This window comes from Panthera leo, chromosome D1 (genome assembly GCF_018350215.1).
Source record: "Panthera leo isolate Ple1 chromosome D1, P.leo_Ple1_pat1.1, whole genome shotgun sequence".
NCBI lineage: Eukaryota > Metazoa > Chordata > Mammalia > Carnivora > Felidae > Panthera > Panthera leo.
In genome coordinates, this window is record NC_056688.1 from 39,317,956 (window position 1) to 39,462,134 (window position 144,179).

Sequence of the window (144,179 nt, forward strand, 5' to 3'; positions counted from 1 at the left end):
TTCCGGAACTACCGGGGAGCCAGAGATGCCGGGGGCGTGGAGTTGCCGGAAACCGCGGTGACGCGGGCAGCCTGCGCGCGACCCCGGGACGCACCTCTGCCGAGGGGTCTTCCCCCGGGGCGGGACCTCGGGAAATGCTCGGCCCCTCTCGGCCTCGTCCTTCCCCTCTTCCCGGACCGGGAGTTTTGAAATCATTTCTGAAAGCGACCCCTCACCCTGGAGACAGGATGGTCCCCCTTGACGCCCCACTCGCAACACTCCTACACGGTGGAATCGGGTTAAAAGGAGCCGCAAAGGCTTCAAAGAGCAACGGCTTCCATAAGAGGTGTAGAGAAGAGGGGACTCTGGACCCTTCCAGGGGCTGGGCGCGAGGGGAGGCGCGAGGTCCGTGGTGAGCCGGAGCCTCCCGCTTCCCTTATTGCTGCCCGGTCCGCGCTTTGCCTCCAGCCTTCCCAGTCACAGCCTCGGGATGGGAGCCAGCTTCGGGCTGTCCGCAAATGAACGGGTGTGGGGCTGGGGACGGCTGCTCCCGAACCGCTTACGGGAAGTCAGCAGGAGCAGAAGTAGACACGAGGAGATGCTCTAGCGGGCAACATTAGGAGCTGACAGGACCTTTAAGCGAGAGGGCTCCTCGGGCTGGGCTGGGCTAGCCTGGGCTGCCTTCTCTGCCCTTTGTTCCTGGGCAGGTCCGTGCAGGCCTCCTCCGTGTGCCCTCAGGTCCCTCCAGCAGATCTCCACCCTGGCCTGTCCTCTGAGCGCTCATCCAACAGTTTGCGCAACTCTGCCCTTGGATGGCTCACAGGACCTCAGACTCCTCACGGCCAGGACTGCAGCCCACCCCCCTTCCTCTCAACCGGAACTCCCGTCTTCCCCATCTGGCGGAATGCCCCACCATCCACCCCTACCACCGAGCCAGAAACCTCGAGCACCACCTCTCACGTTTCCATTTCTCCAGCTGCCATAACCAATTTCCGAATTCACTGGGCGCTTCTCTCCTAAATATAGAAAATCTGATGGTTTTTCTGCACCTGCATTTCCAACACTGGAATCCAGGCCACCACCCTATCTCCTTACCACATACAGGAGTATATCCCCTAGGTGTGGGAGCCACTTTGCTCCCACAGCTGCCAGAGGGAACTTTTAAAAGACCCAATCTGATCACGTCCCCCCCACCCCCCGCGCTTAAAGTGTACAATGGGTTTAGGATAAAATCCCTGTTTCTTAGCGTGGCCATTGCCTGCCTCCCCAAACTTCACACTTTCCCCTAAAGTCTTCCAAATTGGCCAAGCCCCTGGCCTCCTCCAAGCCTTTCCCTGCCCCAGACACCGCCATTGTAGCCTCTTTGCTTGGCCTTACGCACCCTCCTCACCTCAGCTGGATGTCATTGCCTTAGGAAAGTCTTCCCTGAGTAAATTAAACTGAATTAGGCCCTTTGTTGTATATTCTTGTTATGCTGGCACTACTGGTAGCTAGCTGTGGGCCTTGGAAAGTCAGCCCATCCTCCTGTGCCTCCGTTTTCTCATCTGTAAAGTGTTATGCCTCTTTGGATTGTGCTAAGAATCAAATGCGTTAACACATGTAAAGTGCCAAGAACAGTGCCTGGCGATTGATGGATGCTATGGGAATATTCTGTTATTTGTGCCCTCTATTTTTCCTTCTTTGTTTTAAATGTTTTATTTATTTTTGAGACAAAGAGCGAGCACGAGCAAGGGAGGGGCAGAGAGAGAGAGAGAGGGAGACACAGAATCCAAAGCAGGCTCCAGGCTCCAAGCAATCAGTACACAGCCCAAGGCAGAGCTCAAACTCACGAACCATGAGATCATGACCTGAGCCGAAGTCGGATGCTTAACCGACTGAGCTACCGAGGCACCCCTATTTTTCCTTTCTAATGATAATCACAATTACAATTTAACAGTATTCGTTTAACCATTTATCAATTTACTGTTTAAGGTGTCACACGAGTGTGTGTAACACTGCTTTTCAATAAAAAAATAGACTTTAATTTGTAGAATAGTGTTAGATTTACAGAAAAATTGAACAGATGGTACAGGGAGTTCCCATCTACCCCCACTCCTTTCTGCGTCCATTTCCCCCTCCCGTGAACATATTAGTATGACGTGTTAATATTAGTGAAAATCTAGTTTATTCGTATCTCCTTAAGGTCTACCTAGGATCCTTTTTCTGTTGTAGGATCCCATCTAGGATACCACATTATGTTTCTTTGTCTCCTTAGCTCCTCTTAGCTATGACGGTTTCTTAGACTCTCCTTAGTTTTGATGACATTGCTTTGTTTGTAAGTGTAAGGTACATTTTGGGATTGAATGACACATCTTCTTCCCCGCCTGCCCTGCCCCCACCCCTGCTCCAGTGGAAAACAGTGGAGATAGGAAATAAGAGGAGAGATCTGCTTTAGAGAGGGCAGTCAGGGGAGCTCACAGATGAGCTAGGAAAGAGAGGGAGGGGAATGGAAGAGTATTCCAGGCATAGAAAGCAACCTGTGCAAAGGTCCTGAGGCAGGAAAGAACTAGCAGGGCCCAAGACCTGATAAAAGATCAGGGAAGAGTTGGAGATGAAGTTGGAGAGGTGGGCACGGGCCGAATCAGGCTGGGCCTTAGACCAAGGTAAGGAGTTTGGATATAATTAAAAGTGAAATGGAAAGACACCAAAGGGTATTCCCCAGGGAAGTGACATGATCAGATCTGGAAGAACACCACTGCAGCTGTTGGAGCGGTTGGAAGGGACAAGAGTGACAGTGGAGAGGCTGGTTAGGAGACTGCCGCAGTGATCCTGCTTGAGCAGGATTTGTGGCCTGCAGCCCAAACACATTTTTAATTTTCTAGCATAAAGATGGTTCTCAGATTCATGAAGATATATAAAATAAGGTGTGGAGAAGGCTATAACAAATTGCCACAAACTTGATGGCTCACATTTAGTCTCTAAGAGTTCTGGAGCTCTTAAATCCAGAATCGTGCTCACTGGAACAAAAGGTGCCAGCAGGGCCAAGATCCCTTTGGAGGATCTGGAGGAGAATTTGTTCCCTTGCCTTTCCCCGGTTTTAGAGCAGCATTCGTTGGTTTGTGGCCCCTTCCTCTGTCTCCAATGCCAGCAGCACAGTGTCCTGCTCCAGTTGTCACGTTGCCTTCTTCTATAGTCAAATCGCCCTCTGCTTCCCTTTTAGAAGGACACCGTGATTTTATTTATGGCCAATCTAGGTAGTCTGTCTCAGAATCCTTAACTTATTCATACCTGCAAAGTCCTTTTTGCCATAGAAGGCAACACAGGTTCAGGGATTAGGACACAAAATCTTTGAGGACATTATTCAGCCTACCCTAGAGGGCAAAAGAGAGAAGAGGGTCCAGTGTCCAGCCCCGAGGCATGCTAACACTTAAGTTATAAGGGAGAGAAGGAACTAGCAAGAGCCTGAGAAGGAAGAACAATTGAAGAAGGAAGGCTGGCGGGGGTTCATGTTGAAGAGCCAAGGGACCAGAGTGTGTTAAGAAGGAAGGAGCTGTCGACTGACTGTTGCGGAGAGGTGGAGGGCAATAAAGATGGGGAAGAAGCCACTGGAAATGGCATCATGGTTGTTGCTTTGACAACAGCATATTGGGATGTGGGAGCAAGGCACACTGGATTGGAAGCCCCTGGAATAAGTTGAGGAAAGCGGGAGGTGAGGTGGTTACAGGTTGCAAGTTCTGCTACGGAGGGAACAGAGAAACTAGGTTATGAAATTGAGGACAACAGCCCTCTGTTTTCTACTTTCAGTGGTGGGTACCGTTGACGACTTCCTCTCAGAGAGAAAACAAAATATTGAGGGAATGAAGTCCTTGAGCAAGTAAGAATGGTGAGGTCCAGAGCCAAGTGAGAGAGGGGCCCTGCCAGGAGCAAGGACACGTCCTGCATTGTAAGAGGAGATGTATCTAAATGTAACTGATTTTCTCAAAGGACCCCTGTATGGTACATTTCAGGTAACAATGTTTGGGGGGGGGGAGTCCTATTATTCCTGGAAATATATTGTTATTTTTGTTTCATTTCCTTTAGCATGTATAACTAAGATAATTGCTAAATCTAAGAGATAGTTCTCTTTTAACCAATCTCCTATGCCAAGTCCAGGGATTGGTAGTATTTAGTGAAAAAAAATGCAAATAGCCGTTTTATAATCTGGGAAACTTTATTAAAAAGAGAAATGGTATGTATGATCAAACTACTCTGTGGTTTCATTTTCATTTAAAAAAATAGACTAAGAGAAAAGGAAAAAATAACTAATTTGTTGTCTAGATGAGTTATAAATAAGGCATGTATCATAATTATGATTATGAAAGTATACAGCCTACACACGGATGAAAACTTAGAGCACGCACTACAAAATCACATTATCAGTGGTTAGCAGGCTGGAATTCAAAATCCTTTGGGTACGCTGTTCGATATGACATTCGAGCAAACAACTACTAGCATTCGCATCCTGTCTGATACAAGACTATAGCTTCTATCAAATTACCCGTTTCCCCTCACCAAGATGAAGATGAGAAAGTATGAAATATCCCGCCACCAGAGTATTTTTTTTAGGTCCTGCTCATTCACCTGGACATCCAAATGATCTGCTAAAGCAGATATATTGATATCACTCATCTGGCATTGACATTGGCATCGCAGGGCACCTTGAGCTAAGGGCAATGTCTCAGTCTAGTCATAAGCAAAGTTGCTTTTATCAATCTTAACCTAATGTTTAGGCAGGCATACAGAGAGTATGGATTGCCTTGTAATGGGTTGACTTTAGCTGCTGATATTTTAATTTTACATTTGAGCCTTTCTGAAAATTGTAATGCATATCTTCAAAGCTGATTTACTGATTAAAAACTTCCCACTGGTATTCTCTTTTTCTAGCCTTTTCTTTTCTTTCTTTCGTTTTCTCCTCCCACAAAGGGCTATGTCTTTAAGAGGCATGGAATCAAGAATGTTTTAAGATCTCTTCTCGCAACCAGTCAGCTGCACTGATGAATTCTTTCTGGTGTTTTTCACATGATGAGGCAGTTTTTATTTCCTAGAAGATGCAGAAGATCCTGCTAGGTGAATGAAAAATCAGACTCAGAGCTCAAGTCAAGACTCGCCTTCTGCAAAGTTTCCCTCCCTCGTAGAATCTCTCACTCACCTTTTAGGGAGTCTCTGTCTCATCACAGGAGAACCTAGCCTGTGATTTTACAGCTTCCAGCCCTCCACATTCTCAACTATAAGTACAAATTCTCTAGATGATTTTTGGAAAAAAAAAAGTTACAATGGAAACATTGTAAAAACATGTAAGTGAGGTGTAAACATTAAAGTATCTCTATAGGTTTGCATAAAAACAGCAGCAATTATTTTTTTAAAATGCTGATAACTTTGCCTTCTGTGGCAAACTGCACAGGCTGTTTATATTCAAGTGGAAAAGGCCAGGAGAGCTGGCAAAAAGCCTCCCCAAAACTTCATCTGATCAAATTCTATCAGCAGACACTGAGTTAGACATTTTCGTGAACTCCTCAGAAAGTTATTTTCCCTGGAACGACTAAGAGAAGCGGCTTACATAACAGTGTTGAAAAATCAGTGCTACTCCCGTTAGATGTCTGAGGACTTATGACTCTTTTCCCAAGGTCATCCTTCTGGAAACTTGGGATGGTTAGCTGAGGAAGCACTGTCTAATCTAAGAATTATGAGAAATGGAAAATAAAGATCCCTTTCAGAGGGTTTCCCCACTTCAGCAAATTCATTCAGAGAACAGACCGAGTGTGTTTTCTCAGTCACACCTATTCTCCTTTCTGTTTTTCATACCTGAGGATTATTCACAGCCCATTAAAAAATAAATAAGTAAAAGCAAATTGCTTTGTGTTCCGGACGATCAGAGCCTGATCCAGGAATAATGTAAACCTTTCTCGATGAACGATATCTTGTCCAGTTTCCCGGCTGAGGAAGGCCAGCTGGGTCACAGAGCATCCGTGGGGAGTGCGCAGGACTGGACTCCCTGGTACACTGCCCGCCTCCTTGCAGAGTGCAGACTGAGGGAGAGAACCACTGTGGAGGCCAGGAGGAGGAGGCCGATGATGAAGAGGATGACCAAGGCTGCTTTGGCTCCCCTAGGACCCAGATTCTTGCCAAAGAAATAGAGCTGCTCCTTGCCAGGTTCTTCTGTGAACAAGAAGAGTTGAGGCGTCAGTCCTCTGCCTTTGCCCAGGGAGGGAACACCGACCACTCACATGCAGGATTCGGGGAGGGTATCATTACCGTTGGGGGGCACTGTGGACGCTGCTCCAGACGGAGACTTGGTGGAGTATGGGATCCTGTTGTCTGCACAAAGAAGACAAGGTGATTGTTTTAGAAACAACGGAAGTAGATTCTTTTCATGACGTGAGTTATTTCAAGAGTTATTTCATTGTACCAATGAGGATTTTATCCCATTTGTATCCGCAAGTCTTTCTGAAATTCTCCCTCTTCTACTTCACACCGGTGCACATGCTGTTCTTACCCCATCTACCTTTCAAGCTTCTGCCCACCCATTAAGATCCAGCTGAAGCATTATAGCCTCTAGAATGTTTGCTCATCCCCCCCCAAACTACAAACCATTACCTCCTACTGCTGCCACTGAACCTGTCCTCTGTACTCTATTTTGGCATGTATCGCATTCTATTATAGTTACTATTTATGTATTTATTTATATATGAGAGACAGACAGACAGACAGAGTGCAAACGGGGGAGGGGCAGAGAGAGAGGAGACACAGAATCGGAAGCAGGCTTCAGGCTCTGAGCTGTCGGTGCAGAACCCGAGGTGGGGCTGGAGCTCACGATCTGTGAGATCATGACCTGAGCTGAAGTCAGATGCTTAACCGACTGAACCACCCAGGCACTCCTTATAGTTACTATTTATATGTCTGTTTCTCTTACTTGACTCTGAGCTCTTGGGGGGGTCTAGTGCCCCCTATTTTCAGGGCGTACAGGAAGCCCGGTGCTATCACCCATCATCACTGGCAGAAAACAGTACCTATGTTCCGAAGGACCGTGTAAGTTGTTTCCATGCCAGCGTGGATGTGGTCAGACACATGACAGTGTAACAGCCATGTCCCTGGGTGATCTGCAAACAGCTCAATGGTTTGGAATGTCCCAGGAAACAGATCATACACATCTTCTCGGTAAGATTTATCTATCTGTGGAAAGAAGGTAATAAAGATAAGAGCAGAGGGCAATAAAATTGAGAATAGAAAAATAATAGAGGTAAATCAAAGAAAGCAAAAGCTGGTTCTTTGAACAGGACAGTAAGAGTGATAAACCTTGTGGTAACCATTCTCCACAATGGCCCCCAATGATCCCTCCGTCCTGATATTCATAACCTTTGTAGTCCGCTTCTACGGTGTGTGAGAGTCGGTCTGTGAGACCAGCTGTGTGCGCCAGAAGTGATGGCATTCTACCTCCAAAAGATTTAGACCCTCTCTCTTGCTCCCTTCTCTTGGATCACTCAGCCTGGGGGAAGTCAGCTCCTGTGCCGTACCCACGTGGTGAGGAACTGAAACCTTCAGTCAACAGCCCTGTGAGTGAATTTGGAAGTGGGTTCTCCAGTCCCGGTCAAACCTGATGACTGCAACTCCAGCTGACATCTTGATTGCAGCCTCATGAGCAATGCTGAATCAGAACCAACTAGTGAAACTACTCCCAGATTTCTGACCCCAAAAATTGTGAGTTAGTGTTTGTTGTTTTAGGCCACTAAGTTTTGGAGTAATTTGTTATACAGGAATAAAAAACGAATACAAACTCGTAGACAAACAGACCAAGAAAAAAAAGCCCACAGATTACAAATACTAGGAATGAAAGAGGGGGGACATCACTAAGACCTTACAGACATTAAAAAGGATAATAAAGGAATATTATGAATAACTGTCTGTGATTCTACAACTTAGGTGGTATGAACAAATTCCTTAAGATGAAAACTGCCTCACGTCACTATTCAGGTTATCTGTTAAAGAAACTGAAATTACATTAAGACTTTCCAACAAGTTAAAATTCCAGGTCCATATGACTTCATTAGCAAATTCTACCAAACATTTAAGGCAGAAATAATACCAATTCTAAACAAACTCTTCCAGAAAATAGAAGAGGATAGATCACTTCTAACTAATTTTATGAGGCCGGCATTACCCTGATACCCAAATCATACAAATACTTTACTAGAAGAGAAAGCTACAACCAATATTCTTCATGAAAATAAATGTAAAATCCTTTAAGAAAAAAACACTAGCAACTTGAATCCAACAATATATAAAAAGGATAATGCATTATGACAATCCTGAGATTGAAAACTGTTTCAAAAACTTGAAAATCAATCTATGTAAATCACCAATGTACTAAAGAAAATAATTCACAGACTAAAGAAGAAAAATGTGACCATCTCAATAGATGCAGAAAAAGCATTTGATAGAATTTACCATCTGTTCATGATAAAAACCATCAGCAAACTAAGATTAGAAGGAAACTTCTTCCACTTGTTAATAGGATCTATTGGACAAAAAAAAACCCCTACAGATAACTTTATATTTAATGATGAATGACCGAATCCTTTCCCCCCATCACTAATCATATGCAACATTATCCTAGAGGTCCTAGCCAGTACAATAAAGGAAGAAAAGAAATAAAAAGTATACAAATGGAAAATAAAGAAATAAAACCATCTCTATTCACAGAAAAGAAGATTGTTTATGCAGGAAACCATCACCCCCAAATCTACAAAAAAGCTACTAGAACTGTTTAGCAAAGTTGCAGGATACAAAGTCGATTATACAAAAATCAATTATATTTCTGTATATTGGCAATGAACAATTAAAAATTGAAATAAGACAATACCACTTACACTATCACCAAAACCTATGATATTACTCAGGCAATAATCCAACAAAATATGTGCAAGATCTGTATGCTGAAACTACAAAACACTGAAGAAAGAAATCAAAGAAGATCTAAGTAAATGGAGAGGTACGTCACGTTCACGATTGGAAGACTCAATATTGTTAAGATATCAATTCTCAAGCCAATGTACAGATTCAATGCAATTCCAATCAAAATTGCAGTGGGATTTTTTAATAGGAATCAGTAGGCTGTTTCTAAAATTTATATGGGAAGGCAAAGGTCTAGAATAGCTAAAATAATCACCACCTGATTTCAAGACTGGCTATCATACTAACGTAATGAAGACAGGGTGGTATTCAAGAAAGGACAGAGACGTAGATCAATGTAACAGAATAGACAGTCCCCGAACACACCCACATATATACAATCGATATGAGTTTGACACAGTGGCCTTTTCAATGAATGGTGATGGAATGACTGGATATCCATATACAAAAATTAAACCTTGACTGTATATGAACGTTAAAATGGATCAGAGGTCTAAATGTAAAGCCTAAAACTATAAAACTGCTAGAAGAAAATCCTCGTAACCTTGAGTTAAGCAAAGACTTCTCAGATATGACACCAAAAGCATGATGCATAAAAGAAAAAAAATAAATTGTACTTCATCAGAATTAAGAATTTATGTTCTTTGGGGCACCTGGGTGGCTCAGTCAGTTAAGCGTCCAACTTGGGCTCAGGTCATGATCTGTTGGTTCGTGAGTTCGAACCCCGCATCGGGCTCTGTGCTGACAACTGGGAGCCTACTTCTAATTCTGTCTCCCTCTCTCTCTCTGCCCCTCCTCTGCTTACACTCTCTTTCTCTTTCTCTCTCTCAAAAATAAATAAACATTAAAAAATAATAATCTATGTTCTTTGAAAGATAACACTAAGGAAATGAAAAGATAAGCCACAAACTGGGAGCAAATATTTGCAATTGCATAGCGGGTAGAGTATGTGTACATATAAATCCCTCAAACTCAACGATAAGGAAACAAACAATGAAATTAAAAAATGGGCATAAAATGTGGACACTTCACCAAAGAAGGTTTATGGATGGCAGATGGTAAATAAGCCCATGAAAAGATGCTCAATATCATTAGCCATTAGGAAAATGTAAATAAAACACGAGATACCACTATTTACTTAATAGGATGGTGAAGAAAAAAATGAATAAAAATGGAAGACCCCAAGTACAGACATGGATATGGCACGGGTGATGCTCTCATACTTTTCTGGTGGGAATGCAAAGTGGCACTGCCTCTGTGGAAGTATTTTGGCAGTTCCTCATCAAGTTAAGTGTACATGTATCACATGGTCTAGCAATCCAACTCCAAGGCATTTTCTCACGGGAAATGAAACCTTAGGTTCACAGGAAGATACATACACAAATATTTATAATGACTTTACTTGTAATGACCCCAACGCAGAAAAGACCCAAATGTCCCTAAATAGGGAAACGAATTAGCAAACCGCAGTATTCATCCACTGGACTCCTACTCGACAATCAATTAGAACACAGTATTGATGCACACGAGACGGATGCAGTTCAAATGCCTACGCCAAGTGCGACAGGCCAGATTCAAAGTGCTATGGGTGGTATTTATATGACATTTCCATGAAGGCAAAACGAGAGAGATGGAAATAAATCAGTCAGAAGTAGCTGGCTCCAGAAAATGCAACACGAACATTTTAGGGGGTGATGGAGACGTCCTATATTTTAAGATGACACTACTGTATGTGCTTTCCAAAACAGGGACTTTTACTCAAAGTAAATTATACTGAATTTTAAAAGTTTACAGACATAATACAAAATAATTGCAATTTTATTGAATTCTATAATTTTTACATTTTTTTACAACTTTTACAATTTTATTGTAAATTTTTACAATTTTTTTGAATTTTTACAATTTTTACAATTTTATTGAATTCTATAAATTTTTCATACATTTTTTAACATGTGAGTTGAAAAAGCCAAGTTCTGAAAAGCAGGATAGCCATTTAAGATGTAAAACTGTAATCACTGTAGACTAATACTTGGTATCTTAAACTATGTTAAATAAATATACAGAGGGGAAAAATAGATGTTTTATTAAATATACTATTTATTCCTTCCTGTATAACTAGAAAAGGACCAATGCAGTTACTTCCACAGATTGGATGTGATGATTCTTTTCTATTCTATTTCCTTAGGGATTTCACTAAGCACTTGGGATAACTTACTTACTTATTTGTTTGTTTATTTTTGAGAGAGAGTGGGGGGGCACAGGTGAGCAAGGGGCAGAGAGACAGAGAGACTCCCACGAGGGGCAGAGAGAGAGAAATTGCGGGGAGGGGGGCTAGAGAGAGAAAGGTAAGTGAAGCTCAAGCTTACCCAAAGCAGGACTCCTGCTTACCTTGAGCTCGCCCAATGTGGGGCTCGAGCTCACCCAATGACGGGCTCACATTATTCTGTTCCAATCTCTAATATGAACCTCACAAGCCTTAGTGCCAAATAACTCTCTTTGTTCACAGTGAAAAATTGAATCTTTTAGTTCAAAAAGTCTTCCCCAAAGCATATTCCTTATACTTACTTTGAAAAGAAAGCTCTCAGCATGATAATGGATGGTATGTATGTCCACTTCACTTCCCAGTCCCAACAGATACCAGTTTGTCATTGTATCTTCATTCATGATAAGACCATGGAGATTCCCAAAAATCTTTCCATTGATAGCTAGGAAGGTGAAAAACAAAATAGCCTTCAATTAGTGGTCAGTACTTAATCTGGTTTTAGAAATGGTTCAAGATCTTTAGGTTACCAATATTTTCATCTACCTGATAAACATGTCCCCACCATTCTAGACCCAAAACTCAGATTACTAAGAAATCCTTATAGAAGAGAGACAGAAAAGGGAAGTAGTAGTTAATTTTTAAAAGCTACGTCTTGGGTAGCAATGTGTGCTGTTTGGTTGCTTGTTTGTTTGGCATATTCTCTTTATGGAGAGGGTTAGAGGCTCATTTGTGAGGCAGCCATTACTTATACCAGTCTATAGATGAGTGAACTAAAGCACAGAGAATCAAGTTTATATAAATCAAAATTGAATGAATTAAGAGCCATTTCTTTAATACTTCGCTTTCTGAGAACGAGTTTAGGGCAAGTTCCTAAGAATACCTGAATTTCCAAAAGAAGGAAAGCTTCACATGGGCTGAGCCCATGACCTAACAATGTCCAAAGCAAACTCAAGCTGGATTGACATGATGGAAACTCTCACTCTTTCTACTAACTTTTTATTCTGTGCACCATGGCACAACCAAATGAGGTACATTTATTAAAAATAGAGAGCATACTAAGAAATTTTGGGGAAAGGGAAGCAAGACTATAGGAGAAAGAGTAGCCGAATCAGAAATCAGCCTACTATATTCTAATCAATGTTATCAATGAACTGATTTTGTGATCTCAGGCCAGCCCTCTTTTTGTATACGTTTGGTCAGAGGTAGATCTTAGACAGAGTGTGTGGATGTGTCAACATATTACTCTCTTAAAAAACAAACAAACAAACAAAAAAAAACAACGAAACTACTGGGGCACCTGGGTGGCTCAGTTGGTTAAGCATCTGACTTCAGCTCAGGTCATGATTTTGCAGTTCGTGAGTTCTGTGCTGACAGCTCAGAGCCTGGAACCTGCTTCAGATTGTCTCCCTCTCTCTCTCTGCCCCTCCTCCACTTGCGTTCTGTCTCTTTCTCTCTCCCTCTCCCTCTCCCTCCCTCTAAATAAATACATAAATAAATAAATAAATAAATAAACAAACATTAAAAAAACACCTTAAATTACATAGAATTAAATAAATAACATAGACACTTTAAAACAGAAACTTGATCATGGTGCTTCATGTCCCAGCAACAGTTAAATCACACCCTTAAATTTGATTAGCTAGATGTCATTGTGTATTCTTATAGAAATACACCAATAAGTGATGATTCATTTTTTAAGAATTACTTTATAGGCTTATAGTTTAGGGATTCCAGCCTTCAGAGACAGAGCTCCCTAAACAATTGGTCCAGAGTCTCACTGGACCTTGCTGGCAATCAACCAATGGCTTAGTTCATTCCCTCTGAAGGAAAGTTTTGGAGGACTTTCCTCAGTCTAGGTGCCCCTGGGAATGAGAAAGGTTCAGAGAAGGAGGCTGGGGACTTCCTACAGTTATAGGAATTTCTATGAGTTTATCTCAGCAAGGGTTTCTTTTTAAACCTCTGGTGTACCATGCATTTTGTTGCTCTCTTCAAAATCGTCAGTGTGCTTAAAATCTCGTGGATCTTTATTGAGATACTTCTTAATATTGTCATCCAGATACCAGGATTCATTCTCATTAAATACCAAAAACAGGAGAGCAAATTCATAATCAACATCGCTTCTTCTTCCCTTTTCATTCAATACCCCTTCTCTGCAAATAATCAGAGGACCCATCAAACCGCTATATGTATCCTGAAAGAAAAATAAACTGAATTAGAAGAGCCTTTACATAGTTTAATAATACAGATTGCATGCTTGTACGAGAGTCATTGTGAAAAGACTATTGGCCACAAAATAAGTATTAAGAAGCCTTGAGTGTTCCTAAAGATGAACTACAGAGTGACCTCTTTGAGGGCTGAGGCTGTGTCCTTCCATCATCACTGAGTCTCCAGAGCATAGTCCAGTGTCTAGTACATAGAAAATACTCAAATATTTGTTGAATAAATTAATTCTTATTTTTATTTTCTTGTTTGCTTTTCAAGTGAGGCTACATGCAGATGCTTATAGTCCATTTTCTATGGGTAAAAGTGAACAGCATAATTAGAAAATTATATGGGACCATGCATGACCTCCACGTCAAATTGTTCAGCCCCTAAGCTTTCTTTCCAGTGAAAACTCCCACATGTCCAACTGCCTATTTAGATATTCCATCTGGATGTACTTCCTGCAACAATTCAATCTGCTGAGCATTTTTATAGTGGATTTTATTATTTCCCTCAGACCATTTCCTTCTCTGGAACTCTCTATTTCTGTTGACAGTACTATGCTATTTCCTGTCATTTAAGTCAGAAAACTTCATTTCAGTGTTTAATTCTTACTTCTTTCTCACGTTGTCCCATCTCGCTTGCTGTCAAATCTTATGTTTCTTTTCCCTTCACAATGCTTCTCCTTTCTGTGACTTTCTTTCCATTCCATCTGCCATCCATCTAGTGTAGGATCTTAATGTGTCACCCTGGATTAGAAATCAGTTCCTCTGTGGTCTCTGGCTCACCTCACCTGCTGCCTATCTTTTTGAGCACCATCAGCTTACTCTCATCACCCCCATATCTACCAGTCATCAGTGATTTTCCCATGATATTCCTACTGCATAAAATACAAATCCTTGACAGGGCTGTAAGCCCCTCATGTGCTCCACCAATGGATTTTTCTATCTTATAATCCCCAAACTGCTTTCCTTTCCTACCTTATATGATAGCCAATAGGATGCTCAACATTTTCCAAACATACCTTTTATTTTCCTATTTTCAACTTTGCTCATAATGTTCTCTCTTCTTAGACTCCCTTTCCAATGTCTCCTATATAGCTCTGTACTCCTACTGAACTCACCAGATTCCGAGTTGTATTATAATTATGGGTGTGCACATGTATTATTTTCCCTAAAGATGATAAATTCCTTCAAGATAAGGATATTTGCATCCCTCACAGAACTTGGTAGGTCCATTTGCATATTGCAAGTGCTCAATAAATATTTATCAGGATGCACAAAGGAATAAACAAATGTGGGTTTCCCATAATTCCAATATATAACTTTATTTTTTCAAATGTCTTGTATTTCTCTCCTGAACTCTTGCACTGTCCAGTACAACTCAAGGATGCTAATGCAGCCATCTAATATTTTAGAGGAAGGTTAGATAATCCTTCACCTTTTTTAAATACTGGGCAATGCTTCATTATATGTCAGATACGCCTTTAGTTTGGATTTTGACTTGCGACCTAAAGTTCGAGACTAGTTGTTTTATATATACATATTTGACTTGAATTCAATATTGAATCTTTAGTTTATTTATTATTCAAATAGTTTATGGTTTTGGTTATTATGTTTGGAGTGTGCTTTCCTTCCTGAGTCCAGATAATAACATGGTAATGCCTGAAAAATGATAGATTTCACACACCAAAATCCGTGATATAAACTCCATTAATACATATTTTTATTTTATAGTTATCTATTTACAAATTCTCTTTTGCTTCCAGCTACCTTGTAAGTTCTAAATTTGGCAACTGAAACGTTGGGATTTCATGTGTGTGTGTGTGTGTGTGTGTGTAAGCTATATTTTAGATAAGGGTTGGCAAACTTTTTTGGTAAAGCACCAGATGGTAAATACTTTTTACTTTGTTGGCCATACTGTTTCGGTCACAGCCACTGTTAACAGAGACAATAGGCTCCAAATGGAATCACTTGTGCTAAGCCCATACAATTTCAGCCTCTCCCAGGAGTGGAATCTTAATCTGGAATGACATGGTCATCACTAGTGAGGTAATCTGCCTCATAGACTTCTGCCATCCCCCCTAAATGAAGGTGACCTTGACACAAACAATCCACTCTTTACTAGAAACCTCTTTATCCCACCCCCCTCTGCCTATGAAAGTCATTTTGTGCAGCTCTTTGGCACTCTCTTCTATCTGCCAGATGGGATGCTGCTTGATTCGTGAGACACTGAATAAAGCTAATAGGAACTCTAAAATGTAGTCAATTGAGTTTTGTTTTTTAAGAGCATTGGTAGCCGTGATGGAATCCAAAGTACATTCCTGCTGGCATCAGGGACAATGAGAAACACAGGCATGGTACCTGCAAACCCTTTGAATTCTGTCTTTATTGCCGTTTCTGAGGACTGTAGGAAAGTTTTTCGTGGTTCTGAGTTCCACTCTCTGTGTCAAGTTACCAATCTAATCAGCTTTCTACAGTTCCCCATATGATTGGAATCTCCAGCCCTTGGTTCAGACCCCAAATTCCACATTTGTAATTGCTGGTGGTTATTGGCTGGAATCAGACTGGATCCAACTTAAAAACCGCACAGCGTCCAAAATACAATTTTGTTTTACTTGCTTTGTGTAGGTAAAGTCTGTTGCTAATGGAAAATTGGAAGCCAAAAGCTACAAAATCGGTGGGCATGGGTTGAGCATGTAAAAGCTGTTACAACATCTGTTACCTAACTCTAAGACTCCTGTGGTAGGATAAGTTGGTCATGCAATGGGTTAGATTGACACTAGGTCACTCACCAACTTAAGAAAATGTCTGTGCACAGAGGTACTCTGTAAAACACCACATAATCCCCAACCCAGTGGCACATCCCCCATAGGTATTAGTTTGGCTCCAAGAGACCCAAAAGCTTAGCTTAAAAAAAATGGGGTCCTCAAATTCCAAAGAGTTGAGCATGCCACCTTCTGGCACACCTGCTTATTTTATGTCTTAGAACTATTTCCCAGAAGCTATAAATATTAACAAAATGGCAAAATCTAACTAAAGACAACCTAGAATTATAATGGCCATTATGGGGAACATTCCAACGAGACAAAATAATTTATTTAAGAAGTTCACTTAAAAACAAGGGTTTCCAAATCAAGCAAACAGAAAGGGATACTTATTTTATTTGGTGTGTAAAAGGTTCCAAAAGGCTTTAAGATTCCAAAATAGCTTCATTAAAATTTTCCTTGCAAGGGGCACCTGGGTGGCTCAATTGCTTAAGTGTCCGACTTAAGCTCAGATCATGATCTCATGGTTTGTGAGCTCAAGTCCTGCACTGGGCTCTGTGCTGACAGCTCGGAGCCTGGAACCTGCTTTGGATTCTCTCTCTCTCTCTCTCTCTCTGCCCTCTCCAGCTCATGCTCTGTCTCTCTCTCTCTCTCAAAAATAAAGAAAACATTAAAAAAATTTTCCTTGCAAAAGGCCAATGAAAAAACAAAGATACAAAAGGTATCTAAAACAATACCTAGGCCTTCCTCACTATACCCTCCGAGGGGTCCATCACCAAAACACTGGCCCAGAAATTGAGGTCTATTAGTAAACAAGTTTTATGCCACGTTAACAAATTTACTATGCGGAAGAATATATTGCTACAAGTTATGAAATGTATTTTATTTTATTATTTTTTTAATATGAAATTTATTGTCAAATTGGTTTCTGGGTGTTGTATGAAATGTATTTTAAATTTGCCAAACCACAAAATACCAACGTAAAAGCTAACAATTATTTACTTTCACTAGAAATTAAGGTGTTTAATGTTTAAAAATTCAATATGCGTAAGCTACTAGAAACAATAAAGGCAACAACTCCGTTCACAAGGAAACTAGGCTGTGGTGCTTTTGGTAAAAGAAGATATGAGAAATGGAGATGCATTTTTGTTGAGGGAAAGGAAGCTAATTTTGTCCTAAAGCGAGGCTGGTTATTTCAAAATAAGGAAGAGAAAAAACAAAGGACAAAATTTGGATTTGAAAAAGGAAGTTGTAGAAGGTTTGTAAAAGGGAATCTTGGGAAGGAAATTTTATGTGAGTCAAGCTGGCTAAGACTAATAAACTTGGTAAAAAAAACATTTTAATATCAAAAGTATACTGATATATGGATAATGCTGGCCTTGTAGAATGAATTTGGAAGTTTTCCTTCCTCTTCTATTTTTGGAATAGTTTAAGAAAAATACATATTAAATCTTTAAATGTATCATTTAACTCACCTGCAAAGCCATCTGGTCCTGGACTTTTGTTACTTGGGAGTTTTTAGATTACCAATTAAATTTCATTACTAGTAATTGGTCTGTTAAATTTTTCCATTTTTTCCTGATTCAGTTTTGAAAGATTTTATCTTTCTAGGAATTTATCCATTTCTTCTAGGTTGTCCAATTTGTTGGCATATAATTTTTTATGGTATTCTCCCTATAATCCTTTGTATTTCTGTGGTGTTAGGTGTTATTTCCCCTTTTTCATTTCGGATTTTATTTGAGTCCTCTCTCTTTTTTTTCTTCTTAATGTGTCTGGCTAAAGTTTTATCAATCTTGTTGATCTTTTCAAAGAACTAGCTCCAGGTTCCATTGATCTTTTCTATTGTTTTGTGTGTGTGTGTGTGTGTGTGTGTGTGTGTGTTTATTTCACTTACTTCTGCTTTGATCTTTATTATTTTCTTTATTCTACTAGTGTTGGGCTTTGTTTGTTCTTCTTTTTCTAGCTCGTTTAGGTGTAAGGCTAGATTATTTCAGATATTTCTTATTTCTTGAGGTATTGCTATAAACTTCCTGTCAAAAACTGGTATGGCTACATTTCAAAGATTTGTTTAACCTTATAGGGTTTCCCCTGTATGTAACTGTTTTCTTTTCTCTTGCTGCTTTGAAAATTCTCTATCATTACTTTTTGCCATTTTAATTATTATATGTCTTGGTGTGGACCTCCTTGGGTTAATCTTATCAGAGGCCCTCTGTGCTTCCTGGTTCAGGATGTCTGTTTCCCAGATTAGGGAAGTTTTCAGCTCTTATTTCTTTCAATAAGTTTTCTCCTCCCCTTTTTCTTCTTTGGGATCCCTAAAATGTGAATGGTATTATGCTTGATGTTGTCGCTGAGGTCCCTTAACCTATCCTCATTTTTTATTATTCTTTCTATTTTATTTATTTTATTTTTCTGCTTGATTGCTTTCCATTACCCTGTCTTCCAGATCACTAATCCATTCTTCTGCATCTTGTAATCTGCTGTTGATTCTCTGTAGTGTATTTCTTTTTATTTAAGTTATTGAATTTTTCATGTCTGACTGGTTCATTTTTGTATTTTCTATCTCTTTGTTGAAGTGTTCATTGAGTTCATCCACTCTTAAGTCCAGTATCTTTATGACCATTGGTTTGAATTCTTTATTAAGCATGTTGTTTATCTCCATTTCATTTAGCTCTTTTGCTATGATTGTGTCTTATTCTTTCATTTGGGACCTATTCCTCTGTCCCTTCATGTTGCCTAACTCTCTGTGTTTCTGTGTAATGGAGAGGTCAACCACATCTCCTGCTCTTGAAAATGGTGGCCTTTGTAAAAGATGTACTGTAATGCCCTGTAACACATTGTCCTCCCATCACCAGAACCATGTGATACAGGGATGTTTCGTATGTGAGTTTTGTGCTTCCTATTGTTGTGGCAGAGACATGTTTGCTTTCAGGGCAGTGAGCTGCAATGACCTGCTGTGGATGTACAGGGCAGGGTTTGGTCCCTAGGCTATTGAGGGGCCTGTCTGAGACTGCCATGGGCTTGCAGGTGGGCAAGGTCAATATGTCACTCTGATACCAAAACCACACAAAGACACTACCAAACCACACCAAAACAAAACAAAGTCCCAAAGCCACAGGCCAATATCTATGATGAACATAGATACAAAAATCCTCAACAACATATTAGCAAACAGAATTCAACAGTACACTTAAAAACATTCCCCACAATCAAGCGTGATTTATTCCAGGGATACAAGGGTAATTCGATATTTGAAATCAATGTGATACATCATATTACAAGAGAAAGGATAAAAACCATATGATCATCTCAATAGATGGAGAAAAGCATTTGATAAGATACAACATTCATTTTTGATAAAAACTCTCAACAAAGCGATTTTATGTATCTCAACATAATAAAGGTGATATATGAAAAACCCACAGCTAACATTATCCCTAATAGTGAAAAATGGAGAGTTTTCACTTAAGATCAGGAACAAAACAAAAATATCCACTCTAACCACTTCTATTCAACATAGTACCAGATCCTAGCCATAGAAATAAGGTGAGTAATCTATATATAGGAAACCTTAAAGACTCCACCAAAGAACTATTAGAACTGATAAATGAATTCAGCAAAATTGCAGAATATGAAATTAACATACATAAATCTGTTGCATTTCTACACTAATAATGAAGTAGCAGAAAGAGAAATTGAGAAAACAATTCCATTTACAATTGCACCAAAAAGAGTAAAATACTTAAGAATAAACCTAACTAAGGAAGTTAAGATCTGTACTCTGAAAACTATAAAACATTGACAAAAGAAACTGAATATGACACAGACAAGGGGAAAGATATTCCATGTTCGTGGGTTGGAGGAACAAATATTGTTAAAATGTCCATATTGCCCAAAGCAATCTACAGATTCAGTGCAATCACTATCAAAATACCAACAGCATTTTTTACAGAACTAGAATAAATAACACTAAAATTTGTATGTAACCATGAAAGACTGCAAACTGTCAAAGCAATGTTGAAAAAGAACAAAACAGTAGGTATCAACAATACCAGATTTCATGATATGCTACAAACCTGTAGTAATAAAAATAATATGGTAATGGCACACAAATAGACACAGAGATCAAAAGAACAGAATAGAGATACTTGACATAAATCCGTGATTATATGGTCAGTTAATCTATATCAAAGGAGGCAAGAATATACAATGGAGAAAAGACAGTCTCTTCAATAAATGGTGCTGGGAAAACTGGACCGCCACATGCAAGGAATGAAACTGGGCCACTTTCTTACACCATACACAAAAATTAACTGAAATGGATTAAAGACCTGAATGTGAGACTTGAAACCATAAAACCCCTAGAAGAAAACAGGGTAGGAATATCTCTCTCTCTCTCTCTCTCTCTCTCCCTCTCAGTAGGACACTCTTTGACATCAATCTTGGCAAGTTTTTTCTAGATATATCTCCTCAGGCAAGGGGAACAAAGGCAAAAAAAATAAACAACTGAGATTACACCAAAATAAAAAGCTTTTACACAATGAATGAAACCAGTCACAAAATAGAAAGGCAACCCACTAAATGGGAGAAGATACTGCAAATGATTTTTGAATAAGGGGTTATATTACAAATATATAAAGAACTTATACACCCCAACACCAAAAAAACAAGTAACCAAATTTAAAAATGGGCAGAGGATTTGAGTACACATTTTTCCAAAAAAGATATATGGATGGCCTACAGACACATAAAAAAATGCTCAAAATCACTAGTCATCAGGGAAATGCAAATCAAAACCACAATGAGGGGCACCTGGGTGGCTCAGTCAGTTGAGCGTTCAACTTCTGCTCAGGTCATGATCTCATGGTTCATGGGTTCAAGCCCCAGGTCAGGCTCTGTGCTGACAGCTTGGAGCCTCCTGCCTGCTTTGGATTCTGTATCTTCCTCTCTCTGCCCTTCCCCCACTTGCACACTGTCTCTCTCTCTCTCTCTCTCTCTCTCTCTCTCAAAAATAAAATAAACATTAAAAAAAACACACAATGAGATAACACCTTACAATAGTCAGAATGGCTAGAATCAAAAAGATAAAAAAGATAGCAATGTTGGTGAGGATGTGGAGAAAAAGGAACCCTCTTGCACTGATGGTGGGAATGTAAATTTCCACAGCCTCTGTGGAAAACAGTAAGGAAATCCCTCAAAAACTTAAATATAGACAAACCATATGATCCAGTAATTCCACATCTAGGTAATACCCAAGGAAAATACAAACTAATTCGAAAAGATATATGCATCCTTATATTTATTGCAGTGTATTCACAATAGTTAAGATATGGAAGCAAATGAAGAGGAATACAACGGACTATGACTCAGCCTATAAAAAGAATTTGTGAGACTGTGCCATTTGTGACAACGTGGATGGCCCTAGAGGGTATTACGCTGAGTGCAATCAACAAAAGAAACTAAAATTCCATATGATTTCATTTATATGTAGAATGTAAAAAGCAAAAAAAAAAAAAAAAAACAAACAAACAATGAATAAAGAAACAAAGAACAAGCAAAACCAAGTTAACTCCAAACCAAGTTAAACTAGTGGTTGCCAGAGAGGCGGTGGGTGGGTGGATGGATGACATAGGTAAAGGGAATTATGAAATACAGACTTCCAGTTCTAACATAAATACGTCTAGGCGATGAAAAGTACAGCATAGGAAATATTGTCAATAATATTGTAATAATATTATATGGTGACAGATAGTGACTGACATTTATTGTGGTGAGCATTGAGTAATATACAGAAGTGTTGAATCAGTATGTTGTACCCCTGAAACTAATAGTATGTTCATTATCCTTTTAAAAGACAGTACACTGGTATAAAGTTAGAATTTCGTTTCCTCTCTGTTAAAGTGATAAAATTTTCTTGGATTATTGATATACTCTTGATAAGAGATAATAAAAGGTGTGTGTATAGTTTTCTCTTTTTACCCAGATTACATAATCTGCCTAGAAAACAAAGATTCTATCTTATCAAAATAATTTTCTGTATTTCATGTTGTCTTTATCAAGTCTTCAATTCCTTGAAAGAGCTGAGTCTTCTCTACTAGAAGAGCGAAGATATTTTTAGAACTATTTAACCTTCTGTATTTGTGTATTTAACCCTCACTATTTAACCTTGTGAAGTCTCTGTCACTATGGTTAAGCGGATAACTATTTATTGTTTCACAGAGACCTATGATCCTCTTTGACCAAGTGTTTTTAAATCTTTTGATATTTTTCAGAAACCTCCCAAAAATCAAATCCTAAATTAAGCCTTTTTGACCTTGAACCAACTTTGGGGATATTTTAAGAGGGTCCTGGGACATCTCAAAAAATTTGTTCTCTCCCCTTATTGAAAGAGAGATGTTAAAGTAATTAAGTGTATTTGATGGGTTAAATTACATGGGAAACATTGTGAAATAAGAAGTAATATTAAGCCTTTTTTATATTATATTCATATGGATATATATTATAAATGTTCTAGAAATTGATTAAATTCCTAGAAATTTGATATATCCTAGTATAATTTTATCAGTCATAATTCCATGTATTATTTTAAAATGAAATAGCCAAACTTCCTTATGAATTCCATTATAATGAACTCTCATCAGATCTTTAACCATGGACAATTTTGAAGACTTATCATTCACAGAGAGTTATTATTTACTCTGATATTTTTGTAGGAGTGAGACTCATAGAAAAGGCCTTATCAAGTGCTCCTGACCATTGACACTTTTGTAAAACTAGACCTCGAATACACATCTCAAAGCTGAAAAAGGCTCCAACACCTGATATCTGTTCCTGTAGAAATGCTAGAGATTTCCAAATCAAATTGACTAGGAAAAGAAATAGCCTACATTGTGATAAACTGCTTCCATCCAAGATGCCACACCAAAGCTGCATGCTTTAACTAAACATGAAACCCTTCCTTCTTCTCTTTCCTTCCTATACTCTGGCATTGGTCTGGAAAGATAACACCATCATCTATATCTCTCAGGCCCTTGCTAAATGGCAGGGGGGGCGGGGGGGGGGGGGACAGAAACCTTTCAGACTGCTAGATTTGTCCTCAAAATCCATGATGCTAAAGACCCGGTGATCCTCCCTCCAACCAATTTTTCTTCTATTCTCTATTGACACCCCCCCACCACCACCATTAGGAGTGCACTTACAAAGTCCAACTTTTATGGCCAGAATATCCAGTATCCCATTTTTACCTTTCTCCAGTTGTAACTGTACTTTGCTCAGTTAAACACAAATATCTATGCAAATCATAGTACATTTGCACCCCTACATTCTTATGATTATGTAAATCAGATCTGCCCCAATCACAAAAAGATCTCGCTAAAAGTATGCATCTTTGCAAGGCCAAAGTTGTACTTGATCATATGATAGCCTTTTATTATCTTTCAGCTGAACAAGGAGGTGCCTTTGCTGTGGCCAACACCACTTGAACCTGGATAACATTTCTGGGAAGTTGAAACTCAGATACACGAAACCACTGAACAAGCCACTTGGCTTTAGAAAGTGACTCCTTCAACCTGGTCTTTCTTTGACTTATTTGACTTTGATTGGTTTGGGCCTTGGAGATCATGGTTCCAAAGTGCACACCAGATATGGGGGATTATTCTGCTTATAATAATCACAGTCGTCTCCCTGGTGCACTGTATTCCTTCAAAAGCTTGAAATGCATTTTCATAGCTGCTAAACAAGCAAATGATCTCACTGAGACTAGAACACAGAAAAAGAATGAAGAAAATGACCAATTTAAGAAATGTGAACCTAAAGTTGTGTCCCATAAATACCACAGAGATTCAACAAAAAGCATCATGACCTGTGAATACCACACAGAAGATGAACAAAAATTGTGGGAGCTTCAGAGCAGTAGCTGGGAGAGGTGCTAATGCCTTAAATTTTGATCACATCTCTCAATTAAGATGAGAGTCTGATCAAAACGGGGGAATTGTTAAAGAGAGAGGGAGAGAGAAAGAGAGACAACAGGTCCAAAATAGAGTCACTTGTGCTAAGCCCACATCACCAAACTAAGGCTTAATTCCTAGGTTAACTAAAGTTTCAATCTCTCCCAGGAGCAGAATCTTAAACTAGTCAATCTGGAATTACCTGATTAGCAGTAGTGAGACCCCTGCTATTCCTCAAAGGAAGGTGACCTTGCCACAGACAATCTCCTTTTTGCCAGCAACTTCCTTGTTTTGGCTCCTTCTGCCTGTAAAAGTCTCTCATTTTTGTACACTTCTTCAAACGTCCTTTCTATCTGCTAGATGGGACGCTGCCCATGAATTGTTGAATAAAGCTAATTAGATCTTTAAAATTTATTCAGTTGAATTTTGTTTTCTTAATACTATTCAACTCAACCATAAACAATGTTCACAAATGTTCATGGCCATAGTCTGAGATCCCTGCTGTTGGCCATTACACATATATCTACCAGAGTTGTGATAACTTGAATAATTGGTTTAAAGTCATATTACTTTAAGCATTTTGGTTGCCCCCTTCATCTTACCTTCACAAAGTTTGCTGTTGAATAGTAAACCCACGGAATACAATTTGGGTCATTTGGTCCTGGACCAGACCTTTTAGGGACATTCCACCTGTAAGTTTTTATTTCTCCTGAAACAAATGAGAAGTAATAGAAAGAATTTACTAGTGTTACTTCTGTTCCAGATGTTTTACCTAAAGAAATAACAAACAGATCTTTATGTCCTTTGGTTAATATTTATTACTGGGGAGAATTACTCATTCATTAGAAATGCTCCAATTAAACTCACATCTTGAGTTTCTCTATTCTCAAAATGGCAGATTTTTCATTTCAGACTATAGCTTTCTTTCCAATTTGCCCTATATATTATCAACTGATGTTTATTCAAGGCATAAAGACTTATTTTATTTTTCACTGTTTTTTCTCCTCAAATTCCATATCTCCCTCACAAGAGCTATGCTTGAGCACACTTGAGTTACTGTAGGACTCAGCCTTGATTTCTGATTGAATCACCAGGGAGCTTTGTAAACTCTTAACTGCTGAGATCTCATTACAAACCAATGAAATTAGAGTATCCGGGACCTAGGACAAGGGCATCAGTATTTTTTTTTAAAGATTCTCAGGTGATTCTAATGTGCAGATAAGCAGGACCTATTTAGAACCAGAGAGAATCAGAGAGACTTAGTTCCAAGTCTCAACCCTATCACTTCCTATTTATCTAACCTTTGACAAGCTACTTGACTTCATTGACCTTTAGTCTCCTTATTTGTAAAGTGGGTTAGTCATCCATTTTTCAGATTGTTGTGAAGGTTAAATAAAATTAAATACCTAGGTTAGTGTGTCATATTGAAGGCAGTTAATAAATGTTTATTTGTATGTATACTAATAACAAACGTATGCCAGGGACTACATCTATGCATCCCCTGTGGCTGACCCAGAGCCTTGCAGAGAAGTAATAAATAAACTCACATAAATTAGCAAGATAATCACATTGTAAACGTCTCAAATAAAAACATTTAAATCATTATCTCCTTTTGAACTATCTAGGTCCCATCCCCACCCCATCAGTACATACAACCTATAGCTGAATGTGAGCCACAAGGTTAAACAAAAATTATGCTTACATGAAACTGCTCCATATTTGCAAATACACCAGTAGGTTAGCAATATAATTTTAGGTCTGGTTTCCATTACCTTTCATAATAGCCCCCCTGCCTTGTTAATTGTGAGATAAACAGCTGATATTCAGCTTCCTAAATGCAAATAGCTAAGGGGTGGTGTTATTAAAGTTGGAATGATTCATTGTTCGCCCCAGTGGGGGGCACAGCTCTAAACAAAAAGAGGACGTTCTGTGCATGTTTGTTGAGTGGCATCTTGAAGAAGAAGGAGGAGGAGAAATCTGAGAGGGGGCTGCTTACTTTTCTTAAGGCACTAGTTTGCTTTCCTTATCTCAGGCATGCCTAGAATAACCATTCTTCTCCAATTTGCCTGGATTTCGTGCACCAAATTAGTTTCTTGCTCCTACCCCTAATCTCTGGACTCTCCCAAGACTTTCAGGCTTGTCGGAGACCCTTATAGAATCAGAGAGGGATCCCTTATAGGGATTCTCCCCTCACAGTTTCAGTGAGAAAAATGCTTCTCTGCCATGTTCTAATCATTCTTCTCTCTAACCCCATAACCCCATCAAGGATGCTTAGAAGTCTAGTCAGCACAGAAGAGCTATGTCCCTTACTAGTCCTCACCATTAGGGCACAGCAGCCTGTGAGGGCTCACTCAGCAGGCCCAACAGCCCTATCAGACTGCCTACCCATGCCTGATTGGCACTTTTCTTCCTCCCTCCTGAGTTGCTTTTAACCATCAAAAATGAGTAATTTTCACTGCTTTTTTGACCCATTTAAAACCATTTCCCTCAGGGGTGCTTGGGTGGCTCAGTTGGCATTTGACTTTAGCTCAGGTCATGATCTCACAGTTCTTGGGTTCAAGCGCCACATCGGGCTCTGTGCTGAAAGCTCAGAGACTGCTTGGGATAATCGCTGTCTCCTCTCTCTCTGCCCTTCCCCCATTCGCACTTTCTCTCTCTCTCAAAATAAATAAACTTAACATAGATAAATAAATAAATAAATAAATAAATAAATAAATAAAACTATTGCCCTCTTCATAAAAGCAAGACATCCATTACAGAAAATGAAGAAAGTACAAACAATGTGAAGAAATAGAAAAGAGTATCACCCTAACTATTACTTAAAATACTACCCAAAATGTACAACCATTATTAACATTTTGGCTTATTTCCTTTTTAACCTTTTTTCCATACTTGTATTTTGCTTAATATGATACCACAGGTTTTTCTCATGTCATTAAAACCTTCACATCCATTTAATGGCTGAATAGTTCACTGTAAGGGGATTCCAAAATTTAAGTATCTCCCTATAGATAGACATTTAGAACATTCATGAGAGACTTCTTAAAGCAGTAAAACACAGGCTCCTGAATTGGGGAGTAGGGTGGGGTGTGGAGAGGCAGGAGAGTTTGGGATTGTGTCCAGTGAAGATTTCCTCCCCCCAACCCCATCCATGTAAGAGTATCTTGCTAACGTCTTCTGGTGATGCATTAGAGTGTTTTCTTTTCTTTCTTCTATGCATCTTTAATTTTTTCCAAGGCTTATATGACTTTTATTGTAATTACTATAGTATTTAGTATTATTCATATATATACATAAGTAAAGTGGCATATAATTCCCCTGTAATTACACCTATGATTGCTCTCAATTTCATAACTGAAGGTCACAGAGGCTCTTAACATTTACTACAACCACATTCCAACTGTGTAAATGTATGGTTCTTTTAATTATGAATCTTCTCTCCCTTCAATGCATATTTTAAAACTCAATTGGAGTTCTACCTATTTTATAAGGCTTTCTCTATTTTCTCTGAATCAATCAATCGATCTTCATGGATTTTCCTTCTCTGAAATTTTTATAAACACTCCCAGATACATTCTTGAAACTCTCTACCAGTTAGAATTTCATTATGTATAGTCTGCATTACTACTGAAATAATTCATCTTGCTTGTCTTGTTTTTCATCCAAACTCATTTTAAGCATCGCAAGAGAAATATATGGTTAAGTGCATAGGTTCTGAAATCCAACAGATTGAGGTCCTGCCATTACTAATATATGACCTGGTCAAGCTCACCCCTCTGTGTTTTAGTCATCTGTTAAGTGGACATGACAATAGCATATTTCCTCAGTTATAGAATGTGCATTTTTCACATTTTCACATAACTGAAATCAAGATGCATCTTCAAATCAGTGGCACGTTAAAGTTTAATTGACAGTGTGTTTTTTCTTTTTTTTTAGTAACAGATAAAATGATGATGGATATTACAACCAATGGTATCAGAGTCCATGACATATGTTAGTGTCTACCTTACTAGAAAATGAGATTATTAGTTTTTTTAAAAAATATAGAAGGCACAGCACCTGGCCAAAGATGAACATTCAATACGTGTTAGCTATTATTATGTCTTACTACACTTTTAGGTCCCAAATAGAGCCCTGGAAACACCATAACCACTTGGTCATTAGATGAATGATGATCTCATATTGGGAGTGACTAGGTGATGGCTGGAACATATTGACATTAACATGAACTTTCCAAGACCCTTCAAAGATCAGAAGAGAGTTGAGTCCAGTGTCCTTATCAGCATGGAGCAGATGTCTGGTGTAACTTACCTGGCTTTGTGATGGGCACTTGGAGTTGCTTCCCACTCTCCATGTCTTCAATACCATGGGCTGAGATGGAGTAGGGCCGCTTAGCTTTGTTCTTAAATATGACCAGGATGGAGTCACCCACCTCGGCATGAACCATTGGGCCTAAAGGCAAAACACAGGCCTGTGTGCATTATCGTTGTTCTTTCCAACATTGATGTAATATAAATGTAGATGGTATTTGGCCAAATAAAACAAAGGTTACCTTCTTCATTAGTGCACTTCCTTTGGAGGGCAATACACGTAACATTAAATACTCAAGTACTATTTGGCAATTGGACCAACCTGGGTTCAAATCCTGCTTCCTTCACTTATTAGAGAGGTCTTGGGTAAGTCAAGTAACCTGCCTGACTCTCAATTTCCTCACCTACGAAACGGGTTTAATAACACCTATCGTAAGGATTAAATAAGATAATGTACGTAAAGCGCTTATCTCAGTGCACTGAAACACAGTAAGTACTCAATAAATAAATGCTGCCAATTTTACTACTGCTGAGACATAATCTCCAGGAAAAGCCATATCCACATGATATGGTGGCTTTCCAGTTGTATGTAACCTTTGGTAAGTCTGAAATCGCTCATTTTCTGGTAAATGGATATATTAATAATCATCACCATCATGAGGATCCAAAGAAATATTGTGTATAAAAGGGATTTGAAAGACAAGAGCAAAATTAAAACATCCACGTGCTGATCTATGATCAATACAGTGATTTCATTAATGCACGTCCAGTGCTGTGTCCCAGCGTTTGGATACCTTGAGGAGATGTGTGCTCCTCAGCACTCATGCACACACATTTCTGTGAGAAGCAACCCTCCTGTGTGCCACTGGGAATTGGCCCACACCCTGCTGGACCAGCATGACCGTGGGATAGCCCTCGCCCATGCCGGGTGCCCCTCACCTCTCCGTGCCTCAACAGTGGCACAAATGCAGCTTGCTCAGTGCAGGCGCCCCCCTGACAGAGCACCAGACACACCGGGGTCATGTGACACTGCTTCGAGAAGGATGGAACAGACTCCCATTTGGGAGTCACCTTAGACCTGGTCCTATGGCCCTGAGGGATTTATTTGCATTCTTGGGTGCCCATGGCAGTCCACATCATAGAAAGACACACCCATGGTAGGGAGTCTGAATATACCCATCCAGTCTTTACTGATGGTCACAATTGCTTTTCTGAGAAAGGCCACTGAAGTGTTAAATCAGCCTAAAATTTGTTGGACTGGGGTGCCTGGACGACTCAGTCAGTTAAGCCTCCAACTTCCACTCAGCTCATAATCTTGTGGTCTGTGGGTTCAAGCCGCACATTGGGCTCTGCTGACAGCTCGGAGCCTGGAGCCTGTTTCAGATTCTGTGTCTCCCTCTCTCTGCCCCTCCCCCGTTCATGCACTCTCCCTCGCTCTCTCTCTCTCTCTCAAAAATAAATAAACATTAAAAAAAAATTTAAATCAAATTTGTTGGACTATTATGATCTTTGGAGGGAAATACTGAGTATGAATTAGGAAGTGCATGAAAAAACGCTCTTTTATTTTTATGATAGAGCTAGAAAAGAATGCATGCTTTTAAACAGCATACTTGGGCATAGTTACAGATAGGTGCACGTGCACGCATGTACTAAAATCCTTATTTGTGACTCATTGCCACTTCAATTGCACCTGCTTTGCTGTACTGGTAAGGGTGAATGTCTTCTGATTCGGGGCCTGATAGGTCCCAGGGAGTGGTAAGGAGCAAAGGTGTGCCTGTTGCCTGCCCTGTGCCCTTTGGAACTTCAGGAGCACAGGCCTGTCCCTGAAAATGCAGAAAATGAGTGGATGGGCCTTGTGCTCTCCTGAGGGGAAGTACCACTGGGCTTGCCTCTGACGGAGTCCCTCCTTTGTGTCATTTTACTGAGTAGACCCAAACCGGGGCTTTTTGAGGGGCAAACCACCCCACCCTTGGCAGGACCAGCACCTTTTTTTCTGGAGTTCATATGACAAACACAGCTCAAAAGAAGGAATGTTCCCACTGGGTTGACTCTTTTAGTGTGATAAGCTTGCATGTCAATGCAGGGAGGGTGCAGGGAAGGTGGATGGGGCATCTAATAATTTATCAAGCTAGCTGTCCTGGTGCCTTTTTTAATATTAAGAAGCACTGTGTAAACTCATATTATTTATACAAGTCACCTTGTGCATTTAAATATGGGAACAGAGGGGCGCTTGGGTGGCTCAGTTGGTTAAGCATCCAACTTCAGCTCAGGTGGTGATCTCGAGGTGCCCTGTGTCGGGCCCTGTGCTGACAGCTCGGAGCCTGGAGCCTGCTTCAGATTCTGTGTCTCCCTCTCTCTCTGCCCTTCACCCACTTGTGCTCTGTTTCTCTCTCTCTCTCTCTCTCTCTCTCTCTCTCTCTCTCTTGAAAATAAACATTAAAAATTTTTTGAAATAAAAAAATAAAAATGAGAACAGAAAAAAAAAAGGGAACCGATTTCAGAAAGCCATCTAGATTAGCCTTCTGCCTAAAGATCTCATATTCATGATGGGGTCAGGTTTGGTGACTCCCAGGTGAAAGTGGGGAAGGAAAGCAGGAAGGAAGAGCTTATCTGATCCCCAGGTCAGGCAGCCCAGGGTATCAGACAGGCACAGTAGGTTCTGAGATGGCCACATTCAGGGCCTCCTGAGCTCAAACCAGGCCTTCTACCCTTAGCACTCCTCTTATGCAAGGAGTTTCTCATTGGCTTGAATTATTTTCTTAATGTTTATTTATTTATTTTGAGAAAGAGAGAGGGAGAGAGAGAATCCCAAGTAGGCTCCGTGCTGTCAGCACAGAGCCTGACGCAGGGTTTGATCCCACAAACCATGAGATCATGACCTGAGCTGAGATCAAGAGTCAGACATTCAAATGACTGAGCCACCCAGGCGCCCTTTGCTGGAGTTGTTTTTATGGTGTGTTCGTATGGCCCTGTGCATAGATGATCCAGGCCCTTGAAGAAGCTATGCAAATACTCTGCTTGCTCATCTGAGGCATCACATTATTCCAATTAAAATGTCCTGGCTCAGCAGAGGGATGGGAAAGGAATTTCAGGGCAACAGATGCTGGTTAGACTGTTGACGATATGGACTCGTGTTTGCGTGTTATCCGGTTGACTCTCCTTTGAATGAGCTGAGTACAGAGCATGCTCCCTGACAATGCGAGGGCAGGAAGATGTCACACTTGGGTGAATGCACTCGGGCCACTCTGTCCCTGCTGTCCCTTCTCAGGTCTAAGTGTGACAGCGTATGTGTACATGTTCACGTGCCTTGGGGCTGGCAGCGCATGGCTGCGATCTGTGTCATACCCAGCAGTTCCAAGTGCTTCTCTCGTGGCGGCCGGGCCTTGATCTCCACAAATTCCCCATCGGTGTATTCTCTGTAAACCACTTTCTTGTACTGAGAGCCAATCCAGTTTTCGGTGTGGTTCATAAATATATCTCCATGTCTATAAATCAGAAGCAGCAGAAATTAAAGTTGTCAGAAGGTAGAAAAACCTTGGGTGCTCCTGAGTGATTCAGGGGTACTCGGGAGCACTGTTTCCCATACCTGGCTGCCATCAGAATCTCCCAGTGGAGCTCAACTTTTGCACCAGGCTCTCTGGGAGTGGAGCCAGGAATCTGTATTTGAAAGCACCGCAGGGGGTTCTGACTGGCCCAGGTCTTACTTCTTGGGAACCATTGTTCCAAAGCTTTGCTGGGTGCTGACTGCGGCCAGCCTTAGTTGGAGACTCCTAAGGGCCCCTTGAGGTGGTACTCCTCTTCCTGGGACTAACTAAGCTCACACGCGTGCATGTGCATGCACACATGCACATGCTCACACTCTATTACCCTGAATTCCTTCAGATTCCATTTATATCATTCCATACCTTGTTCTACTTTTCCACCTTAAAGATCTCAAGAAAGACTCTGGGTTGTATATTATGCACATACTCATATACAAGTATAGGCATAGTTGATTCTTGGTAGTCACAGGAGTCATGTTCTAGAAAGCCACTTTGAATACTGAAATAATGAACACTAAACCATTGTCCCTAGGGGAAACATAAGGTTACGTTTTGCAGGTGTTCAGAATGAATTGCCCCAAGACGTGCCACTTTGGCATGTGGATTATGTTGAGTTGAAAGCAATCAAGACCCAAAAGATGCAGGAAAAAGCTCTGACTTTCCCTCTAACTGCCCAGAAGAATTTAGGTAGAGGACCCCCTCCAGGAAGGGGCTATTACAGAAGGTAACTATCTTATAATATGAACTAGGGGTGGGAGACAGAGAGGAATTTAGCAAAGCCTGTTAAAATTCTTCTCTCTGTCCCATTGTTTCTGAGTGGCCCAATCAACATTTGTTTACCTAACATGTACTCTTTTTCATCTTCCTATGAATTGCTTTCCTTCTCTTTGAAGTCCCAGACCCCTACTTCCTTCTCCTTCCTTCAGAATGACATATATATCTCCTTTGGCCTCACTGTCTTTGGAATCTCTCATGTCTATGTGGATTCTCCCTATGTAAGTAAATTTGATTTTCTCCTGTTCATCTGTCTCCTGTCAATTTAATTTTTAGGCCAGCCAGAAGAATTTGAACGGTAGAGGAAAATCCACCTCGCCGGCAAAAAAGTTTCTTCAGACCTCTGGTCCCAATACTTTCATCAACAGATTGATAAATACCCTTGTTCTATGTGTGCTTCTGTTTCAAGACATCTTATTTAATATATACTGCTGATTCATTAACTTTGAACTCATGGCCACTAGCACTATAAGTCACACCTGAAGGCAGCTTATCTAACACATGTATTTCCTCTGTAAGACACATCGCAGCCTTCTTGCACTTACCCTGGGGGCCACTTTAAACAGCTAAATCACCAACGAAAAGCGCACACACACACACACACACACACACACACAGAGGCACTAAATAGACCACAAAGAGGATGCTTGTTTACAGTGTGAAAGCTGAAACAAGACAGTGAAGACAGAGGGATGTTTTGTTTGTTTGACCTCAGCTGGAAATGTGCGCATTGGGAGACACAAACTCTTTGCTGCTTTATGCATACCTATGAAGGACCACAACAGCACCACAAAAATTGGTTTGGGTGTTACAAATAAATTTCAGTAACTAGGCAAATTTACAAATATGGAATCTGCAAACAATGAGGATCAACCATATATTTAATCCATCACCAAGATACATCATCACAAAAAGAAAAAAATCTATCAGTTTTATCTACAAAATAGAGTATGTCTCCCAGCCTTCCATTTCCCTCTATTAAACTACCTGCACTCCAACCTAAGCCCGCTAGGTCACTTACCCGTATTAACTGGAGTTGTTCTTAATCACTCTCCCTGCCACCCACGCTTCCCCCTTCCCTCCATCCTCTACTCTACACGCAGAGTGACCCTAACCTAAAAATTCCACCAAGTGAGTCCTTGTGGAAAACCTGATGATGGCTTCCCACTGCCAAATTCCTCAAATTAGCTCTCACATCCCTTTGCTGTCTGCCTCTGCCAACCTCTCAGGCCTCGTTTCTCGTCACTGGCACCCACGCACTCTACGCTCTGGTCATCCTAAACATTCTCTCTTGAGCTCCACATGCCCTCCCCACCTCCGGGCCTTCCATGTGTTATTCCTTGTGCCAAGAACACTCTTGCCACCTCTTTGACTGGCCTATTCCTCAAGTCCCAGGACAAAGACTACTCCCTCCTTGACCACCTCTCTCCCTCTCTCCCCCAGGTGGGGCCATGTGCGCCTGCCGTGAGCTCCCCCTGTGCCCTGCACCTCTCCTCTCACAGTGATTGCCTCACTCAGGATGCTTGTTCTAATGTCTGCCCCACGAACCATGAAGTCTGTATGGGGAAGGACCTGGCCTGCCCTTATCAGCACTGTTTCACTCGTACTTTGTACAATGCCTAGCAGACAGCAGGTACTTAACAAAGGCACCTATATCTTTGACCTAGACCATATGCTTTCCGAGGCAAGAGAACTTTTCTCCTACTTTTATTTTCCAGAAGTCCTAATAACACACGTGGTAGTGACAGAAATGCCTCTGGAGCCATAGCTTTACCGTTTCTCGGCTTTCCTCTTCTGTGGAGTGGGATGATAATAAGGCATCCGTCTCCCAGATTGCTGTGAGGATTACATGGGTTAGGATCTGTAAAGCGCTATGCCAGACACATACTGAGCACCAGGGAAGCGCATGCTCTATCACCATCTTGCTGGGACGTCATGTGACATGCTGGGCCAAAGCTGAGCAAATGGGTCAAGTATACCCTAAGGGTCTTTATCAGATAGGGTTTGTAAAAACCCTAGCAAATGCCTGGCATATGGTGGGTGCTCAAGAAATGGCAGTCACTATCTCAAGTCCCAGGGTAGTTAAATTAAATGCGTATCAGTCCACAAGCTCACGAGTACTGGGAATACAAGGTTTTTTCTCTATAACAACTTAATCTCTGTTTTCGAATTCTCTCCCACTGCACAAACCCTGGCATTGTGCTGATGGTCCCACTGGTTGCTTTTCTGGGATCCCGAGGGCTTCTCGGTGCTTTCTTAGGAAGCTCTGGGAAAGACATCTGAGGCAGAGGGTCTGGTCTAACCCGGACAATAAATGTCTCGGGGATAACCCATACTGAGAGGTGGTTTGAAAGCTGGGTGTCTCCATGCCATGGCTTTGGCTCAACGAGCAGAGGCATAGCTACTGGGGGGCAGAAAGGACATTTGTCCCTGGGCTTCGATCCGCAGGGGTGCCACAGACGTGCCACGACAGGAACTGGTCATTTCAATGTCTACTGAATTTTTATCTACAGATCTGTTGTACTTTGATTATGTGAACATGCTCTCAATCGGCTTTGTTTTTAGTGATTTATGGGCAATATCCAGAGTGGCAGGGCAGGGTACAGACACACCCGGCACGCTTTATCTCTCTACGTCACCTGGAGACAATCCCGGAAGACTGAGACTAGAGCTTCCTGCCAGCCCAGAGAGATGGGGTCTGAAGACACAAATTACACTGAGTCTCAAGAAAGTCATGGAAGACGAAGAGTATAAGGGCTAAGAATATACACACAATATACATACAACAGAGTTATCATACAACTATTTCTTCAGTTATAGCAGCCTTTTAGTAAAAATAATCACTTTAGAAAAGGCTGAATTACGGTTCATTTCATTTTCCAATGCACCAGTATTAGTCTTTAGCTTGTATTGGCGGCACTGGCTTTGCAGGAGAGGAGTGTCTGGTTTAATAAGTGGGTTGCTGAGTCGTGGAATACATTTTAAACCGCCCTGTCCCTGAGGCAAATCTTTTTTAAGTGGAAGAGGCATTTTGTTTCTTCATTTATCCATGAGGTGATGCTGTTACACTCTCTTTTCCGGGTGTCTAAACCCTCAAAACAGGCCAACAAGTAAGACGAGAAAAAAGACATGTTAAGATTAGGAACATTTGGGCATAGACGAGTCTGTGTGGGACACGACTAAAGAGAATTAGTATGGGGGAGGGGGTCTGATAATAAACAACAAAGAGGAACAAAGACATGGAAATTAACATGCTTGGTGGTGAGAACACAGATTGGTCTTTCTTCAATTCCAGTGTCAATGACTAGGGGTTAGTCTTACCTCTGTGCCCTGAGTCTCCTGGTCTGTATATGGGGACAGGGAATAAATAACCTAAGCAGCAAGTTGTTTAGTGGAGGGTATGAACTTTGGGGTGGAGTCTGCAGGTCAGTGCCCAGCAGATGCCTCTATACCTTGCATGGCTCTACCCCAGTACATCCCAGTGGGAAGTGAAGGATACTTAGGGTGGGTGGGGGGCCAGGGCTCACAGCCTTGCCCACTCTTTGGTGTTCAGCTTCCGCAGACAGTGCTCTCATGGGAGGGTCAGTCTTGGGGACCTTCTGGGTACAGGGCCTAGTAGAGAGACCAGCTCCTCCCTCCCCCAATTCCAGGATCTCTGCCAAGGCAATGCCTCCGACCCACTCCCCATCCAGATGGACGCTCTTTCCCCACGCTCCTCAATCTAGAGCAGCCCATCTGCTCACCCCACTGCGCACCCGCCTCTGCCTCCCTCCCTCCCTACCATTTCGTCTTCACAGTCCCACGTCACTGGGATCTGCCTCTTTCCCTAAGGCCTTCTTTCACGCTAGGCGCTCTCTCAAAGGCACAAGCATTCTTGGGACAGCCACGCTTGCAACCGGCACCGCACCGTGGGTGGGGATGCGCGGAGCCTGCTGGGGTGGGGATGGGGGTGCAAATGACTTCCTTCAGGCTCCCCTCCCGGGATGAGGCCCTGGCAGCTTCCCTCCTCTTTTGTGCCCCTAGTAAGAGCCGCTGTCTGCCAAAATAGTGCAGACAGAAGCAGGGCGTGTTTAGGTTTTCACATTTGCTAAACGTCTACCGAGTGTGTGCAATCCCACCCAAGAGACTTGACGGCTTCGCCCGTGGTACCTTTCCCCTCCTGCGTCCGAGTGCTGCTTTTCGAACTCCCAGTTTTTGTTAGGGGCATAATCCCATTCTACCTCTTCAGCGGCGATGTAAAAGGTTCTTATCATCCCGTACGGCTGCTCAGAAGGGTCCTTGTTGCCACAGCTGTTGACCTCATATATCTGATTCATGCCTCTCATGAAGTGGTGCAAGGTGGAGCAAAACACCCTGAAAATACCTGAAACAGAAATCGCTTGGCGTTGTGTGCGGCGCTCCATGCTTTCGATTTCGGTTCGCTCACCAGCTACAGCATTTTATTCCCAAATAAATAAATGGTAAGGTGAATTCTTAAAATGTCAATTTTATATGGTATTTTAAAGCCAGACTCCAAGGGGGAATAAAGTACGTTGAATATATTTACTTACCAGGGGAAAGATACCATCTGAGATTCATTGGTAATGGAAAATTAAAACTTGCAAAGTTGCTACCGAGAAATGATTTCTCTGGGTCTTCCCTATTGTATACACCTGTTAGAAGATAGTTGCCCCTGGAAAATCACTGATGGGTACGATTATCTTAGCCTGGTCCAGTTTAAAATGAACTAATAACCTGTATCATTAATATTCTAAACAAAGTTCAAAGAGGGGCACATTTCTGAAATCATGTATTATGCCCTAAAATATTTCATAAACTATATACAGTGCAATATACAGGTAAGGTACTATTATTAAAGCCAGGTGTATTATTACTTCGTTAGGCCTTTGAGCAAAGGAGGTTCTCATGACCAATGGCAGGTCTCCATCATGCCAGACGAAAAGAAAAAAAAATCGGCCAGATTGCCCTACATAATGCCAACAAGCATGTCTGAGAATTATGTAACTTTATAAACTGAATTTTCTAGATTGGCATCAGGTAGATACATCTTAATTGAATTCACCATAAAATCATATGAAACAAAAATATTGGAAGATATTAACTGTCAGTGGAATTGCTGCATCAATAAACCTTCCCTTCCTTTGGTAGACACTGTTCTTAGAGGCGAGTGATCAGGGATTAGTTTCACTAATTACCCCTTGAGGATGAGCAAAACCCATTGGTTCAGTGGGTACTCAAGCCCCCCAGCACTGACGAGGACCTCATGAGGAAGGGTCTTTGGGGAATCACACAGAAGACGCTCTGAAGGTAGACATGGGAAGAGCTCCCTTTGCACGTGTTGTTTGGCAGGCAGCCTGCTATTCATGGTTCATTATGTTCTTCACTAGCCGAGGAATTATCTTCTCTAAGAACAAAGAGGAATTGAAGGCCTTGGTTGTGGCGATGGTTTCACAGATGTATATATACTTACCTCCCGCCCCAGTAATCTGTTTTTTTTATGCATAAATATATGTTTCTTTTATTTTTTTATCATTTTACTTATTTTTCATCCCCTCTCGTAACCATCAGTTTGCTCTCTGTAGTTAAGAATCTGTTTCTTGGTTTGTGTCTCTCTCTCTCTCTCTCTCTCTTTTCCTTTTCTTTATTTCCTTTGCTCATTTGTTTTCTTTTATTATTATTATTATTATTTACATTTATTCATTTTTGAGAGATAGTGAGAGACAGAGCACAAGCGGGGGAGGGGCAGAGAGAGAGGGAGACACAGAATCCAAAGCAGGTTCCAGGCTCTGAGCTGTCAGCACAGAGCCTGATATGGGGCTCGAACTCACAATCCGTGAGATCATGACCTGAGCCGAAGTCAGATGTTTAACCGAGCCACCCAGAACCCCTTTATTTGTTCTGTTTTTTAAGTTCCACATATGAGTGAAATCAGATGGTATTTGTCTTTCTCTGACTTGTTTCTCTTAGCCTTATACTGTCTAGTTCCATCCTTGTTGTTACAGATGATAAGATTTCATTCTTTTTATGACTGAATAATATTCCATTGTACATATATACCACATCTTCTTTATATTTTCATCTTTTCATAAACACCTGGGCTGCTTCCATAGTTTGGCTGTTGTAAATAATGCTGCAATAAACATCAGGGTGCATGTATCCCGTTGAATTGTGTGTTTTGTGGTGGTGGGGGGGGGGGGGGGCGGGAAACACCCAGTAGTGCAATTCCTGGATCATAGAGTAGTTCTAGCTTTAATTTTTTGAGGAACCTCCAGACTGTCTTCCACAGTGTCTACACCAGTTTGCATCCCACCATCAGTGCACAAGAGTTCCTTTTTCTCCATACATTCACCAACACTTATTGTTTGTTATGTTTTTGATTTTAGCCATTCTGACAGGTGTGAAGTGACATCTCATGGTGGTTTTAATTTGCAAACTGTAAAGACTCCCCCCCAAAAACTACTAGAACTGATAAATGAATTCAGTAAAGTCGCAGGATACAAAATCAATGTGAAGAAATCTGTTGCATTTCTATACACTGATATTGAAGCAGCAGAAAGGGAAATGAAGAAAACAATACCATTTACGATTGCACCCAAAACAGTAACTATCTAGAACTAAACTTAACTAACAAGGTGAAAGACATGTACTTGAAAACTATAAAACAGTGATGAAAAAAATTCAAGATGATGCAAAGAGATGAAAAGACATTCCATGCTCATGGGTTGGAAGAACAAATATTGTTAAAATGTCTATACTACCCAAAGCAATCTACACATTTAATGTAATCTCCATCAAAATACCAATAGCATTTTTCACAAAACAAGAACGAACGATCCTAAAATTTGTATGAAACCGCAAAAGACCTCAAAAAGCCAAAGCAATCATGAAAAAGAAAAAACTGGAGGGATCTCAATTCCAGATTTCAAGTTGTATTACAAACCAGTAGTAATTAAAACAGTATGGTACTGGCATAAAAAGAGACACATAGATCATGGAATTGAATGAAAACCCCAGAAATGAACCCACAATTATATTAATTGTATCAATTATATCAATTATCCTCAACAATTAATCACGTCAATTAATCCTCAACAAGGGAGGAATTAATATACAATGGGAAAAAGTCTCTTCAACAAATGGTGTTGGGAAAACTGGTACAGCTACATGCAAAAGAATGAAACTGGGCCACTGTCTTCCACCATACACAAAAATAAATTCAAAATGGATTAAAGGCTTAAATGTGAAACCTGAACCCATTAGAATTCTTGGAGAGAGAGCACAGGCAGTAATCTTTCTGACATCGGCCATAGCAACATTTTTCTAGATATGTCTCCTGAGGGAAGGGAAATAAAAGCAAAAATAAACTATTGGGACTACATTACAATAAAAAGTTTCTGCACAGTGAAAGACGCAATCAACAAAACTAAAAGGCAACCTATTGAATGAGAAAAATATTTGCAAATGGCATATCCAATAAAGGGTTAGTATCCAGAAAATATAATGAACTGATACAACTCAATACTCAAAAAACAAATGATCCAATTAAAAAAATGTCCATGAATAGACGTTTCTCCAAAGAAGACATATAGATGGCCAACAGACACATGACAAGACACCTAACGAACTCATTGATTTGTGTATATTAAATATCAACAACTTTTTATCTATCAGTCATATCTCAATAAAGTGGTTTTTAGAAAAAAGAACAAAGACAAAAAAATTTGAGTTGAAGCCTAGGGTCTACTCATATTTTGGCCAAATGACCAAGCTGTTAAGCAGTCACAGATTTGTACTCACCACGAAACATAAACTGGAAAACATTGTCATAAGCAATTTGGAAGCTCCTAGGGCACACGTGTAATACCAAAGCATTAGAATGATTAACCAAGTCTCTAAAATTATTGCAGCCAACTGCAGCTTTGAATGCCAGTTTCTATTTCTGTGGATTAAATCTGGCTGTTTCCCTCCTCTCCCATCTTCAGTGTCGAAGAGCATATTTAAAAAACAAAAACAAAAATCATTGTGCTCAAGACATTCCTTGGTTTGGGTGATTCATAGTTATGAATTCATAGTTATGATCAATTATACTAATGTAGACGAATTCATAGTTATGATCAATTATACTAATGTAGAAAGGTTAAATACTCAAAGTCTATAATGCACGGGTTATGGAACTCCTAATTTCAGGCAGTTCTTAGGCAAAAGTTTTGAAGCACAAGCCCTAAGTGTTTAACCAATGACACTGAGAGGCATCTAAACTGTACTTCTAGTGCGAAGCAAAGTAGACACTAATTCATAAAGAAGACAGAGCCAACAAGTACTCATCTTGGGTAGTATATTGGTTTCGTTTTAAGACTAATGAAAAAGTTGGGTTGGAGAAACATTTTGAATGCCCATGGCACTGGCTATCTTATTTTTCAAACGAGCCATGTGTTGCTCTGAATCTCTTATAAAAATGCCCCAATTATCCAATTAGCTTGGAAATGTCTAAGAGAAGGGATGAGTACTGGCCCTTCAATGGGCCCTCAGTGGACTTCTGACCCAGTGCAGCTTACCCTCCAGGGAAACTAATGGTGCCCAATAGAATGAAAATGCAGAAGTCTCCAAGTAACTTATCAGTCTCTAAAGAAGGTCATGTCTATCACCTGGAAGCATCCACTGGGCTGTCTATACCTGGTAGATGCTTCAGAGCAGCAACTAAAATGTCTGTGCTTTAGGAGAACAAGAAATACCCTCTTTCTTGGGGCTGAATCATTCCTAGGAATGAATCAAGAGCATTCTCCTAAGATTTGTGTGGCAAGGTCATTTAGGGGACTTCTTCTTTGTGTCATTTTAGATGCTTTATGTCGTTTTAGATGCTTCTCCTCTGTCCTTTGTACTGTGTGTTTGGAATAAAATAGTTAGGATTATCTGATTGTAACCAAGACTGTATGTCTTGCTACATCCTCTGAAGTGCCCAAATTCAACCAGTTTATTCCAGGGGAGGACACTAAGGGTATACGCCTGAAGACAGTAGTTTGGTCACCTGCGGTGGCCCTGCCGAGTTTACCTGCATGGTCTGGCTGCATGAACACCGTTGTGGAGGTATGGGGAAACAGAGCCAGGGTGTCACGATGAGTTCCTCGTAGGTGGATGGTGTTCCCTTGAAAATAAACTCCGTGCATATCAGTGTCAGTGCCCATTCCAATCATATGCCAGGAAACTCTATCCTTTTTGCACATGCTTAGGCCTGGCTGGTTGCCATACATATAGCCATTAATAGCTAAATGAAAGGAAAAAGATAGTCAGAGCCCAGTACGATTTTATAGATACAGAAAACACACCATTTTAGTACAAGATTATCAGTGTGTGGGGGCAGTCTGTTCAATTGCTCAAGTTCAAACTATTTACAGAAGATCCTTACTACCAGAGAGTAAACACACTAGAGAAAAGTCACACAGTGACTCAATCCAAAATGGAGACTAAGAGGAACAATGAATAATGAAAATATACTAAAATTGTGAAAATATTATGTATAACAATGTACAACAAGGGCACAAACCCTAAGAATCAATAAGGAATAAATCAGGTTGTTTTCTGGCATAAGTTTTTCTGACAAAATTGTTTGACAGCGTAATACAATATCCTTCATTTCACATTTTAGTTTTGCAGATTATAAAGAGCATCGTCCTTGTGAAAATATTTATGGACTTCGCCATTTTCCCCAAAGCTCGTGATTTGAAAATCACTTTCTTTTGAGGTTCTTATTCTGTTATCTCCCTTAAGTGTCTCTTCTTCGGTCATTAATTCACTTAATTTCATCAGATCTTCATTTACCAGTGGATTTACATTTGATTCCAGAAGTTATCAGACATCTCATTACTGATTTCATGGAACTGGCGTCATTTGAAAGATTTGCAATTGATTGACATTGTATTTGCACGTCTGGTCAGTGAAGAAGGATTGTTTTGATGGGGGGAGGGAGAAGGACGCTAAGTCTATAAGAGGCTAGCCTTTGATTAAATAATTTTGCCTTTTGGTAAGTTTTATTTCCCTGCCTCAGCAAAATAACTGAAGGAACTTTGAATAATGGTTACTTAGATATGAAGACCTTCTGAATCTCCAGAAATGAAAAGTGTTTTTCTCTTTTATATCAGCCTCAATCCATTGATAGTGGCTCCCTGGAGCAGTGTCTTGAAAAGAATTTAGAAACCACATCTGTGTGGGATGAACCCCACTCTGTGTGGGATGAATGCATTAACTGAATAGCATTGTTTGAGGGGTGACTACACATGTCTTATGCGTGATGCCCTGTAGAGAGATAAAGATTCTATCCTCTCCCACTTCTTACTAATGCCCATAGTAGGAAAGAACAACTATCACACACATAAGTGACCTTCTGTTATAATCCCATTGCCAGATAAAATTGCTTTTTATTTCTGTGTCTGCAGAACCAATGGTGCTTGGTAATTTTACTCAAATATCTGAGATTATTAGCAGAAAATCTAAGAAGGATGCTTTGAGAGCATTGCATTTTCTGAAAAAAATCTTTGATAATACCTTTGCAAATAAATTATGTAAATCCTGCCCATTGAATGTTAAAGTGATATTGTAAATTGGGGTACTAATGATTTAGTCCTTGACTGGCCCATAGAGAATCTTCTCTTGCCTTGGAACTCTAGTTTAAATTCTCTCTTTCTGGAACATTCATTCATGCATTCAACAAACACCTTTGTTTGTTTGCTTGTTTAACAGTACTCTAAAAATTTATTGAAAGAATGATGTCATTGCTGGTTATAGTGTCAGATAAAGGTAGTCAAAGCCCATGGTAAGGTCTGGTAAAGAAGTTATACTGTTCTGCCTTCTCGTGTAGACTTGTCCCCTAACCCAGATGATATTTGTTGACTAACCCAAGAACTACTGTAGGTATGCCTCTTTTTCATCAGAAAAGACCCCCAAGGATAGCTCACAAGCCGTTGAGGATGCCCTCTAGGAAAGGAGGTCCACATCTTTTCATATAGACCACATAATAGGTGTAATGCAAGGCACTGGGTAACACGAGAGGCACTTTTTCTTTGGTATTGTTGCCGTCATTTTCTCTCATACTCCATGCAAGCAAGACTAGAGATAGAATTTAATTCATAATTAATGTAAAATTTAAATTAAAATACATTGTTTTCCTTGCATTTTGTTTTAAAGATGACGTACTCTCCATGTCGAAAATATGAAAGTGTATATTACATTGCCAAATCAGGATGGAGCTGGATGTGATGTGGTCTGTTGGGTTGTTTTATCTTTTCTCTTTATCCTTTATCCTAAGGGCCTCTCTTAGGATAAGTTTCTTTTGCGACTTAGCTTCTCCACTAAGGAATTGTTATGTTTCCTCATTCTACTTTCTTCTTCTTCTTTTTTATTTTTATTTTTTTGGCTGCTAGGAGGGTGGGAAACAAATTTCATGATTCAGTTATAACAAACATTTTGTAGAAAATGGTATTGAAAATGCGTTACTCTATGCTTTCCATTGGTCCAAGAGGAGACTGTTGGCATGGAGTATCCAGGACCATAGGAGTCTGTGAGCTGGTTGCTGTGGGTCACTTGGAAACTTGGACTTTCTTGACCTCCTTGTGGGGAAAGGAGATTAGGGTCTATTTTGTTATTCTCCTATAATGTTTTGAAAACAATAAATAGATGTTGTCCTTGGTCCTAAAACAAGCAATTTAGCACGTGTTATCTTACAATGCTTGCTTTCAGCTCCTTTTTGACTGCACGCTCTCATAGTTATTTGGGATTGGGCTCTCGCTCACTATTCTGCCATCTAGGGTAGTGTGCCTAAAACTAACAAGACTCCTGTGTTAGTCACGCCAATTATGAGGTGGTTTGCCACTGTTACAACTGATATAAGAAAGAGAGGAGAATTAAGTAATTCCTTTTAAATAAGATCTGGGGTGGGAATTCGCTAGTATTTTACACATTATCAGTTTAGACAGTTCTTCATGCAACTTGATAAGAGACACTTTGTTGTTTAATGATTATCTCCAATTATCACTTGGATTATTAGCCTCAATGATGTTATTATGAACCCAAGGGAGGGCATTTTGTCAGTCATTTTCTACATTTATAAAGTACTGCAGTCTTTGCTGGTTCATATTTTGTGTTGCTTCATCTAAAGCTGATGAAGTATTTCAGAAGTATTAATTAGGTTGCACAACGTCCCCGGGAGGTAGGAGGTTTCACCAGACCTTGTGAGATGAAGTCATGAAACAATTTACTCTTGACCAAGAACAATGTCCAAGAAACCAAAATCAAGATAGTTAAAACATTCCAAATATTTTCACTTCAAATCCTTAGAGAAGAGAAGGACACTTTTCATACCATGCATTCGGTTGGACTTCACAAAATCTTTGTCTTCTTTGTCAACACTGAAGGGACGCCATGTAAACCTCTGAATGTTTTCATCAAGATACCTGCTCAGATTCTCATCAAAGACTGTAAATAGTAGATAAAATTCCTTGTCGATTCCTCTCTAAAGAGAAGAAGAACATAACTGTATAAAAAGTACAGCTTGGAGGAATTCTAATCTCTATTTCACTTTCAACGTGAACACAAATAAATCAGGACCAACGTGAGTTGGGTCATTTTGTAAATCAGGATTCTGAGCATGATTCTGATCAATTCATTTTACACCCTAACGTTTCATCTTTCTGTTTATATCCTTATCCCTCCCCATGAGATCTGCTCAGAGGAAATAGGTCCTTGCTCAGAAGCTTCCCTACACTGTGGGACTCCTATTTTCAGTCTGGTCATCACTAACTTATTCTCCTTCCCAGGGCCTGCATGCCCTGGGCTGTCTCTCTCTCTGATTTCATCTCCTTGTACTCGCCCCTCATTTACTCCAGCCACCCTGGCCTTTTGCTCTTCTGTGAACACACCAACTTCACTCCTGCCTCAGGGACTTTTCATGTGCTGTTTCCATTGCCTAGAAGGTTCTCCCAGGTCTTTCCTGGCTCACTCCCTTACTCCATTCAGTTCTCTGCACGAATGTCACCTCCTCGAGTACTCTTTCCTGACCACCCTGTCTAAAACAGTCACCTAGCACCCACCCTGCCTGCAAACTCACTTCACTTACCCCCAACTCACTCTTCTTTATAGTACTTAACTCCACCTGAAATTATATTTCATTTGTGAACTTACATTTTTTTAGTGTTGTCCCATTGCATTGTAGCTTTGTGAGAGTAGGGAAGTTTTGGGTTCCTCTCTGTGTCCCCGGCTTTTAAAAAAATGCCTAGAGAGAAGCCTGGATGGCTCAGATGGTTAAGCATTCCACTCTTGGTCTTGGCTTGGGGCATGATCTCGTGGTTCATGAGTTCAAGCCCTGTGTTGGGCTCTGTGCTGACAGCATGCAGCCTGCTTGGGATTCTCTGTTTCCCTTTCTCTCTGCCCCTCCCCTGCATCATCTGTCTCTCAAAATAAATAAACTTAATAAAATAAAATGAAATAAAATAAAATAAAATAAAATAAAATAAAATAATGTCTGGAAAAGCAGGCACTCTACATGTTTTTGAGTGAAATAATGAATTCACATAACCCATCAGACTTTGCTAAATTACGTTAATGTAAGTTGAAATGGAGGGCACCATGGATTACTTCCCACTATGTATATTCCTAATCTATCTGTCCGAGCATGTCACACAACACACAACATCCTGCATTGCCGAAATATGCTTTTCTTTAAAGCTGAACCAGAGAGGTGACTGTATTTTATGTCCCTCAACCATCTTCCTATGTCTAATGTACTTCCCTCCAACTCACCCTTTAACCCGCTGCCTGCTCTGGAGGAATCCCCAGAACTGCCACAGATCACATCTCTCTCCTTCTGAAACTGGACAATACAGTCTAAACTCACAGTGATCTCGTTCTTGCTTACCTGCTCTTAGCCCTTCCCTCTCGGCACTTTGACCAAAGTGAGGCCAAGTCCCTTGCAGCGATCTGAACTTGCTGTGTTCCGTAGGCCTCTGTCCTTCGTGCATGCATCCCTTCAACTTAAAGGTATGCCACCCCAATCCAACCTCAAGAGCCAGTTTAGCTGTCCCACCTCTGTGATGCTTTCCTAATGCATCATCAGAGATGTGGGTGCCCTTTGCTTTATTCTCACACCATATCTTATATGCACATACTGCTTTTATCACATGGTGTTTCAGCAGGCAGTAGTTTAAGATCATGGGATATGAAAAGAAATGATGTAGGCTTGCAATATTTAAAGGAAAATATGAAGAATTGGAGGGAAATAAGAGGTCAAAGATATTTTAAAAGATTATGGGCTATGGGTGCTAATGTTATTCTGCACATCCATTGTGAAAACTGGGGCAAGTGATTTATTCTCTCTCAGCTCTAATTCCTTCATTTGAAAAATGAGAATAAGAGTAGTCTCCACTTCCTGGGGTTGTGTGTGTGTGTGTGTGTGTGTGTGTGTGTGTGAAGGTTAAAATAGATAATATAGGTAAAGCACTCAAGACAACATCTGGCAGATACTAAGTGTTCAATGTTAATTGTGACTATTAGCTGCAATTGCAACTGTCCATAAGACAAGAAGGAATGACTGAAAGGCATTGAGCTGAAGAACCTCATCACCTGAGAGTCAGTTGGAAGGTAAGTAGGTCTATGAGGGTGGGAAATTAACCCAGGAAAAGGTTAGAAAGTAGGTGATACCACATGGTGATAACCCACGTGAAGGTTCATTTTATGTGTCAACCTGACTGGGCCATAGGTGCCCAAATATTAGGTCAAGCATTATTCTGGGTGTTTCTATGAAGGTGTATTTGGATGAGGTTAACATTTAAATGGTAGACGAGCAAAGCACATCCGCCCTCTCCAATGTGGGTGGGCCACATCCAATCAGTTGAAAGACTCAATACAACAAAAAAATCTGACCCTCCCACAAGTAAAAGAGAATCCTTCCTGTCTTTGAAGTGGAACATTGACTTTTTTCTGCCTTCAGACTCAAACTCAAACAGAGGCTCTTCCAAAGGCTTTGAGCCCTCTGGACTTTTGTGTCTCCTGGGTCTCTTGCTTGCTGACTCTCCCTGCAGGTCCTGGGACTTGTCAGCCCCCATAATCATGTGAGCAAACTCCTTATAATAAGTCTGCTTCTGTCTACATACACATCCTTATGGTTCTGTTTCTTCGGAGAACTTGAATTAATCCAACCTGCACTCGTGCATGGAATGTACCTGAGTGATGGCTAGCGTCTGCAGCACAAAGTTTTTCTGTGAAAAGCACTTAACATCACTATGTTTTAGGTTCCCACAGCAGTAGGGAAGCTGGGATGTCTGAACCATGGTCCTTCACACAACTCTGAGTGTTTAAAACGTGGATGTGGGGAGTTTGGCAAATAAGCTTATCCTGGAATTTTTAGTGTCTATTTGCAGGCCACACATGGAGTGTTTGAGTGTGTGTGTAATGTGGCCCTTTCTGTTAACTAAACTTCTTAATAACGACTTTGAAGATGAGAATGCTTACCCTGTATTTCATTCATCAACCATAATATTGGTCGAGTGTCAACAATGCACCAGGCATTGTTCTGGGAAAGGAAGATAAGACAGACAAGTCTCCTGCTCTGTGGTACTCACATTCTTGTGAGGAGAAACGTTCTGTAACACATCAAAAGTAAACAAAGAAAATGTCCTCTGGGGGTAAGTGATATTAAAATCGGGTCATGTGATAGCATATGACTTTAGCTTGGTGATCAGGGAAGACTCTTCTAAGGAGGTGACAGGAAGAGCCAGCCACACAAAGGTCAGAAGAAGGCATGTCAGGCAGAGGGAGCCTAGTGAGGAGGCCCTAAGCCAAAGATAAGCTTGGCCTGTTCAAGGAACAGGAAGGCTTATGTGGATGGAGTATAAGTAGGCATGAGGGAGTGTGTGAGATACATCAAAGGAGTTGGAGGCCGGGGGACATAGGTCTAGGCTAAGAAATGTAGATTTTTATGCCAAGCGTGATAGGAAGTCACTGGAGGGTGTTTAACATGGATATTACGTGATCTTGTTTGCATTTTAGAAAAGTCACACTTGTGGGGTGCCTGCGTGGCTCAGTCGGTTGAGCGACCGACTTTGGCTCCGGTCATGATCGCACGGTCCGTGAGTCTGTGAGTTCGAGCCCCGTGTCAGGCTCTGTGCTGACAGTTCGGAGCCTGGGGCCTGCTTTGAGTTCTGTGTCTCCCTCTCTCTCTGTACCTCCCCAACTCACACACTCTCTCTCTCTCAAAAATAAACATTAAAAAAAATTTTTTTTAAAGAAAAAAAGTCACACTTGCTTCCCTGTGATGAAACCGATCACAGGAGAAAGAGGGGCTTGAAGCGATGATGCATGATGTAGACCAGAGCCTGGTCGAGGAAAAACATGTTTTCCTTTTATTATAAAGGATAAAGACAGAAAAATTTTAAAGGGTACTCAACTTTGATAATAGTACAGTATTAAGGTTAATTTCCTGACTTGGATAATTACATTGTGTTTATGTCCGAAAGTGACCTTGCTTTTAGGAAACACATTGAAGAGATGTCATATCTATAACCTACCTCAAATAGTTTAGGGGAACAAAACCCAGAAAAATAAAGAGAAGGCTAAGAAAGCAAATGAGATAAAATGTTTACATTTGGGCAATCTGGGCGAAGGATATATGGGAATTCTTTGTGGGTTTTTTTTCTTTGCAACTTTTACATAAATCTGAAACTGAATTATTCAAAATAAAAAAATATAAGGGCGGTATAAACGGCTGGATAGACAAACAGGGAGTTTAAGTGGCTGTTGCAGAAGGTCATAAATGTTAGAAAGGGCCCTATAGCACCTGGTTAGATTCTGTGACAACCATTCACCTCTGGGAGAATTTACTGGAAAGAGATGAAAACACCTTTTATGTTCTCTACCTACCTACCTGGAAGAGACTTAAGCTTTTACCTATAGAGGGCCTGGTTCAGTATGTGTTTCCTAAGTATTTTTTGCGTTGAAAATAACTTTCTGTCTGGCCAAATGGATTCCTCGCTCGGCCAAATCCCAAGTAGGGAGTATTTCGGGTTACGGTTAATTTTTTCATGAACTTGGTGGAAATGGATTGGCCACGAATGGTGTTTGGCTCAGGCAACACCCCCCCACGTACCATAAGGTGCTTCTAGCAAGCATTCAAGCCACCATTAAATAGATGCAGTTGGGGGAAAATCAGGGCCTCCTTACACAAGTTTTTTGGCACTCAATTTCCTGGGCTCAGGTATTGAGCTAGAGGAAGCAGGGTGGTGTCTTGGAAAAAAAACAAAAACAAAACCACAAACAAAGTTGGAAGCTCAAAGTCCCGCGTTCTACTGCCGAGTTTCACTACTTACTAGGGGTGTCTCTTGGGATGTCACTCACTGTCTCTGAGCCTCAGTTTTTTCGGCTTTAAAATAGGGATCGTTAGGGCACTGGGTGGCTTAGTCGGTTAAACTGCCAACTCTTGATTTCGGCTCGGGTCATGATCTCACGGTTGTGAGAGCGAGCCCTGTTTTGGGCTCCGTGCTGAACGCGGAGCCTTCTTGAGATTCGCTCTCTCCCTCTCTCTCTGCCCCTCCCCCGCTTGTGCACGCATGCATGCTCTCTCTCTGTCTCTCCAAATAAATAAACATCTTAGTTAAAAAATAAGGATAGTTATTCTGCTTTGCCCTATATGATTCTTGTTGTACAGTGCAACTGTATTCAGTCTTATTGCACGTGCGTTACTGAGGGCCAATTCCGAGGGCCAGGGACACAGCCTCTAATAGACATTTCTAGGGTTGGAACTTTGTGCAGGGAAGTACAAGTCTGAGGCGGACCAAGACACTTTGTGTCCTCTACCTAGAAATCCCGTTGAGTCCAGAAGTGGGTGCTTACAATGCCAAACATCATATAATACACCACTTAAATAGTCTTGCTATTTCTGATTGGTGAAGTAAACCACAATGGTGACATGATTAGATTTGCCTCTTCTCATCAGTGTGTTTAATATCATGTAGACATAGCTTGAAGTGTTGTGCTGTGCCACACTAGTCAGTGCAACCAGGGGAGCCTCAAAGGTGGGACTTGTAAGAATTTATCTACATGCTTTCTTGTGCCTTCGACCCTAACGATTAACTTTCGGCTTACAGCGGTGAGTTACAGTGGTTCTCAGCCTCGGTTGCACATTGGAGAGCCCCTGCAGATTCTGATTTAATTGGTCTGGAGTGCCTGAATAAAAGATGTTTAAAAGGTTCCCCATGTGGCCAAGTCTGAGAAGCCTCGTCCAAGAAGAAAGGGCCCCGATTCACATTCCATGTGGACCTCCGAAGATTCTAGAATCACAACAATGCACAGGGAAAGGGACCCACTGAATCCCATCCACAACGAGCAGAAATCCTGGGTTTCTGGGTGGGCATCTGTAAGTTTTAGATCTTAACTTCACATTAAGATTACATTAAATTTAAGTTCAGATCTTAAATTTACAAAAAAATAAAATAAATTACTCATTATGTAGAAATCAACATTAAGAGGGTGGAGGAAACACTGCTTTTCGTACCTGACCTTTTATTACTATTTAATCCCTAGCCATATTCCTGGTGTCTCCCACATACAACCCTGAGAAGAACTTGGTGATCTTTGATGGCCTACCTGTGTCCCATCAGCATTGAGAACGCCCTTTTTACAGACTAGCAAGGGCCCCACAAGGCCAGAGCTGGTGTCCTGGATTGGCTTAACTGCTGAGAAGTAAAGGTAGGTCAGACAGGGGGGATCACTGGCTGTCGGGCTTACACTTTCAGGCACCGTCCATTTGTATGTGAAGGTTTCACCCGGCTTAACATGTGCCCCTGGTTTCAGAAATCCTGAGGAGGTAAATGAAAGTTACTCAAAGCCAGAGCCAATGACATTAAACTTGTTGGACTGGGTCTTCCAGCCCTAGGTCTCTCTCTGATGATGTATTTTGTAGAAGGACAGTTGTTCTCACGTGTGTATGCTACCAGGGAGACCACTGCCACGGTCCGAAGTTTTATGAGAGAGAAGTTTGGATCAAAGGGTGATCTTCTTCAGAGATTACATTTAGTACCTTCATAGATGTTATTTCTTACTCAAATACTAGGTTTAGCAAATATTAAAAGAGTGACAGTTGCCTATTTCACAATTAAATGTAAATCTACAAAATGTCATTGAGCGCCTTTGTATGTGGAATGTATTAAAGTTGGCACTACGAGGATACCCCAGAAAGTTAAGCAAGAGACCTCACTTTAAAGAGTTGGAAATCTTGAGGTGCCTGGGTGGCTCAGTAGGTTAAGCGTCTGACTCTTGATTTCGGCTCAGGTCATGATCTCACAGCTTTGTGAGCTGGAGCTGCACATAGGGCTCTGTGCTGACAGCAGGGAGCCTGCTTGGGATTCTGTCTCCCTCTCTCTCTCTGCTACCCCCGCCTCTCTCTCTCGAAAATAAATAAACACTAAAAAAAGGAAATGCAAAAAAAAATCTTTAAAAAAATAGAATGTGAAATCTAGAAGGTTGAACTAGAAAATAACCCCACATAATCATAAGATAGAGGAGGTAGGTGAATACTCAAGGGGACAAGGCTGATGAGTGACAGATCCGGGATTCAAACTCAGCACTGTCTGGTTCCCAAGACTTTGCACTCGACCTGTATACTATGTTGCTAAATGAACACGTTGAGTCTCTCCAGCTAGACTGAGGTCAGAAACTCTCTGCATATTGTTCAGAGTTTTGCAAAAAGGCGCCCAATCAGTTTGCTAAGTTAAACAATAGAAAATATAGACATTTGGGCTATCACTGGTGTTCTTTCTGGGTGCGCGCATACACACACACACACACACACACACACACACACACACACAGTGCTTGTGACCATTTGACCAAGGAAGTGCAGGTACAAGAGATGATGCTCCAGGTGGGGAGAGTGATGATGGGTCTGAGGAGGGGGAATTCTCCCTCCATTCCTTCCTTCTCTGTTCCCTCCCCATCACCTCACACCTGCTCTGGACTGGGCCTAGCCCCATCATTGGGCACAAAGAAGTATCCCCGAACTCATGATGTCTGTTGCCATAATGGGGAAGGCTTCCAAAGATATCAGGAGTTTCCCAAGAGCAATATCATGAGTGGAAGATAGTTCCTGCAGCCACTGGGCAGAAACTGCCTTTCTTATATGTAGAGTCTCTATTACCTCCTGTGTAATGAGGAGAGGCCATATATGATGGTAGGCATAAAAGACTGGTTTTAATAAATATTTGTCAACAGAGACAGAACAAAGACCATGTGTAAGATTTTGAAGACAACCAAACATTGGAAATCGGATTTTTTCCTCAGCCTTCACCCACAGAATCCCCACAACCCGTGGCTAAAAATCTCTCCATCTTAGGGTAGTGGGGGTGACTGTGAACGTAGCCCACGTTGAGATTTACTACATTGCTGAAAGAGAAGGAAAGGCATCAACATCTCCTAAGTGCCTACTGTGGGACAGACCCTGCCCTGAATTCTCTCCAGCTCGTCCTGAAGCCCTGTGAGGTGAGTGTCACTACCTGCCTCAGTAGGGGAGAAGAATAAAGTTCAGAAAGTTTAAATGATGGCACAAGCTCACAGGGCCGGTAAGGAAAGGGACCAGGACTTGAACCAAATCTACCCACTTCTAAGTCCTCTGTTTACTCATCTTCTTTCCTCCCAGAGGCCAGGCTGAGACTCACCATCGACGTTTGGGGCTGCATCAGAGGCCTTGTCATAGATGACGCCATGAGGCAAAATGCTGTAGACTTTGTCGGCTTTGTTGGCAAAGGTCACTAACAGGGTATCACCCACCTCAGCCCTGATGACGGGGCCTGAAAAATATCAAGAGGAGGAGGGAGAAGAGGATGAAAAGAGGCAGAGAGAAGTGAATATAGGCAGGAGAGGAAGAGTCATTCCACGTAGACATATATGCCCCACTAAAGCATCTCCCCCCATTCAAAACATGACAGATGGTTTTATTCTACCAAGAATTCCAAGATGGGCTTCTGCCTCAGAGAGTCTCTTTCTTCGAGTAAAAGTTGCATCAACATACTCCATATACTGAGCCTTCCAATATTTTCCTCCAATTCTGTTGTCCCCTTGTGTGAAGTAGAGCTCGGAGTCACTGTGTAAAGAATAGGAACCTGGCTGAGAGCACATCTCTACATATGCACCAGATGCCTTAATTATGGAGCTCCCTTTCATTGTCCTTAGCTCGTCCACCCACCCAGGTATCTCCCCAGGAAAGACGGAACCGTCTTCAACTAAGTTCCCAGGGATAATTAGCCAGCTTTGAAAGTCTCCGGGGGGCTGGGTGGTGGTCAAGCTCATTCCTCTCTCAGCCACTGTACTTTCTTCCCCGGAGGTCCAGCAACCGAAGAAAGCACAGGTGAACTCCTTACTTACCGGCGTCAGAGTCCCAGAATGGTGTCCTACAAAGTAGAGAGCTAACTGGTTTCTTTGCAGAGTAAGTATCCCTCTATACCTCTTGCTGATGTCAGTATGAATAGTCTTGCATATAGTAAGCTCTTTCATATCTGGCATGATCAAGGAATGAAGTGTCTAGTTCATCAAATAGCTTCGCTGGCGGAGTTATCGTACGAACGACATACATGAAAAGCCAAATTCCAAATGTGAAATACAGTAACGTACATTCTGACTAGCACTGTCCTAGACACCTTATTTCTGCCAATGGTGCCTTCGCTCTTGGAGTCACACGGGCTGACTTTGTCCTCTTTCTCTGCCTCATCCCCTTATCTTGTTCACCCTTATTTTGTAGCCTTTTGCTGCTTCCTTCATTTCTGTGCCCTTTTGGCATCTTTTCCTTTCCTTTCTTCCCACTGCTGCAACCCCAGTACCTGCCCTCGTCGCCTTGTGTTGGCAACATTACACGGAGCTCCGACTGTGCTCTTGGCACCCTCCCTCTTCCATTGGCTCACTCGGAGTTTCCCTTCGACATACACACGACTATAATATTAATCCCCAAGATGGTAATATTCACGGTCATTTACCTGCTCCAGCATCTTCACTCACATGCAAATGCCAATCAAATCAAGTTCAAAAGGATGATGGGCCCTATGCAGTTGAGATCCAGTTTACCCAGTTCTCTTCCTATGGCTCTATGCAAATATTCGCTCCAGTCACTTTGATCTAACTAACCCCTGCATCTAAAATATCTCTCTTTCGGGGCGCCTGGGTGGCTCAGCCAGTTAAGCTTCTGACTTCGGCTCAGGTCATGATCTCACAGTTTGTGGGTTCGGGTCCCATGTCAGCCTCTGTGCTGACAGCTCAGAGCCTGCTTTGGATTCTGTGTCTCCCTCTCTCTCTCTGCCCCTCCCTTGCTCTCTCTCTCTCTCTATCAAAAATAAACATTAAAAATAAAATAAAATTTCTCTCTTTACTATTCACTTTCATGAATTCTGTTATTCTTTAGGACCCTGCTTAAGTTCCATTGACTCTGTGAAGGGTTCCCTGGCTATCTTAGTGCTCTCTAAATGCCCAGAGAACTCACTTGTCTGGACAACTCATCTTAATCTTATTTGTAATTTGCAAAGTTACTTCTCTTCTCCTGTGCATGCAGTTTCTTTCCGACCTGAGAGTGGGAACACTGTCTTAGGCACCTCCCTGCAACTCTCCCATAGCTTTTTATGTTGTGCTTTCATATATCACATTAAATATCAGTTAAATATAATTCAATATTTTATATTTTGTAAGGTGCTTCAGAATCCTGGAAGGCTTCTACGACAGAATTCTTAGTGCTAATTCTCATTCTGTTTATGGAGAAATACTGGTCAAAAGAGAGTTTTGATATCGAACACGTTCATAAATGATGCACACAAATTCTTTAGGCTGGGGTCAGGTGCGTTGGTTTGGTGGAAGAATGAATGAGTGAAATTTACAATGAAAGAAACAAAGGGTGTCTTATCAATCAGAAAGAAAATTTTAAAAACATTCCCTCGGACATAAAAGAGATCATAGGGTAATAAAAATCATTCTTGTATCATACCATATATTTTAAATGCTTTCACAGACACCATTACACAGAATTCTATAATAACAAGTCACAGGAGTCCACATCCACTTAATGAATTGTTAGATTCAATTTGAAAAATACTACATGCTCTGGGAGCGAAAATGATTACTAATGACTCAGGAGTCAGGAGAGGCTTCACTTAGGAAGTGACATTAGAATTTGAAGAAAAAGTAACATTTTGCTGGATAGGTAGGACAAGCACATTCTGGGTAGAGAAGTCATAACCTATCAGGCTGTCCTTGAACCAAAAAGGATAACTTTCCTTGTCCAGTTCACCTCCAGTGAGAGAGGGTCCTGTCTTCTTCTCTCTTCAAAACTCTCTCTTCCATATGTGCAGAGGCCTTATTCTACTCTCTGTCAGCTTAGTACTTCTTATGGCACTTAGCATTGCAGTTTGCACACAGTAGGTGCTCAAGAAATGCTTCATGAATGAATGAATGAACCTAGTGCTGATTTAGCCAGCAAATCATGAAACAATAAATACTCTGCCAATTCTCAGCAGTATGTACATTACGAGGCTCAGAACTCCTGTGTATATAAATGAGGTCACAGGGAAAAGTCTAACAGGTGCCTCTCTTATGAGAGTCTTAGAAATGCCAGCAAAGAGAGCTTACCTGCCGGAGGCATTTAGGGGAAGACCACTGAATTTGTTATAGCCTTGAGGAGCATAATCCCAAAGAATTTTTTCAGCTGCTATAAAGTAGCGCCTCTGTTGACCCGTCATCCTGGGATGAGAAATACCACCTTTGCAATTACCAACATTGTACTGCCCCAGCATGCCAGCTGCAGAACAGAGGAAAACCACAAGCCGGGCTATAAATGCTCACATAAGAAATCAGACAGGAAAAGACTGATAGCTTTGACTTCATAAACATTTAAAACTGTTGTACAGAAAATAGGACCTTAACAAAGTTAAAAGTAAAGGGTAAATGGTGGGTTGGGAGATATTTTAATGCATAGGATGACAGATCAATATGTAAATATATTTGACAAATGAGAAAGAAAAAAGTAAATATCCTAATGGAAAGTGGGCCAGGGACATCAACATATTATTCACAAAATCTCTGTAAATACTATCTAACTATAAGCACATGAAAAAAAAGTTCAACCTTAATAGTAATCAAGCGTCACTCTTGTTCATTTATCAGATTGGTAAAGATTAGAAAAACTAATAATTCTCAGTGTTGGCAGATGAATGGGAGGAGGGGAATCTTCACACACTAAGGGTGAAGAATAAAAGAGAATTTGGCAATGTATGTCCGTCCATAGCTTTAAGAGAGAAATCAAACACTTTTACCCAAGAATTCTAAGTCTAAGAGTTTTCCTAAAGATATGTCAGACAAAGGTGTAATATATCTATAAATTCCTGGTTTTTAGTATAGTTTATAAAAACAAAAAAGGGGGGATTCAAATGTTAAGCATTAGGGTATTGGTTAGGTAAATTGTAATCTCCCTTGAAAGGACACAGGGAGGATATACAATGATGAAGTAGGTCTCTATTGACTGACATGGAAATATATTTCTGTTACATTGATAAGTGGGAAAAGTAAGATAAAAGACAGTGTTAATAGATTAATTTCATTTTATAAATAACATGCATTTATGTATAAAAGTCTAGAAAATAGGGAGAATATTCCTCAAAATGTGATACCGTTATCCTAAGACAGGATTACTGTTATTAAAAATTAAATGTATTTTCTGGAGCACCTGGGTGGCTCAGTCGGTTGAATGCTTGACTCTTGATTTCAGCTCAGGTCATGATCTCCTGGTTTGTGAGATGGAGCCTTGCCTCGGGCTCTGTGCAGACAGCATGGAGCCTCCTGCTTAGGATTTTCTCTCTCCTCTCTCTCTGCCCCTCCCCCACTGTTCTCTCTCTCCCTTTCTCTTTCTCTCTTTCTCCCTCTATCAAAATAAGTAAATAAACTTTTAAAAAATTAAATGTAGGGGCGCCTGGGTGGCTCAGTCGGTTGACTGTCCGACTTCAGCTCGGGTCATGATCTCACAGTCTGTGAGTTCAAGCCCCGCGTTGGGCTCTGTGCTGACAGCTCGGAGCCCGGAGTCTGTTTCAGATTCTGTGTCTCCCTCTCTCTGACCCTCCTCCATTCATGCTCTGTCTCTCTCTGTCTCAAAAATAACTAAACGTTAAAAAAATTTTTTTAAGATAAATAAAAAATAAAATAAAAAATTAAATGTATTTTCTAATTTTTTACAATAACTTTTTTTTTGAGGGTTTGGACAGTTTAGAAAATATCAAATTTCAGTAATGTACAAACATCAGCTTATGTCCACAACCACTGGCCAAGCTTAGTAATCTTATTAGTCTCAAATGGCTGCTAATACCTTGATTTTAAAATTTGTTTCTCCCCAGATATAACATTTAAGAATAGGCATCTTGTGGTAAGAACTCTTAATATCTACCTTCTTAGGAAATTTCGAGTACAGTATTGACCATAGTCACCATGCTGTACATTAGGTCTCCAGAACTCATTCATCTTGCAAAACTGAAACTTTGTACTCTTTGAGATCTTAAGTATTCCTAACACACACACACACACACACACACACACACACACACACACAGCTAACTATGTGTGGTCATGGATATATTAACTAGCTTGAGTATGGTGATCAGTTCACAATGTATGCATATATCAAAACATCAAGTTGCAAATCTTAAATAGATACTATTCCTATGTGTCAATTATACCTCAATGAAACTGAGAGAAAATAAGAATAGCAATCTTGTCTTCATAATCTGTGTCTTCCCAGAACAGTATCTGGCACATACTAACTGATTAATTCTATATCTGTTGAATTGAATTGAATTGGAATAATCCAGCTGACTAATGTTAAGATTAGCTGCTTGAGGCTGACAGCAGCAAGATAAGGTGGACGGGAACAAGAATATGTCATCAAAGCCTGCCCTGGAGAGTCTCATCCCTGTACCTGCTGGTGACTGTGTATAGTTCGTCAATAATTACACATTATTTCTTCTGTGTCTCTTCCATTGATACTTTTTTTTTTCTATTCTGTTTTCACTATCTTAGGCCAGACCTTTTCTATGTCATAACTCTATTGTTACCATGCTTGTTAACTAACATCCAGGGGCCAGAATCTCTCCACCAACTCCTTTCTGTGCACAGGTATCATATCTATCTTCCTAAATTGCTGCACTGATTATGTCACTGATGTGCCAAAGGATCTGGAAGCACTCACTGTGGCCTTCCAGACACAGCCCTGCTTCCTTCAGTTTGCCATTCAAAGCTCCTCCCACTGGGCTCTGCCTCCGTGGGCTTCTCTCCTATCACTCCTCTGGCATAAGCCTGTGGTCCAGCTGAATAGAGACCGATTCTATGTGGTCCCAAGGGACCAAGGCTAAGTCATTATCCAGGCATTAAAGTCAAAAAAATATTCTATCACGCACCTATGCTAGGATTTAGCAAGTATCATTGGATCTTGTCTCAGTGTAAGGAAGAACATTCTAACAGAGTAGCCCAGAGATGAAATGGGCTGCTATGATTACTTAAAAGAGAAGTCCCAAAAGAAATTCAAGAATTGGATGGTGGATGGGTCCAGATTATCTATACACTTCTTTCCAATGGTAAAATGTTATCATTTTATGTAGAGTTGCTCATATAGAACATGTATTTTCCTGGTTCGTGTTGCTTCCTCTACTTGGAAAGCCTTCCTCCCCTTCTTCGTCTGTTCAATTCCTGCCCATATTTCAAGACTCAGACTAGAAGCCGACTCCTCAGGAAGTCTCTCTGATTGTTCCAGAGAATTGACTGTTGTGCACAAAGAACCTTTATTTTTCTCCCTCAAAAATTTTTTCATTTTGTAAATGTCTAAGTCTAGCTACTAGACTATAGGCTCCTTGAAAGTCTTACCATTTCTTGCATTCACCTCCCACCTGTCTCACAGAGAGGTGATCACTAAATACCTGGTAACAGGATGGCAAATAAATGAGCACGTGCATTCCTATGTATTCCATATTGAATTAAATGTAATGCAAGCATCTGTCTAGCAGCAGGCACTGAGTGAACACCATTGACTGTGTGGTGCAGTTGTACAACTCTCAGCATCTACACGCTGGTCCTTGTCCTTTTTACCTTGCAGGTGATCACTAACTTGGCAGGTTATCATCCACTTCCCAGGATTCTCGACTATCATTTCCGTTGTCAGGAAAGTGGCTGGGAACAGGTTGACGACATCAGTCCGATGCCCTCTGCTGACGAAGGTGTTACCATAAAAATAGATGGAATGGATGTCGATCTCATTCCCCATCCCGAATAGGTGCCAGGACACCGATTCACCAACACACATATCAGGCTCCGGGAAGTTTCCAAAGAGGTATCCATTGAGGGCTGAAACACAGAAGCACACTGGTGGGAGAGACTCCCCTGTAGAGGCGAGCAGGGCCAGAAACAATGGTAACACATATGCCGGCACAGCTGAAGAGTTAGCACTGGTCATCGGTTGCAAGGTTTTTGTGCAGAAAAGCACGGCTCCTTTCACATAGTCCCAGAAAGGAATGAAAGGTATTAGGTTTTTCAAGAGAAAAGCACTCAGCAAAAGTGGAGATGAGCACACGTGGAAACAGCCTTGGAGATGCTATGTGAACACAGCACCCAGGTCAGGAGTAAACGGAGCGCTGCTCAGCCTTTCAGGATGGCTCCGCCATCTCCTGCCGAGATCCTTCCTTTTCATACCTGACTTCCCTACAGGGCTCTGTTTCCTGAAACTCTGTCTCACTCATTTCACAGCTGTCAGGACCTGGCAGAAAAGCTGGCACCTAGTAGCTACTTAACTTGAGTAACCAAAGCTTGCAACAAGAAGGAAAAGAAAAGGAGCTGACTAGAAGGGACCTATAAGACATGTTACCTTAAAGTTTTGTTACTTTAAAATGAGGGAGAAAAACCAGTGTTTTTACTAGGTCTTGCTGGGGCAGAATCTTACTGATTGAGCTGACACTGGAAGTCCAAGATCCACTCTTTCAAATCATCTGAATGGCAGCAAGGACTTGACCAAGAGCGGAAGAAAACTTGATTCAGGGTTTTAAAGAGTCATAACATCACTTCTTCTTCTTCTTCTTTTTTTTTTTAGGAATTTTTTATTTTTTAAGGGTTTATTCATTTATTCTGAGAGAAAGAGAGTGAGGGAGAGAGAGAGAGAGCAAGCAGGGGAGGGGCAGAGAGAGAGAACCCCATGAACTGTGAGATCATGACCTGAGTCACAATCAAGAGTCAGACGCTTAACCGACTGAGCCACCCAGGCGTCCCTCACAACATCACTTCCTAAATTCAAACTGAGTTAAGAAGCAACTGTTACTAAGATAATGATGATTAAGGCAGCACAATTGATTCTGAATAATTTTAGTAAATTTAAATAAATGTTTCAATAAATCTTATATTGGTTAAGCATTTTTTTTTGTTGTTTTTTAAATTTTTCTGTTTTCTATCATTGGGTCTCCTTTACCAGCTCGAAGAAGGATTGCTTGTTTACAAACACCTACTTCTGCACCCAGGATGGATTTTATTTTAAATATAGTCTGTATTTGCTTATGCGGTTCATTCTCTTTTGTTGGACATTTTCATTTGAAAGAGTAAGAATTATGTGGACAGCTGAGTCGTAAACCATTACGGTTAGTAGTTTTCAGCAAGATTTGAGATCATCGCTACCATTTTGTAAGGAATAGGGGTACAAGTTGACTGGACACAGCAATGATTTGAATTTAAGTCTTTGTTTATTCCATCCTTCGTTTCTTTCGCTGCCTCCCTCCTTCTCTCCATTACTTCTTCCTTCCTAAAATATTTGCCCAACATCCACATCACACAAGGTGGCTGAAATACCACTAGGAAGAAAAGAGAGGGTGTGTGATGCAGTGGAAACAGTCAGAACAGGGACACTCACACTTCTGCACACTTTGGAATCAAACACAACCAAACTAAAATGTATTTGCTATGGGACTTCTCTCTCAGGTTCTGTCAGGCAACTCTGGCACTAATCACCACTTTGACCTCAGGCAAGTCATTGATGGTCCCTTGACCTCAGTTTCTTCATCTGTAAAATGGGGGAGGTCAGATGGTCTTCAGCTCCTTCCCTCTCTCCTATGATTTTATGACTACATTGATGCTGCCTTGGTTAGGATGACTCTGGGAGACAGACAAGCAAATATGGAGGAAATTTATCAATGAATGACATGGAGAGTTTGTTTACATTGAAGATGTTCTTTCCGTTCACTAGAACTCTCTGGGAAAACAGTGGAATGAGACTACTTAATAATCCCCAAGTCCTAAAATTCTGTATGAAGCCACTGCTCTGCAAAACAGAAATGAGTACGTGTTCTGTCTCAATGGACAGGGTAACTATAGAAATTCATTATTTTCAACAAACACAGGGTCTGGCACATCATGAATGCTCAATAGATGTTGACTGAAAGAATGTCTGGGAAACATAACAGATTCAGCAGTGTGTATTTAAACACAGCATATAGCATAGTTCTTGAACTTGGCAGCCACTCAGAAAATGGTTACTGGATAAATGCAGAAGGTTGCAAACCACAGGATTGTTATATGATGATGATTCATTCTCCTTTCTCCCATCAGTATAAACCCATCCATCCTCTCTAGGCTCACCTCCTGATTCTTTCTTAATTAGAACATTAATCCTTCCATTTTCTATATCATAGCTTTGTCATACCCAATTTAGCTTATAACTATCGCTTTCTCCCTTCTCAGATTGTTTTAGGATCTGACATGTATTGTGTTTCATATCACTTTCTAATCACTCTTATCCCTGAGCTATAAATCCTAGAAAACCAGGTTGGACACTTCTGTGTTTTTGCATCCCTCATAGTAGCAGATACACAAAAGGCATTTGGTACATACGTGACAACACGGGAAATACTCACCATGCATTTTGTTACTTCTTTGGAAAACAGCATCTTTTTTGTCAACTGAATCAGGGTCAGTGCAGAAATGTCTGATATTTTCATCAAGGTACCAGCTTTGGTTCTCATCCACCAGAGTAAACATTATAATGAACTCTCGGTCCACATCTGTCCTTGTTCCTGAATATTTATTCAGGATACCTGTCGGGGACATTTAAAAGAGTAGAGAAAAAAGTTCAAAGTGGATTAGATCAAGTTGAGTTTTGTTTCTTGCCAATGGTACCAGGTAAGTGTAAAGGTTCATCAAGATTTACATGTACAGAAGTAACCACAACATGAAAGCAGCAAAGGATTTTAATAGAAATGACAGAGCTGAAGAGAAAAGTCATAAAACAGAAGTCTTCACAACCACAGACTTGAAAATCTTGCTCCTAAAGGGAGTCAGCTTTACTGACAGCAATAGGGAACAAAATCACAAAATGATCAAGCAGTTGAAATAACAAAACAAAAGCACCCATGGTCATTGGGCTACATTTTTCACTTGCCTACGTGTGGTGTCAGGGTGGCCTGAATGGCTCTCAATAGGGAATATCCCTGTTGTTTGAAAAAGAAAAGCATGCAAGTTTCAGAAGGCTATGATGCTTGAAGTCTGAATTATTGTCCCTGCTGTGGCATCAGATTGACCTTCTATGTTAGAAGAATTTCCCAAATCCTACAGAAAGCTTGGAAGAAAAGGCACATTCCATACACAGCAAGGCAGGTGGGCAAAACAAGACCTGAAATTTAGATACACTTTTCAACACCTCTGGGAATAGGCTTCTCTCTCTCTCTCTCTCTCTCTCTCTCTCTCTGTGTGTGTGTGTGTGTGTGTGTGTGTGTGTGTTGGAGGGGGCTCTCTTTACCTTCCTTGCACACTAGCAGTGGGCCAATTAACCCAGAGCAGATGTCCTTAGGAGCGTCGATGTGCGAATGGTACACCCAGGTCAGGCAGTTGGCATCCGCTGGAGCAGGGGCATATTCTTCTCTCACTGGCCAGACATAGGTGTAGTTTTTGCCAGGAGGAACCATATCATCATCCTTATTCCTTCCAGATGTTCCATCTGGGTATAGCGCTCCTTCCAAGAAAAGATAAAACGTACTTAAAATACAGAGATCACATGCTATAGCGAACGGGGCCGGAGCTTTGGAATCAAACACATATGAATTAAAATGTATTTCCTGTGGGATTGAGGCAAGTTACTTAAATTCTCAGTGCCTTGGTTTCCTATCAGGAAAGCTAGAATGGGGATATCGACCCCATAGGAATGTGAAAACTAGATGACACAATGTATACAAAGCAACAAAACAAAACCAGACGCTCAATAAATGTTCATAAGGACCCCTTCTGATGGTCCTCTTGTACCAATCAGGAAGATTTGAATCCACTCCATTTAACATCACCTCAAGAAGGAAAGGAGAAAGGGCGGAAGAAATAATGAAATTCTTGGGCACTTATTACTGATTCAGCACTTGTTTGAGGTCTCATAAAAGATAGGAAGGAAGAGTAAGACATTCATCTTTCCTCCAGAGAGCCTACGGTTCTGTTTAGCAGACCAGAATAGGAATCGTTATCATATAGGACAACTGGAGAGTAAAATAGAGTGATGTGTTGAATGAAATTTTGGGCTCAGCTAGGTGGGGGTGGGGGTCTACCACAGAGCGGGTAGGGGCAAATGGGCATGGCATTCCCTTCCTCTGTTATATAAACTAACATGGCACAAGATTTTTCAATGAAGGCAAGTCCACTGCTAAAACTAGTTTGATAACCACCTGGATAGCAGGTAGGGGCCTGGAAGGATGGGGAGGAACTGGACGGCACTGAGAAGAAGGCTGGAAGGTGAAGGGCCCAGAAGGACATGGGTGCGGACACATTCCAAGTTCATTCTTCATTCTTTCATTTGTTCACCAATTCATTCAACAAACTTGCAATCCTGAACTCACTGGACTAGGTCAGTTTTCTAAAATGCATTCACATAAAGAGAATGTGAATAGCCAGAGAATGGCGAAATAGCCAGTGATTAAGTTCACAGCCATTGAAGCTAGACTGCCTGAAAACAAATCTTATCTCTCTCACTTCTTAGCTGTGATTTAGGCAATTTCCTTCTCTTCTATGAATCTTAGCTACTTATTTGTAAGAGGATGATAATTCTCCTTATGGCATAGAGTTGTTGAGGCTTACATGACATATGATCTACAAAACATTTATCACAGCCCCTCATATATAGTAAGCATTCAGTAAATATCAGCTATTATTTATTCATAGCACTTGCCCATGTTTTTAATTATACATGGATAATACTGTGTCTGTAATGTTTGATAGATACTTGTCTCTCATGTTAGACTGTAATTTCCATGCAAACCAAGTTTATTTATGCTCATAATTTTATATTCAAGATGTACCTCAGTGCTTGGTATAGTGGGTGCTCAGTATCAAACATCTGTTGAATGAAATAATGAATGAGTGGCATGAGTATACACCATACACCAAAGCCCTGTGAACAAAATGCATGGCTTGGAAGCTTCTGAATTTACTGAAGGTCAGTAGCTGGGGGAGGATGGGAGGGTGGTGGACTTGTCTAGAAACTTCAACTGAGAGCACCCATTTTGCTTTGATTATATGATACAAATCAATATCAGTAGAAATTTTCCCAGAGATTCGTATATTCACAATTTATTTAACGTACTTTCTTTTTGCTTATTATCACTGGGAGGTGTTGATGACTATTATTGAAAGGAGGGGCTAGAGTCCCCAAGCAAATCCTTGGTGTCAGCACTCAAGATGAGGAAGATCATTTGGGATGCAAAATAAACCATGAATATAAAGTAAAAAGTGATTTGGGAGGGGGTAGCTTATTAAGTTGTTCTGAAGGTTATCCCCAGGAAGGGATTTTGATTTGGCAAAGGTTTTGAGCAGTGGTAACATTAACAATATAAGAGTATTTTTAAAACATTCATTTGGTTTTATGCACTTGAGACTGTGTGAGTTTTTAGAAATTATTATATACAAGTTTTCACCCATCAGATTTGAGAATATTGAGGACTGGTGAAGTTGTAGGAGTTAACAGGCCAGCTCATAAACAAATGGTAGAAGTGTAAATGTGCAATTTTTTGGAGGACAACTTGCCAGTTCCCATAGAAAGAAAGAAAGAAAGAAGGAGAGAAAGAGAGACAGAGAGCAAGAGGAAGAAAGAAAGAAAGAAAGAAAGAAAGAAAGAAAGAAAGAAAGAAGAAGGAAGGAAGAAAGAAAAAAAGGAAGGAAGGAAAGAAGGAAGGAAGGAAAGAAGGAAGGAAGGAAGGAAGGAAGGAAGGAAGGAAGGAAGGAAGGAAAGCAGAGAGGAAGGAAAGAAGGAATATGAGTATAACCAGCAATTTACTTTAGGAATTTACCCCTGAAATATCCTTGAAAATGTTTTTGAAAATACACTGGAATAGGGGTGCCTGGGTGGCTCAATTCGTTAAGCATCTGACTTCGGCTCAGGTCATGATCTCTTGGTTTGTGAGCTCAAGCCCTACATTGGGCTCTGTGCTGACAGTTCAGAGCCTGGAGCCTGCTTTGGATTCTGTGTCTCCCTCTCCGTCTGCCCCTCCCTTGCTCATGCTCTGTCTCTCTCTTAAAAATAAATGAACATTAAAAAACAAATAAAACTCACTGGAATATATTGTACACTGGAACTGGAATATTCATTGGGGAATGTGCAGGTATCAACCCCAAACGGAAAGCAACCTAAGTAATCGTCAATACCAAACTGGTCCATTCACACAATGGAATATTGCACAAGTGCTAAAAGGAGGTCTTTCTATGTGTGATGATACGAGAAACTCTCCAAGATGAAGTGAAAAATGAAAAACAGGAAATACATAGCAGCCTGATAGTATAATCTCTTTTGTACAAATAAACACATAACCACACACATACACATAACCACACACACACACACAAATATATATATAGAAAATTTTCTAAGATATATTTATAAGACATTTTAATTTTTTTAATTAAAAAAAATTTTTTTACATTTATTTATTTTTGAGAGACAGAGAGAGACAGAGCACAAGCTGGGGTGGGGGGAGGGGGGCGCGGGTGGGCAGAGAGAGAATGAGACATGGAATCTGAAGCGGGCTCCAGGCTCTGAGCTGTCAGCACAGAGCCCGATGCCAGCCTCAAACTCACAAACCGTGAGATCATGACCTGAGCCCAAGTCAGACATTTAACCAACTGAGCCACCCAGGTGCCCCATAAGACATTTTTAAAAGTGATCATTTTTCAGGTAAGAGACAAGTAGGAGGAATTTTTACTTTTCAACTTCTCTGTACTCTTAAAATTTTCTAACCATGTTCACATACTACTTTTTGTTTAATTTTTTATTTTGAACTCATTTTAGTGGATATGTAGGAAATCAGAATGTAAGATATTTTCCCCTTCTTTATTCTTCTCTGAATTAAAAAGATAAAAATAAAATTTGTTTGTAAATAGTCCTGATACTTAACTATATTCGTATGGAGATCAAGAAAGCACTAGTTAATTCTATTATTAAGTGAGATAATGCATGTAAGAGCTCTAGCATAGGCATTGGCATATTAGTAATTGCTTAATCAATGTTAGTCCCACCTACCTACTTCTTCTGAATTCATCCTCTACCTCTCCCCAGATGAGTATCTTGGAAGCAACAAGTGTGTATTTACTCATTTTTACAGCCCCAGTATCCAGCACTGGGTCTAGTTCACAGTAAACACTAAGTTGAACTGAGCAGGGACTTCAAGACTACCAGGCTTGCAGGGCGCCTGGGTGGCTCAATCACTTAAATGTCTGACTCTTGATTTTGGCTCAGGTTATGGTTTCACAGTTCATGAGTTGGAGCTCCACATCAAGTTCCATGATGACAACAAAAAAGTCTGCTTGGGATCCTCTCTTTACCTCTCTCTCTCTGCTCTTCCGTCTTTCTCTCTCTCTCAAAAAAAATAATAAATAAACTTAAAGAAAAAAAAAAAGACTAGCAGGCATGCAACTATAGCCAAGAGAAAAATTCATTAGAAGAGAGTGAGATAGCTGATCCTCTCCCCCAAAAGTAATCATAGAGTTGAAAGAAATGGAGAAAAATGACCATTTCAGTGCTCTGGAAATCAAATCAAAGTACCCAGCAATGTTTGCACTTGAAAAATTGTTGCACATGTTTATACACATACTCCTGGCTGACTCTAATGTTATGTGCTTGTAAAGAGGAGAAGCAAAGAGCCCAGCAAAAACTAAAATCCAAGGCAGACAAAAACCATCACAACTTTGAATGGGTTTTCTATCCACCCACAATTTCAATGGCAGAGAAGTGAAGATTTACTGATGCTTAACCACAACCTCTGTCCAATAACTTTCTGACTTCAAAGCTAAGCAGATGTAGAGGTGACCCTTAGCAACCAGCCTTAAAAATAAATACAAGAAAAAAGAAAGAGCAGAAACTTTGGTGGCCTCACGCTATAGGGAAGACAGATATCACAAATTTAGTCCAGATAAGTTACTCAATAATAAAGCAAACAAACAGGAAAAACAACCTTGGATGAGGGAGGGATCCCAATCCAGAGTTGCTTCAATATATTCTCAAAAATTTCCAGTTTTCAATAGCAACAACAAAAGAAACAAGAAAATGTGACCCATTCTCAGGGGAAAAAGGAGCCAATAGAAACTATCTCTAAGTGCCTCTAGATGCTAAATTTAGCAGATAAAGATTTTAAAGCAGCTATTATAAAAATGTTCAAGCAATTAAAAGAAACTATGTGTAAATAATTAAAGAAAAGTAGGACAAAATGATTCAACAAATGGAAAACATCCTCAAGGAGATAGAAAATTGAAAAGTACAATAAATGATATAAAACATTTACTAGAGGGGCTCAACAACAGATTCAAGATGGCAAAAGAATCAATGAACTGGAAGATAGATCAACAGAATTATCCTGTCTGAAAAAGAGGAGGAGGGAAAGATTGAAGAAAATAAACAGAACCTCAGAGGCCTGTGGATCAACACCAAGTGTATTAACATATGCATAGTAGTAGTCCACCAAAGGAGAAAAGACAGAAAAGAGGACAGGAAAAAAACAAAACAGAACAAAAATAAAACAAAACAACAAAAAACAAAAAACAAACAAACAAAAATCTGTTCTTAAGAAATAATGGCCTGAAGTTTTTCAAATTTGATGAAAAACATTCATCTACACATCAAAGAAGCATAATGAACCACAAGTAGAATAAATACAAAGAATCCATACACAGACACATTGTTGTCAAATTGTTAGGGGAAAAAAAGGCAAAGATGTAACGTTAAAAACAAGAGAAAAATGACTCATCACATACAGGGGAGCATCAACATGATTAACAGTTGACTTCCCATCTGAATATTGGGAGATGAGAAGACAGTGGGAAGACAAACTCAAAGTGTTGGCGTGAGGAGGTGGGAAATGCCAGCTGAGAATACCCTATCCAGCAAACTATCCCTTTAAAAAAAGGAAGGGAAAGTAAAGACGTTCTAGGTAAACAAAGACTGAGTTTGTTGCTAGAAGACCTGTCTATCATTTGCTAGAATCTTCAGGACAATGTTTAATAATGGTGGTGAGAGCAGACATTCTCACCTTGTTCACAATCTTATGAAGAAAGCATTCAGTATCCCTTCCATTAACCATGATGTTACCTGTGGGTTTTTCTTAGATAACCTTTAACAGGATGAGGAAGTTCCTATCTGTTTCTAGTTGGAAGTTTTTAACTGATAAGTACTAGATTTTGTTAAATGCCTTTCTGCACCTTTTGAGATGATCATATGGTTTTTGTCCTTTATGCTATTAATATGTTGTATTACACTCATTTATTTTTTAGTAATAAACCAAACTTGCGATCACAGGATAAATTCCATTTGGCCATGGTGTATAATTCTCTTTATATGTTGTTGATGTCAGTTTGCTAAAATTTTGTTAAGAATTTTTGTGTCTACATTCATGAGGAATATTGGTCTGTAGTTTTCTTGTGATGTATGTATCTGGCTTTAGCATCAAGATAATGTTTGCCTCATAGGATGAATTTGGAAGTATTCTTCTGTTTCCTGAAAGATTTTGTAAAGGATTCTCACTATTACTATTATTACAGTATTTGATGGAATTTAGAAATGAAACCATCTGAGCCTGGGTTTTTCTTTGAGGAAAGATTTTTAATTGCTAATTCCATTTCTTTACATTTTGTAGGTCTGTTCAAATTTTTAATTTATTCTTAAGTCAGTTGGGGTAAATTTTGTCTTTCTAGGAAGTTGTCAATTTTATCTAAGTTGTCTAATATTTTGCCATTATATTGTTTATAATCCTCCTTTACAATCCTTTTAATTTTTGTAAGGTCACAGTGATGTCCTATCTTTCATTCCTGATTTTGGTAATTTGTGCTCTCTTCATCAGGCTAGATAAAGTTTTCTCAATTTTATTAATCTTTTTCAAGGAACCAACTTCTGGCTTAATGTATTTTATATTATTTTTCGGTTTTTTTTCTTCCATGAATTTCTGCTCCAATCCTTATTATTCCCTTCTTTCTGCTGGCTTTAGGTTTTGTTTCCTCTTCCTTTTCTAGCTTCTTAAGGTGGAAGCTTGTGTTATTGGTTTGAGACTTTTCTTTTCTCTTGACATAAGTGATTAAATCTCTAAATTTCCTTTTCAATACTTCTTTAGCTGTATACCATAAATTTTGGTAGGGTTTATCTCCATTTTTATTCACTTCAAAATATTTTATAATCCATCTTGTGATTTATTCTTTGACCTATGGATTATTTAGAAGTATACTGTTTATTTCCAAATATTTGTAAGAATTTGCAAAATTTCTTTTATTGATTGTATCAAATTTAATTCCATCGGAGAATATACTTTGCATTCTATCAGTTCTTTAAAACTTATTTAGATTTCTTTTGAGTCTATCGTCTACCCTGAGGAGTGTTCCATATGCTCTTGTGAAGATGCATTCTTTAGTCAGTGGATGAGATGTTCTATAGATGTCCATTAGGTCAAGGTGGTTGATAGTGTTGTCGAAGTCTTCTACATCAGGGGGAACAGATGGAGATGGGGAGAGAGGAGACGGGAAAAGACAAATGAACACGTGTGATCATTGTCTCTTAGATCCCTTTAACTGAAATGGACAGTTCCCTTATTTATGGAATACAGACAAGACACCAATGATACAGGGTTGATATTTACCTTCTGAATCTTTGTTGTAGAAAACGCCGTGTGGATGCAAAGAGTATGGTCGGGAAGCAAAGTTCTTTAAATGAATGACAATCACATCACCCACTTCAGCCCTCAAGATAGGGCCCAGGAATCCAAGCCAGGGAGGTTTCGGGATCTCCGTGGAATAGGTCTCATCTGTGTAATGTCTATAGACAGCCTTTTTGTAAAGACTACCTATCCTGTTGGGCCCTCTTTCGAGAAATAAGGTTGCAAGTCTAAAAATAAGAAAGAAAATATTTTATAATTAACATTAAAAGAGAAATCCTAATAGCTTATTTTAACAGTTCATAAAGTACTTGAGTGTATGATTTCTTATATGGTGTTGGACACAACCCTCTAAACTCTGTAGAGATGGTGAGATTATCTTTAAGTTACTTTTGAGGAAACTGAGGCTAGAGACTGACAACCCAAAAGACACAAATAATATTCACAACCAAACTAAACCAAAATGCTCTAAAATCACGCTGTCCATTTGCCCCTTTGGGTTCAACACGTTCCCCTTCAATTTTCTTTTAACAAACACTAAGTATGTATTGACCATGTTCCCAGCACCTTGCTGTGTGCTATGGAGGGATACAAAAGAGTGTATGACCTAATGGAAAAATTAGGTAATGACATACAGCAGTATGTGATTAAGTACCAATTGAGTTGATGGAGTCACACCAGGTCTGAGAGTCTCAGTATTGACTAATGGATTTGTTTGCTTCATTAAGGTTGGGGAAAGCACTATAGATCAAAAAGCCAAAGACACAAGATATTTTCAGGGTTCCGTCCTCATTTCCTCAAAGAGATTACCCAGTGCTTGCATACCAGTGACTCAGATACGAAGCTCCTAAGCAGCTCCTACCACAAAGCTGTCCAGCAGTCTCAGGTATGAATGGTAGCTTTGCCCACCCTGCAGGCTCTTCAGGATGATGGAGCCAGATATCAGCGTGTCAAGCAGCCAGGCATCCAGCCCACCATGGAGCAGCAGATAGGGGTGTAGGTAGATGGAGGAGAGGGTGTCTGGGTCAAGCAGGGGACAGGGATCCAGTGGCTCAAGTCAAAGCAGGCGCAGTGTTCTTTGGTACATCCAGCCCAGCTTTCTTCCCCGGCCTCATTTCCTCATTTCCTCATTGCCTACCTCCCCTGACCTCACACTTCTGCCAGGCCTCACGTTCAGCCTCCTCAAAATGCACTGTATCCTTTCCAGCATTCCAAGACTTGCACACATTCTTTCCCCGCGTCTGGATGCTATTCCCTCCTCTCTACCTGTCAAGCACCCTTCTGAATCAGTTGCAACTCTTCCTCCTTTCCCCTTCTGGACACGCACAGTGCTCTGTTCATGCACGGATCACACAATTGCCAAAAACGTGTCACAGTAAGACACGTACATCTCTGGTTTGTGAGCTAATTGAAGACAAAAATCCTTCAAATACCTTTTTTTATTGTAATGCTTAGTAATTGCCTAAGAAGCGTTGGTGCTTAGTGGCTTTGGAATAAAGAAAAAGAAAAGCCTTGAATTTGCCCCCAGATTGGCAGATTAAAACTGGGATAATTTTGCAAACTACATTTGCAGAAAAGGGTATGTGGCCATACTTGACTTTGAGTATTCTCCAGGCCAGGGATGGCAAATAGGTTTTAACTTGTGCACCAAATCTGATTGATTGGTAGTGACTGCTTAGGGGAAAAAGTCAAGGTTGAGTTCAAGCAGGCGGAAGAATGAACCCCTCGGGATGTGTACCGTGGACGTGGGGTTGGAGGCATACTTGGTTGCTCTCTTTGCTCTACACAGACTGCCAGGTAACGGCATACTTTGGGGTCTTCGGGTGTGGCCTTCTCTACAACCAGATGACAGAATTCTATCACTACTGGCAGAACATACACCGAGTTGTTCTCTCGTAGTAGCAATAGTGAGGGAATGAGCTCCTCATTGTTTGTTTCTCAGGTCCCTTTGCAGCCAAAATACAGAATACATTCTATCCAATAATGGGTGGGTCCAGGGCAGAGTTTGTGGACACCAGAAAATATCCAGTGAATATCTCTGAAATCCAACCTGTGACCTTATGAGATTTGGTTTGCTGACCTGTCCTCCAAAGACTGTTTTCTTTCTCCTAAGGACCTACTGACAAACAGCCATCTTACTTTTTTGTAATGTATAAGCAGATCCTTACAGCACAACAAAATTTAAAACAAAAGCATTTAAACAGAACATAGCATGGTTTTTCAGTCAGATTAAAAGCAATCTCTTGGGGCGTCTGGGTGGCTCAATGAGTTGAGCATCTGACCCTTGATTTCAGTTCAGATCATGATCTTAGGGTCATGGGATTGAGCCCCATGGGATTGTCTCTCTCTCTCTGCCCATCTCCTCCCCCGCCCCCACCCCACCGACTCAAATAAGTAAATAAATAAATAAATAGCATTTTCTTCACAGCGTCATTACTTCCTTGTTCTAACCAGCTAGGACATCCAGCTTACTCCAGATCACAGACCATGATCACACCTGTCAGCAATAAAGCCCTCCTTTTTGTTTTTTTAATAAAATTTTTAAAAATCTTTACCTTTGAGAGAGAGAGACAGAGACAGAGTGTGAGCAGGGGAGAGACAGAGAATGAGGGAGGCGTAGAATCTGAAGCAGGCTCCAGGCTCTGAGCTGTCAGCATAGAGTCTGACAAGGGGCTTGAACTCACGAAACATGAGTTCATGACCTGAGCTGAAGTCAGACGATTAACCGACTGAACCACCCAGGCACCCCAATAAAGCCCCTTTTAAAGAGACTGGTCTTGGCCTTGGAAGAAGGGAACTTCCCAGAGTTCTCAGCCAAGCCAAATTAAGGGGTGGAGCAGCTAGGCCTCAGCTCTAAAGGGCATTGCCACATCACTGTAGAGCTGAAGGCATTGCCAGAGGGATAAAATTAACTGGAAATGACATTGGAAGTGGAGAGAATTGCAACTTCTAGAACTTCTCTGGGTGGTGAGTACTGTATATGGTCAGAAAGAATCAGCTGCTTCAGATGGGGTTTGTGAGGTGGGAGGAAGGAGCCCCCCGGGGATGTGTGCACGTAGTAGTGGGTGGTCACCGAAATCCCTTCCGAGAAGGATTGCTCCAGTGACCTGGAGACTGGGTTCCTTCTTCTGGTGACCAAGGGGATGGTATGAACTGCCACCACCAGGCCACCTTCCTCTCTCCTCGGCACTCAGCCTTGCCTCCAAATAAAAGTTGAGCAAGTATCTGTTGAAGGAGCCCCGATATTATTTATTTTCCCAGAGCACCAGATTACTAGCCTGGCCAGGCACCCACATGTGTCAACCCTGCCCTGCCCTTAGTGTGGAGTCAGTAGGTGGGAAGTCCCTAGGACAGAGGGGAAATCCATGGATTTAGGCTCCCCTCTGAGGAGCCAGGGACCAGGGGACTAGTCTTCCCAGAGACAGCAAAGGCTCTTTATCCCCAACCTGCCAGGTTCAGCACCTAAATAATGGGACTAACAAGGTAGGAATCCTGACAAAAGGATTGGAGTATTACCACAGTGATTTTGGTAGCAAAAGCCTGGAAAGACCAAAATGTTCTTCAACTGGTGACCGGTTAAATACACTATGGCATATTCAGACCACATGGCCAGACAACAGAATGAGGAGGTTCTACAGAGGGCAATATGGCACAGTCTCCAAGATACAACATGAAAAAAGCAAATTGCAGATCAGCACATAAAGTATGATCCCATTTCTGTGTTTTTTTTAAACAATATGCACATTTACACATATGCAAAGAAAACATTTGGAAAGTAGCCACGGAAACCCTAAAAGTGTAACCGCTGGGCCATGGGCTGAGGCCACAGGCAGGAGTGGGAAGGAATGAGTTTACTCACCCTCTTCGGTACTTGGGCGTGTTTGACTCTATACCTTTTATTTACTTTCATAATAAAAACAAGCTCACATCGGAGCGCCTGGGTGGCTCAGTCGGTTGAGCAGCTGACTTTGGCTCAGGTCATGATCTCACAGTTCGTGGGTTCGAGCCCCACGTCGGGCTCTGTGCTGACAGCTCAAAGCCTGGAGCCTGTTTCAGATTCTGTGTCTCCCTTTCTCTCTGCCCCTCCCCTGTTCGCGTTCTGTCTCTGTCTCAAGAATAAATAAACATTAGAAAAATTAAAAAAAAAAACTTTAATTAAAAAAACAAGCTCACATCTTATTTAGAAGAGAGGGTCCAGGCTGTTAGGCAACTGAGGAGCCAAACTTCTCTTCTCATGTGGCTTCTCCCTCTGAAAACATAGCTGCCACCACAAGGGGTGTTGTTCTTCAAGTGAGTTCTCCTCCACTTTGGGGGGGGTGGGGGGGCGGGGGTGGGTACTGGCGCCCTGAGCAGGGAGCACAGCGCCTGCAGCCTGAGTTGGAGGGAAGGCAGTCACTGCCCAACCTCTCTGGCTTGACAAGTCCTCGCTCAGGCATCGAGACTGAGAACTTGGGCACAGACCCCGTGTGTAAACACTCGGTCTTCTGTGTATCTACCGAGCCTGTGTGTGTCTGCCCGTAAGCAGGCGTTCAACCCTCTTCTGTTCCGTGAGGCAGAAGCCTATTTCCCTGTTCAGGGGAATAGGATAAAAAGTCTGGGCGCCTGACACTGGGGCTTTGGGGATAGGAGCCCTTAGATTTCCCAGCCTCACTTGCAGCTTGGATGGTCATGTGACACAGTTCTAGCCAATGAGATGTATGCATGTATCATTCTATGATACTTCTTCTGGACTCCTCTGGCGCAGACCCTCGCAGTTGTTTGCTCTTCCCCTTTTTCCTGCCTGAAATGAAGATACGATGACGAGCTTCGGCAGCCATCTTGACAGAATGGGGAAGAAGGTGACACCCTACAGAAGGGCAAGTGAAAAGCCAAAGGCATCTGGGACCCTGAAGATTGCCAACCTCTGGCTTTCTCTTGAGTAAACCAAAAAATACATTTGAGCGTTTTTCGGGCTTCTGTTAACCAGCAGCTGAATACAAGTCCTAATTGAATAGGCTGTTCAGGAGGAGGAGGAGGAGGAGGAGAAGGAGGAGAAAGAAGCGGGGGAGAACTGAGTCATCCTCAGGCTGGCTAATTGGCCCCAGAGAAGGAGAGTTACCTGGCTTTATAGCTTACACTGGACCACCCAGGAAGGCAACGACAGAGGAAGGATTAGATATGGAATCACTGGCGTCCTCTGTAGGCTCAGCCTGTTGGGGAAAAGGCTATAAAAAGGTCGTTCATAGGGAGGGCCCTGTCTCTCCAGCAGGGTCTGCAGGGAAAGACGGACGTCTGATTCTCCCCGCTTCTCTACTCTTGGCTCCCAGCCTGCGCGGGCACGCATGCGCGCTCTCACACACGCAAATGCGTGCTGAGCAAGAGTTCCTGAGCAGGCGCGAGGTGTCTGGCAGAGCCACCCAAACAAGAGGCAAGCATATCGGAAGGAGGGCGAATGTTTGTTGACTTCCCACAGTACCTATTACATATGCTGCATATTTTAGCACTGACTTGTATGTATTGACTTGCTTTGCACATTCCTGGACGTGTCAGTCTTCCCACATAGGGAGCCGATAGTCACCCTGAGACAGGATCAGGTTTTCTAAAGCAGTAGTTCCCCGATGTCCAGCCAAGTATCAGCTGTCTCAGAATTATTTGGGACGTTTGCCAAAAACTCGGGCCCCCAGGCCCCACTTCAGGGCAACCGAATCACACTTTCTGGCGTGGCATCTTTATTTTTCCTAAGTTCACTGAACGATTCTTACGGCGGAACTTTCCAGTGCTTACCCATTCTGATTCTTCTTTCCTCCCAGCAGAAGGGGAGAGCAAAGAGCCTTTGCAGATAGGTGGGGCCACGAGATTTTGGCAAATGGCTGTGAGTGGAAGTGACATGTGTCATTTCTGGGCCAGGGAATTTAATTGCCATTGCAATACCCCCTCACTTCCTCTGCTGTAGGAAAAGCTTACAGTGAAGATAATGAAGCCTCGAGATCCATGCAGCCCCGCTTATTACTTGTCCCAGGAGGACAGTTGTCCTGGAGCCATATGGCCCTGTATAAAGCCGAGTGGGTGAGAAATGTGCCTCTGTGGGGTTAAGCCCCTGAGATCTGGGGGCTGTTTGTTGCTATGGCACAACCTGTCCTATTCTAACCCATGCAGTTCTGAATGTGCAGACAAGTTGGGAAATCACGTCTCTGTAGTACTCAGTACAAAACAAAAACCATAGCAGCTATTTGAAACTAGAACATAATAACTGTTTGAAACCATAGGAATCAGCCAAAGAGGAGAAAATAGGGAGACATGAAAGTCAGTGAAATCAGTCTTTTTAATGGCTCTGCAGCAAGTGGCTGCTAAGAACGCATTATACATTCGTAATAGTGGGACAGAAGCTCCATCACGCATGAGTCTGGGAAGGTGCAACCCTTGCCCAAGAAACAAAAGAAGGTGACCTCAAGGAAGCCGTCCACAGAAAGCAGCCTCTGACACAGCTAGAGAGCACTAGTTGGAACGTCTGTGCTCGTGGACTTTGTATGATTTACAGTGTAGCCGCAGGATGGCCCTACTGTGAGGGACTGAGCAATCACTACCGCTCAGGCTCATCCCTAACCAACATTCTGACGTTTTGACTCAAACTGAGGAGGTATGTATTTTATGCTGTGAAAAAATCCAGTCGGGCTGGAAAATTTCTCATGAGCAACTGCTTGAAAGACAAAATGAGCATGTAGAACATTGACATTGCCAAGGCCACAGGTAATACAGTGAAGGGAGACGCCTTCCAGGAGCAGGTGAGATTAACCACTGTGAGAAGGAACCTGACTTCGAGAACCATCTAACCGGTGCAGAGATGGGCTTCCAGGTTAGATTCTGAGGAGTTGGTAGCTCACAGCATATGTGCACCTCACCAGCACCTCTGTCCCTGACAACCTGGATCTTTCAGTCAGATTTTTCCCCCATCCATTCAACTACTGAGCAATTGTTAAACCTCCGTTTTATTTTATTTTTTTTTAATTTTTTAACGTTTTTTGTTTATTTTTGAGACAGAGAGAGACAGAGCATGAACGGGGGAGGGGCAGAGAGAGAGGGAGACACAGAATCGGAAGCAAGCTCCAGGCTCTGAGCCATCAGCCCAGAGTCCGACGCGGGGCTCGAACTCGCGGACCGCGAGATCGTGACCCGGGCTGAAGTCGGACGCTCAACCGACTGAGCCACCCAGGCGCCCCATAAACCTCCGTTTTAAATGGGACACTACACTAGAAACTGGGGCAAAGATGTGTGAATGTCAGTCTCTGCATTCAAGAGGTTTACCATCTGGCTGGGAAGCCAAAACGTAGATAGGAGAGTAAATAGCAACCCCCAGTTTTCTATATTGACAGCTGCACCATATAGACCCTGCAGGTGTGAGTGTGTGGAGGGGAGATGGGGTGAAGGGGGGGGGTGTGGTCAGAGCAGCAGCAGGGGGTGTGGTCAGAGCAAACGTGCGGGAGACCGTGATGATCCCAAGAAGGACGAGCAACGTTGTTGCCTGAGCTTGAGAAGGGACATTGAGAAAACAGGACCAGATTGGGGCAAGTGCTACTTGGCAAAGGAAGGGTGATGATGGTGACTATGCGCATTTACACTTGGGTGCAGCCACGCCCTCCCTAATTAATGTATTTTAAGCCATCCAATCAATGCGTTCCTCTACACAGTCTCTCACCCTGGTTCCCCTGGCACCACTCAAGTCCTGAGTTCTTCCTTCTCCCACTTCATGTCCCCAGAAGCCCCTCAAAACACACACAGGTGGGCTAAAAACAGATTTCTGCAGTAAAGGGAAAAGAGAGGAGACTTGAATCCCAGCGTCCCTACTTGATGCTGTGAGATCTTGGGGAAGCAACTTCTCTGAACCCCGGTTTCCTTGGCTGAAAACTGGTGACCATGACAGAGACATCATGAGGAGAAAAGGAGGTGATATGGAGCCCCCTGCAGAGGATCTGGGAGAGGGGGGTGCTCAGTCGGTGGGAGTTATGGCAAAGCTCTAATTAGAAAGAGGGAAATGTGACTGTTTTCAGTCTCTTTCCCACAAAACTCCTGCTCTCCAGAGACCCCTCAAGATAGGAGAGCTACCATGATGGCTAGCATTTCTTGCACGCAAACCCATAGTGCCAGGCACCGCTTCTGAGCACATTCGCGGATCCTATGTCATCTGAGCCTCCTGATCCCCTCCTCCCCAGAGTGGGCTGATAATGGCTTCCAGAGACAAGTCCCAGTCCTGATTCCCTTATTCAGAAAAAGAGTCTTTGCAGATATGATCAAGTTAAGGATTTTGAGATGAGGAGAAAGATGAGACACACATAGAGAAAGTGATAGGAAAAGGGAGGCAGAAGCCGGAGCCATGGCACCTTGGCACAACCAAGGATCACCAGCAGCTCCTACCAGAAGCTGGAAAAGTCAGTAAATGGATTCTCTTTTCAGCCTCCAGAGGGAGTGTGTCCCTGCCAACATCTTTATTTCAGACTTCTGCCTCCAGAAGTAGGATAGAACATGTTTCTGTTGTTTTAAGCCGCCTAGTTTGTGATAATTTGTTACGGCAGCCACAGGGAACTCGTATACCCCCAAAGCAAGTGCTATCATTATCCCCATTTTACTGATGAGCATGTTGAGGCAACGAGAGATTCAGATACTTACTCTGTTGGTGAAACAAGAACTGTAAGCTTGCCAGGTGATGCCGGAGCACACTTCCCCAGCCAGCCAGGCTGCCTTGGCATCTCTGTTAGACCACTGCTGGACTACACTTGGCTAGGGAAACCCACCCTGGGACTCCTGGTCCCCCTGACCTGAGACAGGACATCGGTCACCCCACTGCATGGCATAAAAACCTTTTATGATAATGCCTGGAACCTAGTGAGGGCGCAGTGACGGTTAGCAACTATATTGTCTGTGAGTTCTCTTAAATCCCACTAACCAGGCCTTGGAACCCCCCTATCTGAAGGTGGGAAAAGGCAGAGGGGGACCAAGAGGGTGTTTGTGATGGATGGGAAGGAAACAGGGAGAAATGGGGTAAGGGAAGGTTGGCAGGGACTGCCTGCTGCCTTGCAATGTTTATGCTCCCCTCCTTCTAAGTAACAGAATCAAAGTCTGCTTTCACTCAGAAAGAAAAACACAAAACTAAAAGCCTGTATTTATGAGCCCCCTTTGTGGCTTTGGGTATCCAGTGAGATGTACATAGAACTGACTGTCTGGGGTTTCCATGAGAGCCCTTTAAAGGGCTAATAGGATAATGCAGCAGGAATTGTGCCCTTTTTACCTTTTCCCTTCCTCTCTTCCTTCCTGGAACATAGACATGAAGGCTGGAGTTCCAGCAGCCATACTGTGACCATGAACTACCTTAAGGAATCAAGTCACATGCTAAGGATCATGGGTTATCCAGATGGCTAACAGACGCATGAAAAAATGTTCGACATCACTCATCATCAGAGAAATACAAATCAAAACCGCAATGAGATACCACCTCACACCTGTCAGGATGACCAACATTAATAACTCAGGCAACAACAGATGCTGGCGAGGATGTGGAGAAAGAGGATCTCTTTTGCACTGCTGGTGGGAATGCAAACTGGTGCAGCCACTCTGGAAAACAGTATGGAGGTTCCTCAGAAAGTTAAAAATGGAACTACCCTATGATGCAGAATTGCACTACTAGGTATTTATCCAAGGGATACGGGCGTGCTGTTTCGAAGGGGCACATGCATTCTAATGTTTATAGCAGCACTATCAACAATAGCCAAAGTATGGAAGGAGCGCAAATGTCCATCGACAGATGAATGGATAAAGAAGATGTGGTATCTATATACAATGGAGTATTACTCGGCAATCAAAAAGAATGAAATCTTGCCATTTACAACAACGTGGATGGAACTAAAGTGTATTATGCTAAGCGAAATCAGTCAGTCAGAGAGAGACAAATATCATATGGCTTCACTCACATGGAATTTAAGATACAAAACAGATGAACACAAGGGAAGCAAAAATAATATAAAAACAGGCAGGGGGCAAAACATAAGAGACTCTTCAATATACAGAACCAACTCAGGGTTGCTGGAGGGGTTGTGGGTGGAGGGATGGGCTAAATGGGTAAGGGGCATTAAGGAGGACACTTGTTGGGATGAGCCCTGGGTGTTATATGTAGAGGATGAATCACTGAAATCTGCTCCTGAAATCATTATTGCACTATATGCTAACTAACTTGGATGGGGTTTGAGCAGTGGTCAGCCTCATTCATGGCCAAGGATGGGTTCTGCCTGTGAGTTAGCACCCATGAAAACCCCCATGTTACTGGGAAGAAAAATCCTGCATGTGTGTTGGTTGCCTAATGAGGTCTTTGGTGAGAATTGCAGCTTTAAATAAGGTGACCCCACTCTGGTTCCATTAAAGACAAGGCTTTACCACCGAAGCACAGGTACACCTTAATTAAGCGCTTTATGAGCCCGAACAGGACGGGCACGAATGGATCAAATGCTGACACCATCCCCAGGCAAATCAAAGGAGCCCGGTGTCCCCATTAGGCCCAAAGGGGAACAGGGGAAATATATTCATCTGGATAAAATATTTCTAAATAGAATATAACTCCTAAATTTTGTGCTTTCTAGGAAATATTAGTGCTTACAGTCTCTGTTGTATTTCTGAACTCTATGATTAAGCAGAAGTACCAAGAAGGGAAGTGAAATTGTACCATCTGACTTCTATGGAGTCTTGGAAAAAATGATGTCAGTGTATTTCCTATTTTATCCTTATGAATCAGGATTTATTAGGCTCTTGGCGCTGCCTAATTTTGGTTTCCAAGCTTTTTTCACATCACTGAAACTTTGGCACTCACCATTCTATCCCCCTAATTTTCCCCATCCTCGTAATCAAAGATCAAGCAACCCAATAACTAAATTGACAAAGGGGTTAGTTTTTACTTTAATGATTCCACAGGAATAGCCTTGTGTTCAGTCCTCCATAAATCACTGTCACCAGCAAAGCTCTGTGTGGGTGAGGGGCATTATTACATATACTCTAGGCCTTCCTCTGAGCCATCGTGGCACTTTTCTTTCAGCTGCAGAGGTGACCAGCGTACCTCAAACACCCACACAGCAATGCAGGGAGAAGAAAACGCTGTGTCCCAGGCTTAAGAAAGACACCAAGCTCCGTGAACGGTGAGGAAGGAAACAGATCAGAATAAGCCAGGGTTGCAGGGAAATATTTTTGCATAAAAAAGTGAAGATAGTTCTTAAAGAACAGGGGAAAAATAGATAGAGAAATAAAAATATACAATATTTCAAAATTTGTCACACATCCGCACTCTCAGACCTTCTCCAACTCTGATTCCTAGACTGAATGTATGCAAATCTTCTCTCTTTCACCATTGGGAAAATCTTTCTAGAACCAGTGAGCCAAGTAAGATGTTTCTCATTCGGTTTCAAAAATTATTTTTGATTCCTTACAATTACGCTTCTCAAGTGATTTTAGGGATTATAGATCAACTACCTGGTTATACAAATTAGGGAAATTGATGTTCAGAGAGATGATGTGAGATGTTCAAGGTTTCACAGCAAGTTGGGGGCAGAGCAAGGACTGGAAGTGAGGTCTCCTGATTCCTATGTCAGAATCCTTCCACTCAAAGTGGGACCTAGACCCCTGGCTCTCCTGGACCCCTAAACATCAGGCATTTGTCTGGATCTGAATATCTTCAACAGCAGACTGTCCTCAGAAGTGCAGGAGGCTGAGTGAGAGGCATGGTCACAGTATCCAAGATGACTCCTTGCTTCTGGGGAAATGGCACAAAATAGAATACGTGTACTGAACTCCCTATGTCCCACAATTGTGGCATCTTCACACGTGACACCTGTGGCAGCTGTGACACATGTGAATCATGACATGTGTCCTGTGTTCTTCAAGCAAGAGTCAGCAGCCCACTCCAAGTGTTCCCTGTCAGGGGCTTGCCCTGGGCCACCTGTCACACCGGTGGCCTCTGGACACGATTGCTAATAAAAGCCGGTATACACTGTGTAACCCAGGCTCCCCCTTAAGCATCAGGAAGCCGCCCTGCACAAACACCACCCCTTTACCCATGAGAAGGAAATATCTGGGGACTTCGGCATGACGTCTAGAAAGCCAGCTGTGCCTGAAGGGCAAGAGTCCTCTCCTGGGGGGCCACAGCATTTGTTAAACCACCCCACTCTAAACTGATACCGAACCATGACTTAGCCATGCCTTATTTTTTTTCTTTTTCACCATAATTATTTTCAAACGCTTTATGGTATGTTCTTCAAAGCACCATCTTCTGGCTGAAATGATCAACAGAGTCCCTAACGTCTTCCCGCACTCGGCTTTAGTGGAAATAGCATTGCAGTATTTGGGTATTTAAAGTACTTTGGGTTTTTGAATGAACCCAGGTAACCAGTTTGGCCACCGAGACCAGTGATCATTTCAATATCTCTCTGGGAAGAGTAACCCATGGGACTAAACCTACCTTTGGTAAGAACTGGGACTTTCTAGAAAGTTCCTTCTGCTGGAATCCCCGGCTGCCATCAAAGCTGAGTTTAATTCAGCGGGAGAGGATTACCTTTACCAAGAAGCAGGTTGTATGGTAAAAAAAAAAAAAAAAAAAAAAAAAAAAAAAAAAACGAGCTCTGGAGCAATGTTGAATTTGGTGCTGCCTTCACTCTGTAAACTCCAACAATACTTAACCTCGGAACCTCAGTTCTCAGTTTGTAAAATGGGAATAATAACATTTGCAAGCAATAATGAATTGAAAGTCTCTGGTGAGGGGCACCTGGGTGGCTCAGTTGGTTAAGCGTCCGACTTCGTCTCAGGTCATGATCTCACAGTTTGTGAGTTCGAGCTCCCCATTGGGCTCTATGCTGCCAACCCAGAGCCTGCTTCAGATTCTGTGTCTCCCTCTCTCTCTGCCCCTCCCCCACTAGTATGCTGTTTCTCTCTCTCTCTCAAAAATAAATTAAAAGAGAAGAAAGAAAGAAAGAAAGAAAGAAAGAAAGAAAGAAAGAAAGAAAGTCTCTGGTGAAATTCCACTGTCAGAATAAATGCTCACAAACAGTTCTGCTGACATTTTAGGAGAAAGGTAGACTTCTAAGCTTTTTACTCAACCATGTGGAAAGGCAATCCAATACCACATCGTGCTTAAAGACTATATTCACTACTCTCACTGTACACGTCTTGAACAGTCTCATGTTCAATAGCCGCTCACAATGACGATTTCCTATTGAGTTCTTTTTGAGGACAGCAGAGCTCTATTTTGGGAAAGGTTACTGGCAGTTAGGGTAACCTCTCACTCCCATATCCATTTGTCACAGTAAACACTACCACAACCAATGGTCAGCAGATATGAGATTGAAGGAAGTCAAGAGCTCTCTGTGGAAACAGCCCCCTGGACATGAAGTTTCCTGTTTCAAGGCTTTAGGAAGATCCTTTCTCGGCAGCCTGGCTGGCATGAGTTTTACCCTTCTCCAACCAAACATGACTAGGCCCCCTTTGTATTGTTAGAAAACCCGGAAGATGTGTGTCTAAGCCAACTGGCTCTTTGGTATTTCCTCAAGGCAGGGAGCCTTGTTGGGAGCCTTGTTGGGAGGTCTTTCCTCAAGCCTTAAAGACTTGTTGGGAGACCCCATGGTATTCCTGAATGTTAGCAACTAACTTCATCCTTAGAAAGTAGAACTTGGATGTTGAGCGTACTGAGCTCTGCCTATCAGAAAGAAGCCAGTATGTCTGTATATCCAACAGTGGTTGACAGAACATCTCATAAGATGTTCCAAGAACCACGAAGTTGAAAGTATGAATTACAGCTCCTAAAGCCAGGAGCTAATTTCAGAGGGAGCTCCGGGGAACAAATAAGAGATATAAGACACTGGACCCTGAGAGAGAAAGGAAGGGCGAGGGCTATTTTCTGCAAAAAAATTAAAAACCAGAGAAATATAACACTCTGTTACCATCTTACGCAGCTATGCCACAGGCCTGGGGACTAGAATATTTCTCTGAGGTGGCTGTAACAAACCTTTCACCAGTGAAAAAGCCATTTCTAAAAGCCTCAGGGAAACTCTTAAAATACCAGCCAAATCTATTGTAACTGCCCCTCTTCAAAAAATTTTTTTTTTAAGTTTATTTATTTTTGAGACAGAGAGAGACAGAGCATGAACGGGGGAGGGTCAGAGAGAGAGGGAGACACAGAATCGGAAGCAGGCTCCAGGCTCTGAGCCATCAGCCCAGAGCCCGACGCGGGGCTCGAACTCACGGACCGCAAGATTGTGACCTGAGCCGAAGTGGGACGCTCAACCGACTGAGCCACCCAGGCGCCCCAGCCCCTCTTTTAAATGTTGCAAAAGAAAAACAAAACATAACTACCTCTGGCATATTTTACTTATCTCCAGTCTTCATTCCAAAAATAAAAACTTAGAAAACACTGTGTTTTAACGGTAAAGAATTCGTAAAAGTTCTCAAATGCTCATCCCAAGGGTCGCTGTTAATTTTTTTTTTTTTTAACATACTGAGCCCAGAACCTCCTGGAAGTCCCTAGTAGTGCTCAGCGAAAATGGTCCTTTTATAGAGTGAGCCATTATTGAAAACACCTGGTTGTGTAGCGAGTGCTGCACAGAGAAGGCTGTGAATAGACAGCTCAACAAATAGGTAGGGCTAAGAATGTCTACATTACATGCCCACCCTTGTGAGGGCCCTCCAGACCAACACAAAACCCCTTCACTTAGTTTAGATCAACCCCTCCCCATTATAACCACCCAAGGACTATAACCTCCATGCAGAGGCAAGAAAAAAGCCAAACCTAGGAGTCTACGGGAACCCCAACTTTACTCACTTGTCTTCTGAAAAACTTTCCCCAGTAATAACGTTCTTTCCTTGGGGCACATAGTTCCAGTATTCTTCCACAATCCCAATGTGGTATGTTCTGGTAACTGCACCAACCAGCCCAGACAGACCCAGGAATGTGAAGAGAAAGACGCAGTCAGCCTGCTGCTTCCGAGGCATTTGTGGATGTAACTCAGGCAAGCAGCCTGCACAGGAGGCAGCCCTGCCCGTCCCTCCCCCTCACTTGAAGCTAATTATAAATAAGGAATGAACGAGGCCCAGCTCCTCCCCCTCAGGTGGCTTGGGGTTGGGACAGAGACTGACAACTTGTGTAAGTTGCGCGAACAATGAGGGGAGTTCGATGATGACAAAACGTTTGCCTGCCATCCAAGAAATGTGTAGCTGGCTTATTTATTTAGCACCCAAGCCAAACAGGCCTGTTTCTGTAAGTTTTGGTGCACGGCTGTGACATTAGTCATTCATCTTTGCCAGGAATGGGAGTGCAACAAGTTGGGCTAATGGGTTTCCTCCCTTCTTCCTCGTTTTTTCTCCACACCTATTATAGGAACATATTAAAATCTGAAAACTGGGCTGGCCTGAGTGGACCATCAGGAAAGTTCCTGAGCACTAAAGAAAGCTTCATCTCTGATGGGAGGGCAGAGGGAGTGATGTAATCCCCCTCCGCCATCTCCAACTTGTTTTATGAGGCTACATGAAACAATCAACTCACATCATAAAGTTTATAACAACATTGTAAAACCTCACTAATTCTCCATTTGGTCATGCACCATCTCCCCCAAATTCTCTCAAATCTGACCAGCAAAAATGAGGAGCTCAATTACTCAGTTCAGCTAAAATTTTAGAGGTCATCACCCTCAGTGAGCTGCCTTTGTAAGGATGAATGAAAATGCTGCAGGAGGAATACCGTTCAGGCACATGAAGATAAAATTCTGTAGCAGGTGTTTGAGTCAAAAAGGCTTACTCTTCTGTGTGCTCTAATCTGTGACCTAGAATCTTGACAGAGACCTTGTCCAACCCTGGAGGAGGGCCAATCTGATCGCCATGGAGACTTGCTCTGGAGGCAGCAGCCATGGAATAAGAAGACAGCCTTCTGGCTTGGCTTTGAGATTGGCAGACCTGTGTTTGAATCCAGTCCCACCACATAGTGGCATTGAAGAATCACTCGCCCTCTCTAAGCCTGGATCTGTAAAACAGGGATGGAGGGACTGTTAAGGAGATGTAAAGGATGACAGAGCAGCAAATCTAGATGATCTTGGGTTTGATGATGAGCTTTTGAATACAACACCAGAGGCATAGTGCATGAAACAACTGCTGAGCTAGACTCAAAAAGTAAAAATTCCTGCTCTGTGAAAGTTGCTGCTAAGTGAATGAGAACAGAAACTCCAGACTAGGAAATATTTTGGCAAAAGACATCTGATAAACGACTGTTATCCAACATATACAAAAACTTTTAAAAACTCAGCAACAAGAAAACAAACAACCTGATTTAAAAAACGGGTAAAAGGTCTCAAGAGACACCCCATCAGAAAAGATATACAGATGGAAAATAAGCATAGGAAAAGATGTTCCACATCACATGCTCTCAGGGAAATGCAAATTAAAGCAACAATGAGATACCACTACGCAACTATTAGAATGGCCAAAATCTGGAACACTGACTACACCAAATGCTGCGTGTGAAGCAACAAGAACACTCATTCATTGCTGGTGGGAATGCAGAATGATACGGCCACTTGGGAAGACATTTTGGCACTTTCTTACGGAACTAAACATACGAATGGAACATTCTCCAGAATTGAGTACATGAATAGGCCACAAAATGAATCCCAAGTAACTCAAAAAGATTTTTTAAAAAAACCTAAATATACAGCACACATTAAATATCTTACAGGTTTATTTGTCAATTAGACCTCAATAAAACAAACAAACAAAACCTCTTCCCATATGACACAGCAGTTATGCTCTTGGATATTTACCCAAAGGACCTGAAAACTTATGTCCATACAAAAACCTTCACATGAATGTTTACAACAGCTTTATTCATAATCGTCCAACCTTGGAAGCAACCAAGATGTCCTTCAGTAGGTTAGTAAGTAAATAAACTATGGCACATCCCAACACTGGAATATTATGCAGCATTAAAAGGAAACAAGCTAATATTCTATAAGAATATTATAAAATATAAGAATTATTATATAATTTATATTATATACTATATTATGTATATAATATTATAGAATATAAGAACATATTCTATAAGATATTATAATGATAGATCCATGTCATTATACATTTGTCTAAACCCATAGAAAGCACAACACCCAGCGTGAACCCTAATGTAAACTATGGACTTTGGGTGATGTGTCAATGTGATTCATCAGTTATAACAACTGAACCATGATGGTGGGGGATGTGGATAATAGGGAAAGCTAAGCATGTGTAGGAAAGCTCTGTACCTTCTGCTCAACATTTCTGTGAACCTACAACCACTCTAAAAAAGACAATCTATGTTAAATATATATATATTTAAAAAGATGTCTGCAAAGTTCCTATCATGGCTCCAGCATAGAGTAGGTGTGCAATAAATGTTCAATTCGTTCTTCCCCATCCACACCCCCTTAAGAGAGACTCCCTCAGCCTCTGTGATGACAGAATGCCATCTCCAATCTTCTGCTTTCTTCCCAGGAGTCCCATCCACCATATCTCCCACAAGCCTCAAGTAAGAGAGTCCCTTTTCTTTAAATTATAGATACCTCAGAGATGTGCTGCAGCATGAGTTTTGAATTAACATCCATATTAGCTGATAAAATACATGCTGAGTATTCTGTTTCATAACCAGACTCTTAACATCTTGGCCATATTGATTTGTTTTTACGTTAAGACACTTACAGAGTAATTGCCATAGCACATTTCCCTTTAACTGAAATCTACTCTTCAATATGCATTTGGAAGCTTTGCGTGAGTTTGTCACTAATAGCTACTACAGAGGAAGGAGGGTGAGTCTGAGCATGGCCTCAAGAGAAATCGGGCTTCAGGAGTTCTTGGAATCTGTATATGTCTTGGGCCAAATAGCTTTGTGTTTATACCCTAGAGAAGCAGATTATTTTTCTTTGTTTCTTCCTTCCTTCCTTCCTTCCTCCCTTTCTTTCTTTCTTTCTTTCTTTCTTTCTTTCCTTCTTTCCTTCCTTCCTTCCTTCTTTCCTTCCTTCTTTCCTTCCTTCTTTCCTTCCTTCTTTCCTTCCTTCCTTCCTTCCTTCTTTCCTTCCTTCCTTCCTTCCTTCCTTCCTTCTTTCCTTCCTTCCTTCCTTCCTTCCTTCTTTCCTTCCTTCCTTCCTTCCTTCTTTCCTTCCTTCCTTCTTTCTTTCCTTCCTTCCTTCCTTCCTTCCTTCCTTCCTTCCTTCTTTCTTTCCTTCCTTCTTTCTTTTTCTTTCTTTCTTTCTTTCTTTCTTTCTTTCTTTCTTTGGCATAAGTGGTAGAGGCAGAGAGAGAACCCCAAGCAGGCTCCATGCCCAGCACGGAGCCCAATGCAGGACTCGCTCTCACAACCCTGAGATCATAACCCAAGCCAAAATCAAGAGTCAGATGCTCAACCAACCGAGCCACTCAGGCACCCCAGAAGCAGATTATTTTAGGTCAAACAGGCTTGATGTGGCATCAAAAAATTCATTAGGATATAGTCCACCCCAATTTGTGGGGGGGGGGGGGGGGGGTGGGCAGAAGAAATAGAGGTATAAATGGCACGGATCAAAAACACAAAAGAGTTAACTTTCCTACCTGGGACACTGAATGCATGCGATTGAGTCCCTGAGGAAGGCACCACCTAACTTCTGATTCACACCAAGGCTTGACAAAGGATACAAGAGACCCGAAGCCCCAGAGTTCCGGCAGCGGACCGGGGCATTCAATCTGTCTGGAGCTAAGAGTGTGGTTCCTGAGGGGCAAAAGAGACAGGGAAACAGTTTACCGAAAGCAGTGAAGTCGCATCTGGAAAACACTCTGAAATTCTTCTTTACCCTGGGACAATGAAGATGCTCAGCAAGGAACTAAATTGCATAAGAGCTAGAAGAAAGGGAAGTAACTGGTGTAAGTGAATGCAGTGTTCCTATAACACTCATTTCTGAGAACCCGAAGTTAAATACAAGATGTGGTGGGCAGTGTCTGGCGTTTGATTAGGAAATCTGTGAGTGATAACACTGACATGTATTTTCAACTCCCTTGGACACAAATCATACATAAAGCAGAGAAACCCAGTGTTTATAGAGCATTGACTGTGTGAGATGACAGTCCATTATTTCCTCAATACATTCACCAGGTTTGAGATACGGCCAATTTGATGGCATGCATTGATAGAAGAGAAATATAGTCTTGCATCAAATCAGATTTCTCTGAAACAGAGTACAGGATATTCAAACAACAAAACCGTTCATGGGAGAAACCAATTCAGAGAAATAGTATTCTAGCTAGCCTTAGCTGAGGTGTCATTTTAAATAATAAAGGGTCAAAGACAAAGTTGGCTATCCCACTCTTTATTTTTTTTCTATAAATATTTTTTTCTATAAATTTCTATAAATAAACCAGTTACAATATGACAATGGAAAATGTATTTTTTATTAATATAATTTACTGTCAAATTGGCTTACAAACAACACCCAGTGCTCATTCCAACAAGTGTTCTCCTCAATGCCCATTTCCCCTCTCCCCCACCCTCCCATCCACCCTCAGTTTGTTTTCTGTATTTAAGAGTCTCATGGTTTGCCTCCCTCCCTCCCTCTCTGTTTGTAACTAGTTTTCCCCCTCCCCTTCCCCCATGGTCTTCTGTTAAAGTTTCTCAAGATCCACATATGAGTGAAAACATATGATACCTGTCCTTCTCTGGCTTTGTGTGTGTTTTGGGAACTACATTAAATATTCCTTAAGTGATTCTTGATATCCTAAACTCGGATTGAAAATTCCCATCAGTCTTACTCCCCTGCCAGGTTGTGGCTCTCGGGCCTCATCAGGACCCTCAGTTCCTGGACGGCACCTCATTATTTCTCACCTGGAATTCTATAGCTTCCTAACCATTCTCCCTGAGGCCAGAGTGACCTTCCTGAATGCAGATAGCAGCACATCCCCCCACCGCTTCAGATTTTTCAGTTTGCTCCTGTGGCCTTCAGGATAAGGCTGGCAGCTTTGACTTGACTTTCAAGGCTGGTCCTGATCTGACTCCTGGGGACTGGGACCTCTCCTCAACACTTCATCCATGCTCTGATGATGATCGTGATCATGGCAACGAGTGTGCCCTTCATTTGTGCTTCTGTCAAGACTCTGTGGGTGCCTCTGCCATTGCACTTGTCACACACATGGTAATCACCTGTTTGTTCGTCTGCCTTCCCACACAAATACTCAGCACGGGCTCCTTATGGGCAGGGACTGGGCCTTGTTCGTATTTGTGTTCCCTGTGTCTGCTGTTAAATGAACCAATGCATGGGTGAATGAATGATTGGATGCTTACCGATATGTACCCCAGGTGTATTGTGCAGTGGTTTCCATACAAAGCCCTCTCCATGCACCATCTCATTTAATTATTAAATATTAATATTTAATTAAAATTACATTAATTTTTTTTTAATTTTAAATTTTAAATTAAAAAAATTAAATTAAAAATTAATTAAAAATTAATATTAAATTATTTAATTATTAAAACAACCCCATTAAGGGTGCACCATTTTCATCCCTGTTTTCCAAATGAGGAAACTCTAAGGTTAGAAAGGTGAGGTGATTTGCTCAGTGCCCCACAGCTGGTGAACAGCAGAGTTCTGTGAGACTCCGAAGCCAGTATTCCTACCCAGTTCACTCAGACTGAGAACAGGAGGGGGGGTGCCCCAGCGATCATGGTGGCCTGCTTCATACCGAGTGGGACTTGTTCTCTGTAAGGAAACATGAGCCCGACCTGTCCATTGGAAAAGGATCCCAAGATGCGCCTCCAGCCCCATCCATGCACCCCCGACAGCCCAGGTAAAGTCCTAATTTGTTACAGAACATTGAAAACACCCAGACATACACCATTCTGCTTCATTCCCCCATCTTAGATCCCGACCCTCCAGCAACTCCATTTCTCACCCCCACTGAATTCTTTCTCATCCTCCAAATCCTCCTAAGCTCTTTGTCTCTGAAGCCTTCCTTGGTTGCTGCCACAAGCACCACGCCTTCCCTCCCAGGCCACAGCACAAGCCACTCCCTCCGATGTGCTTCCTCTGGACACGGCGCGCATACAATATTCTAATAACACTGTTTGTAATATTGTTTGCTTACGTGTCGGTCTTCCTTACTAGTCTCTAAACTCCTAGACAGCAATGTCCAACCAGCCCTTAATACCTCTCTCACACTACACATGAGGTATCAAGGAAAGAACCTGCAGCTCAGGGACTAGCTCCAGCCTCCACCTGCCCCCCGCCCAGGGTGCCCAGCCTCTGCACTCACTCTTCTGACAGTCTCACCCCACCCATCCTTTCTGGACCATTGACTCACCTAGGCTGGGGTTTTGGCCTTCCCCCTCTCTTTGCTGCCTCCCTCCCACAGTGCTATCTTTCACTCATGCCTCTACTCCAAGCTCTGAGGCCTGAAAGCCAGTCCTGCCTCACCCTCATGCCCCGGTCTGCTGCTCAGGCATCTTCTTGTCTGGATTGGGAGCTTTAAAAGGCATCTTGTTCATCTCTGCATCCTCAGTGGTTAGCACAGACCAGTGGTTAGCAGTAGGCAATGAGGAGAAAACAGTATTAACAGCTGTAGTATTTCCAATATGGTAGGCAGTGTGCTCACTTACTGAGCAGTAAGATGTATCATACCATGATACTCCCTGAGGTAGGTATTTTTGTCCTTGTATTTCAGATGGAGAAACCAAGGTTTGGTAAGGCGAATAACTTGTCCAAGGTCACACAAGTAGAAAATAGCAGAGCCAGGATTCAAACCCTCCTCAGTCTGCCTGTTTCAGAAGCTTCCATTCCAGACAGCCAAACTCAATAGATGTTAGTGGGACTGCACTGGGCTGAAAGTTAAGGCAAGGTCAGCAGACCATTTCAAGGAAAGAAACATTAGCAATATATGAGAAGTTCCTTCATATATAGACACCACCTAAGAATTTAAACAGAATAGGGTATAGAATATACATGGACAATTAGTCCACAAAAGTCCAATGATAACATCATTCATTCAACCATTTGAAAATATTTACTGAGCATCTACCTTGTTAACTGTTCTAGTCAACTAGAAATGAGACATGCAAGGTTGCTGCCCTCAACCTGTTTATACTCTAGTGAGGGAGACAGAATATAAAAAAGAAGTAAGTTTTAAAATACTAATTCAAAATATTAACTAAATATTGTGTTCAGTTCAGTGAGGTTCAAGTTCAATTCAGTAGAAATAGTGTGGGGAGCATATCAGGACCGCACCCAGGAGGTGTGTGAGGTGCTTGGAGAGGTGGCCTAGTAGCTTGTTCTTGAAGCATGCTTATATTTTATAGGGTGGAATAGAGCATATCGAAGTCCCATCCCTAGAAGCTGCACCCACTGCCATCATAAAAAACAAAACAACAACAACAATAAAAAACCCAACGTCAGACCTAAGAGACACTTTGGTTGAGTTCTGGGAGGAAAGTTAATGGGCCACATATCTGCCCAGTAGGAACTTCCACTTTCAGGGCCTCATTTTTTCCTCCACTAGGGAAGTACCAGATGATACCTCACTTCCCACAGGCCTGAGACAAACCCCTGCTGTCAGAGAGTCAAGAAAGCCAGCCTTCAATCACAGATACAGTCAAAGGAAGAGCAGAGGAAATGGACTTCCCTTTGCTCTCTCCTCAGACTCCACTGTCTTCCCCTTTTTTCACACAAACAAACACAGATGGAGGAGATGATTCAATCCCCTAGTGCCTCTTTGATGTATGGATGGGTTCACACAGGGCTGCCCCTCGGGTGTGTGTGGCAGGGTAGGGAGGAAGTCAATATGAAGAACTGGAGTGTTAGCACCCTTCTGGAAGCCAATCTTACACAATCCCACAAAAGAAATGTCACATCTGCCAACAGGAGCAATCTGCCCACCAGGCCACATGGGATAACTGTGTAAAAGCAAATCCTAGAGCCCGTGGTGGCATCTGGTCAACCCCATGCACAAGCTAGAGGGTTGGAGACACCCAAAGGGGTGATATGGGACCACAGACCAAAGTCTATGTAGGTTCCTGTCTGGGCTCAAGGTGCCCTGTCCAGATGGCACTGCTAGGCCCAGACAGTCTCAGACACCAGAGGGAAACCACCTTTGAGGAAGTCTCTTGAAAACAAGGAACTTCCTAAGGGCCAGGGCTCAGAGCAGGGATTCTGTTGCCAGGTCTAAGGAAATACTGGGTTCAGTTCTCCCTCAGCTCCAAGTGTGTGTGTGTGTGTGTGTGTGTGTGTGTGTGTGTGTGTGTCAGGGAGTGGAGTGGAACAATCTGGCCGTTGTGGTCTAGACTTAGGGTTTTTTCATAACATCTCAGTGACACTTCTAGGCCCTTTAAGGTAATTCATTCAAAGAGGAAACCAAGAGCAAAGAGCTGGTAGAGACCCACTCCCTGTCTCTTTCCATGTCAGGGATTATCCTTCACCATCTCTGTGACATCATGACTGTGCCCTGCTGTCCTTCATGCTCAGATCTCATGGCCAGCTCTGTTGTAAGTTAATCTCTAAATGTTCTTGAGACTGCCTGTGTGTGCACAATTCATAAACTAAGAAGACAATGGTCTGACAATTAGCTGAGTGGTCGGTAACAGATTCCATTGCAACAAAAGTCTCAGGATTCTTTTGAGAGACCTAGAATTTTTGTGTGTGTCCAATACTCTCTTAAAATAGGTGGGTCCTCCCTGAGCCTTGAGGCTCATTTTATAATAATCTTGGTTGTGATGGTCTTGATTTATACCAGTGGAGAAAACACCAACTCCCTGAATCATTAGCGACCAAAGAAGTCTTAGAGACTTAGAATTCTCTTGTCTGAAGCCCGAGGGTTTCAGAGTGATATCTGTGTGAAGGCATTTGGCAAATCAAGCTGCTATATAGGATTGATTGGTTGAAAGTCAATCCAGACTCTAGATTCCCCCGTTTTTAGGAGATGGAAAAGTCCCTTTACCTTCACCTACCCTTCTATTGTTCTTCCAGTAATGGTTCAGTAGGGCTGTCCTTAGTATACCCCTGGTGACCTGGCTCTATGGAATGCAGAGGAGCAGGGAAGGGCACTCAGAAAGGGGTTTATCGACTTTCCAACATGTTTTCTGAGAAGGTAGCAGACTGCTCATCTCAACACTTCTGAAAAACCCCACCTGAAGATTCCTATTCAGGAAGCCCCAGTATATGGCATCAAAGATGCTGGTTAACTGTAGCAAATGTCTGGGTGTGGGTGGCTTCAGGAAGTGAATTCCTACTAGAAAGGAGGGCCCTGGCTCCAGGTGAGGCATACCTCACCTGAGACCTCCCTGGGACATAGATTCCCAGGAGAAATGTCTCTGACGATCAAAGCACCTAGTGATTCTGTAGAGAAGATCTTTATAGGTAATGCTCCAGCTCCCAACTTGGGGCATGTAGGCACATGCAGCATGGATTCTGGACCATGGCCAAGACTCCCTGCTCTGGTCTCATCATTGATGCTCCAACTCCACCATCAGAGCTTCCCGATTTTGGCTTAAGACTAACACTGTAAACATGTAAATATATCTCATGGTATTGGTCTCACTGGTTGAGGTTGCCTTCGATGAATGAGTTTATTAGATCCTTTCCCATGAATAGGTTTAGATTGGGAGGAAAAAGGGAGGGGGCACAAGGCACCTGGTCTTCCAGGAAGAGGTCCAGTAAATCAGAAGGAATCCAAGTGACCATCTGGTTCAGAAGTTGTAACCCACAGCCCACAGGCCACACCCAGCCTGTGTAGCTGGTCTAGAATAGTGCCTATTACAAATTCTGAACTTTATTTCATCTAAGTAGGATACGAGCCCTGCAGTTAATCATAGATCTAACCATTCCTCACCATCTTGCATCTGTTTACTTCATCTGTTCAGGACACTTGGCTGGAAAATGTGTGTGTGTTTGTGACCCTTGAATTCTGGTACAAGTTTCCACCCAACGCAAAGTCCTTTCAACAACATCATGCAGTCTTTCTTTATTCAACTTTTCACATATTTATTCAAAATATGTGTACTGAGCACCTGCTACAGGCAGCCCTATAAATGTATTGAATTTTAGAGCATGAAGAGTCCTTGGAGATGTTCTAGTCTTACCACTTCATCTCACAGGTGGTGCAAGCCAGGCACAGAGAGCTGCATGACTCATGTAATGCCCCAAAGCTGCTCCAAGGCAGAGCTAAATTTAATGAGAAGCTGAGTGGTCGGAAGGTAGATGTCTCTCTTGAGACCGCCAGGCACCTCACTGAAACCCAACTACACTTCAGCTGTGATGCCTCCCTTAATGTGCTTAGTTCAGTGATTCTCAAAGTGTAGTCCAGGGGCCTCTGGGGTCCCTGAGATCCTTTCAGGGCATCTGTGAGGTCGAGACTATGTTTTTGTCACTCTCATCCTGTCACGTATGTATGGAAGTTCTATGGAGGTGCATGATGTGTGATACAGCAACAGATTGAAGGCAGAAGCATGTATGAGAATATCAATCTGTCTCTGAACAAGTTAGCCTAACTATATAGCTATGCCTCTGTTCTCGCTAAGTATTTTGGGGGGAAATATATTTTTATTTAAAAATATGTTATTTAGGAGCACCTGGCTGGCTCAGTCAGTTAAGCCTCCAACTCTTGATTTCAGCTCTGGTCATGATCTCACGATTCATGAGATTGAGCCCTGCATCAGGCTCTGTGCTCTTAGCACAAAGCCTGCTTGAGATTCTCTCTCCCCATCTCTCTGCCCCGCCCCTGCTTATGTGCATGTGCTCTTTCTCTCTCAAAATAAATAAACATTTAAAAAATATGTTATTTATGTTAACATTTAATAGGTATTATGTGAACATTTATTATTATTCATTTAAAATAAATTAACCGTTTTTAAATTTCTGTTTTAATTTCTAATGTGTAAATATCAATAGGTATAATCCACATAATGATAGCTTTTTTGGGTCTTTAATAATTTTTGAGAGTATAAAGAAGTCCTGAATTCAAAAGTTTGAGGACTGCTGACTTATTCTGATAAACCTAGCAAAGGAAAATTACAAAACTTGAATTTTTCCAACAGGCCTATGGTCACGTAGAAGTTGTATAATTATTTTTTAAAAAGGAAAAAAAGTGAGTGGGATCCATTTTTGCTTCTTAGAAATGGAAAATGGTGTCTTGCCATGTGGTAGGCCCACGACTCCTTCAGTTCTGTCAAGGACTGATCTGACTTGAGCTGTTCCATCACCAGGGACTGGGAGGAATAACCTGTCCCTGTAGTTATTAAAGTATGAAATTAGGACTAGTGTTACCAGGATTTACATCTCAACCCCCAATCCTGCTCCTCCTGCTTCCATATTAGCTACAAGTCCCACCATCACTTAGGGACCTAGGCCAGAAGCCTGGATTCCTCTTACACCCTCCTCTCACTTTCTGCCACACTCACCACTACCGTCTCCCTAAACAACCGTTACCTTTCCTCTTCACTTCAACAACCACAGTTGAGACAGCTGTGATCTCATACTTGGAGATGGCTCATGTCTTCACTGGTCTCGGGGCTTTTCTTGTCCCCTCCATGGTGGCTCCACTCTGCCTCTGCAGGTGTCTTTCGATTACATGAATCTGATCCTGATCCATCCTGTTCAACCTTCTTCAAGGCCCTTGGTAATCTGGTCCCTGAGGACAAACCAACCTTACCGCCTCATACACCTCCTGCTAACTTTATCCTCCACTGTGGAAAACTCTTTATATGTCTGCAAACCCACCACGTGCAGTGGAGCTTCAGGGCCCCCAAACTGGAATACACTTCCTTCCTGTTTGTCTACCTGACAAACCCCATATCTCATGTCTCAGCTCAAGAACTCCCTTGTTCTGGAGAAAACTCCAGCTCCTGGAAAGGCCCCATACAAAAATTATTCTATACTGTCTGTTAAATTCCCCTGCTTTATTAAGTATAGCACAATGAACTGAATTGATAATTGCCATCCTGCAGTGTCAGTGGTCTTTGCTCTGGACACCAGACCTCGTTGTACACACTGCAGGGTAGAGACAGTGAGTCGGAATGAATGTTCATTGACCTTAGGACTTGACTCAGAAGTTGGTTTTTCTCTTAATATGTCTAAAGCAACTTTTTTTTTTTGTCTTTTGCTTATTTCTCCTTAAAGTGGAATCACAGAGGGGAGAACCAAGATGGCGGAGAAGTAGGGGAACCAGAATTAACATGGTCCCTGGAACACAGCAGTATTGAGATCAGAACCCTTGGAACTCAGGAATCCAGGCTACAGAGTGACAGAAACATCTCCACGAGTGTACGGAGACAGCTTGGTGGGACCTATGGCTTCCTTGATTCTCTGCCTGGTCTTTTTTTTCTGCCCCTGTCATTTCTGTCTTTCTATGGGGTAAGCCTTCTTCCACCCTCCCCCTTTTTCATTTTTTCCAGGGTTACTTCAATGAACAAATTAAAACACACCTGGTGGAAGGTCCAAACTGGAATCACAGGGTGAGAGCAAGATGATTTATGTTTCTGAAGAGGTGATGGGGATTCAAGAGTACACTTACCATGATGAGCACTGAGTAATGTATAGATTATTGAATCATCATATAATCTATACCTGAAACTAATATAACACTATTTGTTAACTATGCTAGAATTAAAAACTTAATTAAAAAATAGAAAAGATACCTTTAAAAAAGATGAGTTGTGGGGCTTCTGGGTGGCTCAGTTGGTTGAGCACCCAACTCTTGATTTTGGCTCAGGTCATGATCTCACAGTCATGGGTTCCAGCCTCTCAGTGAGGCTGACAGCATGGAACCTGCTTGGTATTCTCTCCCTCCCTCTCTCTCTGCCTCTCCCCTGCTTGCTCTCTCTCTCTCTCTCTCTCTCAAAACAAATTAACTTTTTTTAAAAAAAAAAGATGATTTGTAGTTCTGATATGTTGGTTTCTGGTTAATTGTTCCTGTCACTTTAAGGTTAATAATATAATATTTATGACGCTTTTATCTAGTATAAATAACACATGGACATTATTCTTATCACTTTCCCATTTAAAACAGTACTTTGTAACATTAATTCTGGCAGTATCTTTCTTATGGTGTCAACATGAAATGGGATAGGTTGTCACAGAGCCTTTGGGCTGATGAAAATAACCTGTGCTCTCTGTTTCTTATTAATACAGAAAGTTTTGTAGAAAGAATGTGATCTGTTGAAATAACCCTTGTCAAACACATAAAAGAGGGTTTGTCACATGGTAGTAAGCAATAAATGCTAGTACTTTTCTCTTCCATCATTGAAGTCAAATTCAACAAAATTAAGTCCAAAGTTTTCATCACAACATATAAAGCCCTACTGATTTGATGCATGCCCACATCTGATACCTGCCCCTCTTCCCATGAAACCTTGTGTTCCAGCAATACGCCTTGCCAGCAGTCCATGGATGCACCATGCCACACCGCCTCTCCTCTCTGCCTTGATTCACTCAGTTTCTCTGCTGGCAATGCCCTTGCCCCATCTGTCTTCCTGTCCTGCCGGACTCAGAGCACGTATCACTTTCTCCGGAAACACTTCTGGTCTTCCCCAGCTTGGATTAGCTGTTCCACCTTGAAGCTCTGGCAAAACCTTAGGCTGACCTCTCTCAGAGCTATACGACCTTGGGCACAGGACCTGACCTCTCTTATCTTTGCTTCCTCCTCTGTGAAAGAAGAAGAAGAATGGTTTCCACCTCAAGGGTTATCAGGATAATTACTTGAGGTTTATGTAAAGTGCTTAGAATTATACGTGGGACGTATTAACTATGCCCTAAATGCTAGTTGTTACATTTATTTTGGTATCGCTTACTACAATGAAAATATCTGCACACTTACCTGGGTATCTATGCCTGTCTTTTTCCTCTGTCTCTGAGAGCCTAACATACCTCCTAGCAAGTACTCTGTAAACTGAACTAACTCTTGATATCTGTCAATGTCCATACATAGCTTTATATGATAGTAGCCAGCAGAGAACAATCGTTCACGTTCTCATCTTTCACTTTACATCATCTAGGCTTTTGCCATTTTTAACAGCTATAGACATGCCTATTCATTATCCTTTATGTTTTTATAATCGATTTTCTTATGAGCATCTTTGGCCTTAAACAATAAGTGCTTCCCTGTGGCAGCAAGCAATTATCTGGTCAAAACTTATAAACATCTTTACAACCTTTTAGGGGCATCACCACACTGATCTCCAAAGAGACCGGGCTAATATACAATTTCTCATGAAACTATTTCTTTCCAACCTTGTCATCATTGGATTTTATCACTAGTTTTGTTACTTTAATGGGGATATAATAGTATCTCTGAGTTGTTTTTATTTGTTTTTAATCACTAGCATGGATGGACATTTTATCACATGATAAGATACAACATCTTTTCCATCAGCAACAAAACATCTATTCATTTTTTACTACATTCAAAGTAGTATCCAAATGGGAACATTATACATTTCTATAAAATTTTTACACTTATTCAGATATAAAATTTCCCCAACCTATGTCTTTTCTTTTCAATATGTACTTACAACATCTTCTGCTATCACAGAAATTTGTACATGAATGGTGCCCCTGTAGTCAGGCAACATAGTGATACGGACCTTCAAGCTGTCCCATGACAGTCTTCCATAGTATTCAGTTACGTGAATTTTTTACTTCAAGCTCCTTTTTTGACAGGTTGTTTTTAAATAGTTTGTTCTTTGACTTATTGAGTGTCTATTCTATGGTATAGCTCTGAGTTTATTCTCTTCCTTACTGAGATCCAGTTTCTACAAAGCATATTGAATAACGATCATTTTCCCTGCTGTCATACTGTTTCTACTATGTTATAAAGTTCTATACGATTTTGAATTTCTGAATTTTCTATTACTCTACTGCACTGATGAATCTCTTAAACTGCAAGCTATATGGTCTCAATCACTGTTACTTTTTTATTGTTTTTAATTTTAATTCCAGTATATTAAAATACAGTGTGATATTAGTTGCAGGTGTATAATACAGTGATTCAACAATTCTAGACATTGCTTAGTGCCCATCATGGTAAGTGCACTCCTTAATCCCCATCACCTATTTTGCCTATCCCCCCCACCACCTCCCCTCTGGTAACCACCAGTTTGTTCTCCATAGTTAAGAGTTTGTTTCTTGGTATGTCTCTTTTTTTTCCTTTGCTCATTTGTTGTTTCTTAAACTCCACATATGAGTCCATCTCTGACTGACTTATTTCACTTAGCATCATACTCTTTACCTCCAACCCTGTCATTGCAAATAACAAGATTTCAGTCTTTTTATGGCTGAATAATATTCCATTGAATATATATATACCACATCCTCTTTATCCATTCATCAAACGATGAACACTTTGGCTGCTTCCATATCTTGACAGTTGTAAATAATACTGCAGTAAACATAAGGGTGCATGAATCCCTTTGAATTAGTGTTTCGTTTTGTTTTGTTTCAGTCTTCAGGTAAATACCCGGTAGTGTGATTACTGGATCATAGGGTAGGCCTCATTTTTAAATTTTTGAGGAAGTCCCATACTGTTTTCCACAGGAGCTGCACAAGTTTACATTCTCATCAACAGTGTATGAGGGTTCCTATTTCTCCACATCCTCTCTAACCGCTGTGGTTTCTTGTGTTGTTGATGTTAGTCATTCTGACAGGTGTGAAGTGATATCTCATTGTGGTTTTGATTTGCATTTCCCTGACGATGAGTGATGTTAAGCATCTTTTCAAGAGTCTGTTGGCCGTCTGTATGTCTTCTTTGGAGAAATGTCTATTCACGTCTTCTGCCCATATGTTAATTAGGTTATTTGGTTTTTTTTGGTGTTGAGTTGTATCAGTTCTTTATATATTTCGGATGCTAATCCTTTATCAGAGATGTCATTTGCAAATATCTTCTCCCATTCAGTGGGCTATCTTTTGGTTTTCTTGGTTGTTTGCTTCACTGTGAAGAAGTTTTTTATTTTGATATAGTCCCAATAGCTTATTTTTGCTTTTATTTCCTTTGCCTCAGGATATATATCTAGAAAAATATTGCTACAGCCAATGGCAAAGAAATTACTGCCTATGCTCCCTTCTAGGTTTTTATGGTTTCAGGACTCACATTTAGGTCTTTAACCATTTTGAGTTTCTTTTTGTGTATGGTGTAAGAGATTGGTCCAGTTTTATTCTTTTGCATGTTGCTGTCCAGTTCTCTCAACACCATTTATTGAAGAGACTGTCTTTTTCCCATTGCATACTCTTTCCTGCTTTGTTGAAGATTACTTGACCATATAGTTGTGGGTTCATTTCTGGGTTTTCTATTCTGTTCCATTGATCTATGTGCCTATTTTTGTGTCAGGACCATGTTAGTTTTGATTACTACATCTTTGTAGTATAACTTGAAATCTGGAATTGTGATACCTCCAGCTTTATTTTTCTTTTTCAAAATTGTTTTTGGCTATTTGGGGTCTTTTGTGGTTCCCTACAAATTTTAGAATTGTTTGTTCTAGTTCTGTGAAAAATGTTTTGGTAATTTGAGAGAGATTGCATTGAATCTGTAGATTGCTTTGGATAGTACAGATATTTTAACAATATTTATTCTTCTCATCCATGATCATGGAATATCTTTCCACTTGTTTGCATCATTGTCAATATCTTTCATCAATGTTTTACAATTTTCAGGTACAGGTCTTTCACTTCCTTGGTTATGTTTATTCCTAGGTAGTTTAGTATCTTTGGTGCAATTGTAAACAAGACTGCTTCCTTAATTTCTCTTTCTCTTCCTTCATTATGAGTACATAAAAATTCCACAGATTTCTGGTATGTAATTGGACTGGAGTCAACATGGGGGAGAAGTAGGGGAATCCGTACTTCCCGCGTCTCTCAAACAAAGAAGGACTGAAGCTAAAGGACTTTGAACCCCAAGAGTCTGGGAGGAAAAGAGACTAGTCTACCGGAGAGAAACTGGGACAATCTGAGGGGCCATAGGTGGGTGATTGCGAACTGGGGGAGATAAAACAGGCCTGGTAGGCACAAAGGGGAGGGATCCCCTTCTGCAGAGAGACAAAGGGAAGACAAAGAGTGGCTGGGGAAGTGTTGGACTGTATCTGGACAAGAGAAAAAACCTTGGACCAGGACAGAGAAGGATCTCATCTCTAACTGCAGGTTGGAGGATCTCTAACTGCAGATCCCATCTTCGGACTGGGGCCGGCTGCTCTGTTCGCGCACCTGGGGAGGAGGGGAGCCACCTTCAGGTTCAGTGGCAGATCAAGGGCACAGTCCACAGCAGGAGAAACCGGTCCCCTCCCCTGAAGTGCTGCAACACAGGACAAAACCAGCTGGGACCACATATCGGGAGGCGCTTTCCCAGTACCGGGGCATATGGAGTGGGAGTTTAATTCCCAGCCAAGCACTGGGGTAAGGGAGTCAGTGGAGTGAGACAGACAGCCTCATCTGTGCCTGCAGCACAGTGAGGACAGCTCCAAAGGAGTGATTTGGGACACTGGGTGGTGGAGAAGAGACTGGGGGGTTGCCATTTTTCTCCCCACCACCACCAAAGCAGGGCCTCAGGGATTGGTCGGTGGGGCCCGCAGTGGAGGCAGGACCAGCCTACACCAAACCACCCCCCTCTCCATGGGTAACTGCATATCTACTGAAGTGGGATAGACACTGTAGAACCAGACAGTCCCCTTCTCCATTCCAGCACTGTTGCATTGCCTGGATTAACTGTAGGACAATTCTTATTATTTGGATATATTCTCCCTTCCATTTCTCCTTCTTATCTCTTCCCTCCTCTAGGCTATTTACTCTGGTTATTGGTTTGTTTAAACAGACATATTTAATCCATTCTCTTGATACATGTTCTACACCTCCTTCTTTACATTCCCTTCTCTCTCTGGAATAACCAAGCCATATCATTTCTCTGTCTGGGTAACTTTATCTTCATTTCTTTTTCCTGCCCCCTTCCTTATTTTCCTTTCTCTCTCTCTGGGTTAGGCCTTTAGCCTCTCTTCCTGGTCAATGTTTATTTTTTACTTTTCCCGCCCCTGTCATTTCTCTCTTTGTATGCACTCTTCCATCAGCACTGCCTCTACCCTGTTCTTTGCTTGTAGCTGGTGTTTCTGGTTTTTGCTTTTGGATTGTTTTTAGTTTTTTGGTTTTTTGTTTTTCTTTGTTTGTTTTCTTGGTTTGTGTGTTTGCATGTTTTGGTTTCCTGTTTGTCTGTCTGTTTGTTTTCCTTTCCAGGGCTACTTCAAGGAACAAATCAAAGCACACCTGGTGGAGGGTCCAAAACATCACTATGAGTAGGGAGATACAGTAACTGAAGTCAAAACAACAGACAAGTAACACTCTCCAAAAAAAAAAAAAAATACCTACTGAAGGGCCAGACCCTGGACAGTGTATGACCCCCCCTTTAATATAGCAGTGTTCTCAGACGCAGAGCACATAACAAGCTTTTAGAACTCATAAGGGACAGAAAACTAGCCAAAATGATGAAATGGAAGAATTCTCCTCAAAAGAAATTCCAGGAAGAAGTGACAGCTAAAGAATTGATCAAACCAGATATAAGCAACATTACTAAACAAGAATTTAGAATAATGGTCATAAGGTTAATCGCTGGGCTTGAAAAAAGCACAGAAGACAGCAGAGCATCTACTGCTGCAGAGATCAAGGGACTAAAAAATAGTCATGATGAATTAAAAAATTTTATAAATGAGGTTCAAAATAAAATGGAGGTGACCACAGTGCAGATTGAAGAGGCACGGGGAGAATAGGTGAATAGAAGATAAAATTATGGAAAAAGAGGAAGCTGAAAAAAAGAGAGAAAAAAAATCCAGGATCATGAGGGGAGAATTAGAGAACTAAGTGATTCCATCAAACAGAAAAATATCCATATCATAGGAATTGCAGAAGAAGAGAGAGAGAAAGGGGCTGAAGCTATACTTGAACAAATCATAGCTGAGAACTTCCCTGATCTGGGAAAGGAAACAGGCATTGAAATTCAAGAGGCACAGAGAACTCCCTTCAAACGTAACTTGAATTGATCTTTTGCATGATATATCATAAACTGGCAAAATACAAAGATAAAGAGAAAATTCTGAAAGCAGCTAAGGATAAACAGGCTCTAACTTACAAAGGTAGACACATAAGAATAGTAGCAGACCTATCTACTGAAACTTGGCAGGCCAGAAAGGAATGGCAGGAAATCTTCAATGTGATGAACGGGAAAAATATGCAGCCAAGAATCCTTTATCCAGCAAGACTATTATTCAGAAAAGAAGGAGAGATAGAGGTTATCCCAAACAAAACTTGAAAGGAATTCATCACAACTAAATCAGCCCTACAAGAGATTCTAAAGGGAACTCTGTGAGTGAAATGTTGCAAGGACCACAAAGTACCAGAGACATCACTACAAGCATGAAAACTACAGATGTCACAATGACTCTAAACCCACATCTTTCAATAATAACACTGAATATAAATGGACTAAATGCTCCAACCAAAAGACATAGGGTATCAGAATGGATTAAAAAAAAAAAAAAAACAAGACCCATCTATTTGCTGTCTACAAAAGACCATTTTAGACCTGAGGACACCTTCAGATGGAAAGTGAGGGGATGAAGAACTATCCATCATGCTACTGGAAGTCAAAAGAAAGCTGAAGTAGCCATACTTATATCAGACAAACTAGACTTTAAATTAAAGGCTGTAACAGGAGATGAAGAAGGGCATTATATAATAATTTCAGGGTCTATCCATCAGGAAGAGCTAACAATTATAAATGTCTATGTGCCGAATACGAGAGCCCCCAAATATATAAAACAATGAATCACAAACATAAGCAACCTTATTGATAAGATGTGGTAATTGCAGGGGACTTTAATACTCCACTTACAACAATGGACAGATCATCTAGACAGAGAATCAGTAAAGAAAAAATGGCCTGGAATGATACATTGGACCATATGGACTTGACAGATATATTTAGAACTCTACATCCCAAAGCAGCAGAATATACTTTCTTCTCGACTGCACATAGAATACTCTCCAAGATAGATCACATACTGGGTCACAAAACAGCCCTCAATAAGTGTAAAAGGATTGAGATCAGACCATGTACACTTTCAGATCACAATGCTATGAAACTTGAAATCAACCTCAATAAAAAGTCTGTAAAGTCTCCAAAAGCATGGAGGTTAAAAAACATCTTACTAAAGAATGAATGGGTCAACCAGGCAATTAGGGAAGAAATTTAAAAATATATGGAAACAAATGAAAATGAAAATACAACAATCCAAAACCTTTGGGATGCAGCAAAGGCAGTCTTAAGAGGAAAATACATTGTAATCCAGGCCTATTTCAAGAAACAAGAAAAATCCCAAGTACAAAATATAACAGCACACCTAAAGGAATTAGAAGCAGAACAGCAAACACACCCCAAATCTAGCCAAAGAAGATAAGCAATAAGGATCAGAGCAGAAATAAACAATATAGAATCCAAAAACCACAGTAGAACAGATCAATGAAATCAAGAGTTGGTTCTTTGAAAAAATAAACAAAATTAATAAACCTCTAGACAAGCCCCTCAAAAAGAAGAGAGAGGATCCAAATAGATAAAATAATGAATGAGAATTGATTTATTATGACAAACCCCTCAGAAATACAAGGGAATTATGTTCCCAGAATTATCAGGGAATACTATGAAAAATTATATGCCAACAAACTGGACAACCTGGAAGAAATGGACAAATTCCTAAATACCCATACACTACCAAAACTCAAACAAGAAGAAATAGAAAATTTGAACAGACCCATAACTAGTGAAGAAATTCAATCCATTATCAAAAATCTCCCAACAAATAAGAGAGCCCTGGACCAGATGGCTTCTCTGGGGAATTCTACCAGACATTTAAAGCAGAGATAATACCTATCCTTGCAAGTTGTTCCAAAAAATAGAAATGAAAGGAAAACTTCCAGACTAATTCTATGAAGCCAAAATTACTTTGATTCCCAAACCAGACAGAGACCCAGCAAAAAAGAGAACTACAGGCCAATATTCCTGATGAATATGGATGCGAAAATTCTCAACAAGATACTAGCAAATCGAATTCCAAAACATATAAAAGGAATTATTCACCATGATCAAGTGGGATTCATTCCTGGGCTATAGGCAGGTTCAATATTCGCAAATCAATCAATGTGATACATCACATTAATAAAAGAAAAGATAAGAACCATATGATCCTGTCAATCGATGCAGAAAAAGCATTTGACAAAATTCAGCATCTTTCTTAATAAAAACCCTCAAGAAAGTCGGGGTAGAAGGAACATACTTAAACATCATAAAAGTCATTTATGAAAAGCCCACGGCTAATATCATCCTCAATGGGGAAAAACTGAGAGTTTCCCCCTGAGATCAGGAACATGACAGGGATGTCCACTCTCACCGCTGTTGTTTAACATAGTGTTGGAAGTCCTAGCATCAGCAATCAGACAACAAAATGAAATAAAAGGCATCAGAATTATCAAAGATCAAGTCAAACTTTCACTTTTCGCAGACGACATGATACTCTACATGGAAAACCCGACAGACTCCACCAGAAGCCTGCTAGAACCGACACATGAATTCAGCAAGTCGCAGGATACAAAATCAATGTACAGAAATAGGTTGGATTTTTATACACCAATAATAAAGCAACAGAAAGAGAAATAAAGAATCTGATGCCGTTCACAATGGCACCAAGAATCATAAAATACCTAGGAATAAACCTAACCAAAGATGTAAAAGATCTGTATGCTGAAAACTATAGAAAGCTTATGAAGGAAATTGAAGAAGATACAAAGAAATGGAAAAACATTCCATGCTCATGGATTGGAAGAATAAATAGTGTTAAATGTCAATACTACCCAAAGCTATCCACACATTCAGTGAAATATCAATCAAAATTGCACCAGCATTCTTCTCAAAGCTAGTACAATCCTAAAATTTGTATGGAACCACAAAAGACCCCGAATAGCCAAAGCAATATTGAAGAAAACCAAAGCAGGAGGTATCACTATCCCAGATTTTAGCCTCTACTACAAAGCTGTAATCATCAAAACAGTATGGTATGGGCACAAAAACAGACACAGACCAATGGAATAGAATAGAGACCCCAGAACTGGACCCACAAATGTATGGCCAACTAATCTTTGACAAAGCAGGAAAGAATATCCAATGGAATAAAAACAATCTCTTTAACAAATGGTGCTGGGAGAACCGGACAGCAACGTTCAGAAGAATGAAACTAGACCACTTTCTTACACCATACACAAAAAGAAACTCAAAATGGATAAAGGACCTGAATGTGAGACAGGAAACCATTCAAACCCTAGAGGAGAAAGCAGGAAAAAACCTCTTTGACCTCAGCCGCAACAATTTCTTACTTGACACATCTCCAGAGGCAAGGAAATTAAAAGCAAAAATGAACCATTGGGACCTCATGAAGATAAAAAGCTTCTGCACTGCAAAGGAAACAATCAACAAAACTAAAAGGCAACCGACGGAATGGGAAAAGATATTTGCAAATGACATATCAGATAAAGGGCTTGTATCCAAAATCTATAAAGAACTCAGCAAACTCCACACCTGAAAAACAAATAATCCAGTGAAGAAATGGGCAGAAGACATGAATAGACCCTTTTCTAAAGAAGACATCCAGATGACCAACAGGCATATGAAAAGATGCTCAATGTCGCTCCTCATCAGAGAAATACAAACCAAAACCACACTCAGATATCACCTCACGCCAGTCAGAGTGGCTAAAATGAGCAGATCAGGAGACTATAGATGCTGGCAAGGATGTGTAGAAACGGGAACCCTCTTATACTGTTGGTGGGAATGCAAACTCGTGCAGCCGCTCGGGAAAACAGTGTGGAGGTTCCTCAAAAAATTAAAACTAGAATTACCTTATGACCCAGAAATAGCACTGCTAGGAATCTACCGAAGGGATACAGGAGTACTGATGCATAGGGGCATATGTACCCCAATGTTTATAGCAGCACTTTCAACAATAGCCAAATTATGGAAAGAGCCTAAATGTCCATCAACTGATATATGTATAAAGAGATGTGGTTTATATATACGATGGAAAACTACTCGGCAATGAGAAAGAATGAAATCTGGCCATTTGCAGCAACGTGGATGGAAGTGGAGAGTGTTATGCTAAGTGAAATAAGTCAGGCAGAGAAAGACAGATACCATATGTTTTCACTCATATGTGGATCTTGAGAAACTTAACAGAAGACCATGGGGGAGGGGAAGGGGGAAAAATTTACAGAGAAGGAAGAAGGCAAACCATAAGAGACTCTTGGATACTGAGAACAAATTGAGGGTTGATGGGGGGGAGGAGAAAGTGGGCGATGGGCATTGAGGAGGGCACTTGTTGGGATGACCACTGGGTGTTGTATGGAAACCAATTTGACAATAAATTATATTTTAAAAGATTCCATGGATTTATGTACATTGGTTTTGTTTCCTGCAACTTACTGAATTCATTTATCAGTTCTAGTAGTTTTTTGGTGGTCTTTAGGGTTTTCCATATATTGTATCATGCCATCTGCAAATACTGAATGTTTTACTTCTTTACTGATTTGGATTCCTTTTATTCCTTCCTCTTGTTTGATTGCTGTGGCTAGGACTTCTAGTGTTACATTAAACAAGAGTAGTGAGAGTGGACCTCCATATCTTGTTCCTGACCCTGGGTAAATGCCCTCAGTTTTCCCCCATTGAGTATGATGTTAGCTGTGGTTTTCCCATACAAGACCTTTATTATGTTGAGGTATGTTCCCTCTAAACCTACTCTGTTGAGGGTTTTCATCATGAATAGATGTTGTACTTTGTCAAATGCTTTGTCTGCATCTATTGAAATGATCATATGGTTTTTATCCCTTCTTTTGTCGATGTGATATATCATATTAATTGACTTGCAAATATGGAACGACCCTTGCATCCCAGGGATAAATCCCAGTTGACTATGGTGAATGATTTTTTCTAATGTATCATTGGATTTGCTTTGCTAATATTTTATTGACGATTTTTGCATATGTTCATCAGAGATATTGACCTGTAGTTCTCCATTTTTGTAGTTCTCTTTTACCTGGTTTTAGTGTTGGGAGAATGCTAGCTTCACAGAATGAATTAGGAAGTTTTCCTTCCTTTTCTACTTTGTGGAACAGTTTGAGAAGAATAGGTATTAACTCTTCTTTAAATGTTTGGTAGAATTCACTTGTGAAGCCATCCGGTGCTGGACTTTTATTTGCTTGGAGTTTTTTTGACTACTGATTCAATTTCACTGCTGAAAATTGGTCTGTTCAAAATTTCTATTTCTTCCTGATTCAGTTTTGAGAGGTTATATGTTTCTAGGACTTTATCTGTTTCTTCTAGGTTGTCCAATTTGTTGGCATATCATTTTTCATAATATTCTCTTATAATGTTTTATATTTCTGTGGTGTTGGTTGTTATTTCTCCTCTTTCTTTTTTTTTAAAAAAGTTTTATTTATTTATTTTTTTGAGAGAGAGAGAGAAACAGAGTGTGAATAGGGGAGGGATAGAGAGAGAAGGAGTTACAGAATCCCAACCAGGCTCCAGGATCTGAGCTGTCAGCACAGAGCCCGACGCCAAGGCTCAACTCACGAACTGGGAGATCATCACCCGAGCCACATCAGATGCTTAACCAACCGAGCCACGGGGTGCCCCTATTTCTCCTCTTTCATTTCTGATTTTATTATTTGGGCCCTCTCTCTCTCTCTCTCTCTCTCTGTCTCCTTTTTTTTTTTTTTTTTTTTTTAGAAGTCTGACTAAAAGTTTAATTATTTGGTTGATCGTTTCAGAGGACCAGATCTTGGTTTCATTGATGTGTTTTTTTGTTGTTTTAGTTTCTATTGTGTTTATTTCCAATCACTGTTACTTTTGTAACATGCTGTACAGTCCATCAGGATAATAGGAAACTTATTATCAATCTAAAATTGTTTTGCCCTCATTTCTTCCTTCGGGAGTGGAGAAGTAAGAACAATGAGAGCCAGGATGGTCAGGGAAACTTAACTTTCTTTCCTATCTGCAGACTTTGGATGGCCGTAATGGTAGAGAGCAGACCTCAGAAACCAGCTACCCCACCTGACCTACAGTTTTACTTTGAATGGAGGACAAGGGTAATGCATTTCAGGGCGTTACAGAGTTTCCGTTTGGGATGATGAAAAGGTTCTGGAAATGGACAGTGGTGATGTTTGTACAACAATATGGGTACACCTAATGCTACTTAATTGTACACTTAAAAATGTTAAAATGGAAAGTTTTATGTTATGTATATTTTATCACAACAAAAAGATTTAAGGAATTACAAACATAAGGAGTAAGGAATGACATAAAAAATATTTCTGATAGAAAAAGCATGATGTAAAATTATATCTATACTATAATTAAAAGAATCTAAAATCTACACAAATGAAAAAGGATTAGAAAGGATCATGGAAAATTAAAAGTATATTTTAGGACCATGGGATTATGTATGAATATCTTCTTTCTTTTATTTATAATTTTAATAATGTTGGCACAATGTTTTTGATGTCAATTAACATAATTAGGCAATAATTGCCTACCCTCTTCCTCCCCTCCCCTAAATGCTGAATTTGAATAAAGGAATGTATATAGATAAGATTAAGAGTGCCTAGAAACACCTCCTTCTGCCTTGAGGGCTCAAGGAACAAATCAGCCTGGAAATGCTTGAAGAGGAACAGAAAAAAATTCTCACTTGGATGTAGTCCCTGGTCTATTCTCACCATTGAGCTCTGCCTAATAGAATGGCTTTCTAGAACTCTTCTGATTTGTTACTTGCCAGAATGGACTAAAAATACATCTTTTCAAAATACTTCCTGTATCAGCAGCAGAATCAATATAAATCCTCCAGAGGTCTTGGTATTTAGGACCCTAGATCTCTCCTTGGGTTACTTGTGCAGAGTAGTCATAGTGTGTTAGGGTTCAAGGATGCAAAGGAACCTTATTTGACCATTTTGTACTTCTCACATGCCAGAATCTAGATGAGGCATTCAGGTGTTTTAGCTCCCTCTCAGAGCAAGGTGCTGAGATAGGTATCTTTATCTCCATTTCAAAGGTGAGAGACTTGAGGTTCAAAGGCGAGAGACTTGAGGTTCAAAGGATTAAGGAGCTTGCTAGTGGCTTACAAGTCTGGCAATATGAAGAAAAAGGTAAGCTACCTGAAAACCCTCCACTCTTTTACCCTGGAAACTGTTGAATGTATTTATGACCAAAAATATAGCATTTTAAATGCATAGATGAATTCACAAGAAAAAGGAAGAAACATATAGATGTCAGTAACAAGAGAAAGGTATAAAGTAGAGTAGTGAGAATAGTAAGTAGTGAGAACAAAGCCTGTGGCTTCCTGAGGAAGATGCTAGAACTCAGTAACTTGGGCACTTAGATTTTGCCACCTGGTGAGCCCTGAAAATGAGCTATTGGTCCTGCAAAGAATAGAAGTTAGCACTGAGGCCTATACACACAGCCAGAATCGTCTACAAATAAAAGGCTCAGTAAAAAGGTGAACTAGAAAAACAAAATCCATCCACCAGCACTGAACGATAGCAAAGAATACCTCTGTTTTCACCTAGAATCTAAGTGAGGAAAAAATAAAATAAAATAGTTTCAGTCAAGAATATGCAAACCTGGAGCTTTATTTCATGAGGATTTGTATTTGATTTTCTCTTGGGTATTTCTTTTTGGTTATTCTCACGGTCCCAGAAACTCCAGGCCAAGGAATTCTAATAATTGATCCCAAGCCAGTGATAGCTCACTTAATTCTGAGAAAATTAAGTGGAAAATTCTGGAGGGAGGCCAAGCCAGGCCACAAGAATTTCTCTTAGGAAAAACAAGCAAGGCTCATCAGTGATGAGCTCAGAATCAACATTTTAAAAACACATGAGGAGAACATCACCACGTGCACAAGTCAGCAGACAGTAAATAGCAGGATTTGAGCCCTAAAAACGTGAGATAACGGGATTGAAATCTAAGAGATAGGACATAAGTATATTTAAATTAATTCATGAAGAAATAAACCCTAATAAAAAGGTGTCACTGTGAAAAACAATGGGTATATTTTTTTTAATAGAATTTCTAAAAATTAAAAAAAAAAGTCATTGAAGCTGTAAACAGTGGATGAGGCAGACACCTGACACCTGGTGTTAGACACCCGAAGAGAAAACAAGTCAACTAGATGAGAGATATTAATCCCCTGGGAGGGGCCTTTGCTTGGGCACAAGACAGGTGGTCCTCATAACTGCCACTGAGGCTCCAGGCAGACGATGGGGCCTGGCAAGCACCACCAAGCCTGTAAGAAAACCCACGGACAATTCCATGTATGTTGTCAATGACGAGAATCAACTTGGCCCCGGTTTGGGGCTATTGGATTACTGGAGAAGATTTTGGTGTTGCCCGAGGAGTTTTTGCGTTAGTTGGGTTCACTGATCTGTTGGGTGGATTTATTGCTTGAAATTGGGACAATTGTGAGTCAATTTGGGAAACGTTCTTGGTCCACTTGCTGGTAAAATCCCAATGGCACCCTATATATTAGCTTGATCTATGCAAGTCTCACTCCAGTTTCACTTGCTTATGTGATAACGTCACAGATGTAATATTGGTGGCTACCAATATTTTTATGTCCGCTATTGCATTCTTCCAATGCTGAGAACAGTTGCTAAGTTTTTCAACCCTTGCTGTGTCACTGCTAAATTAAAGCCAACGTTCGTCAGCAAAGTAAACATCGCAGCCCGGTTGATTTTGGCAGTTTCTTTGGCACCTCTGCTGTTCAGTTATGCTGACGGGATTCATCTTCAGACGTGGTGTTTGATATTTTGCAGCACAGCTGCCTCAGCTTAGTTACTAGCATTATGCTCCGAATGCTGATCAGGTGAAAAAATGTCGAGGAAAGTTATCCATCATCATTAGGAGGGAAGCAATATGCGTCACTGGAACCAAGGCCACTTGGAAATCTACAGGAATTTCCCATTTGAGTGCTCAGCCTGAAAAAGGATGTGTCATAAAAAACCATGTCATCAAAATTGAAGTACTGTGCATTGAAAATAAGCTTTATCATGAGGATATGCAGAATTTCCAGTGTATTTTTAAATACAAGTAGAACTTAGCATAGCATTTTTTTATTTGGGGGTTCTTGTTTAATTCACAAAACAAGTATTCCAATTATTATCAATCATTTCAAAATACATTAAAAAGAACACAGAAACTGAAATCATCACCTGTTTTAAGATAGAATTTAGAGGGGTGCCTGGGTGGTTCAGTCGGTTGAGCATACAACTCTTGATTTTGGCTTAGGTCATGATCCCAGGATCGTGGGATTGAGCCCCGTGTCAGGTTCCACGCTGAGCGTGTCAGGCTCTGTGCTGACAGTGTGGAGTCTGTTTGGGATTCTCTCTTCTCTCCCTTTCCCCATTGACACAGGGCTCAGTCTCACGATCCTGGGATCATGACTTAAGCCAAAATCAAGAGTTGTATGCTCAACCGACTGAACCACCCAGGCGCCCCTCTAAATTCTATCTTAAAACAGGTGATGATTTCAGTTTCTGTGTTCTTTTTAATGTATTTTAAAATGATTGATAATAATTGGAATACTTGTTGTTTTGTAAATTAAACAAGAACCCCAAAATAAAAAAAATGCTATGCTAAGTTCTACTTGTATTTAAAAATACATTGGAAGTTCTGCATATCCTCATGATAAAGCTTATTTTCCCCCTCACTTGCACTCTCCCTCTTTCTAAAATAAAAAATTAAATTAAATTAAATTAAATTAGTCGCAAAGCACTAGGGAATTTTATGTGTTTAAATATATATCTCATGCAACCTGGCTGAAGAGTTCTGTGTTTGATTTTTAGATTTGTGGACATCGATAGTTCAATTATCTAATTGCTTAGGATAAGGAGAGAAAAAAGGAAGTTTAGCTATGGATAAAGAAAAGTTGTAAAGAGATTTAAAATGCAGGAAGTTTGAAAACAATAAATAAGATGAAACATAAAATAGAAGCTGTTGAAGTTTACACTCAGAAAAGTCCTCCAACTCTAGGGTGCCTATCAGTGTATGTACTGGGATAACGATTAGCACAGGTATTGGAATTTGAGAGCATGTCCATTACCCTTTGCTGTTTGGGAGACAATGATGTACACCACGCCTTTATACTGTGTCTCTTGCAGAGTCAGTTGACATTACACTGGAGCTTCTACTCAAGTGATATAAAAACAATATGAAGTTATATGTTTTTAAAAGGTTTTAAACTTCGAAGAGTCTTTTTGTCAATATTTTACAGGAATAAGAGAGTTGGAAGTAAAAATTATTTACAGGATTCAGCACAAAATGATAGTGAAATGAACAATATGAAAGAGTGGTTGGGATAGAAAGATAGGGTCTAATATATATCTAGTAGATGTTCTAGAAGGAAAGAAATAAAAACGTTTGACTTACAATAGCTGAAGTTTTCCTCAATTAATGAAAGACATAAATCCAGAAAAAGAGCATTACATTTCCAAACAGAATTTTAGAAGTCCATATCCTGGCCAATTGTATTGAAACTAATAGAGTAGGCAGTCAGACTAGAGCTGGAGACAAGGGTGGGGAAAAATGGGTTATACATTAGAACCCCCAGGGAACATCCTGATTTTGTGGCTCTCATCATCCTGGCCTTGTGGCTTCCAGTATCCCAGGGTTGACAGATCAAGAACCACAGGTGCAGAACAAGCACCCTCCTCTTATACCTCTGCCCCAGGGTAACCCCTAGGCTCATTATAATGCTTTTGAATTATAGTTCCCTCTCTGCATGGGGAAAAGCTGCCATAATGTTCTGATACAAACCTTGTAGGGTCAAAAACTCCTCCCCAGTCAGTGGGAGGAGCCCCCCCCCCCTCCAAATGATTGGAGGCAGCCTCCACTAGCCTCTACCGCCCTGTCCACGACCCCTGTAGCCTCAGGGAAGTTGCCACCTCTTTTCCTGCCTACTCTCCCATCTTGAGAGTATACTGTCCCAAAGAAACTGCTTTGGGCTTGCTGCTTTCCTTCTGGATGCCTTTATTCTAGCATAGGGCATCCCAGAACCAAGACCTCTATTCACACAACACAGAATCTCCCATTGGTAACAAAATCATAAAACATCAAAGACATAAAGGAGATTCTAAAAGTAGCCTGGGAGAACAGACAGGTCACCACAAATGGTAATTAGACTAACAACATACTTCCTAATAACATCAACAGAGAGGCTAGAAAAATGTCTCCAAAATACTGAGACAAAAATACCTGTTAACCTAGACTACTAGCTCCAGCTAAACTATCACATAAGGATAAAGACATTTTCAAACAAGGGGCACCTACCTGGGTGGCTCAGTTGGTTAAGTATCCAACTCTTGATTTCTGCTCAGGTAATGATGTGAGCAGGTCGTGAGATCAAGCCCTGCGTCAGGCTCTGTGCTGACAGTGTGGAGTCTGTTTGTGATTCTCCCTCTCTCTCTCTCTCCCTTTCCCCATGCTCTCTCTTTCTCTTTCTCAAATAAATAAAAAAACATTTAAAAAAAGACATTTTCAGGCAAATAAGAACTACTAACATATGCACTTCGGCAATAAAAAAACTGAATCCAGGTAGAAAGAATGAGATGTAAGAAGCAAAATTAAGAGGAAAAAGGATCAATTTGAACATGCATTGTTTGAATGAAATAATAATAAAACAACAATAATACTAATTAAAGTAATTTGGAGGTATTTTTTTAATATAGCACTAAAATACTAGCAAACAATAAAACAAAATGGGAGGGAGGAATCAGTTAAAGCCACTTACTGTCCTTGTGTTATTCGAGACAAAAGAAGAGATACTGAACAATTGTAGAATTTATGTTTAGCATTCATATTAAAAATTTAAGGGTAATTGCTAAAATAAAAGAAATAGAAGGAGCAATAGAGGAGGGAGCAGAAACAAAGAAAATTTTATCTAATAGGAGACAAGAAAGGGGCAGAAAAGAAACTCAAAAAAACAGAAATTAGAAAGAACAAAACAGGATAGTAGAAATCTACATATATGAATAATAAAAATAAACACACGAGAAGGTTAAACTTAGCAGTTACAAGGAAAGCCCAGAATATTTTAAAATTTAATTAAATATTGTTTAATATCATACAGCAGTTAAAATTAATGCACCAAATGTGTCAACAAGGATAAAGCCCCAAACACAATGTTGAGTGGGGGAAAAAAGATGTAAAACAATATTGCAACATTATAACATTTATGCATATTTTTAAATACCTCAAATTATAACACATATTGTTTTCTATATTTATACACCTACACACAAAAATTTATATAGTCAAATTGTTTCAAAAGTGCATGGGAAGAATACACAGAAACTTTGAGACAGTGGTTAGAGAAGTGGTAATGCTAGGGAAAAAGAATGAATGAGGGGGTAGGGCTTTTGCTATTTCTATAATGTTTTGATTCTTTTAAAAAATATTTAAACCAAACATGGTAGACTATTAATATCTATTTTATCTTCATAGGGTGTTGGTAATCCCTATCATTTCTCTACTTTTCTCAATGTTTACAATGTTTCCCAATTTAAAATAAAAGTGTTTCACTAAAATCTTGTTTTAGTCTCCATTCCTGGGTTTGTATCCAAAGGAATTGAAAGCAGACTCAAACAGATACTTGTACACCAATGTTCATTGCAGCTTTACTCACAATAGCCAAGAGGTATAAACAACCCGAGTGTCCACCAACAAATAAATGAATAAACAAAAGGTAGTGCAGACAATGAAATATTTAAAAGAAATGAAGTCTTGATACATACTGTAACACGGATAAACCTTGAAACTATTACGCGAAGTGAAATAAGCCAGTTACAAAAGGACAAATACTGTATGATCCATTTATATGAAATATCTAGAATAGGAAAACTCATAGAAACAAAAATTAGACTAAAGGTTATCAAAGCTTGAGGGAGGGGGAATGGGAAGTTATCGTTTAATGGTTACAAGTTTCTGTTTGGGGTAATGCAAATGCTTTGGAGAGAGTGGTTATGGTTGCATACGTTGTAAATATAATTAATGCCACTGAACTCTACGCTTTAAAATGGTTAAAATACGGGTATCTGCCTGGCTCGGTCAGTTAAGCGTGGGACTCTTGATTTCAGCTCAGGTCATGATCAGCTAGTGAGATCAAGCCCTGGGGTCAAGCTCCCGGCTCCACACAGGGATGGAGCCTGCTTGGGATTCTCTCTCTCCCTCTTCCTCTGCCCCTCCACCACTCACACTCTCACTCTTTCTCAAAAAAAAATGTTTTTTGAATGGTTAAAATAGTAAATTTTGTTACATCTATTTACTACCACTTTTTAAAAAATAATAAAGTAATATGTCAAAAACCATTGAAGAGTTTGGGGCTTTTTGTTTATTATTTAAGACCTGTATTAACAGGTGCTTGCTGTTTGCTGACTTTTTTGAAAAAAAAATCAAGTTGTAAGCTTTTATCACAAAATTTAAAAATGAGGGTTCTTAAAATCTCAACTCCACCAGACATGAAACAATACTAAAACCTTTAAAGGTGTATTGAGAAAAACCAGACTTTAAACTGGTTTAAAGCCCAAAACTGGGGCTCCTGGGTGACTCCCACTTGGGCTCAGGCTCGGCTCATGACCTTAAGGTTTGTGGCTCAGGTCATGATCTGACAGTTTGTGAGTTCCAGCCCTGCTTCGGGCTCTGTGCTGACAGCTCAGAGCCTGGAGCCTGCTTCAGATTCTGTCTCCCTCTCTCTCTGCCCCTCCCCCACTCTTGCTCTGTCTCTCTCTGTCTCTCAAAAATAAACATTAAAAAAAATAAAATTAAGGGGCACCTGGGTGGCTCAGTCGGTTGAGCATCCGACTTCACTCAGGTCATGATCTCACAGCTCCTGAGTTCGAGCCCCACGTCAGGCAGCGTGCTGACAGCTCGGAGCCCGGAGCCTGCTTCAGATTCTGTGTCTCTCTCTCTCTCTCCCCCAACCTACTCGCATTCTGTCTCTGTCTCTCTCAAAAATAAATAAACATTAAAAAAATTTTTTTAAATAAATAAAATTAAATTAAATTAAAATTAAAACAAAATGAAACAAATACAAAAAAAAACCCCACACATTTGTCATTAGCAAAAAGATACATCTTGAGGTAAAAAAAAAAACCCATGTTGCATAAATAATGCAGACTGTTCTAGCTACCTGGTCAACAGGTAAAAAGCAAGCATTTAAGGTCTTCCGCTCCAATCTTTCGTTCATTTCTTTCTTTTTCTTTTTCTTTTAATTTTTAAATGTTTATTTATTCTTGAGAGAGAGAGAGAGAGAGACAGAGACAGAGACAGAGACAGAGCATGAGCAGGGGAGGGGCAGAGGGAGAGGGAGACAGAATCCAAGCAGGCTCCAGGCTCTGAGCTGTCAGCACAGAGCCCAACTTGGGGCTGAACCCACGAGTAGCCAGATCACGTCCCCAGCCGAAGTCAGACACTCAACCGACTGAGCCACCCAGGCACCCCTCCTTCATTTATTATTGCTGGGATTTCAAATTCATTTCTTCTTGCTGGGTAGTTAAACTTGACAGTAGAAAGGGTAAGCTGGCATTTATTCAGTCTCGCCCTCTGGAGAGGCCGCATTCTCAGCTCGTGGATGGACGGCTTTGGTCTCTTTGCCATCTTGTGGTTTCGGGTGTCCTGGGTGTCTGTGTTGGTATTCGAAGGCGCAGTACTATCAGCGTTAGGTGTCTGTTGACCTTGGGTCTCAGGTCCTTGATTTTCCATAACCTTCTTCATTGCCCTCCTCTCTAGGCCGTCCTTGCCGCGGGGACTCCTACGGAATCACGGTCTCTACCCCCGTCCATACTCTGTCTTACGCGTCTACCTTGTTCTCCTGCACCCCCCAGGTCAGCAACCCCCATCCCTTCTCCCTGCACGGGAGGAGTGAGGACAGCGGTTGACGCCCGCCCATAGGGTCTCCTTGAGGTCAGGCGGGCACCGTGGCCCAAGTAAGGGCGGGTGCTGAGGGATCTGGCCTTCGGGAGCACTCTCCCATCTCCCCTTCTTTCCCTCTCTCTCTGTTCTGGCACTTACGCAGCCAGTTGTAGGGAGGACCCCGCGCGGTGGCGAGCGGCCCTCCCCTGGCATATTTCCTCCCTGGCCCTGGGGCTCCGCCAGGACCTGTAGCGTTTACTCCCTCTGCACCCTTCTTCAACAACATCGAACTCCACAGTCCGTGCAATTGCTGCACTGCGAAGGTCCTTCCTGGAGTCATTCTTCTTTGTGGCCGTCTGGGGTACAAATCCATCTTCCTTGGTGTCGTTCCTGTCGATGAAACCTTGTCTGTTTCTTACATCGAACCATTTTACTGTTCCCAAAACCTTCCTTGCAATGACCTTCTTGTCCCGGTAGGTGCCTCCGGGTGAGCCCTTCTGGGCCGCTGCTCCCTGGGCAGCGACAGGCGGTTGGGGCGGGGCCCGCAGGCAGGTGGCTGTGAGCTGCTGCGGCGCGTGGTGGCGGCTGCGGTGACTGGCTGCCTTTGGCCCCTGTGGCTCACCCCGGGCGGGCATGAATGTAACTAGGCCGGCACTGGTTGTGTGTCTGCCCAGGGTCTCCAGGGTCTCTGCTCGCGCTGTGGATCCAACCCCAGCAGTACACTGAGTGAATTATTTTCTGCGTGTGTGTGAATTATTTTCTGCGTAAGACTGTTTTGGGAAATCATGATCATAAGTGGTAGCCTGAAAATAAAACTGATTCGAGCCGGATATCCCAGGACCAAGTGCCAGTTTGGTCATCTGAGCCTCTGTTTTTATGTTTATAAGATGTACTAGATGACCCGTAGGATTCTTTCCAGCAGCAAGAATACAAGATTCCACACAAGACAGAGTTGAAGCGCATCAACACAGGTTTCTCTGGGCTGCTTGAAGGTGAAGCTCAGGTTTATGAAAAGTCGAGGGTTGGTTGCTTCATGTTTGTGGCAGGTGGTGGGGAAATCCCCTTGAGAGATCCCCGTGAACTGCTTTGTTAGAGAGAGACACCTGAATCAAATGGAAGAGAAGAAAGAAAAGGCTTTGAAGCCAGTAATTTAATCCTGACCGAGCTGTTGGAGCCTTGATCTGAGCCTAGGCAGTCCTTAGGGGATTGGGCCATTTTCCAAATCGCTCATGATGAGTTGCAACTGAGGCTGTTGCTGTCCACCCTACCCCCATTGTTCTAATGCCAGATTTGTATTTCATAAATGATACCTATCTTCATCTGGATAGAGAAAATTTTAGTGTATTCATCCTCATTCTGTTTAGCTCCAGGATACAGAAGCAGGCAACGTGTAGGATCCGCTGCAGACTTGGGCTCAAAATAAAAAGAAATTTTCTAGCAATTAAAATGACATGAAAATGGAAATGACAATCTGATAATACGGTGAAACTCATTAGTAGGCGTGTCCAAGAAAGAGACCACACCACCAAGATTGCAATGGAGCAGTTCTCAAACCTCTTCTGCCTCAGAAACACCTGGAAAGCTTCTTAAGCCACAAGATTGCTCAGCTCCATCCCAGAGCTTCTGATTCAGCAGGCTTAGGGCAGAGCCAGATAATTTGCTTTTCTAACAAATTCGCAGGTGCTGCTGGTGTTGCTAATCCAGGGGCCACACTTTGAGAACCACTGCTAAAGAGGATCTCCTACCATTGGGCTGGCTGCTGTAATGACTTCCAAGGTATCCTCCAGCTCTGGGATTCTATGAATCCATGGAAAGCCCATAGAACAAGACAAACATTCAGGTTCCAAAGAGATGAATTTGCGCCCCAAATGAACTCAGTTCATTTTAGTTCAAAGAACCAAGTATTTATACACCCATGATATTCTTACTAGCACATGAAGCAGTCAAGGAACTAGTTTTAAAATTATAGCAAATGATCCCAGCTCGCGAAGAGCCTACACTTGAACTGGGAAGGCAAAGCCTTGTTCCTCCATGTAACTTTCACCTATTCGACAAATGTTCATTATGTTTCTACTATTCTCCAATCTAGAAGCTATGCACGGGGGTACAAAGGTGGGAAAAAATGCACTCCAATCTAAATACATAAAGTTATAACCTTCCTAAAAATTTATTCACATGTAAAAGGGAAGAGATATCTACTTCCCAAGATCATTGTGAGAATTAAATTAGATAATTGTTTATGAAAGTGACCATGACAGTACCTGGTGCAGAGAACAGGTGCTCAATAAATACAGTAGTAGTAATCCACGGTTTTACTTACCCGCAGTCATTCGTGGTCTGGAAGGAGATGATCCATCCGTCTTCTGACTATTGTCGGAAGGCCCATAGTAGCCTAATGCTAGGTCACCAGGTGTTAGGTCACCTAACGCTACATTCACCTTGCTCTGTCTCATCACATAGGCATGTGATCACCTCACATCATCACAAGAAGGGTGAGTATGGGACAATAAGATATTTCGAGAGAGAGGGAGAGACCACATTCACATAACTTTTATTCCAGCGTATTGTTATTATAATTGTTCTATTTTATTATTAGCTATTGTTAACCTCTTACTGTGCCTAATTTATAAATTAAACTTTATCATATCTATATCTATATCTATATCTATCTATATAAAAACAGAATAGGTAGCGTTCAGTACTATTTGTGATTTCAGGCATTCACTGGGGGTCTTGGAAAATATCCCCCATGTGTTAGGGGAAAGCACTGTACTTCTTTTGTCTGGGATGCTTCCTATCAGAAATAAAACTTGATCTAGCCCTTGAGAGTCAAGGAAGTAAGTTTCACAGCCATCATATCTCCATGGAACAAGTGAGCAGGGTATTTTTCTAAACACTCCTCATGGTGATCTGGTTCCTTCTGCTGTCCCAATTTCTCCTTCCCTACCCACAGCAGCAGAACTAAGTCTCAAAGGACCCTGAGAAAAGCAGCGAGAGCAGTATCATCACTGACGCTGCCACTCCAAGTATCCCGGACAGTGATGAGCTGACAAGCAGAAGTGTACAGAGTTTCTCAGCTTCGGCACCATGACATTGTGGATTGGATAGTTTTTTTGTTACTGGGGACTGTCTGCGCATGGTGAGATGTTTGGCAGCGTCCCTGGCCCCTATCCACTAGCAGCCAGAGGCACTTCTTCCCCCACTGCAACACCCAAAAATATCTCCAGACACTTCCAATTGCCCCTGAGGCTAAAATCACCCCCAGGACAGAAACGCTGGGGTAGATGGACTCACACACACAGAGTTGCCATATTTAGCAAATAAAAATACAGGAGCCCTGAAAAGGCAACCCATAAAGTGGGAGAAAGATCATATATCTGATATACGGTACCAAGGATTAATTTCCAAAATATACAGAGAATTCCTACAACTCAACAACAACAACAACAACAACAAATTCAAAAATGGGCAAAGGACTTAAAGTTCCTCACAAAAGGCATGTAGATGGCCATAAATTTATTTATTGTTTTTCTAACATTCAAAGCACATGAAAAGCTGCTCAACATCAGTAGCTATTTGGAAAATGCAAATCAAAATGACAATGAAGCATGGGGGGAAATGATGGAAGAAAATATTTACAAGCCACATATCTGATAAGGGATTAATATCCAAAGTACATAAGGCAACCCTAAAATTCAAGAGCAAAGAAATAACACAATAGAAAAAATGGACAAAGAGGGGCGCCTGGGTGGCTCAGTCAGTTAAGTGTCTGACTTCAGCTCAGGTTATGATCTCACAGTCCGTGAGTTCGAGCCCCGCATCAGGCTCTGTGCTGACAGCTCAGAGCCTGGAGCCTGCTTCAGATTCTGTGTCTCCCTCTCTCTCTGCCCCTCCCCTGCTCATGCTCTGTCTCTCTCTGTCTCAAAAATAAATAAAAAACATTAAAAAAAAATTTTTAATGGACAAAGAACTTGAACAGACATTTCTCCAAGGAAGACACACAAAGAGCCAACAGACACAGGAAAAGATACTCAAAACCATTCATCATCAGGGAAATACAAATAAGAACTACAATGAGATATCATCCCACACCTGTTAGGATGGCCATTATTAAAAAAAAAGAAAAGAAAAGAAAAGAAAAAGATGCATATTGGCAAAGATATAAGAATGGAACCCTTGCACACTGTTAGTGGGAAAATAAAATGTTGCCACTGCTATGAAAAACAGCATGGGGATTAAGAAAGAAAGAAAGAAAGAAAGAAAGAAAGAAAGAAAGAAAGAAAGGAGGGAGGGATGGAAGGAAGGAAGGACTACCATATGATCCAGCAATCCCACTTCTAGATATTTATCCAGAAGAATTGAAATTAGAATCTTGAAGAGATATTGGCACTCCCATGTTCACTGCAGCATTATTCACCATAGACAAGACAACCTAAAATCCGTGATGGATAAAGAAAATATGGCAATGTACATACAATGGAATGTTATTCAGTCTTTTGAAAAGAAGGAAATTGTGTGAAATGTGACAATATAGATGAACCTTGACGACACCATGTAAGGGGAGATAAGTCACAGAAGGACTAATACCTCATGATTCCACTTAGATGAGTTATCTAAAATTAACAAACTCACAGAAGCAGAGAGTAGAATGGTTGTTGCCAGGGGCGGGAGGGGGAAATGGGGAGATGGTATTCAACAGATACCAAGTTTCAGTTATGCAAGATGAATATGTTCTAGAGATCCACTGTACAACATTGTGTCTATTAGGTTTTTTTTTTAAGTTTATTTGTTTATTTTTGAGAGAGAGAGTACAAGTGAAGAGGTAGAGAGAAAATCCCAAGCAGGCTCCATGCTGTCAGCACAGAGCCTGATGCGGGGCTCGATTTCATGAAGTGTGAGATCATGACCTGAGCCAAAATCAAGAGTCGGACACTTAACCGACTGAGCCACGCAGGCGCCCCCGTTGTGCCTATTGTTAACAATACTGACCTATGCACTTATAGAATGTTGAGAATAGATCTCATGTTAAATGTTCTTACTACAATTTAAACAATAACAATAAAATAAAATGGAAAAAAAACACAACAGGGTATTTCTTCACGCTCATTAGGATGGCTATTCTAAAAATAAATTTTTTCAAGCACAGAAAATAACAAGTGTTGACAAGCATGTGGAGAAATTGGAATCCTTGTGTATTGCTGGTGGAAATATAAAATAATGTGGCTGCTGTGGAAACAGTTTGATGGTTCACCAAAAAGTTAAACATAGAATTACTGGGTAATTCCACTTGTAGTGAATTCCAAAAACAATTACAGCTGAGACTACTCCAGGTAGTTATGATCTCCAACGTTCACAGCAGCATTATTCACAATAGACAAGAAGGTGAAACACCCCAGATGTCCATCAGTAGGAGGGTGGATAAACAAAATGTGGTACATAAAATCGAATTACTCAGCCTTGAAAAGGAATGAAATTCTGATACATGCCACAACATGGCTGATCCTGAAAAACATTATGCTAAGTGAAGTAAGACAGACACAAAAGGACAAATATCGTATGGCTCCACTGATATAAGGCACCTAGAAGAGGCAGATTCATAAGAGACAGAAAATATGGTAGATGTTACTAGAGCATATGGGAGGGGGGTGAGGAGTTCTTTTACAGTGGGTACAGTTTCTGTTTGGGATGATGCAAAAGTTCTGGAAATGCATAGTGGTGATGGCTGCACGACATTGTGAATACACTTCATGTCACTGAATTGTATACTTGAAAATTGCTAAAAAGGCTAAATTTTGTGGGTATTTTGTCACAACAAAAAAGAGTTTAATACAGGACTACCCAATTACATTTGAGATGTATATGAACAATGAATTTGTTAACATAAGTATGTCATATGCAATTTTTAGGACATACTTACACTAAAAAAAAAATTTATGGTTTCTTTAACATTCAAATGTAGCTGGGCATTCTGCATTTTATCTGGCAACCTTGACAAGAGATGCTGAGTCTTAACTTCAGTAGAAACAAAGAAAGGATTCCAGAGATGTTTCAGGATTGACACTGATAGGACTTGGTGACCAAATGGAACGAGCACATGCTGGAAAGGGAAGAACTTCAAACAGCAAAGGGGCTTCTGTTTTACAGCACAGAGGTGCCATTAATGGAGAGCCACCACGACCATTCAGTTCATTCATTGGTACCAGTAACCTGTATACTTTGCTGACATTGTTGTGTGGCCTGTCCGGACCTCGGTGGGTAAAAAGGGAGCATACGGTCTAGTGGGGCCTATGGACAAGTAAGGAGACAGGGACAAAGGGTTATGAAGAGTTCCATGATGGCGGGACCACCGGCTGTAAGGAGTGACAGGTTGCCAGACAGGATCAGATGGCAGTTCACTGCAATCTGGAATAGAGGAGAAGCATCATCAGGAGCCCTTGGGAGAGAACTGGGGACAGTCCTGGCCTCCTGGAAACCCCACTTATCATTTATCATTCCTCCATGAGGAATGTCACTTTATCATTGTTTTCCAAAGATCAGTGTCCTAAGGAGGAACTTCACAGTTCCCAACCCTACTGAACCTGTTGCCCCCAGATTCAGATATAATCTTGCAAACTGGAATGACCACCGTCTGCCCTGCAGCCTTCCTGGAGCAATGATTCTAAAAATAAAGGATAAAATACATTGTCAGGGTCGTTTCCAGCCACAGGTTTCCCAGCACCCAACATGCGGCAAAGCCAGTGGGACCTGGGACATGGGCAGCTTCTCCGCAGGGCTGATTCCTTGGCTTCCTTTCTGCACTGGCTAAACTGCCCCCCCCCCCCCCCACTGCTGCCTCGTATACTCTGCGCATCCATAAATTATCACTTCATTAGACACGTTGTAGCACCACTAAAGTTACATCTGCAAAATGCACCATTAAAGGACTGGGGCTGGCTCCGGAGGAATGAGTCATCCAGATTAAAGAAAAGCCATTTCTAAAATCCTGGCATTTCTTGGGAAATTCCCCGAGGCTGCTCAGCAGGAAATTAAATTGTCTTGTTAGCCGACTGGATTCTTTGTAACTTTCTGTGCCTAGAGACATGGCCTCCTCCTATCTCCTTTAGGATCTTTCCACTGGGTAGGCAGGGTGGAAAGGCAGAGATCTGGGTAGGACACATCTTTCCCGTCAAGTTTGGGGAAGATTTAGTGGTGTCTGGCTGGTAAATCAGGGGCGGGACAAGGTAACCTGAATATATTCTGCACCTTGATTACAATCCCAGTGAGTGTAATCTTACCTTATTATTGCGTGGGCAGGGGAGGCATGGAGGCAGACGGGAGAAGAACAGGGTGGGCGAGCAAAGGGGCTGCAGATGGGATTTTTAGAGTAGTGAATCTATTCTATATGATACTGTAATGGGGAACATATGTCATTATACATTCGTCCAAACCCATAGGATGCTCGCCAGGAATGAACCCTAATGCAAACTGGATTTTAGGTAATAATGTTTCAATGTTGGCTCATCCCTTGCAACAAATGCACACAAGATGTTAATGATAGGAAGGCTGGGTGGGGAGTGAGGGAGCCTCTCTATACTCTGTGCTCAACTGTTTGCAAACTTAAAACTGCTAAAAAAAATAAGATAAAGTCTACGAATTTAGAAACAAGAGAAGGGGACCGCGGAGTCTTCCCAGGGCAGGACTGCGATGGAGGCAGGACAGACAAGAATTGAATTCATTCATAAATGGGTGAGGTCCAAGCAAGCAGGACTGTAAGCACTCAGAAGACAGGGACTGTTTTATTAACCTCTGTATGTGTGCATCATAATATGTTTGCTGTATGAATGAATGAATCACGCAATGAATGAGAGAAACTGATTGGTTTAGGTGGTTATCATTGGGTAAATGATTGGGAAACACCCAGGAAACTTTCCCCAAATATACAAGCCCATTTGTCCTTCTGTGCATCCCATAAGGTTTGAAATACCACATGTGTGCACAGCCCCCCTCTGCAACACCCAACCCATCCCTGGCTTGAAAGCTATAGTTTTTAGGGATCTCTTCACCCTTCATGCACATAGCTATGGGATAAATGAATTATTGCCCCGTGTTGCCTGGCAGAGATCCAGGCTAAGAAACAACCCATCTTTGCCAAATTAATTTTGCCTGTAACAAAGCCCTGCATGCAGGCAACATGGCTGTCCAGAAGCATACACAGGAAGTTCTCTGCTTCTCTTTTTACTGCTTCTCTCTACCTGGACAGAAGCCTTCCTCTAAGTAGTTAGTAGACTTCATTAAGGACTCAAGGAGGCCTCTGTATAAACACCTGAACCACCCTTAATTCTCTCCCACAGCATCGAAGCATGACCCATTTATCTGATGATCTAGTTGGCACCTTACTCCTTGGGAAGAGCAGCGAGGATAAGAGGCTAGCCTGAGTTATAAGAGGGAGCAGAGGAGGCTGGCAAGGGAAGAGTTACCATAGCTTCATTCCCTGGAAGGTCAGTCTAGAAGGGTACTGAAGGCCTGGGGTAAGCTTTACATTCAGGGAATCACAGAAGAGTTGGCACTTAAGCTCAGTTTTAGGAATAAATAGTAATTTCCATGCCGTCAGAGAAGGCAAGAAGGAATTAAAATCAGAGTTTGACTGTTACAAAGATTGTTAAGAGTTGACCCATTGCCCACTGCCCAAATCTGACAGCAAGAGAGAGGCAGTTTTAAGTTGCTTATACATAGGATCCTGGGCCCACATTAGCTTTAGAGGAAAGCATGGTGTCAGAACTGTGCAGCTACCCAGTAAGATTCACCCCTGGACAGTGTAGGCATTTCTGGCTTAGAGCCCTCTCTTCCTAGGTAAACATGGCCCTTCTTTCTTCCTCCCTACCTCCATCCTTCCTCCTCCTCTTCTTCCTCTCCTTCCTCTTCCTCCTCCTGCTTCTCTCTCTCCCTTTCTTTCTTTTCTTTCTTCTTCCCTTTCCCTCTTTCTTTCTCTCTTTCTTCCTCTCATTCTCTTTCTTTTTCTTTCTTTCTCTTTCCATTGTTGTTAGAAGTACCAGGAACATGTTCCAGCTGTCCAATTTCTTAGCTTGTCTGAGAGGTAAAGCAGGATGAGCTCACTCCATGGGAACCCAGAAAGATTTCTCCACGCCAGAAAACAGCACATTGTGCCTCACGATCAGAAATCCCACATAGAAGCCTGTGATACCAGCTGAGCAAAGTCTTAACTTCATGAATTACACTAGTGCTTCCCAAACTTTAATGTGCATACAAATCACCTGGGGATCTTGTTAAATTGCAGGTTCTGATTCAGTAAAGCCAGGCTGGAGCCTGAAATTCTGCATTTCTAACCAACTCCCAGAGCTTGCTGATGGTTCTGATTGGTGGGATCGTTGAGCAGCAAAGGGTACACCACACCAACGTGTAGGGGGGCAAATTCTTAGCCTCATCTGTGGAGTCTATGAAAGAATGTTCAGTTACTACCTGTCTGCCCATGGCTACTTCCAGGCACCAATTTCTGGGACGTGAGGGCCATTTTGTGGTCTGACTGGTTGGTTCAGAACGTATTCATATGCCCTCCTCCCTATGCCCAGAGAGTAGGCATCACCTTGTGCTAGGTGTCAATAAGTCTTTCAACTGAACGATGTGTGAACAAGGCGAGATGAGAAGAGCAAATCTAAATTCATTTTCTTTTTCGAGTGAAAGAAAAAGGTATTAACATTCACTAAAATGTAAGCTCCAAGAGGACACGAATCTTGTCTTTTGGTTATCACTTTATTCACAGCATCTACCCTAGAACAGACTTTGGCACATGATAGGCACTAAGTGTGTGTGTGTAAATAAATGAATGATAATAGTTACCATACCCTGCACATAGAGCACGTATCAGACTCTACACAGATTGTCTCATTGCTTTCCTGCAAGCAGACGAGAGTGTTTATTCATTTTTATGCTCCTGGTAGATCAACTGCTTAAATAACTTGCTGAGCTAATAGACTTAGGGGTAAAACTTGGGCTAAAGCTTTCTTCATACCTTCTGTGGCCAGTTGTCATTCCAGCCTGTACTCTGGAGACTTTAGAGTGTGCAGGCATTCCACAGGCTTGTCTCTCTTGGCACAGGAGGGTCACTGGATAAGGACGGGCAAAGGTACCTTGAGGAAACACGCAAGCAAATGTGGAACAAGCTTTGTGGCACCACTGAGCCCAGGGGCACTCCCTCGGCACCATTTGTAAGCATGCAGCATGCAGGAGGAATGCTAAGGGAGCTGGCCAGTTCCCGATTTGCTCTCAGACCCGTTCTCCGCATTTCACAAACTCCCTTGTCTCCTGGCTTCTGGGTGGTGAGGCCAGTTGGATTCCCTGGCAGAGGAGAGCAGAAACCAAGATAATGGTGTCTTTTCCAGTCTACATTGGGTGGCATTTCTGGCAGTGGTCGTCTCCTCTGAGCCCCAGCTTCTGTGACTTCTCGTGGTCCCACCTCTGAATGGCTTCTGACTCCGGCCACACAGTTCCAGCATCGCACTCTGACAAGGCTGCCTTGTTCTGTTGTCGAGCTCCGCCTAGGGATGGAGCTAAACATCCTGTTACTAATCATGGAATTGTCTCATCTCATGTTTGGCTTCTAAGCTCTTTCGTCTTTTCTATAACCAATTCCTTATATTAAATTCCATCTGTTGAAAGACATATCTGTCGGATGCTCTGTCTGTTGGATAGAGCATATCCAAATAATCCAATTAAAAATGGACAGAAGACATGAACAGACATCCTTCCAAAGAAGACAACCAGATAGCTAACAGACACACGAAAAGATGCTCGACATCACTCACTATCGGGGAAACGCAAATCAAGACCATAATGAGATACCACCTCACACTTGTCAGAATGGCGAAAATCAACATAAGAAACAACAGTTGTTAGCAAGTATATGAAGAAAAAAGAACACTCCTGCACTGTTGGTGAGAACATAAATTGGTGCAGCCACTCTGGAAAAGAGCATGGAGTGTTCTCAAAAAGTTAAAAATAGAACTACTTTTTGACCCAGCAATTGTACTACTATTTGCCCAAAGAGTACAAAACACTAATCCAAAGGGATATATGCACCCCAATGTTTACAACAGCATTATTTACAATAGCCAAGATATGGAAGCAGTGTAAGTGTCCATCGACAGAAGAATGGATGAAGAAAATGTAATACACACACACACACACACACCACACACACACACACACACACAATGGAATATTACTCTCCATGAAAAGAATGAAATCTTGCTATTTGCAGCGACATGGATGGAGCTAGAGAGTCCAATGCTAAGTGAAATAAGTCAGTCAGAGAAAGACAAATACCATGATTTCAGTCATATGTGGATTTGAAGAAACAAAACAAAGGAAAAAAAGGAGAGACACACATATGCATACCAAGAAACAGTCTTTTTCTAAAATTTTTAATGTTTATTTGTTTTTGAAAGAGAGAGACAGAGACAGAGCACAAGTGGGGGAGGTGCAGAGAGAGAGGAAGACACAGAATCTGAAGCAAGTTCCGAGCTATGAACTGTCAGCACAGAGCCCTATGCAGGGCTTGAACCCACAAACCGTGAGATCATGACCTGAGCCGAAGTCGGAAGCTTAACCAACTGAGCCACCCAGTCTTTTTTTTTAATGTTTATTTTATTTTGAGAGAGATGGGGGGGGGGGCGTGCACAAGTGGGGAAGGGGCAGAGAGAGAGTGAGAATTCCAAGCTGTCTCCCCACTGTCAGCACAGAGTCCTCCCTGGAGCTCAAACTCATGAGCCGTGAGATCATGATATGAGCCAAAATCAATAGCCAGACTCTTAACCGACTGAGCCACCCAGGTGCTCTGAAATACTCTTAACTAACTATAGAGAACAAGCTGATGGTTACCAGAGGGGAGGGGAGTGGGGAATGGGCGAAATAGGTGAAGGGATTAAAGGGTACACTTATCATGATGAAAAAATAAAATAATATTTTTAAAAGAATAGATTTTTTCAGCAGGTGCTTTTGAGCCCTGAAACATACAATTTCTACCGAGGCACAGTTTCACTCAAATAAAGCATAATGACCAACATTTATAATTGTCTATCATCAGACATAAATTAGTCCATGAGTTTCCTATCACTGGAATAGACCACATTAATGTCCGTGACACTTGCCAAGATAGCTATCTCGAGGATTCTTTCATCAGATAAGAGGGTTGCATCACATGGCCTCAAAAATCCCTCCTATATTTATGATAAATATAAGGTAGACTAAGAGCTCTTTAAGATGTCTTGCCCCCATAATATTCCCAACACTTAGCACAGTACTTGGTATTTACCAGGTACCTGGTAAACATTTGTTAAATAAATGATTGGTGGTTCTTTGATTCTTGGGCCTATGATTCTGTTATTGGTGTCTGAAGCTTATTACAGCACTTACCACACTGTGTTGGAGTTATTTTATCTGTTATCCGGTGTCATTTCTGACCTCCCTAAGGACTGGGGCTCCTTTTTTTAAACTTTACGAAGCAGGACTGCACACAACAGAAAGCAAATACTAAGTGAATGTTTGTTGGGAGGAGGGAGGACACCACAGGAGCAAATGAATAAATTATTTGATCCACAATTTTATGACTTATGAACATATCAACTTATGAACACCTCTTGTCAGAGATTCACCTTTAAAAAAAAAAAATCTAGACGTAAGTGATAAAGACCCACAACAAAATGGCAGAAGGGATTCTAGGGAGAAAATTGACTGTGGTAAGAATTGCTAACATTCCAGACGGGACATTTTTGTCTTAAAAAAGTCAGGTTAGAGCAGAAAGCTACTAGGTTCACATCCACTTGCTAAGTGCTGAGAGGTGACGATTCAAACTTTCCAGAACTTATCGTCTAGATTAGTGGTCAGCAGACTTTTTTTGTAAAGGGCCAGATAGTAAATATTTTCAGCTTTGCAGGCCACGTGCCCCCCCATAACTACTCCACTCTACTGTAGAGCCAATGCAGCCATAGATCATATGTAAGCAAATGGGTGTGACTGCTTCCCAATAAAACTTTGCTCATGAACATTGCAATTTGAGTTTCACACAATTTTCATATGTAGTGAAATATTATTGTCTTTTTGATTTCTTTTTTTTAAATTTTTTTTAACATTTATTTATTTTTGAGACAGGGAGAGACAGAGCATGAACAGGGGAGGGTCAGAGAGAGGGAGACACAGAATCTGAAACAGGCTCCAGGCTCTGAGCTGTCAGCACAGAGCCCGACGCAGGGCTCGAACTCACGACCGCGAGATCATGACCTGAGCCAAAGTCAGACGCCCAACCGACTGAGCCACCCAGGCGCCCCTTTGATTTCTTAAATAAGTGAAGCACAGGGAACTTTTAGGGCAGGGAAACTATTCTGTACGATATCATAATGGTGGCTACACATTGTTACGTATTTGTCAAAACTCATAGTGTGTCCAACACCAAGAGAACCCTGATGTGAACTATGGACTTCCGTGAAGAAAAATGTATTAATATTGGTTTATTAATTTTAACAAACTTGCCACACTGATGCAAGATGTGAACAGGGGAAACTATGCTGGGGTGTGGCGGGGTGAGGGAGGTGGATGCGTGGAACTCTATGTACTACCTATTCAATTATTCTTTGTAAATCCAAAACTGTACTTTAGTGTGTGTGTTTATTTATTTTTGAGAGAGAAAGAGTGTGAGTGGGGGAGGGGCAGAGACAGAGAGAGAGAGAGACACAGAATCCCAAGCAGGCTCCAGGCTCTGAGCTGTCAGCACAGAGCCCAGCGTGGGGCTCGAACTCACAAACTGTGAGAACGTGACCTGAGCCAAAGTCATTTACTTAACCAACTGAGCCACCCGGGATCCCCCAAAACTGTACTTTAAAAAAGATCTTTAAAGAGGTGTAAAAAATGTATCTCACACATGAAGCCTGTTTGGAAACCAGTTAGGGAAGCTCCAGGTGGCACAGTGATTTAATTGGGCCCACCAGTGATGGGAATGGCCTTGCAGGTGGTGTCAAGGCCACCCCTCACTCCTGTCTTCACCGAGATGAGAGTCAGGGGCACCTTCTGTGGGGTCTTGATCTGACCATTGCCCTCTCACAGAGCAGTGACCAAGGCTCTCCGCAGAAATCATAGCACAAGGTCAGAAATCTCGACTTTTATAATACTGTGGGACAACTCTCTGTGCCTACTTCAGAGATTAATCGTTATATAAGGGAAGAAAAAAACAGGGGTCGGAAGGGAAGAAGAACTAGAAAAGAAGAAAAGGGAGAGAGTTCTCAGATCAAGTTCTGTTGAGCTCACTTTTCTGAATCTCTGTTTAACGTTCTCTATTTCAGAGCCCCTGACTGGCAGGCAGGAATGTGCTTCTGTGTCCTCTCTCAGTGATCAGGCCTCTGATCTGTCCACCTCGGCTGTCCAGTAGGGTAGCCACAAGCCACATAAGGCTATTGAGCACATAAAATAAGGCTGGTACAGGGGTGCCTGGGTGGCTCAGTCAGTTAAGCGTCTGACTCTTGATTTCTGCTCAGGTCATAGTCTCATGGTTCATGGGTTCGAGCCGGTCTCAGTCTCCATGCTGGCAGTGCAGAGCCTGCTTGGGATTCTCCCTCCCTCCCTCCCTCTCTCTCTGTCTCTGCCCCTCCCCCACTCATGCTTTCTTTCTCTCTCAAAATAAATCTTAAAAAAAATATGGCTGGTGCAGTGGAAAAACTGGATTTTTTTTTTACTTTTATTTACTTTTAACTCATTTCAATTTCATAACTGATATTCAATTCGGTTACTGGGAAACGCTTAAATGTGTTTGGAACAACTTGAGTATGCCCATCAACTTTTCAGCTGTAACTTTTATAAAATCTAAATACGGATCAAACACTTCCATGAAAATTTAAGATCTAAATTGAGATGTGCCATAAACCTAAATGCACGCTGGAATTCAAAGGCTGGGGATGCAAAAGCTGTCCCGTAGTTTATTGATTGATAATCTGTATATTGGTTACGTGTTGACGCGTCACATTTTCAATCCATCAGGATAAAGCATATTATTTGCACTAACTTGACTTTTTCTTTTTCACTCTTTCGCCATGACTGTCGGAAATTTACAATTCCGTATGTGGCCTGCATTCTATTTCTACTGGATGGCACAGCTCTAAAATGAGTCCAGTGTCCTAGACAGTCTCCAACGCCCCCGTGGTTCCGAGCTTTGCTCCATCATCTCTCTGTGCTGGAAAGTCCCTTCTCAAACTCTGTTTTTCACATGCCAGTTTTCCACCGAGTGCCCCCCGGTTACCTGTCACATCAGATTGTAACCTCTCCGTTTGTAGCCACGGCTCCCAGCCACGGGTCAGTCCCATGCAGCCCACGCCTCCCGACAGCCTGTACCTCTGCTATCTCGTACCCATTTCCTGCTGTGCCGTCTGTGCTTGAGCCAAACAAATGTTTCTCCAAGTTCATATCAGGGTTGTTATGCTTTTGTTCCTTTTCGAGCACTCCTTCCTTAAATCTCCTCACTCCTCTGGCCTACAGCGTCTACCCCTTGGAGATGGGTCTCAAAATCCAGCTCTCCCGGAAAGATTTCCCATAGCAATGTCAGTCCTGCCCGCTTTCCCTCACTTGCCTAATTCCTTGGACCTTTAAGTCCTGTCTAGCTGCTGCTCTCGTCGATGCCACCGACTTCTGCACCACAGTTCTCGTGCAAGCAGCCCCAGGCCCGGGCCTTGTGTCCCCAGCTGCTAGTACGTTCCACAGAACAGCTGTGTGCCTGAGCCCAGCACCACTTTCCGCTGCGGCTGGTGAATGCTTAGGACTGAACAGCCCGGGCTCTAATGAGCCCTAATGAAAGAGGTGTATAGACAGAGAATAGGGTTTTCATGTATCGATACTTCTTCCTACAGACTTGTTTTACGTGTGATGTGGTGTGAGACCACATCTGGCATGCCATCTTTCATGTCATTTGTAGAAGGAACACACCTTCATCAAAGCCTTCCTTTGCCCAAAGCATTTTACAATAAAGGCCCCTTGGTTTTAAAGCAGACATCTGTCCAGGCAGAGCTGCTAGCATTCTATCTAAAAGATTACTTAGCATTTCTCCGTGTCAAAAGCAGTCTTTACTTTACGAGTGCTCTCACAAACTCATCGGTTCTCATTGTTGGGACTTTTTGTAATTTGCTTTTTATTGGAAGTACACCGGGGAGCTAATACAGCCTCAGAAGAAAAGCTGCTCATAAATTCCAGGCCAGAAACATTCTTCCCAACCTCTGAAGCACACACGGTGAAAATCACCTTCAAAAATGAGGATAAAATAAAGACATTTTTAGACGAAAGCTAGCTGAGGGAATTTCCCATACCACAGTTTACCCTTTCAATGTGACTGTCTGACGAATGCTAAAGCTTGTTGCTCAGATTGGGGGAAATACTACCAGATAAAAACTCGATTCTACAGAAAGAAAAGAAGAATGGCAGAAACTGTGGGTAAATATAAAATGCTGTGGTTTTTTCCTCGTCTTGAACGTTCCTTAAAAACTATTTAAAAGTGACAATTAATAACATTGTAAGGAGAGATTTATAATATATACAACCAAAAGTCACGACAACAATAAAATGGAGGGTAGGGAGAGTAGGTAAAAGCAATATAGTCATAAAAATTATTCTACTTGTGGGGCACCTGGGTGGCTCAGTCCGTTGAGCGTCCGACTTGGGCTCAGGTCATGATCTGGCGGTCTGTGAGTTCGAACCCTGCGTCGGCTCTGGGCTGACAGCTCGGAGCCTGGAGCCTGCTTCAGATTCTGTGTCTCCTTCTCTCTCTGCCCCTCCCCTACTTGTGCTCTGTCTCTCTCTATCAAAAATAAATAAATGTAAAAAAAAAATTTTTTTTTAATTATTATACGCGTGAAGTAGAAAGTGTCGGGTATGAAATGGAAAACTGGAACGTGAAGGGTAAGGCATAAAGAGAGGAAACAGAAAGAGTGCAGGGGTGCAATGGGGACTTGAACAGCCTTCGATAAGTTAAGGACTCCGTATTGCTGTGACTAGAGCCACCACAAGGGGTGGCTTGTCTCAGCTATAGTACAGTACAACCTTGGACTGCGAGTAACTTGCTCTGCGAGTGTTCCGTAAGACAAGCAAACATTTCTGATAAATTTTAACTTGATAAATGAGCAATATCTTGCAATACGCGTAATACCTGACCCCAAAAGTCACATGATCACAATTGAGCCGATGATTCTTGAAATTCACCTTGATATACAAGTGCTTTGGATTACAAGTGTGTTTCCGGAATGAATTATGCTCGCAAAGCAAAGTTTTACACACTTTACATCATTCACAGATTATTGTTCCTGTTTACTAAATTCGCATTTTTACTCTAACTACGGTATTATATTATGCTTCCAATTCGGAAATTGTATCACATCCTCAAATATGATTCCCTGCGGTATCAAAAGTCAGGATTAAAATAAGAACAGCAACAATGCATTTCAGAATAAAATCATAAATATAAAGAGTGAAAACGATGCTAGTATACATACAAATTGTGATTCTGTACTGGGATAAGTGACTCTCTGAATGTGACAATTTTCCACAGCAGCTGAACAAGGAAGTTACCTATGTGAAATACCACCATTACTTTCAGAAAAGTTGATCTAATGATGGGGTAATCCACTCATCTCTGGTGCCCAGTGTCCTGTCTGTTATGGAACCTCTCAAATACAAAGCCATTAGATGCTCTTGTTTCATGTTTAAACAAAACCCGGTGGGCTTAGTTTTAAATAAATTGGTCTTTTGAGTCATTGGGGAAGAGACAAAACCTACAGACGCCTGGCTCAAATTTGTGCTCCTCATGACAGGAGTAAATCGTATATTTCCAAAATTTTTCCAAAACCAGCCCCAAAGTTCGGAGAAACAATGTGATACTTAAAGAGGAAACGGGCTCATGATAAAATTCCTGTACCAGGTGACATCGACAGCATCCCCTGTGGGACAACAGTGACAAGCCCACATGCATACTCACAAACATTTTGCTTAAGAGTTGGATGAATATACTGATGTGAAGAATATGATTCGGTTCTTGAATTGGAAAGTATCCATATCAGAAGGACGAGGTTGCAACTTTTCTATTTATCACTGAAAACCAATGTTACAGGAGCAGAACATTTTGTTAATTCACAGTTAACATGTAAGTTCTTTTAATTTCATTTAAATTCTAATTACGTAACATACAGTGCAATATTGGTTTGAGGAGTAGAATTCAGTGATTCATCACTTACATACAACACCCAGTGCTCACCCTAACAAGTGCCCTCCTTAATACCCATCACCCATCTAGCCCACCTCCCACCCACCTCCCTCCATCAACCCTCAGTTTGTTCTCTATCTTTAAGAGTCTCTTATGGTTTGTTTCTCTCTCTCTGCTTTTATCTTATTTATCCTTCCCTTCCCCTATGTTCATCTGTTTTGTGTCTTAAATTCCACATATGAATGAAATAATGTACTTGTCTTTCTCTGAGTGACTTATTTCGCTTAACATAATACACTCTAGCTATACCCACATCGTTGCAAATGGCAAGATTTCATTCTTTTTGAATACCGAGTAAAATTCCATTATATATATATACCACATCTTCTTTATCCATTCATCACTCGATGGACACTTGGGCTCTGTCCATAGTTTGGCTATTGTTGATATTAATAGTTGATAATAATTTAATCTTTTTGTATACTTGGGGTAAATACCTAGTAATACAATTGATGGGTCATAAGGTAGTTCTATTTTTAACTTTTTGAGGAACCTCCATACTTGTTTCCAGAGTGGCTGTACCAGTTTGCATCCCCACCAACAGTGCATGAATGTTTCCCTTTCTCCACATCCTCACCAACACCTGTTGTTTCTTATGTTGTTAATTTTAGCCATTCTCACAGGTGTGAAGTGATATCTCATTGTAGTTTTGATTTATATTTCCTTGATGATGAGTGATGTTGAGCATCTTTTCTTGTGTCTGTTAGCCATCCGGATATCTTCTTTGGAAAAACGTCTATTCATGTCTTCTGCCCATTTCGTAACTGGGTTATTTGTTTTTTTGGGTGTTGAGTTTGATAAGTTCTTTATAGATTTTGGATACTAACCCTTTATCTGATATGTCATTTGCAAATACCTTCTCTTATTTCGTAGGTTGCCTTTTAGTTAGGTTGATTATTTCCTTCACTCTGCAGAAATTTTATCTTGATAAAGTCCCAATAGTTCATTTTTGCTTTTGTTTCTCTTGCCGCCCGAGATATGTCTAGTAAGAAGTTGCTACTGCCAAAGTCAAAGAGGTTGCTGCCTGTGTTTTTCTCTAAGAGTTTGATGGTTTTCTGTCTCACATGTAGGTCTTTCATCCATTTTGAATTTATTTTTGTGTATGGTGTAAGAAGTGGTTCAGTTTCATTCTTCTGCCTGTTGTCCTCTGCCTGTTGCTATCTTTTGTGGTTCCATACAAATTTTAGGATTGTTTGTTCTAGCTCTGTGAAAAATGCTGGTGATATTTTGATAGGGATTGCATTAAATGTATGTACTACTTTGGGTGGTATAGAAATTTTAACACTGTTCTTCCAATCCATGAGCATGGAATGTTTTTCCATATTTTTTATGTCCTCTTCAATTTCTTTTATAAATGTTTTATACTTTTCATAGTACAGATCTTTCACCTCTTTGGTTAGGTTTATTCTTAAGTATCTTATGGTTTTCGGTGCAATTGTAAATGAGATCAATTCCTTGATTTCTCTTTCTGCTGCTTCATTATTGGTATATAGAAATGCAACCAATTTCTGCACGTTGCTTTTATATCCTGTGACTTTGCTGAATTCATGTAGTAATTCTAGCAATTTTTCAGTGGAGTCCTTAGGGTTTTCTACATAGAGTATCATGTCATCTGCAAATAGTGAAATTTTGACTTCTTCCTTGCCAAATTGGATGCCTTTTATTTCTTTTTGTTGTCTGATTGCTGAGGCGAAGACTTCCAGTATTATTAATGTAATGGTAAGAGTGGACACCCCTGTCTTGTCCTGACCGTAAGGGAAAAGTTCTCAGTTTTTCCCCATTGAGGATGATATTAGCTGTGGGCCTTTCATATGTGGCCTTTATGATGTTGACGTATGTTCCATCTATACCTACTTTGTAGAGGGTTTTTATCAAAAATGGCTGCTGTATTTTGTCAAATGCTTTTTCTGCATCTATCAAGAAGACCATATCGTTCTTATTCTTTCTTTTATTAACGTGGTCTATCACATTGATTGATTTGCAAATATTAAGCCAGCCCTGAGGCCAGGAATAAATCCCACTTGATTGTGGTGAATAATTCTTTTAATGTATTCTTGGATTTGATTTGCTAGTATCTTGTTGACAATTTTTGCATCCATGTTATTCAGGGATATTGGCCTATAATTCTCCTTTTTAGTGGGATCTTTGTGTGGTTTGGGAATTAAGGTAATGCTGGCCTTGCAGAATGAGTCTGGAGGTTTTCCTTCTATTTCTATTTGTTGGAGCAATTTGAGAATAGATATTAACTCTTCTTTATATGTCTGGTGGAATTCCCCTGGGAAACCACCTGGCCATGGACTTTGGTTTGGTGAGAGATTTTTGATTACTGATTCAATTTCCTTGCTGGTTATGGGTCTGTTCAAATTTTCTATTTCTTTCTGTTTCAGTTTTTGTAGTTTGTAAGTTTCTAGGAATTTGTCCATTTCTTCCCAATTTCCCAGTTTGTTGGCATATAATTTTTCATAATATTCTCTTATAACTGTTTGTATTTCTGTGGTGTTGGTTGTGATCTCTCTTCTTTCATTTGTGATTTTATTTATTGGGTCCTTTCTCTTTTCTTTTTGATAAGTCTGGCTAAGGATTTATCAGTTTTATTAATTCTTTCAAAAAACTCCCTATTAGTTTTGTTGATCTGTTCTACTGTTTTTTGTTTGTTTCTATATCATTTACATCTGCTCTAATCATTATTATTTCCCATCTTCTGATAGCTTTAGGCTTTATTTGCTGTTTCTTGTCTAGCTTCTTTAGGTGCAAGGGTAGGTTGTGTATTTGAGACTTCTCTATACTTCCTTCTTCTTAGAACTGACTTTGCTGCATCCCACAGGTTTTGGACCATTATGTTTTCATTTCCATTTGCTTCCATATGCTTCTTAATTTATTCTTTAATTTCCTTCTTAAACCATTCATTCTTTAGTAGGATGCCCTTTAACCTCCATGTATTTGTGGTCTTTCCAAATTTTTTCTTGTGGCTGACTTCAAGTTTCCTAGTATTCTGGTCTGAAATTATGAATGGTATGATTTCAATTTTTTTGTACTTGTTGAGGGCTGATTTGTGACATACATGATCTATTCTGGAGAATATTCCATGTGCACTTGAAAAGAATGTGGGAAGAAGGGGGGCAGATGGCGGTGTAGGAGGACGCTGAGCTCACATCATCCTGCTGATCACTTAGATTCCACCCACATCTGCCAAAATAACCCAGAAAACCGCCAGAAGACTAGCAGAATGGATTCTCCGGAGCCAAGTGTAGACTAGAGACCCACGGAAGAGGGTAGGAAGGGCGGAGAGGCAGTGCGCGCTCCACAGACTGGCAGGAGGGAGACGGGGCAGTGGAGGGGCAGCCCACCCAGCAAGGAAGAGCCCCCGAGTCTGGCTTGCAAAAGCGGAGGGGCTGGACTGTGTGAGTCCTGACAGCCAGCGGGACTTAACATCTGGAATGTTAAAAGTGAACAGCTCTGCTCTCAGAGAGCAGGAGGGCAAGAGGGCACCAGGAGGGAGAGGTGTTGAGCCCTGGAAGACAGAGCTCAGCTTGGCAGGGAACAAAGGCACTGGCCAGCACCATCTCCCTCACCCATCCCCCAGAAGAAATCCCAAAGGGAACCAGTTCCCGGCACCGAACTTGCTTGTGCCGTGCAAACACCCAACGCTGTGCTTCTGTGGATCCATCCCTCTGACGGGTCTGCCTCCCTCCTGGTGCTGCAGGGCCCCTTCCTCAGGGGAAGACCGAAGGCAAAGTGAGCTAAGCCTGCCCCTCCCACCCCTGTGCACCTTGCAGATCCACCCCAGCTAATACAACAGATCCCATCAAAGCAGCACCACAAGCCTGGCAGTGTGCAAGTAGCCCAGACAGAGGCCACACCACTCCACAGTGAGTCCCGCCCCTGGGAGAGGGGAAGATAAGGTACACATCAGTCTGACTGTGGCCCCAGCGGTGGACTGGGGACAGACATCAGGTCTGACTGGGGCCCTGCCCACCAACATAAGTTACTTGGGACAGCACAGGGGGAGTGCACCGCCGTTCTGTGCCACTCCAGGGACTATCCAAAATGACGAAACGGAAGAATTCTCCTCAAAAGAAACTCCAGGAAGTAACGACAGCTAACGAATTGATCAAAAACGATTTAAGCAATATAACAGAACAAGAATTTAGAATACTAGTCATAAAATTAATTGCTGGGCTTGAAAAAAGTATAGAGGACAGCAGAGAATCCATTGCTACAGAGATTAAGGGACTAAGAAATAGTCATGAGGAGCAAAAAAAAATGCTATAAATGAGGTGCAAAATAAAATGGAGGCGACCACAGCTCAGATTGAAGAGACAGAGGAGAGAATAGGTGAATTAGAAGATAAAATTATAGAAAAAGAGGAAGCTGAGAAAAAGAGATAAAAAAATCCAGGAGTACGAGGGGAGAAATAGAGAACTAAGTGATGTAATGAAACGCAACAATATCCATATCATAGGAATTCCAGAAGAGGAAGAGAGAGAGAAAGGGGCTGAAGGTGTACTTGAACAAATCATAGCTGAGAACTTCCCTGATCTGGGGAAGGAAAAAGGCATTGAAATCCAAGAGGCACAGAGAACTCCCTTCAGACATAACTTGAATCGATCTTCTGCACCATCATAGTGAAACTGGCAAAATACAAGGATAAAGAGAAAATTCTGAAAGCAGCTAGAGATAAACGTGCTCTAACATATAAAGGGAGACCTATAAGACTCGTGACTGATCTCTCTACTGAAACTTGGCAGGCCAGAAAGGAATGGCAGGAAATCTTCAATGGGATGAACAGAAAAAAATATGCTGCTGAGAATCCTTTATCCAGCAAGTCTGTCATTCAGAATAGAAGGAGAGATAAATGCCTTCCCAAACAAACAAAAAACTGAAGGAATTCATCACCACTAAACCAACCCTACAGGAGATCCTAAGGGGGACTCTGTGAGTGAAATGTTGCAAGGACCACAAAGTACCAGAGACATCACTACAAGCATGAAACCTACGGACATCAAAATGACTCTAAACCCATATCTTCCAATAATAACACTGAATGTAAATGGACTAAATGCTCCAACCAAAAGACATAGGGTATCAAAATGGATAAAAAACCAGGACCCATCTATTTACTGTCTACAAAAGACTCATGTTAGACCTGAGGAGACATTCAGACTGAAAGTGAGGGGATGGAGAACTATCCATCATGCTACTGGAAGTCAAAAGAAAGCTAGAGTAGCCATACTTATATCAGACAAACTAGACTTTAAATTAAAGGCTGTAACAGGAGATGAAGGGCATTACATAATAATTAAGGGTCTATCCATCAGTAAGAGCTAACAATTATAAATGTCTACGTGCTAAATATGGGAGCCCCCAATTACAGTAATGGATAAATCATCTAGACACAGGATCAATAAAGAAACAAGGGCCCTGAATCATACATTGGATCAGATGGACTTGACAAATGTATTTAGAACTCTTCATCCCAAAGCAACAGAATATACTTTCTTCTCGAGTGCTCATGGAACATTCTCCAAGATAGATCACATACTGGGTCACAAAACAGCCCTTCATAACTATAAAAGAATTGAGATCATACCATGCACAACTTTCAGACCACAATGCTATGTAACTTGAAATCAACCACAGGAAAAAGACTGGAAAACCTCCAAAAGCATGGAGGTTAAAGAACACCCTACTATGGAATGAATGGGTCAACCAGGCAATTAGAGAAGAAATTTAAAAATATATGGAAACAAATGAAAATGAAAATACAACAATCCAAACACTTTGAGATGCGGCAAAGGCAGTGCTGAGAGGAAAATACATTGCAATCCAGGCCTATCTCAAGAAACAAGAAAAGTCCCAAATACAAAATCTAACAGCACACCTAAAGGAAATAGAAGCAGATCAGCAAAGACACCCCAACCCCAGAAGAAGAGAAATAATAAAGATCAGAGCAGAAATAAACAATATAGAGCCTAAAAAAAATGGTAGAGCAGATCAATGAAACCAAGAGTTGGTTTTTGAAAAAATAAACAAAATTGA

General features: G+C 41.3%; 1 protein-coding gene and 2 pseudogenes across 3 annotated transcripts; 1 reads left to right on the forward strand and 2 right to left on the reverse strand.

Annotated features, from left to right (window-relative positions):
* Positions 1-4,164: 4,164 nt before the first annotated feature.
* HEPHL1 (hephaestin like 1) lies at positions 4,165-85,867 on the reverse strand. 3 transcript variants are annotated; one of them, XM_042906411.1, is made up of 20 exons: positions 85,698-85,867; positions 70,865-71,109; positions 63,520-63,732; positions 62,639-62,818; positions 59,838-60,092; positions 56,343-56,511; positions 53,681-53,820; positions 53,396-53,527; positions 51,330-51,541; positions 45,057-45,207; positions 41,755-41,967; positions 36,855-37,068; positions 31,735-31,874; positions 28,391-28,531; positions 24,682-24,788; positions 13,136-13,358; positions 11,470-11,609; positions 7,005-7,167; positions 6,250-6,312; positions 4,165-6,153 (listed from the first exon to the last, which is right to left on the reverse strand). In XM_042906411.1, exons 1-20 carry the CDS (start codon positions 85,865-85,867, stop codon positions 5,951-5,953), a joined length of 3,474 nt encoding a protein of 1,157 aa, XP_042762345.1. In that variant the 3' UTR covers positions 4,165-5,950. The 3 variants fall into 3 exon arrangements, 1 of the variants encoding a protein (XP_042762345.1); XR_006193895.1 differs by lacking the exons at positions 62,639-62,818; positions 63,520-63,732; positions 70,865-71,109; positions 85,698-85,867 and having other exon boundaries at positions 4,165-5,057; positions 5,147-6,153; positions 59,838-60,865; XR_006193896.1 differs by lacking the exons at positions 62,639-62,818; positions 63,520-63,732; positions 70,865-71,109; positions 85,698-85,867 and having other exon boundaries at positions 4,165-5,060; positions 5,147-6,153; positions 59,838-60,865.
* Positions 85,868-113,203: 27,336 nt separating this feature from the next.
* LOC122201091 lies at positions 113,204-113,788 on the forward strand (annotated as a pseudogene).
* A 5,746-nt stretch (positions 113,789-119,534) lies between these two features.
* LOC122201170 lies at positions 119,535-120,495 on the reverse strand (annotated as a pseudogene).
* Positions 120,496-144,179: the final 23,684 nt, after the last annotated feature.

Coding starts and splice junctions, on each gene's coding strand:
- HEPHL1 (XM_042906411.1), bottom strand. CDS start 85,867: ATGCCTCGGAAGCAGCAGGCTGACTGCGTCTTTCTCTTCACATTCCTG. Junction 45,208..51,329: donor TCAATGCTGATGGGACACAG/GTAGGCCATCAA, acceptor TCTTCTCTTTAG/AGAGGAATCGACAAGGAATT. Junction 28,532..31,734: donor GAAGCACTTGGAACTGCTGG/GTATGACACAGA, acceptor TTTTGCCTTTAG/GCCCAATGGTTCATGCCGAG.